Here is a 141,516-nt window from a genome sequence, read left to right as displayed (position 1 = left end):
AGCAGAGAGTAGAATAGAAGTTACCAGTAGCTGCGGCCTGGCGCGGTGGCTCACGCCTGTAATCCCAGCACTTTGGGAGGCCGAGGCGGGCGGATCACGAGGTCAGGAGATCGAGACCATCCGGCTAACACGGTGAAACTCTGTCTCTACTAAAAATACAAAAAATTAGCCGGGCATGGTGGCGGGCACCTGTAGTCCCACTTACTCGGGAGGCTGAGGTGGGAGAATGGCGTGAACCCGGGAGGCGGAGCTTGCAGTGAGCTGAGATTACGCCACTGCACTCCAGCCTGGGTGACACAGCGAGACTCAGTCTCAAAAAAAAAAAAAGGACCCTATGCTTCCCCTGCCTCCCTGTATCCATACTCTTTGAAATGTGACTTTTCAATCCTTCCATCAAGAAAGTCTGTTTCCTTACACACGGAATCTAGACTGGCCTTATGGTTTGCTTTGGCCAATAGAATGCAGCAGAAGTGTCATCATGCTATTTCTGAATGTAAGCTTCAAACTTCTGGTCTCTCTTTTGGAACCCTGACCCTGCCATGTAAATAAGGCCAGGGTAACTTGATACTTGATGAGACACATGTCCCAGTCTCCCATGTCACCCAGCCATCAGCCAGCCAACTACCAGACATGTGAGTGAGGCCATCCTAGACCAGTCAACCTGCAGCTGATCAACATGGTGACCCACAGATTCAAGGGCAATAATATATGGTTACTGTTTTAAGCCACTATGTTTTGGGATGGCTTGTTATGCAGCATTAAATAACTGATAACAAGATATAACAGTATATATGATTCTATGACAATACATAAGACTTTCAGTAAGTTCACAGATGTCAGTGCTGGCAGGAGTGTGACAAATGGAGAAGAAACACCCAAATTCAGAATAAGTGTCTATTCCAATGAGGACAAATGTCTGTCACCTATGTAATGAAATATGCCTAAAAACAATCTAGCTGGTGCCATTAGCTGGCTGATCCCATTAAATTACGGTCTCATATTATGGATTAAGAGTTTGTCACTGTTAATTGGCAATTTGCATATTTGGCTGTGGCAGTAGCCAAATAAGACACGGCCAAGAGAATTCTATTATGAGCCAAAATCTAGTTAACATCCCGAATCTCGTTGCCAATTTATTCATGAAGCCGTTGGGCAAAAACTAGGAAGTTTAGGGAAGAAGACTTGATTGATGTATCAGATGCGTCCTTTGGTCCCAACCCGCATCTTCTTGGCTTATCTTTTTCTCCAGCCAGTTGATCAGGAAGCAGGATGGCAACCAGCCTCCTGTAGAGGGAATCTGTCAGCAGTCTGACTCGGCTTCACTTTTTGCCTAGGGCACACTCCTGCATACACAACCTCAAAATGTGAGGCAGCTAACACCCTAGAGGCAACCCTTGACTAAGGAGGGGTAAGGCCAGGAGATACACAAATGCAGGCCAGGCATGGTGGCTGTGCCTATAATCCTAGGACTTTGGGAGGCTTAAGTGGGAGGATCAATTAAGCCTGGTAATTCAAAATTACAGTGAGCTATGGTCACTGCACTCCAGCCTAGGCGACAGAGCAGGAGGACCTTGTCTAAATAAATAAATAAATAAATGGAACATCTTACACTTATTCTCATAAGATCCAGCAGATAGAGCTCAGTTGCTCACAAAAGTGGTTAACTCCAATATATGCCTTGCATTAGCTCTTCCCAGTCTGACAAAATCACCAGACACCACCCAGAAATCAGTGTAAACCTGTCCCCAGGAAATGTGTTATTCCAGGCAGTATGAAAGTTGGGCTTCTCTTCCCTCTGGCCATTTCTGTCTGGTGGCTGTGTCCTATGCAGAGCTATCTGCAAATCAGGCTTGAGTCTTCTCTTCTGTCAACAGGGCCTGGATGGAAATTGAGGGAGGGTGGCATGAGCTCTCATTCATTTTAATGGCTGCATAATATTCCATTATGAGGAATATTTAATCACATTTTATGTAACTAATTCATGGCATTTTAGTTGCTACAACAAAACTGCTATGAATACCCCTCAAGTAGCCCCTCCATCACCTCAAAAAATGAATATAATCCAGTGGAAGAAATTGATGTTAAGCTAGTAATTATGAAAATAGTGACTTAATCATAATTGTGATCTATGCTATGAAAGAAAAGTACTAAATGCTGTGACAGTACATTATACATAGACCTAACCTCATGGACTTGAGGGTGAGTCATAAAAAACTACCCTGAGGAAATGACATCTAAGTTAAGATTCAAAAGACAAGTATAAGTTAATCAGGTCAGTGGGTAGGAGGGAGGTGCAGATGAGGCAGAAGGAGCCAGCATGTGTGAAGGTGTCAGCTGGAATGTGCATCAGCACGGCAGCACACACACAAGTACACAAGGCAAGAAAGATTAGCCCTTTGGGGAGTTGTCAGCGCTGCAGCACATATACAAGGGCACACAGATGAGAAAGGTTAGCACTTTGGGGAGCTGCCAGCAGTGTACCACATAGAAAAGTGCACACAGGCAAGAAAGGTTAGCACTTTGGGGAGTTGCCAGCAGTCCTACCTGCCTGATCTTTAGAATGAGGTGGAGAAAGGTTGATGCAACTGTGAAGTACACAATAGGGGGCCACTGGAGGATTTTAAGGAAGGATTTCCTAAATCTCACTCTGGAGGGGAATCTGGAGAGAGAAAAGGCTTAACATAGGAAAACCAGGCAGGGGACAGAACTAGCTGTGTGGCCTTAGACAGATAATGTAGTCTCTCTGAGCTCCAGTTGCCTCATCTGAAAGTAGGGGTAATAATTCCTGCCTTAGAGAGTGCTGTTATGATTATTGAGATAAAGTATTACAGATGTTAAATGTTTAATAAATGTTAACATTTATTATTTTTCTACATTCCTCGTTCTCCCTTACTTTTCACGTCTACTTTGACACAAAATCCTGTCATCTTCCCTCCTAAACACCCCTCAGATCTGTTTTCTTTTCCATAACATCCTTCTTTATTTAACTCTCATAAATTCTAACTTGATTGTCTAGTTGGGTCTCTGCCTGCAGTCTGTCCCTCCTCTAATTACAACTTGGCTACCAAAGTAATTAAACAGAAACCAGAATATTTCATCTGCCTGTAGAAAATTCTCCTGATTCTTCATCTGTTTAACAGGACCATGACCAAAGCCTTAAATGTGGATATAAGATTCTTAATGATCTTCCCCCATATCTATATGTCATTCCTCCTCCTCACCATCCTCCCAGCCCACCCCTATCATCTTCCCTATTTCCTAGATGTTTTGGACCGCATAGAGATCCCTTGACACCTCAGGCTCTCTCACACACCCCACATCACACCTTTGCTCCTGCCCCAGATACCTTCCCTCATGTGTGCCTCACAAACAAAATCCCTGTTCATGCTTTGAGACCCTGTTTCAATGTCACCTCTTCCTCCTCACGCTTTCAAAACCTCCTTAAACTGTATATTCAGACCTTCCCTGGGCCTCCAAAGCATTGTGCATATCCTTGTTCTTCAGTCCTTATCACATTTATTGTAATTATTTTATTTAATTTTCACCTCTGACACCATGAGCTTCTAAAAATAGTGACCTTGCTTAATCACCCTTGTATCCTCAGCACCTAACTCAAATTCTATCATATATTGGATGTACACTTGCTGAAAAAAAAAAAAAACGTATGAATGAATCCAACACAAAAAGTCACAGTGCATTTGGAACTAGTTGGTCTGTGATAACATGACTTGGCCTCTAGGTGGCTGTGCTTAGGGGATCTAAGCCATCAAGCCTGATTCTCCCCTGACTCCAGGGAATCTGGTCAGAAGGGCAACTAATTTCCTCTCTCACTTCTCACCTGCTTGCACGTGGGCCCCATCTTGGGATCTAAGCAAGCTGCCCCCTCCACGTGTGAGGTTGCAGTGCCATCTACTGGTACCTAGAAGACCTGCAGGTCAGGCTAAAGGAGGAGGAGGGAGGAAGAATTAAGGACCACTGTGGTTTAACCCTGCCGTGAAATCTCAGCTACCAGATCCCACATTGGGCAGTTTGTCCCACCTATGTGAGCCCGTGCTTGCTGGGGAAAGCCCCTCATTTATACTTCCGGTTGACTGAATACCCTCAGTCATGTCTCAGTGTCCAGAGCCCTTTCTTCAACCCTCTGAGAGCCAGGGACCCCACCCTCAGTTTCATCAGGAGCTGGTCACCCTAAGTCAGTGACACAAGCATCCTCCTTGGCCCTCTCAGTAATAGAGCCTCTCACTCAGGAAACTCTGATCACCTGTAAGAATTTGTGACAGGACCCTCTCCTTCAGGCTTTGGTGACCAGATGCCTCCACCCAGGCCCTTAGTAAGTAGGGCCCTTGACTCAGACCCCTCAGTGATCAGGGACTTTTCCACAGGTCCCCAATGACCAGAGCATCATGTTTAGGCTCCTCATGGACCACAGCCCACCCTCACCCCGATTTTCAGTAACTAGGAACCTTCTCTGAGACACCTCAACAACAGTGCCCCAGCTCAGCCCCCTCAGTGACCAGGGTCTCCTTCACAGGCCTCCCAGGGACCCTCGCTCAGGCCCCTCAGTAACCAGGGTCCTCACTGAGCCCATCAATGATTGGGATCCTCACTCTGCTTCTCCGTGAACTAAGGACTCAGATTTCTCTAGTTTTCATTCAAGCTTCATTGACAGGAACCCTCCCTCAGACCCCTCATCAGGGATGGATTCTTCAATAAGATGATAAGAAAGAGCTACGGCATTATGAAAGCAGAAACCACAAAATGGGAAAACAAATTTTTTAAGAATTCAGTATTTGCAAAAGGCCATCAATATGACCATTGTGGGATACATTTTATTAACTTTCTTTGTACTTATTTTATGGCTTATACCATTTTATTTTGAATAACATGTAGAAACCAACCATAATCTTTAATGTGTTTAGACCTTTAAGAGTCTTGATCAGCCCCATTCCTCAGGGACCCTAACCATCACAAGGAGCTGCATGACCAAAGGTCTTTAATTAAGGCCTAGTGAGCATAACAAGAACTGGGCAGGTCCCCTCAGGCCACCCAACGGTCTTCCGCTTCCCTCTGCTCCCCTGAGAAGCCTCTTATCTCCAGGGCTCTGCCTTCTGCTCCATCCCTGTGCCCTTTGTCCAGAGAGGGGCCACAGCTGCGCCCGGGTCTCATGAGGAGGCGTGGACCCTGCTGGGCTAATTGGTGCAATCCCAGGGTTGTCCCCCAAAAGGCTGGCTTTGGCTGCCCCAGCCCCAGCCCACATACATCAGGGGTGATTAGCAATAACCCTCCAAAATGTTTCTGCCACGCACCAATCCACATGAACAGTGTAACATAAACAAACCAGCTTCCACTTTTACCCCAAATCCTCTGGGAACTTAGTACAGGGTCTAAAGTAAACACAAATTACAGGAAAACTTGGTGGCCAGATATAGGAAATTGTGATTCACCATCCCTATTCCTGTTCCCCTACTTCCCAGAGCCATTTTTACCTCTGTTTTAACTCATGCTGGGCTCCCTGCACTTGATTGAGCTGCCCATGGAGTTCCTTTAAACACTCACCACTGTTCTTGTTTGCCAGCTGCCCCTAAGGCCTGTTTTTCCCTCTACAAACAGAACTTTCAGCATTAAGGCCTTTTTTCAGAAAAAAAAAAAAAAAAAAACAAAAAAAACCATCCCATTTATCAAAAGCATAACAAGTCAGCCATTCAGTCAATGCATTCATTATTCATTCATTCATTCATTCATTCATTCATTCTTACCACACATCCTTATTGAGCTCCGCTGTGTATTGAGCCTTGTGCAAGGTATTGGGGAAACAACAGTGTATAAAATAGAATTCATCACTTTGGGAGGCCAAGGTAGGTAGCTCAAGGGGTCAGGAGTTCAAGACCAGCCTGGCCAAGATGGTGAAACCCCATCTTTACTAAAAATACAAAAAATTAGCCGGGTGTGATGGCGGACGCCTGTAATCCCAGTTACTCAGGAGGCTGAGGCAGAGAATTGCTTGAACCCAGGAGGCAGAGGTTGCAGTGAGCCGAGATCATGCCACTGCACTCAAGCCTGGGCAACAGAGTGAGATTCTGTCTCAAAAAAAAAAAAAAATATATATATATATATATATATATATACAATTCATGTCCTTGTGAAACTCACCTCCAATTAGGAGACACAGCTGTTAGACAAACTGTATGATTATTTATTTAATAGAAAATGTGATACATAGCTGGGCACGGTGACTTACGCCTGTAATCCCAGCACCTTGGAAGGCCAAGGCGGATGGATCACCTGAAGTCAGGAATTAGAGACCAGCCTGACCGACAAGGTGAAACCCCGTCTCTACTAAAAATACAAAAAAAAAAAATTAGCTGGGCGTGGTGGTGCGTGCCTGTAGTCTGAGCTACTCAGGAGGCTGAGACAGGAGAATTGCTTGAACCCGGGAGACGGAGGTTGTGGTGAGCCGAGATCATGCCACTGGACTCCAGCCTGGGCTATCGAGCAAGACACCGTCTCAAAAAAAAAAAGAAAGAAAGAAAATGTGATATATACTACAAAGGAGATGGACAATATTTGTCTAGACCTGCGCTACATGCTCTGGGTGCTATAAAATAAGTGGATAAGGGATAAATCCACTGTCAAATATTCAAAATCGATGTGGAGAGCCAACCCAGAGGTCCTGCTAGGGAGGGGAGAGTTAAGAGAAACCTCTCAGTCTCCAGTTCTTGAGAATATCTCAAAGACTCTTGAGGTCTGGAAAAGACAGAAGTGTTGAGTAAAGACGTCCAGAAAACAGGGCCAAGGTGTCAGGGTTGACATACTGGACTAGCACAAACAGGTCAAACAAGAAGGCAAACTGTGTTTATAAAATGTTGCAGAGTGCTGCTGGTGGGCTGGCCAGAGATTGGAAGACAGGAAAGGCAGAATTTCTTCCAATCAGAGCAAGGGGCATACAAGCTTCATGGCAAAGTGGATTTGTTCACTCATTTGTTTAATCATTACCTCTTGATTAATGTCAGGCACTGTGCTGGACACTAAAGATACAGTAATTAACAGAAAAGTTTATTTGTGAAAACAGACATATAAACGGATACACAATAAGCCCCAATCACTGCTATTAAAAATACATGCATGAGGCTTAACAGTGACACACTAAGTTACCCCTATAATAATGTCCCCCTCACTAACTGGGGAGAAGAGGGAGTGGCATCACAGCCAGCTCTCAGGAATTGCTTCTCCAAAACCTTTGCTACAAGTGCACCCAGCAGCGGTGGGAAGATTGCTAACACACCAATTGTCATGTCATTTTCAAGTCATCGTATTGCATTGAAATGTAATAGTTATTTTTGCCATTGGCTTTGATTTCCTGCCAAAATTCTTCCAGGGTTTCGATAAAATTGGGTTTAACCTTTGAGAGTGCATATGAATATGGATGTCATCCATTGTGTGTGGGTAGTGGAGAAAAGATTGAGAATGGCCGCCGTGCACGGCTGAGGATGAGTCACAATCTTTAGACCAGAAAGGGAGCTGAGTGGGAGGCCTGGCAGGAGAGAGTTGCAAGTATGAATTGGGGCTTTTGGCCCTGAGGCAATAATGATGTCAAGCCATCTCTCCAATGTGGCCTCCCAGTGAGATGTCCTGATCTAACCAGGCCTGGAACCTAGTGGAGAGGCGCTGGAAAGCCCAGTGCCAGGGTCTCCTTATTGTGTGATCCGAATCCTGTGCTTTGGAAATTTGACGTAGGTGAGCTATTTATATTTTATATGTTCTCTTCCTCTCTGTTCTTCAGAAAAACTTTCATAAAATGCCATCTATATCTGTACTTTCTTCATTGAATATGTATTGCTTGTTTAATTTTTTAAAGATATGGATTCAAAGTAATACAGTACAAAGAAAATACCCTAAAATGAAAATGCCAGTTCAAACTGTGTTCAGAGGAATTAGTTTTGTTCACATTCCTGGGAAAGCTGTAAAAAAGGAACAGCCCAACTCCAATTAGGAGTTGGGGACAAGGCTGGGCAAGCAGTTAGTTTTGAAGTCAGAAAACTCTCAGACTGCTGAGGAAAGAGGTGGGGATAGGCGTGGGAATTTCAGAGCCCTTGCCCTGCTCCCCCTGCCGCAGAATTCTCCTTCCAGAACTCCCCTCTGCCAGACTTTCCTAAGTTCCACAGTGGTATGCTTCCATTAGTAAAGTTGTTTCCGTTACTGACAGATTATGGTGGCCCAAGAGACACTTAGAATCCAGTTCTAGGCCTCTGTAAAGTCAGGGGACACAGGAGAGGCCAGTAGGCAGGGAATGCCACACAAATGTGCGCATCTCTCCCTTCCATCTCTTTAAAGTCTGTCTTCAACAACAAGCCCACACTCTGCCTCCCCTGCGAAATTCTCCCTGACTCTTTGGCCCCCGCTGGCCTCTCCTTCCTGGAGTTCTTTAATTATGAAGATTAAGCACCATTTTATGTCTTTCTTCTTTTGGAAAATCATCTGATCATGTATTTTGCCTGCCTATCAGTGCCTCAGTGTATTCTTTTAAAGTCAGTTTATGGGAGTTCTTAATGCAGCTAACTGCAAATATTTCCCTAGTTTATTTGCCTTTTTTATTTTGCTTAACTTTTATTTTTTGGCGTGCTAAAGTTTAAAATACTTCTATAGCCAAGTCAATTAATCTTTTCCTTTGTGATCACTTCTACTGCTTCTAAGATGGAAACATTACTTCCTTCCAGAGATTCGATAAATATTTTGGTGTTTCTGGGAATTTTTTTAAAAAGTTCTTTAGTTCATCTGGAAAGTACTTGGTATACAATGTGAGAAGAGGATCTAGACTGATCTGATGGTAACTAGTTTTCCCAGAACTTTGTATTGAATAAATTTCTTGGCTGGGCGTGGTGGTTCACACCTGTAATCTCAGCACTTTGGGAGGCCAAGGTGGGCAGATCACCTGAGGTCAGGAATTCGAGACGAGCCTGGCCAACATGGTGAAACCCAGTCTCTACTAAAAATACAAAAAATTAGCCAGGTGTGGTGGCAGGCACCTATAATCCCAGCTATTCCAGAGGCTGAGGCAGGAGAATCGCTTGAACCCGGGAGGCAGAGGTTGCGGTGAGCCGAGGTCACGCCATGTCACTCCAGCCTGGGCAACGAGAGTGAAACTGCATTTCAAAAAAAAATTTATTCTTTTTCCAGTGATTTTTTTTTTTTTTTTTTTTTGACAAGGTCTTGCTCTGTCACCCAAGGTGGAGAGCAGTGGCACAAACACCGTTCGTTGCAGCCTCAGCCTCCTCGGGCTGAAGCAATCCTCCCATGTAGCTGGGACAACAGGTGTGCACCCCCACACCAAGCTAATCTTTTTTTTTTTTTTTTTTTTTTTTGTAGAGATGGGGATCTCCCTGTGTTGCTCAGGCTGATCTCAAATTCGTGGACTCAAGCGATACTCCCACCTTGGCCTCCCAAAGCATTGGGATTACAGGCGTGAGCCACTGCGCCTGTCCCCTATAGATTTTTTATTCCATTTTTATGGTATATTGAATTCATATATATCAGGTCCATCTTTTTTCCAGGCAACCTATTCAGCTCCAAGAAAAGATTATTTGACACCTGACTGTGCATTGTTTATTACTCCCTGTTAACTATACTCAAAATAATTTAAAGACAAAAATCACATACTTTACTTCCAATTATTCATCCAACAACGGTTTACTGAATGTTGACTTTGGGCCAGACCCTGGCTGGGTGCTGGAAATAAAGTGGAGAATAAGACAGGTATGGTTTCTGCCATTACTATATTCATAATCAAATAGCAATAATGATAGACTACAGAAAGTGTTGGGAGGGAGTGTTGGAGAAACCCACTGGAGGCTTCCATCTGACACCTGAAGGATGAGTGGGCACTAATGCAAAGAGAAGGAGGCTGGCAGAATCCAGAACATGATGAGACCTAGGCCAGGCACCTCCTACTAGGACCTTGATTACAGCTTTATGGAACCAATGGAACCTGGAGGAAAAGAAGCAGGTAAAGATGAGAAAACTGATCACCCCACAAGGACTGTCCTGAGCAGAAAAGGGGAGCTCCTACTTCATGCCAGACATCATGTTAACACTTGCATATAACTCTCAGTTCACCCTCAGAATCCTCCTTGGGGTTACTTTATTTACTCCACTGTACCGTCACTGGGAGACTAAGGCCAGAGTGTTTACATTCCCCACTTGCTGGGGTCCCAGATCATAATGTGGGCAGGATGAAGCCCTGAAGCATGAACGCATCCACCTTGTCCTGTTCCTTTCCTCCCTCCTCGGGGGAAGTTTGCTATCCCTGAACCTTTGTGCTTCCTGATCTCATGTTACACAATCTTAGACGTAAGTCTAAAAGACGTTGACTCACCAGAGTCCTTGGACTAGCAGGGGCCTAGGTCAGACTGTGGAATCTCCAGAGCCAAATTTGTCTTTTCAAATTCTAAGTTCTCGGCACTTGGTTTCTCAAGTCACCCACTTGGCCTTCTTCCTAGTGTACTTTCCTTCTTTTCTTTCCTTACTATTCTAAAGCTTTTTAATAAACTTCCACTGCTGCTCTGAAATTTGCCTTGGTCCTTTTTTCTGCCTTATGCCCCTCAGTTGAATTCTTTCTTCTTCTTCTTCTTCTTTTTTTTTTTTTTTTTTTTTTTTTTGAGACGGAGTTTCACTCTTGTTGCCCAGACTGCAGTGCAATGGCACAGTCTCCACTCACTGCAACCTCTGCCTCCTGGGTTCAAGCGATTCTCTTGCCTCAGCCTCTTGAGTAGCTGGGATTATAGACATGCACCACCACGCCTGGCTAATTTTTGTATTTTTAGTAGAGACAGGGCATCTCCATGTTGGTCAGGCTGGTCTCGAACCCCCAACTTCAGGTGATGCACCCGACTCAGCCTCCCAAAGTGCTGGGATTAGAGGCGTGAGCCACAACACCTGGCTGAATTCTTTCTTCTAAGGAGGCAAGAATTGAGGTTGCTGCAGATGCATACAGATTCGCTGCCAGTAACTCAGATACCTGCCACTGCTAACATATTTGGTGCTGACTGACTCAGATATGTTCCCTAGTGGTGAGAGATCTCTATGCCTCACCTTCTTCAGCTAGAGGCGTCTGATCCCTGTGTGTGGTTTTTCTTCTCCTCTCTAAAAAAAAAAAAAAGAAAAGAAAAAGAAAAAAAAATTCGAAGTTCTCTACCCACATTTATAGCTCAATGAGCTCATAAATAGTCATCAGGGCCTGCTGGTTGTTGCAGATATTTACACCAAAACTTCAAAACAATGTACACAAATGCACACTTGCAGGATCTCCGTCTTACTAGGTATCTTTCGGGACTGCATTCCAAAAGCTCCCCATTTCCATTACTGTGTTCCATGGCCAAGACCCACCCACATGGCCACCACATTTGCTTCCTCTGCACCCCTGTACTCTAGTTGTAAATGCCAGTTGCTTCCCACCCCTCACTTCCCTGCCACACCACCATATATATGACAGCTAGTCATTTTATACCAGCGCTACTCAAAATTGTGGCCTACAGGCCAGTATTCACCTACAAATTATTTGTTCCCATGAGAAGATGAGTTCAGAAATGGAGAGTAAGCATTTAGAAATGTCTATAGCAATTTGACAGAATAATTATTTATCATTTAATCTAACAACAAAAAGTACACCTAATTTCACATGGTATCCTGAATTAGATTCTGAAACAGAAAAAGGACATTAGTGGAAAAACTGCTGAAATCTGAAGAGAGTCTGTAGTTTAGTGAATAGTACCATGCCACTGCTAATTTATTAGTTTCGATAAATGTACCACAGTCATCGAAGATATTAACATTAGGGGAAATTGAATGAAGGGTACACAGCAACTGTCTACTCTCTTTGCAACTTTTCTGCAAATCTAAAATTATTCCAAAATAAAAAGTTTATTTTTACAAACTGGGTTCATATTTTGTGTCTTTTTAAATTTTTTCTTTTTTTTTTTTCTTTTTGAGACGAAGTCTCGCTCTTGTCCCCTAGGCTGGAGTGCAATGGCACGATCTCGGCTCACTGCAACCTCCGCCTCCCGGGTTCAAGCGATTCTCCTGCCTCAGCCTCCTAAGTAGCTGGGATTACAGGCGCCTGCCACCACGCCCAGCTAATTTTTGTATTGTTAGTAGAGACAGGGTTTCACCATGTTGGCCAGACTGGTCTCAAACTCCGGACCTCAGGTTATCCGCCCACCTCGGCCTCCCAAAGTGCTGGGATTACAGGCATGAGCCACCACGCCTGGCCAAATTTTTGTTTTTCTAGCAATTTAATTGCATTTTACAAGTGTCAGTCTGCAGTGGATTTGAAATGCAAATGTTTAAAATAAAATTGGTCTTGTCACCATAGATAGTTTGAGAAACACTGCTTTGTACACTCTGTATCCCCCATGGAGCTTGTCACCATAATTGCTATGAACTCTAATCACTAATACTTGTTGATGATGGCCAAACCCACAGGTGTGAGTTTTGGAACCAGTTGCTGCACATTGTGGATAAAGTCACAGCCCAGGGCCCTGTCAACCCTCCAATACAGGGACATTTCAGGACTCTGTTGTATACTCAATACTGCCGTATCCCAGGGCCCTGTCACATCCTAGCTGTCGCACACCAGATACTATCACAGCTCAGGGCCAAGCAGGGGCTGTGACAAGCCCCTGGGAAATGCCAGTATATAAAGATTGACAGGACAGGCCCTGGGTTGTTCTGTACATGGAGGTTCCTGGGACGTGCCATTATTTGAGGGATGCCAGAGCCCCACTCTGTGTCTATATCTGGGGTATGACAAGGCCCTGGACTGTGACATGGTTCTGGAATGTGGCCACGTCCCGTGAGTGAGGTATTGAGTTCTGGGCTGTGACAAGTTCTGACTGTGCCAGGGTACAGACTCTTAATTCCTTCTGGAATACTGAGAGTGCCAGGAAATGACAGCTTAATGTTCAGGGTACATCTTAATTTGTCTTGGATCTTGTGACAGGGACAGCAGCATTACTCTTGGAGTGAAAGTGTATCTGGGTATGTTGGGCCACATTTGCAGTAGTTTGTTCTGAGCTCCAGAGCTATTGATCAAGCCCGTCCTGCCTTCTGAGGTATGGAAGACACTGAGGCCTCCCGACCCACAGCACAGCATTCTCTGCTTCCAGCGGGTCTGCCTTGGGCCATCACCCCAGAGAGTTTGATCAAAGTCTGTCTTACCACACCCCCTCCCAAATTCTTGCAGCTCCCAAAGCTACTGGAGGCAGCACCTGAGCCTGTCTCTCCGCTGAGCTTCTTCACCCCAAGGACTGCCTGCCAGCTGCCCACTTCTCATCAGGCGAGGCCACAGTGCCATCTGCTGGCTATTGGGAGCTATGCTGGTCAGGTTGGGAGGGCACAGGAGCATGCTGGGCTGACAAGGAGCACTGAGAAGCCCTCCCCACCTCAGTTCAGGAATAACAGAAGTGGCCTTTCCCTTAAGCCCCCACTGACCAGAGGCCCTCATTCAGGCTTCAGTCACCAGAGCCCCCTGTTCAAGTCCTTTAGTGACCATGGCCTCTAGGTCAGTCTCCTCAGGAATCAGGGCCCCTGGTGCAGCCCCCAGTCCCACCCCCTCAGTGACCAGAACCTCAGTGACCAGGGCCCCTAGGTCATGCGTCCAATGACTAGGGCCTCTTTCTAAGGCTCTCTACTGACCAGAACCCCTCATTCTAGCTCCATGGTGGTGAGGACACCTCACTTAGGCTTGGCTTCACAATCAGGTCGTTCAATGACCAGGACCTATAGCTCTTGACCCCCAAAGACCAGGGCCTCTGTCAGACCCCCACGACCAGGTCCTTTCAGTGACCTACAGTCCTCTCTTTTAGGACCCTCTGTGCCTAGGTAACTAAAGACCATTACTCAGAGGACATAAGGAGTGGTGTTTGTGGGGGCTCTTTGATCCCCAAGAGCTGGACAGGTCCCATCTGTTTCCTCTGTTTATCGTCCCCCTCCCGCTGGTCTCCAGAGAAGCCTGTGGTCACCGGGCCTTTCCATTTTGTTTTGCCTGTGCTCCTGGGTCCCTCTTCAGACGTGGCCACAGCTGTGCCCAGGTCTCATAACAAATGTGGTCTCTGTTGAGTTAATTAATCCCATCCCGGGAACTGTGGCCCAAGAAGACTAGATTCTATAGCATGGCAGCCCACCTGGGCCTCGCATCTGCTGGCCCTCTAATACCAGACCACACACCCCTGTGCCATCTCACCACCTCCCATAGGCAGGCCTCCCATCACATCTATCTCAGGCCGTATTACCCAAAGGCCAAATGCTTCCAGTCCCAGCATCCCACCAGTCCCTGGCACCTGTCCCAGATACCAAATGTGACTTTTCCCATTTTCCTTTTCTTCCAGACCCGAGCCCAATCCAGGTCCTACCCTTCTCAGCCCCCATCCCACTTGGGTTCATTTACTTATTCAAACAAACATCAAATGAGCATCTACATATTAGAATTCTAGATAGGGGTGTGGGGTCAGTGTGCAGGGACAGCAGCATAGAAGAGGGACTTTGGTTGAGACTTGAAGGACGAATAGGAGTTTGCCAAAGGGTCAAAGGATAGGAAGCTATTTGAGGAAGAAGAAACTGCATATACTACACAAACGTACAGAGGACCCTGGTCAGCCATGTGGTTGGAACACAAAGTGAAAAGTGGGGAGAGAGGGAGAAGAGAGGCTTGAACAGGGAAGCAGAGAACAACAGATGGAAGATCTTATAGCTGAGCTAAGAAGTATGAATTTTTTTCCCCTAGGATGGAAAAACACAGAAGTTTTTTCAAATTTCCAAGTAGGAAGTTATGATTTAAAAAAAAAATGAAAAAGAAAAGAAGGCTTTTTCTAATTAGAAAGGTCAGGTTAGTGGCATTGTGGAAGACGGACTGGACAGGGGCAAAAGTAGACCCAGGGAGACTAGTCAGTCTAGCCAGTCAGCCAACAAGCATTTCTTAAGTTCTGTAGTGGGTAAAATAGTTGCTTCCCCCACCCCAAAAGTTATGCCCATGTCCCAGAACCCGTGAATGTGACCTTATTTGGAAAACAGAACTTTAAAGATGTAATCAAGTTAAGGATCTCAGGATCCCTGATTATCCGATGGGCCTTAAATCCAAATGCAAATGTCCTTAAAAGAAACACATGCAAGAGAAGGCCACTGAAGACAGAGGCAGAGATTGCAGTGATGCAGCCATAAGCCAAGGAATGCCTGGAACTATCAGAAGCAGAAAGAGCAGATTCTCCCTTCAAGCCTTCAGAGGGAGTGTGGCCCTGCTGACATCTTGACTTCAAACCTCTGGCCTCCAGAACTATGAGAATAAATTTATGTTGCATTACGCCACCAAGTTTATGGTAATTTTTTATAACAGCTCTAGGAAACTAATACACATGCTGACCAGGTACTGTGGTAGAAACTGGGCATATCATAATGAACACAGTAGATGTTTCCTGCCCTCTTGAATCTTAACAGTAAGCAAATGTATTCATTCATTCACTCAACAAATATTCATTTGGCACCTGTAATATTCCAACCACTGTTCTAGGTACTTGTTACACTGGTGAACAGTCTCTACTTTTGTGCAGTTCATTCCTAGTGGAAGAGACAGACAGCAAACAAGTAAATAATAGGAGAACAAATGAATAGAAACAGTAAAATAGAATAGAAGAGAGTAGGATAGAAACACTAGAACAGAAAAGAACTAAACAGAGCATATTAGAGTAGAACAAAATAGAATGGAATAGGAGTAGGGGTAAGTGACCTAAAGAAAAATAAAGCTGGGTAAGGACAGGGTGAGGACCCGCTCCTCAGGTTTCCTTCCAGACCTCCTCCTGCTTGGCTCTGAATTGCTGGGGAGCTGATCTCTGCAGGCTGCATTTCCCAGGCTACCGTTAGCTGGTAGAGTTTGACCATTCAGATGAACTGGTAGGAGAATGGCAGTCAGAATCAAGCAGCCTGCCAGGATTTTTCACCACCTTTTCCTCTGCCTCTGCTGTGACTGTATCTCATTTAAGCCTCCATTGCTGAATAGGCCTGCCGTGGTTCTACCTTCTACACAGTGGCCTTGTTCCTGGGAAAAATCTCTTCTCTGTCGCTCCTGTCAGGCCTCTGAGCCAAAGCTAAGCCATCATATCCCCTGTGACCTGCACGTACACATCCACATGGCCGGTTCCTGCCTTAACTGAGGACATTCCACCACAAAAGAAGTGAAAATGGCCGGTCCTTGCCTTAACTGATGACATTACCTTGTGAAATTCCTTTTCCTGGCTCATCCTGGCTCAAAAAGCTCCCCCACTGAGCACCTTGTGACCCCCACCCCTGCCCACCAGAGAACAACCCCCTTTGACTATAATTTTCCTTTACCTACCCAAATCTTATAAAATAGCCCCACCCCATCTCCCTTTGCTGACTCTCTCTTCAGACTCGGCCCGCCTGCACCCAGGTGAAATAAACAGCCTTGTTGCTCACACACAGCCTGTTTGGTGGTCTCTTCACACGGATGTGAGTGAAATTTTGGTGCCGTGACTCGGATCGGGGGACCTCCCTTGGGAGATCAATCCCCTGTCCTCCTGCACTTTGCTCCATGAGAAAGATCCACCTACGACCTCGGGTCCTCAGACTGACCAGCCCAAGCAACAACTCACCAATTTTAAATTGGGTAAGCGGCCTTTTTTTCACTCTCTTCTCCAACCTCTCTTACTAACCCTCAATCTCTTTATCCTTTCAATCTTGGCACCACACTTCAATCTCTCCCTTAATTTCAGTTCCTTTCCCTTTATGTTAGAGACAAAGGAGACGTGTTTTATCCGTGAACCCAAAACTCCGGCGCCAGTCACGGACTCGGGAAGACAGTCTTCCTTTGGTGTTTAATCACATGGGGACGACTGCCTGATTATTCACCCACATTTCAGAGGTGTCTGACCACACGGGGACACCTGCCTTGGTCCTTCACCCTTAGTGGCAAGTACTGCTTTTCTGGGGGGCAAGAACCCCCTGATCCCTTCTCTCCATGTCTCTACCCCTTCTCTGCTTTCCTAGGGGGCAAGAACCCCCCGACCCCTTCTCTCTATGTCTCTACCCCTTCTCTGCTTTTCTAGGGGGCAAGAACCCCCCACCCCTTCTCTCCGTGTCTCTACTCTCTCTTTTCTCTGGGCTGGCCTCCTTCACTATGGACAACCTTCCACCCTCCATTCTTCCCTCTACTCCCTTAGCCTGTGTTCTCAAGAACTTAAAACCTCTTCAACTCACACCTGACCTAAAACCTAAACACCTTATTTTCTTCTATAATCCTGCCTGACCCCAATACAAACTCGACAGTGGTTCCAAATAGCTAGAAAACAGCGCTTTCGATTTTTCCAACCTACAAGATCTAAATAATTATTGTCGTAAAATAGGCAAACAGTCAGAGGTGCCTGACGTCCAGGCATTCTTTTACACACTGGTCCCCCACCAGTCTCTGTTCCCAATGCAACTTGTCCCAAATCTTCCTTCTTTCCTTCCCGCCTGTCCCCTCAGTCCCAACCCTAAGTGTCACTGAGTCTTTCTAATCTTCCTTTTCTACAGACCCATTTGACCTCCTCCCCAGGCTGCTCCTTGACAAGCCGAGCTAAGTCCCAATTCTTCCTCAGCCTCTGCTCCCCAACCCTATAATCCTTTTATCACCTCCCCTCCTCACACCCGGTCCGGCTTACAGTTTGGTTCCGAGACTAGCCCTCCCCCACCTGCCCAGCAATTTCTCTTAAAAAGGTGGTTAGAGCTAAAAGCATAGTCAAGGTTAATGCTCCTTTTTCTTTATCCGACCTCTCCCAGAATCAGTTAGCGTTTAGGCTCTTCATCAAATATGAAAAACCCAGCCCAGTTCATAGCCCGTTTAGCAGCAACCCTGAGATGCTTTACAGCCCTAGACCCTGAAAGGTCAAAAGGCCATCTTATTCTCAATATACATTTTCTTTTGTTACCCAACCTGCTCCCGACATTAAATAAAGCTCCAAAAATTAAATTCCAGCCCTCAAACCCCACAACAGGACTTAATTAACCTCACCTTCAAGGTGTACAATAATAGAGTAGAGGCAGCCAAGTAGCAACATATTTCTGAGTTGCAATTCCTTGCCTCCACTGTGAGAGAAAGCCCAGCCACATTTCCAGCACACAAGAACTTCCAAACGCCTGAACCGCAGTGGCCAGGCGTTCCTCCAGGCCCGCCTCCCCCAGGAGCTCGCTACAAGTGCCAGAAATCTGGCCACCAGGCCAAGGAATGCCCGCAGCCCAGGATTCCTCCTAAGCCGTGTCCCATCTGTGCGGGACCCCACTGGAAATCGGACTGTCCGACTCACCTGGTAGCCACTCCCAGAGCCCCTGGAACTCTGGCCCACGGCTCTCTGACTCCTTCCCAGATCTTCTTGGCTTAGTGGCTGAAGACTGACGCTGCCCAATCACCTCGGAAGCTTCCTGGACCATCACAGACGCTCTGGGTAACTCTCACAGTGGAAGGGAAGTCCGTCCCCTTCTTAATCAGTACGGAGGCTACCCACTCCACATTACCTTCTTTTCAAGAGCCTGTTTCCCTTGCCTCCATAACTGTTGTGGGTATTGACCGCCAGGCTTCTAAACCTCTTAAAACTCCCCAACTCTGGTGCCAACTTAGACAATACTCTTTTAAGCACTCCTTTTTAGTTATCCCCACCTGCCCAGTTCGCTTATTAAGCCGAGATATTTTAACTAAATTATCTGTTTCCCTGACTATTCCTGGGCTATAGCCACACCTCATTGCCGCCTTTTCCCCCAGTTCAAAGCCTCCTTCACATCCTCCCCTTATATCTCCCCACCTTAACCCACAAGTATAAGATATCTCTACTCCCTCCTTAGTGACCGATCATGCACCCCTTACCATCCCATTAAAACCTAACACCCTTACCCCGCTCAATGCCAATATCCCATCCCACAGCATGCTTTAAAAAGATCAGAGTCTGTTATCAATCGCCTGCTACAGCATGGCCTTTTAAAGCCTATAAACTCCCCTTACAATTCCTCAATTTTACCTGTCCTAAAACCAGACAAGGCTTACAGGTTAGTTCAGGATCTGCGCCTTATCAACCAAATTGTTTTGCCTATCCACTCCGTGGTGCCAAACCCATATACTCTCCTATCCTCAATGCCTCCCTCCACAACCCATTATTCTGTTCTGGATCTCAAACATGCTTTCTTTACTATTCCTTTTCACCCTTCATCCCAGCCTCTCTTCGCTTTCACTTGGACTGACCCTGACACCAATCAGGCTCAGCAAATTACCTGGGCTGTATTGCCTCAAGGCTTCACAGACAGCTCCCATTACTTCAGTTAAGCCCAAATTTCTTCCTCATCTGTTACCTATCTTGGCATAATTCTCATAAAAACACACGTGCTCTCTCTGCCGATTATGTCCGACTGATCTCTCAAACCCCAACACTTTCACAAAACAAAACTCCTTTCCTTCCTAGGCATGGTTAGATACTTTCGACTTTAGATACCTGGTTTTGCCATCCTAACAAAACCATTATATAAACTCACAAAAAGAAACCTAGCTGACCCCATAGATCCTAAATCCTTTCCCCACTCCTCTTTCTGTTCCTTGAAGACAGCTTTAGAGACTGCCCCCACCCTACCTGTCTCTGATTCATCCCAACCCTTTTCATTACCCACAGCCAAAGTGCAGCGCTGTGCAGTCAGAATTCTTATACAAGGACCAGGACAGTGCCCTTGTAGCCTTTTTATCCAACAACTTGACCTTACTGTTTTGCCTAGCCCTTAAGTCTGCGTGCGGCAGCCACCACCACCCTAATACTTTTAGAGGCCCTTAAAATCACAAACAATGGTCAACTCACTCTCTACAGTTCTCATAATTTCCAAAATCTATTTTTTTCCTCACACCTGACACATATACTTTCTGATCCCCAGCTCCTTCAGCTGTACTCACTCTTTGTTGAGTCTCCCACAGTTACCATTGTTCCTGGCCCGGACTTTAGTCCAGCTTCCCACATTATTCCGGATACCACATCTGACCCTCATGACTGTATCTCTCTGATCCACCTGACATTCACCCCATTTCCCCATATTTCCTTCTTTCCTGTTCCTCACCCTGAACACACTTGGTTTAGTGATGGCAGTTCCACCAGGCCTAATCGCCACACACCAGCAAAGGCAGGCTATGCTATGCCACTAGCCCGCCTCTTAGAACCTCTCATTTCCTTTCCATCGTGGAAATCTATCCTTAAGGAAATCATTTCTCAGTGTTCCATCTGCTATTCTACTACTCCTCAGGGATTATTCAGGCCCCCTCCCTTCCCTACACATCAAGCTTGAGGATTTGCCCCCGCCCAGGACTGGCAAATTGGCTTTACTCAACATGCCCCGAGTCAGGAAACTAAAATACCTCTTGGTCTAGGTAGACACTTTCACTGGATAGGTAGAGACCTTTCCCACAGGGTCTAAGAAGCCCACCATGGTCATTTCTTCCCTTCTGTCACACATAATTCCTCAGTTTCACCTTCCCACCTCTATACAGTCCAATAACGGACTGGCCTTTATATTCAAATCAGCCAAGCAGTTTCTCAGGCTCTTAGTATTCAGTGAACTAATGGTCTTTTAAAAACTCACCTCACCAAGCTCAGTCACCAACTTAAAAAGGACTGGACAATACTTTTACCACTTGCCCTTCTCAGAATTCAGGCCTGTCCTCGGAATGCTACAGGGTACAGCCCATTTAAGCTCCTGTATAGACGCTCCTTTTTATTAGGCCCCAGCCTCATTCCAGACACCAGACCAACTTGGACTGCGCCCAAAAAAACTTGTCATCCCTACTATCTTCTGTCTAGTCATACTCCTATTTACCGTTCTCAACTACTCATAAATGCCCTGCTCTTGTTTACACTGCTGGTTTACACTGTTTCTCCAAGCCATCACAGCTGATATCTCCTGGTGCTATCCCCAAACCGCCACTCTTAACTCCCTCTTAAAGTAAATAAATAATCTTTGCTGGCAGGGCTATGCTGAAAAGGCACTCTCTAGTTAGATGTTCTAGGTCCTCCCAATTCTTAGTCCTTTAATTCCTGTTTTTCTCCTTGTCTTATTCCGTTTAGTTTTTCAATTCATACAAAACCGTATCCAGGCTATCACCAACAATTCTATATGACAAATGTTTCTTCTAACAACCCCACAATATCACCCCTTACCACAAAATCTTCCTTCAGCTTAATCTCTCTCACTGTAGGTTCCCACGCCGCCCCAATCCTGCTAGAAGCAGCCCTGAGAAATATCGCCCATTATCTCTCCATATCACCCCCCAAAATTTTCACTGCCCCAACACTTCGACACTATTATGTTTTATTTTTCTTATTAATATAAGAAGACAGGAATGTCAGGCTGCTGAGCCAAAGCTAAGCCATCATATCCCCTGTGACCTGCACGTACACATCCAGATGGCCGGTTACTGCCTTAACTGAGGACATTCCACCACAAAAGAAGTGAATATGGCCGGTCCTTGCCTTAACTGATGACATTACCTTGTGAAATCCCTTCTGGCTCATCCCGGCTCAAAAAGCTCCCCCACTGAGCACCTTGTGACCCCTACCCCTGCCCGCCAGAGAAGAACCCCCTTTGACTGTAATTTTCCTTTACCTACCCAAATCCTATAAAACGGCCCCACCCCATCTCCCTTTGCTGACTCTCTCTTCAGACTCAGCCCGTCTGCACCCAGGTGAAATAAACAGCCTTGTTGCTCACACAAAGCCTGTTTCATGGTCTCTTCACACGGACGCGAGTGAAACCTCCAACCAGGGGAGGTAGCAACTTCTTGCTGTTGCTAGTCTCTGGGTCACCTCACTCTCCTGGTTGGAGTCTCTGCCTTTTCAATCACCCATGTAGCCAGTTGTTTGTATTAAACTTTATCTTATGAAAATGCGCAGTGTGGTTCCTGTTTTCCTAGTAGGACCCTAGTCAACATAGAAGGGAGGTAGGGTGCTATTTTCAAATCTGTGGTCAGAGAAGATCCATTGAGCAGAGACATAAGTAATGTGAAGGGGCGAGGCAAGGGATAAAGATCTAGGGGGAAGAGAATTCCAAGGAGAGGTAAGAGCCAGTGTGAAGGCCATAAAAGGGAAATGTTTGAGTGCGTTCAAACAACAGCAATAAGCATGCATTCTGTTACCAAGGGAGGAACCAGAGAAGCTGGGGTTGGTGGGGTAGGCGGGGCCACCTTTCTGCTCAAGGCCTTCAGATCAGTCCCAGCAATGGCCTCCAAAGCCCTTCATAACTTAGTCTCTCGTTGCCTGTCTGACTTCAGCTCTTACTACTCCTTCCATTCCCCACTCTGCTCCAGCCACTGTCATTTCCTTGTTCTTCCTCAGCACTGCCCAGATGTGTTCCCACCACAGCACCTTGCACATGTTGTTCCTTCTGTCTGGAATATTTTCTCCCAGATATCCACAAAGCTTACTTTCTCATCTCCTTCAAGTCTTTGCCCAAATATAGTCTTTTTTTTTTTTTTTTTTTTTTTTTAGATGGAGTCTCACTCTGTCACCTAGGCTGGAGTATAGTGGTGTGATCTCGGCTCACTGCAACCTCCACCTCCTGGGTTGAAGAAATTCTCTGCCTCAGCCTCCCAAGTAGCTGGGATTACAGGCGCCGGCCACCACACCCGGCTAATTTTTTGTATTTTTAGTAGAGAGGGGGTTTCGCCATCTTGGCCAGGCTGGTCTTGAACTCCTGACCTCATGATCCACCGGCCTCGGCCTCTCAAAGTGCTGGGATTACAGGTGTAAGCCACCGCACCTGGCCACCCAAATATAGTCTTCTTAGTGAAACATCCCCTAATCACCCTGCTTCAAATTGCACACCCACCCCAGCTCTCCCCAACCCCTTTCATTCTTAATTTTCCTTCATGGCACTATTTGCTTTTTTGTAAACTCTATGACAGCAGGGATTTTTGAATGCTTAGTTTCAAAACATTGATGTATCCCCATCACTAATGTATCCCCCAATACCTGAACAGTGCCTGGCACACTGTAGATCTCTATACTAATTTGTTGAATTAATTAATTTTCATCAGGGGAATGAAGCAATCTGATATACAATTTCAAAAGAGAAGAGTGGGCTATGGGAAATCGACTGTATGCTTGGGGGCAATGGTGTAATCAGGGAAACCCAGTTAGGATAACTTGTAGCAATCTAAGACAGAGATGGTGGTAACTTAGGCTAAGACAGTAGCTACAGAGGTGATCAGAGGTAAGATTTAGGTTGGGTTTTAAAGGAGAAATAGACATGACTTGATAATTAATAAAATGTAGCGGTAAAGGGAGATGAAGTGTCAAAGATGACTCCAAGAGCTGGGCACAGTGGTGTATGCCTGTAGTCCTAGCTACACAGGAGGCTGAGGCAGGTGGATCCCTTGTGCCCAGGAGTTTGAGACCAGCCTGGGAAAGACAGCAAGACCCTATCTTTAAAAAAAAAAAAAAAAAAAAAAAAATTGTTTAAAGAAAAAGAATTTAAAAATTAAAAAAAAAATTTTTTAATGACTCCAAGTGTCTGGTATGCTGAGGTGCCTATCCCTAGATAGGAAAGACTGGAGCAGTGCCAAAATCAGAGTGAAAGATCAAAAGTTCCACTTTGGACATAGTCAAGTTAGAGATGTCTGAGCTCAGAAGCTCATCAACATATTAAAAGTATGTGAGGCTGGGAGTGGCTATGATCATCTGGCCCTAAGGAGATGTAAAGATGCCAGGTTCTGTATTAAGTTGATCAAAAGATCCTCAAATATGCAGCAAATATTCCTTGTCACTTTATGGACAACTGGATTCCTCTTAAGTTTTTTCTCCTGGTCAAAAGTGAATCGCAGCTGGGTGTGGTAGCTCACATCTGTAATCCCAGCACCTTAGGAAGCCAAGGCAGGCAGATCATTTGAACTCAGAAGTTCAAGACCAGCCTGGGCAATGTGGTGAAGCCCTGTTTCTATAAAAAAACACAAAAATTATCTGGGCATGGTGGCGCATGCCTGTAATCCCAGCTACTTGGGAGGCTGAGGAGGGAGGATGGCTTGAGCCTGGGAGGTAGAGGTTGCAGTGAGCCAAGATGGTGCCACTGCACTCCAGCCTGGGCAACAGAGAGCCAGACCCTGTCTCAAAAAACAATAATAATAATTTAAATTTAAAAAAAAAAAGTGATTCCCTGGCCGGGCATGGTGGCTCAAGCCTGTAAACCCAGCACCTTGGGAGGCCAAGGCAGGTGGATCACCTGAGGTTGGGAGTTCGAGACCAGCCTGACCAACATGGAGAAACCCCGTCTCTACTAAAAATACAAAATTAGCCAAGCACAGTGGTGCATGCCTGTAATCCCCAGCTACTCGGGAGGCTGAGGCAGAAGAATCGATTGAACCCGGGAGGCAGAGGTTGCAATGAGCTGAGATCCTGCCATTGTACTCCAGCCTGGGCAATAAGAGCATAACTCCATCTCAAAAAAAAAAGTTAATTCCCACATTCCAGTATGGCCGTTAGACCTTTCAAACAGGGCTTCTGCCCAGCCCCACCTCTGAGCAGATCCCTGCTCTGGAGTGACTTCTGCAACATTTTCTAAGTCTCTGATGCTTGGAACCAGCTGGGGCCAGCAGGGCTTCCCAGTGGGACACCTCAAGTCTGAATGAAGATCCATGTGAGCCACAATTTCTATTTCTTTTCTTCAGAAGAAGAAAGCACAGTCGGCCGGACGCTGTGGCTCATGCCTGTAATCCTAGCACTTTGGGAGGCCAAGGTGGGTGAATTGCCTGAGCTTAGGCATTCAAGAACAGCCTGAGCAACGTGGCAAAACCCCATCTCTACTAAAAATACAAAAATTAGTAGGACATGGTAGCCCACACCCATAGTCCCAGCTACTTGGGAGGCTGAGACAAGAGAATCACTTGAACCTGGGAACCGGAGGTTGCAGTGAGCCAAGATCATGCCACCACACTCCAGCCTGGGTGAGAGAGTGAGACCCTGTCTCAATTAAAAAAGAAAAAGAAGAAGAAGTAGAAGAAGAAAGCACAGGATTTTTCTCTTGGAGCACAGAAGATCTTTCTAGGTATGACATAACACATAATCAATCCATAAAAGGAAAGGTCAAGATTTTGACAATATAAAATAAAAATTCCACATTACAAAACACACCATAAGCAAAATCCAAAAGACAGAAAATCAAACTGGAAAAAAATTAACACTCTCATTAGTGACAAATTTATCTTGTTGAAAGAAAAACTTCAGCCAAATTAAATTTAAAAGAGTTTAATTGAGCAATGAACGATTCATGAATCAGGCAGCCCCTAGAATCACAGCAGATTCAGAGAGACTCCAGGGGTTCCTCATGGTCAGAACAGATTTATAAATAAAAAAAGTAAAGTAATATACAAAAACCAGAAGTCAGGGGGCCGGTTGCACTGGCTCACACCTGTAATCCCAGCACTTTGGGAGGCCAAGGCAGTCGGATCACAAGGTCAGGAGATCGAGACCATCCTGACTAACACGGTGAAACCCAGTCTCTACTAAAAATACAAAAAATTAGCCGGGTGTGGTGGCGAGCACCTGTAGTCCCAGCTACTCGGGAGGCTGAGGCAGGAGAATGGCGTGAACCTGGGCGGCGGAGTTTGCAGTGAGCCAAGATCGCGCCACTGCACTCCAGCCTGGGGGACAGACCGAGTCTCTGTCTCAAAAAAAAGAAGTGAGGTACAGAAACAGCTGGATGGGTTACAGGTTGGCCTTTGCCTTATTTGAACACAGTTTGAACACTCAGCAGTCTACGAGTGGTTGAAGTATGGCTGCTGGGATTGGCCAAGACTCAGCTATCATTACAGGTGTAGAGTCTTAAATTAGGTTTTCAATCTTGTCTGCCTATTAAGCTATGTTACAATTTGTCTACAAGGACTCAAATATAGAAGTATGGAGTCCTTCTCAGGCCATATTTAGTTTGCTTTAACAATCTAAAAGCTAAGACTGAGGTGTCAGAGAAGCCAAGAGAAGAAAGTGTCAAAGATGATGAGAACAATCAAATGCATCCCATTCTGCTGACAGCTCAAGAAGACAGAGACTGAAAAGGCCCCCTTAGATATGTTTATGTGGAGGTCACGAGGTGCCTTAGCCATTTTAATAGATTGGTGGTGGTCAAAATGCAAGGAAATGGGAATAGCATGTGCAGGACATTCTTTTGAGACACTCTCTGTTAAACAGAGCAGAGAAACACCGATAGTGAAGGATATTGGGTTAGGTCTGGAAAGAAGCTTGCATTTGTTTTGTGTTGATTTACCTCATTTTGACTTTTAAAGATAGAATCTTGTTGGATTTTCAAATTGAGCAGGAGAGGTTGAAAATGTCAGAAAGAAAGAGTGTGGCTAAGACTGTCTTTGTCCTCTAATAGCCATTCTCCCATCTTCTATGGTAGTACAGTCTGTGAATTTCAGCAGAGTAAATGACCTCCTGGAACAAAAATGACATTTCTTCACCTCCCTTGCAGTAGAATAATGTGTTCAAGTTCTAGCCATGGAAATAAGGGTAAAAATGTCTTGTGCAACCTCTAGGAAGTGTCCTTAAAGGGAAGGGCTCTGTTCTTTTTCCTGCTGGCAAGAGTGTAGAGATGATGGCTGGAGCATGAGCCACAAGGCGAAAGCCACATTTTGGGGATGGTGAGAAAGATCAAAGCAGCCTGGTTTCCTGCTCATCATATTGTTGTCATGCAAGTCCTGGATGGGCTATGTCTATGTGAGGGAGGAATAAATGTTGACCTCCTTTAAAGCTGCTGTTATTTTCAGTTTTTTGTCACTGATGACATAACTTAATATTAACCAGAAGAGGGCCAGGTGAGGTGGCTCATGCCTGTAATCTCAGCACTTTGGGAGGCCGAGTAAGGTGGATCACCTGAGGTCAGGAGTTTGAGACCAGCCTGGCCAACATGGTGAAACCCCGTCTCTACTAAAAATACAAAAATCAGCCAGGCGTAGTGGTGCATGCCTGTAGTCCCAGCTACTCAGAAGGCTGAGGCAGGAGAATCGCTTGAGCCTGGGAGGCAGAGGTTGCAGTGAGCCGAGATTATGGCACCGTACTCCAGCCTGGGTGACAGAGCGAAACTCCATCTCAAAAAAAAAAAAAAAATTAACTAAGAGAAGGGTAATAGCTAATATAATCAGATCCCTGAGAGATAGAACAATATAAAAGTATCAGCCCTTTGTAAGAGGGATGCTTCATCTACTGGGAACTGGGCTCAACTACTTGCTAGCTGTGTGATCTTAGGCAAGCTATGTAACTTCTCTGCACCTGTATTTCATCATCTGTAAAATATTAGGATATAACAGAAGGGGAAAGGGAAAGGATGGGTACAGATGCAAGCAGGGTTTTAATTTGTTGTAACAAAGACAAGAGAATGTCTCTCTGGATGGCTTCTAAAATTATCTGTAAAATAGAAGGCAAAATCAATAAGTAAGAGTGGGTGGTGTGAGGACAGAGGATGCAGAGATATGAAAAGATCTACAAAGCAATGAAAAAGTTAGAAAAAGTAGAAAAAGAGCAAGCTCACTAGAGAAACATGGAAAAATTGCCAGGCAGCACTGAGGGACCATGTGAATCTGGGGATCATGAATTTATCATTATATCACTTTTTCTTTTTTTTTTTTGAGACGGAGTCACGCTCTGTCACCCAGGCTGGAGTGCAGTGGCTCGATCTCGGCCCACTGCAAGCTCCGCCTCCTGAGTTCACACCATTCTCCTGCCTCAGCCTCCTGAGTAGCTGGGACTACAGGCGCCCACCACCACGCCTGGCTAATATTTTGTATTTTTAGTAGAGACGGGGTTTCGCCTTGTTAGCCAGGATGGTCTCGATCCCCTGACCTCGTGATCCACCCGCCTTGGCCTCCCAAAGTGCTGGGATTACAGGCATGAGCCACCGGGCCTGGCCTTATATCACTTTTTCTAGCTATAGAATTTGCTGTAACAATTTCAGCTACTCTGGTTCAGATGAAGAAAATGAAGGTAATTGGGATCATTTGAGACTGGAGCTCAGCCAGATGAAAATGACAGGAGAGGGGAACACAGGAGCTGAGCATATCTGCGAAGGAATTACTATAATGTTAGATTATAAAGTATTATTTTAAACGGACAGGAAGCCAGGAGCAGGTGGGTAAACAGAGAGAAAAGGAAGATAGACTGGATGCATTGATGAAGTCAGAGAGCTATTGCATTGGGGATGGTGCCCATCCACCACAGCACCCATGCACTCATGTACACACAAATGTGCATGCACAACCACATATATTGGTTTCCTAGTTCAATTTCTGTTTGGAAGCTGAAAAATACCCTCCCAAGGATTAGCTTCTTCAGAGAATAGAGATGGTAAAAAAAAAAAAAAAAAAAAATGTAAAACTGTCTAGGTTTCAGGACTAGATTTCACCCTTGTTCAGCCTACCCAAGTACGGGGCTGAGACACTTCCTTCCATATTACACTCCCCTTCCTATGTGTCAAAGATCTGACTGCTTCAGTGGAGCTTACAAGTATCCTGAGTCGTTTTATGTGAATGTCCACATGAGACAGTGTGGTTGGAGTGTGGCAATATCCCAGGACACAGAGAGGTGACCTTCATCCTATGTAAGATGTAGGTAGCTGCGGATGGAAAGCCTTCTCCCAGGAATGACTGGAAGATCATCTGTCAACACTGGTGACATTGGGTGCTCACGTGACTGTTGACAGGTGGTCTGCAGGGGACAGCTTCTATGTTGCTTCCTCATGCTGGCTGATGGGGTGAGGCAAGTATGTTATTCTTGCCCCTATCCTCTCCTGAGCTGGAGTCTCCTGTAGGGCAGGGCCTTTCCTACTAACAGGTATATCCCCAGCTTCTTGGTCTGGGCCTGACACAGAACAGTGTGTGTGCTGGCGGTGGTGGGTGGGAATAAATGGATGATTTCCTGACAATAGATGGAGCTAAGTTATTGTCATTAAGTAAATACTCCCTATGTCTTCCACAGGGCGGGGTGGCGAAGGGCAGTTTTTAACATTTAACTTTTCCTTCGGCCTCCACCTTACTGTAACCATAGATTTCCTCTCTCCTGAAAATGGACAGTGTGGATAAGGCATGGAAAACTGGGGAGAGTTATCAGCTAGACCTCATTAAATCAATGATAGTCAATACAGATACAGCATCTACTATGTGTAAGGTGGTAGATACTGTATAGTTGGTGATGAAATATAAGATGCAACTTTAAAAGTTTGCATCAGATACTAAAAGTCTTCCTCTGTCATATCTATTGATCTAAGTACTATCTCATTGTATCTTCACAACCTTATATTATCTATTATCTTCATGTCACACAGAAAGAAACTGAAGCTCAAAAAGTGATGTGCTTTGTCCAGGTCACACAACTAATAAGTGGCAGAACAAGGATTCTAATCCAGATAGCTTGAATTTAAATTGCAGCCCCTACTATTGGGGGTTCTATATACACTGCATTGGAATCGCCTGTCAAGAAAAATTTCTTCTGGATTTGAGCTCTTAAATGTATAGATTACTAGCTTTCCAGTAATCCCTAAAATTTCCACAAGAGGGAGACCTTTCCCCATCAGTGCTGGGCTGCTGTCTGGAATTTCGAATTCAATTTGCAGTTTCACAGACAGCTCAAGAACTGGCTGGCCACTTGTACAGAATTTGTATAGGTTTCCTTTTTTTTTATTTTTTATTTTTTTTTGAGACGGAGTTTCGCTCTTGTTGCCCAGGCTGGAGTGCAATGGCCCGATCTCAGCTTACTGCAACCTCCGCCTCCCAGGTTCAAGCAATTCTCCTGCCTCAGCCTCCCGAGTAGCTGGGATTACAGGCATGCACCACCACGCCCGGCTAATTTTGTATTTTTAGTAGAGACAGGGTTTCTCCATATTGAGGCTGGTCTCGAACTCCTGATCTCAGGTGATCCGCCCGCCTCGGCCTCCCAAAGTGCTGGGATTACAGGCATGAGCCACCGTGCTCAGCTGTTTGTACAGTTTCCTGACACAACAAAATGTAGGTACCTTAAGAAAATGTCTGCTTAAATTAACCCAGATTAACTAAGAAGTTATCTGTCCCAACCAAGCAGCCCATTTTGTCCCTCTGCCAATCACTCTCCAAGCCAGGCACTCAGTTCGCCACTGAGGCAGAGGCTGTATAACTTTAGATCTTTAAACACCAGCCTCCCTCTCCCTTCCCCAAGTTCTAGTCACTATCCAATAGCCTAGAAGCCTGCACAATAGGTTTCAGAAGTTCTAAAACCCAGAGAAAGTCAAGAATAAGGTTGTCTCACCTTTCCCACTACCAGCCCTGCAGAAAACTTTGTTCATAATGAATTTTTCCACCTCCTAGGCCTCAACCACTACCCAAGGGCTTACAGAGAGAGTATCTGAGCAACAGGTACGGAATCCTATCATGTCTACCAGGAACCACTTTTCAGCAAAAGAGGTGTAAAGTGGGCACATGACTATTGTATCCACTGGTCACATTACAGCAGACCACCCAGAAACTGCCAGCCTAACACAGTGGTAGAATCAGCTGGTAGATGCACAGCTGAAGCATAAACATGGAAGTAATTCCTAGAGAGGAGGAGGCACCATCTTCAGCATGCAGTATACACTTTAAACCAACAACCTGGTGTTCTGTTCCCAAAAGGTAAAACACATGGGTTCAGAACCAAAGAGAGAAAGCAGGCATGGCTCTGTTCGCCATCACTCCCAGTAATCTACTTGGGAAATTTGTGCTTTCTGCCCCTACAACTCTAGGCTCTGCTGCTTTAGAGGCTCTGATTCCCAATGGGGAAATGTGTCCAGCAGGTAAATGGGTTATGGTTGTTGCCTAGGAACTCTGGGCTCCTGCGTGCAGGGGCCAGCAGGCAAGAAGAGGCATGATCATGGTAGCTGTAGAGCTGATCCTGATTGTCATTGTTGATCCTGATAATACAACTGTTAAAAAATAGAGACATGGGGGAATATGCTTGGCATCCAGCTGGCCCACCTGGGTGCCTCTTGGTAGTCCCTGCCCTATTTTGATGGTAAAAAGACAAGTGCAGGAGCATGGCTTGAGGAGAGCATGGATACTGTGGCTCAGACCCCCCAGGGAGAAAGTTTGCATTACACCATCAGGTAAGCCACTGAAATCAGCAGAGATGCTCTCTAAGGGTGAAGGAAAGCTAAAATGGATAAAAGAGGAAAAATGATGAGTATCAGATGCTGTCCTGAGAGAGGCTTCAGAGAGCTATAATTCTTTCCACTATCTTTCTTCTAATTTCCACCATGAAGAGCGACTCATTAGTCATTAGTATGCTAGAGGAGCTGTTCCAGACTTCTGTGAAATTAATCCACGTGGCACAAGAGGTATTCTGTGGTGAACCCTGTGATGTGCTACCTGGCCTGCCTTCAGGAACAAAGGGCTTATTCCCAAATGTAAACCAAAAATAAAATTCTAAGCCCCCCCGACTGACTGACAGACTCCCCTCTCTCCCAAAGACATTCCAAACTAAACCACAAAATCTAGTTCAGGCCATGATTGAAAGTGGGGATTGGACATGCCTCATCATACTCTCCTCTCTTCAGAATTGGGAACAAGTGACCAGCATTAACATTTAAAAAGATCTGGCCGGGTGCAGTGGCTCAAGCCTGTAATCCCAGCACTTTGGGAGGCCGAGGCAGGTGGATCACGAGGTCAGGAGTTCAAGACCAGCCTGGCCAACATGGTGAAACCCCATCTCTACTAAAAATACAAAAATTAGCTGGGTGTGGTGGCAGGTGCCTGCAATCCCAGCTATTTGGGAGGTTGAGGCAGAGAATTGCTTGAACCTGGGAGGCGAAGGTTGCAGTGAGCCGAGATCCCACCACTGCACTCCAGCCTAGGTGACAGAGCAAGACTTCATCTCAAAAAATAAAAAATAAAATCATAAATAATAAATAAATAAAAGATCTTAATGGGGAAAACCTACATTCTGTAGACAATCCCTTTTTTTTCTCCAGGTCTCTCCTCTGATCCAGGAGAAAATTAAGAGTCTGGCACCTGTTTAGGTCTGATAAGAGCTCTGATGCCTGATACATGGAGGTTTCATCTGCATAATAAAAATCTTGGTCTCCAGGTCGGGCTTGGTGGCTCACGCCTGTAATCCCAGAACTTTGGGAGGCCGAGGCGGGTGGATTACCTGAGGTCGGGGGTTTCAGACCGGCCTGGCCAACATGGCAAAACCCCGTCTCTACTAAAAATACAAAAATCAGCCACGCATGGTGGCAGGCGCCTGTAATCCCAGCTACAAGAGAATCGCTTGAACCCAGGAGGCGGAGGTTGCAGAATCACTTGAATCTGGGAGGCAGAGGTTGCAGTGAGCCAAGATCGTGCCACTGCACTCCACCCTGGGTGACAGAGCAAGACTCTGTCTCAAAAAAGAAAACAGAACAAAAACAAACTAACAAACAAAAATCTTGGTCTCCACAACACCTCCTTATCTTAACCTAGACATTCTTTTTTTTTTGAGACGGAGTTTCCCTTTCGTAGCCCAGGCTGGAGTGCAATGGACCCATCTTGGTGCACTGCAACCTCCACCTCCTGGGTTCAAGCGATTCTCCTGCCTCAGCCTCCTGAGTAGCTGGGATTACAGGCACCTGCCACCATGCCTGGCTAATTTTTTGTATTTTTAGTAGAGATGGGGTTTCACCATGTTGGCCAGACCAGTCTCGAACTCTTGACCTCAGGTGATCCACCTGCCTCGGCCTCCCAAAGTGCTGGGATTACAGGCGTGAGCCAACATGCCCTGCCGACATTCCTTTCTATTGATTCCAGCTCTTTAGATAATAACTCTTTTCAACCAATTGCCAATCAGAAAATCTTTGAATCTGTGACCTGGAGGCTCCTCTCGCCGACCCCCCACCCCAGCCTCCACTGCTTCCAGTTGTCTTGCCTTGCTGGACCAAACCAATGTACATTTTACATGTATTGATTGGCCTTTTATGTCTCCCTAAAAGATGTAAAACCAAGTTGTAACCTGACCACCTTGGGCACATGCTCTGAGTGTGCTCTCAGGGTCTCCTGGGGCTGTATCACAGGCCATTGGTCGCTCCTTTTGGGCTCAGAATAAATCTCTTCAAATATTTTACAAAGTTTGACTCTTTTCATCAACAACTAGCTGCGAAACTGCCTTTTCAAAAATTATAACAGGAAATTATGACAGTAAAAGAGATCTGACCTAACTGACTCCACCTTACTTCTAACCTCCAAGCTGTCCGTGTTCATTCCTGGGCATAAACTTAACTAACCTTGGGAAGGAATTTAGTTTACAGCTTAATTTTTTTTTTTTTTAAATGGAGTTTTGCCCAGGCTGGAGTGCAATGGCATGATCTTGGCTCACTGCAACTTCCGCCTCCCAGGTTCAAGCGATTCTCCTGCCTCAGCCTCCCGAGTAGCTGGGATTACAGGCACCTGCCACCATGCCCAGCTAATTTTTGTATTTTTAGTAGAGACGGGGTTTCACCATGTTGGCCAGGCTAGTCTCGAACTCCTGACTTCAGGTGATCCAACCGCCTCCGCCTCCCATGTAGTGCTGGGATTATAGGCATGAGCCACCGCACCAGGCTTTATAGCTTAACTTTTAAACAAAGATGATAATAGCCCTTTCCTGAAATAAGGCCCCTTCTTGCCTGAACCAGACTGCCTTTGTAGAACTAACAAATTAGCTACAAGATGAGAAATTACAGTTTAGGAGCCATGCAGCGTTCAGCTGCAAGAGTCTGACCCTCCTCAACTTGCTCCTGGAAATAATATCACTGTTGTAAAACCTAAGATTAGTACTTGAGCTATTTTCCAGATCCTGCATTCTGATGCACCAGCTGATACCACCCAGACCAGTAACCTGGCTCAACCAATTCTGCAATCCCAACTACGAACAGAAGACAGCAAGAAAAACTCACTTTGACACCCTATGATTTCATCTCCAACCTGACCAATCAGCACTTCCCACTTCATGAGCCCCTATACACCAAATTATCCTAAAAAACTCCAATCCCTGGGTTTTTGGGGAGACTGATTTGAGTAATAATAAAACTCCAGTTCCCGGTACAGCCGGCTCTGCGTGAATTACTCTCTCTATTGCAATTCTTATCTTGATAGGTTGGCTGTCTTGGCAGCAAGCAAGCAGAACCTGTTGGGCAATTATAGCTGCTCAGAATGGTCTCAACAGAAAGTCCTCAGCCCCCTACAGGGATTTTCCTAAATGAAACAAGCTCTCTCATCCCATTTCAGGACAACTCTGAAGGGTCATCCCAGCTTTAGCACTCCTATGGGGTCCAACGAGACCTCTGACAGCATCACAGATCAACTTGCTCGTTTACCCAAGTCTGCTTTCTTCCCTTTCCTTTCACAGGTGTTCATTTCAAGAGCACTTTCTAATACATTTCTCTCTCATTAGTCTCTGTCTTAGAACCTGATTCCTAGAGAACAGTGTCATTAATTTTGAGGGAAGAGGGGCTTTCGATCACCTATCCAGAAGGATAAGGGTGTGTGATATGGCAGCAAGTGATGGTTCTATCAAAAACAACATGTATGAAAACACTGTATAAAAGAGAACTCAGCTGGCTGGGCACGGTGGCTCATGGCTGTAATCCCAGCACTTTGAGAGGCCAAGGTGGGCAGATCACGAGGTCAGGAGATCGAGACCATCCTGGCTAACATGGTGAAACCCCATCTCTACTAAAAATACAAAAAATTAGCCGGACGTGGTGGGGGATGCCTGTAGTCCCAGCTACTCGGGAGGCTGAGGCAGGAGAATGGCGTGAACCCGGGAGGCGGAGGTTGCAGTGAGCCGAGACCGTGCCACTGCACTCCAGCCTGGGCAACAGAGCGAGACTCTGTCTCAAAAAAAAAAAAAAAAAAAAAGAGGACTCAGCAAATGAGAAAAGAGGATGTGATCAGGAAAGATGTTGTTATTGGGTATGTGCTAAGGCCTTGAAGATCAATAAATTTGGACCCTGGGGTCATCAGTGTCCTCCATAAGGAAGGACAGAGTGAATCTCTGTCCTGAATCCACTGTCCTGAATCTACTGTCCTGAATGGACAGTAACAATTACAGAGAAATGAGGCAACTTGAAATCCCTGACAGGGAAATGGGAGATGACATTTCATAGCAAATTTACCAGGCTCTTTCATGCTTTGTACTTTGTTCATGACATCCCTCCTCCCTCCTTTTCCTACTGCCAAAATTTGAATCCTTGAAGATTATAGATCCAAGCCTACAGTTACGAAAAAGAAGTAGCTATAAGGAAGGAAAAGCCTTTTCCTCTATCCTCTTAGGTTCAGTGGCTGAGGCCTGTAAATTAAACTGGCAAAAGACAAATTAACAGGAGAAAAGGGTTTATTCGTATGCACAGGGGAACCACAAAAGAAGTAGCTGGCTCATCAAATGGTTGAAATTAGCTGGGCGTAGTGGCTCATGCCTGTAATCCCAGCTACTCGGAAGGCTGAGGCAGGAGAATCGCTTGAAATCAGAAGGCAGAGGTTGTGGTGAGCTGAGATCACGCCATTGCACTCCAACCTGAACAAGAATGAAACTCTGTCTCAAAAAAAAAAAGAATGAAGGAAGGAAGGAAGAAAAAGGCTTACACATCTAACTTAGTAGGAGAAAGGGAAAGGGGAGAAAAGTTCCAGGGGAGAAAGAGGTTTCTTAAGGAAAGACAAAAGGGTTTTTAAAAGAATAAACATGAGGCCAGAAAGTGTGTGATGCTGTGGTCTATGGCAGCATGTGTGGTCTTTCTGTCTTCTTCAGAGCCATTAAACTCCCCTGAAAAGGGTATTTATGTTGAGTTTACTCTTGGTCTCCCTCCTCAGAGTGGAAGCCTCACTGAAGAGGATATGTATGGCAGTCTTCATTTCTGGTAAAAGAAAAATAGCTCAGAGCACTCTGAACTATGTGAGGTACGCAAAATGTATCAGGCCCAGAGAGACACGAGTCTGGGACTTCAGTCATACACTCTACCCCTCACCCCCACCCTTGCTCCCACAAAACCAAGAAGTGGGGTGCAATTGTTTGTTCCTAGTCAGACAAGCCTCACCCTTTATCTTCACATTCCTGGGATTTATGATACAAAGAACAAGGTATAGCCAATCAATAGCTTATGTTATTTTTATGTAAATTCTTGGTGAACAACTTAGTGTCTATGAAAAGAGTGAAACTCTGTAAAATATTTGAAGAGATTTATTTTGAGCCAAATGAGTGACCACAGCCCGTGACACAGCCCGCAGGAGGTCCTGAGAACGTGTGCCCAAGGTGGCCAGGGTGCAGCTTGGTTTTATACATTTTAGGGATATATGAGACATCAATCAAATAAATTTGAGAAATACATTGGTTTGGTCCAGAAAGGTGGGACAATCTGAAGCTGGGGAATGGGGAGCTTCCAGGCTATAGGGAAATTTAAACATTTTCTGGTTGACAATTGGTTGAGTTTGTCTAAAGACCTGGGATCAATAGAAAGGAAATGTTCAGGTTAAGATAAAAGATTGTGGAGGCCGGGCGCAGTGGCTCACACCTGTAATCCCAGCACTTTGGAAGGCTGAGGCAGGCAGATCACGAGGTCAAGAGATGGAGACCATCCTGGCCAACATCGTGAAGCCCCGTCTCTATTAAAAACATGAAAATTAGCTGGGTGTGGTGGCGGGCGCCTGTAGTCCCAACTACTCGGGAGGCTGGGGTAGGAGAATCGCTTGAACCCGGGAGGCGGAGGTTGCAGTGAGCCGAGATTACGCCATTGCACTCCAGCCTGGGCGACAGAGTGAGACGCTGTCTTAAAAAAAAAAAAAAAAAAAAAAAGATTGTGGAGACCAAGGTTCTTTGAAGTCTCTTAGTGGCTGCCCTTAGAGACAACAGTTGACAAATGTTTCCTATTCAGACCTTTAAAAGGTGCTAGACTCTCAGTTAATCTCTTCAGGATTGGAGGGCCCAGAAGAAAAAGATCTATCTGTGTTATTAGAGATTCTTTACAGATGTAAATTTTCCCCCATAAGGTACGACTTTGCAGGGCCATTTCAAAATATGGCAAAGTGGCCGGGTGTGGTGGCTTACTCCTGTAATCCCAGCACTTTGGGAGGCCAAGGCAGGCGGATCACCTGAGGTCAGAAGTTCAAGACCAGCCTGGCCAGCATGGCAAAACCCCATCTTTATTAACAATACAAAAATTAGCCGGGCATGGTGGTGGTGGGTGCCTGTAATCCCAGCTACTTGGGAGGCTGAGGCAGGAGAATCCCTTGAACCTGGGAGGGCGAGGTTGCAGTAAGCCAAGATCACCCCATTGCACTCCAGCCTGGGCAATAAGAGTGAAACTCTGTCCCGCCCCCCCGACCAAAAAACATATATATATATATGGCAAAGAAACATGTTTTGGGGTAAAATATTTTGATTTTCTTCTTTGTCACATAATTTTATGCCAGAGTATGACTGAAAAGTCAGTCACAATATATAGGGTTAAATAAAACCCAACTGATGAGAATTTATGGTTTGTAGGGCATGATTCCCCAGACCCTTTCGATAGGAATTTGGGCAAGATAAGAAAAAATCAGAGCTTAGTCGTCATTAGGAACTGCCTCTTCTTCTCCTTTAAAAACCCACTTGTGACTTCTGCTAGTTGGGAGCATATACTCAGGGCAACTTGAATCTTTGCTTCACAGTCTTCAAACTTGGCCCAAATAAACTCTCTACTTATATCAAGTTTGCCTTAGATTTTTCCCTTTAGGTCGACATTTCCCAGAAGTTTTAATCAGATGAAGAAAGCTCCCAGAAGGTTTATTTCTGCATCTATTGAATCTGAAATGTCTTCGGCTTAAAATAATTGTTATACCAACTCTGGTGTTCTGAATGGGTCCCCACACAGCAAAGAATAGAGCCAGAATGTTGCATTTGTGAAACGAAAATAAAAACTCAGGACCCCAGTTGACTATGCCAAAAGGAAAAAAAATAAACTGAAAACTGAGTCATGCAAGAAGCTGCCTTTCCTTTTGTTCCTAAGCAGATAGCTACAGACAAAAGGTTAAATATTACAAAATTAACCCGGTGTGGTGGCGCATGCCTGTAATCCCAGCTACTCAGTAGGCTGAGGCAGAAGAATCACTCGAACCCGAGAGACGGAGGTTGTGGTGAGCCGAGATTGCGCCATTGCACTCCAGCCTGGTCAACAACAGCGAAAACTCCATCTCAGAAAAAAACAAAAGGTTAAATATCTCCACAGGCATATTTACTTTATCTTATGTAAAGTGCCAGACGAATACATAATTGAGTATCTCCCTACCTGCTCCTTTTCTCTTGAGACATGTGGATTACCATACCCTTCTTCTTTCCCTCCAGCTCACTTTTCCCCTTTAAATATTGAAGCCCTCAAAATCATCTTTGGAGAAAGCCACAGACCACAGACTGTTTCTGCGATTCCGTGTTTATTTCTTCCAGCCATGTCCTTAACCTTGGCAAAATAAACTTCTAAATCGATTGAGACCTGTCTCAGACATGTTTTGGTTGACACATCCAAATTCCAGTTCCAGCATTTACTAGCTAGCTGTGGGATCTTGAGCCACTTAATCCTACTTTCCTTCTCTGTAAAATGGGGATAATTATAATACCGACTTCCAAATTTGTTGTGAGGATTAACTTAAGGCAGAGTCCTCAGAAAAGTACCTACAGAGGGTTATTCGGGCCAAGGGCCAAGGTTGACGACTGCAACCCAGGACACACTTGCAAGTTGTCTTGGGGGAGCGCTCTGGACAACAAAAGAGAGGCTCATATTTTCAAAGAAAAAAAGATGAATTAGGAGAGGAAGTGATTACAAAAGTTGTTCATCAGGAATTCTCATTGTTTACAGAAATAACACTGGTTATACATTGTTTAGTGCTTGGCTATACATTGTTGAACTACAAGGTGTATGGCATTTAATGGCTACTTGGCACAGCAAGTGGTTTCAAGAGATAATTACTTAGCTCAAAGAAGAGTGAGAGTGACTGTTGCTACATTTTAAATGCCTGTCTGGGCCTGATAATTTAAAGGGGCTCATCTTCCTTAGATAAAAAGGTTTTGTTTTGTTTTGTTTTTCATAGTACATAATCTTAAAAATGCATGCTAATTATTACTGTGAGTACTCTATCTGAGATGATGTCCCCAGAACTGGGGGAAAAAAAACACTTGTAAAAAATTATCAAAGGAAAGAACTGACAGGACTTGATAGCTCTGAGGATCCCTCAGAAGCACTCGCCAAACAGCTTAGGGTTTAATTGCTATTCTGCCACTTAACTTCTTTGTGCCTCATCCTATCTGTAAAGGGGGGTAATAACAGTCTTTGTAGGGACCAAGGGAAACTTTCCCTTCGCCCTCTGAAATTCTGCTGAAAAATCAACCCACAAAAAACAGATTAATTGAAGAAAAGGCATAGAAATTTTATTAATGTGTCCACGGGGAACCACAGAGTGACTACCCACTTCCCAAACGAGTTCAGAAGCTTATGTGCCATTCACGCAAAGCGGGTTATGGGAGTGAGGGGAAGAGGAATTCTGCTGAGGGAGAAGGAATGGATCAGGGAACAGATTAACTAGTACATTATCATGTGAAAGGGTCTGTTCAGGTGTGATTATATTCTTGGTTTTATAGGGAGGGGAAGAAAAAAACAATTGTTCCTTTTGATGGGTCTGGGCGCTAGGTAAAGGCTTTGGGAGAAAGGGGGCGGGCGTAGGAGGGTCAGAGAGACCTTAAGGCTTAACTTAGTAAGTCAAACCACCATATTTTGAGTATGGATTTCTGAGCCCCAATATAATAGGTACTTCTTAGGGCTGTTGTGAGAATTGAAGATTATTAATTATAAAGTGCCTGGGTTGGTGCTTGGCATATCGTGAACAACTCCATAAATGCTCGCTTTTACTGTCGTGGATACACGGAAGTGGGAGACCCAATTGGGTTCCAGCCCATGTTATTGGCCCCCATGGCTATATGGTCTTTACGGCTTCCTAGTCTCTTCACCATCTCTAAGGTTTGGTTTCCTCATCTGAATCAAAGGTGAGTGATTCTCAGGGTGACTCAAGGGTGCTGGTGCCAGTGGCAGAGCATGGGAAATCGAGGGAAGGCGCCTTCCTGTCAGAGGCAACACACCCAGTAGGAGGATCCTGCCGGCCCTGCTCTCTCCTACCTTCCCTTCCCGGGCTAAACGCTGGGGTCGGTCTGGCAGCTATTCCGGGAATCTGAGCGCAGATTCGGACAAAGGAGACGTCTTCCACCGACCACATCACATGGAGCTCCAAAGCACGAGCACGGCCTCCCGCGGCTGTGACCTCAAGGCGGAGCCCCTGGTGACCTCAGGGAGAGTCCCCACCCCCGCAGCCCGTGCGCCCTGGGGCAGGGCGGGGGCGGGGAGAAGGGGCGGGGACGGGGAGAGGGGGCGGAATCGGGGCGGTCCCGGGAGCGCCCCGCCCGCTCCGCCTCCGCAGCGTTGACAGCTGCCCGCCACCGAGAGATCAGCTGTTGGAGATCAGAGGAAGAGGAAGGGGCGGAGCTGCTTTGCGGCCGGCCGCGGAGCAGTCAGCCGACTACGGAGAAGGGTAATCGGGTGTCCCCAGCGCCGCCCGGGGCCTTGAGGGCTGGCTAGGGTCCAGGCCCGTGGGGACGGGACAGACGAACCAGCCCCGTGTAGGAAGCCCGACAATGCCCCGCTACGGAGCGTCATCCCGCCAGAGCTGCCCCAGGTGCGGCCGGGAGCAGGGACAAGACGGGACCGCCGGAGCCCCTGGACTCCTTTGGATGGGCCTGGTACTGGCGCTGGCGCTGGCTCTGGCTCTGGCTCTGTCTGACTCTCGGGTTCTCTGGGCTCCGGCAGAGGCTCACCCTCTTTCTCCCCAAGGCCATCCTGCCAGGTTACATCGCATAGTGCCCCGGTTCCGAGATGTCTTTGGGTGGGGGAACCTCACCTGCCCAGTCTGCAAAGGTCTGTTCACCGCCATCAACCTCGGGCTGAAGGTGAGCACTGAAGGGGCTGCAGTGGAGGAGGCCGAAGGGAGTGCTGGGGCTGGGGGCTGTGTCTGATGCTGGTGCCCTGGGGTCAGAATGCATCCCTGATGGAGAGGGTGGCATCCACAATCCGTCACTGAGTTTGCTCCCCTTTGGGGACACACATGGCTACATGCCACCGTCACTCCATTGTGACCTTTGTGAAGTAAGAAAATAATGCAGACAGTGCCTGAGAAAGTCAGCTTGCCAAGCAAAGGCCTCATGCCACAGGCCTCTGAGCTAAAGAGGAAGCGATAGCCTGGTGCTGCCTGAGTTACAGGGCAATATCTGGAAGGCAAAGGTGTGCACTGAGCTTTCTTCACCATGGTGCACTGAGTCCTGCCCAGCCCCAGTTTGGAAATGGAGGCCCAAGGGGTGGTGGCCAGGGGTTGGCCTGGTTCCTCTGCTCTGCCTCTGATTTCTCACCATGTGCTCATCCCACTGCAGAAGGAACCCAATGTGGCTCGCGTGGGCTCCGTGGCCATCAAGCTGTGCAATCTGCTGAAGATAGCACCACCTGCCGTGTGCCAATCCATTGTCCAGCTCTTTGAGGATGACATGGTGGAGGTGTGGAGACGCTCAGTGCTGAGCCCATCTGAGGCCTGTGGCCTGCTCCTGGGCTCCACCTGTGGGCACTGGGACATTTTCTCATCTTGGAACATCTCTTTGCCTACTGTGCCGAAGCCGCCCCCCAAACCCCCTAGCCCCCCAGCCCCAGGCGCCCCTGTCAGCCGCGTCCTCTTCCTCACTGACCTGCACTGGGATCATGACTACCTGGAGGGCATGGACCCTGACTGTGCAGACCCACTGTGTTGCCGCCGGGGTTCTGGCCTGCCGCCCGCGTCCCGGCCAGGTGCCGGATACTGGGGCGAATACAGCAAGTGTGACCTGCCCCTGAGGACCCTGGAGAGCCTGTTGAGTGGGCTGGGCCCAGCTGGCCCTTTTGATATGGTGTACTGGACAGGAGACATCCCCGCACATGATGTCTGGCACCAGACTCGTCAGGACCAACTGCGGGCCCTGACCACTGTCACAGCACTTGTGAGGAAGTTCCTGGGGCCAGTGCCAGTGTACCCTGCTGTGGGTAACCACGAGAGCACACCTGTCAATAGCTTCCCTCCCCCCTTCATTGAGGGCAACCACTCCTCCCGCTGGCTCTATGAAGCGATGGCCAAGGCTTGGGAGCCCTGGCTGCCTGCTGAAGCCCTGCGCACCCTCAGGTACTTATCGTCCATGGAAACCCAGGAAGGGAAAAGAAAGGTGAATGAAAGTGAAGGGAGAAGGGAACCTGGGGCATTGTCTCTGATTGCTCTAACATGAGTCCTTAGTGCTCTTCATTTGGCTCCCCTAATCTGACTCCACCTTCCCTTTCTACTCTTTTGCCACACCAGGCTTTTTTTTTTTTTTTTAATTTTAGTTTAGTTTTTGTAGAGACAAGATCTTGCTATGTTGCCCAGGCTGGTCTCAAACACCTAACCTCAAGCAATCCTCCTGCCTCGGCCTCCCAAAATGCTGGGACTACAGGCATCAGCTACTGCTCCTGGCCCTCTTTTTTTTTTTTTTTTTTTTTTTTTTTTGAGATGGAATCTTGCTCTGTTGCCCAGGCTGGAGTGCGGTGGCACCATCTCAGCTCACTACAGCCTCCACCTCCTGGGTTCAGGCAATTCTCCTGCCACAGCCTCCCAAGTACCTGGGACTATAGGTGCACGCCATCATACCCAGTTAATTTTTGTATTTTTAGTAGAGATGGGGTTTCACCATGTTGGCCAAGATGGTCTTGATCTCCTGACCTCATGATCCGCCCACCTCGGCCTCCCTAAGTGCTGGGATTACAGGCATGAACCATTGCACCCGGCTTTCCAGCCCTCCCTTTCTACTCTTATCTCCAGCCACCCTCCTTCAAAGGTCTGGCAGCATAACTTCTCTATGCCCCAGCTGTGTCTTTGCTCATGTTGGCCCTCTGGAAATGATTTCCCCCTTTTTTTTAAGTGCTCCAGTTTTTCCCACCTTTTCCATCCCATGTCATCTTCCCTCTGTGTGGTCCTTGCTTCCCATTCTAGCTCACTCTTATCCCTCCCCCATACTCCTGGAGCCCTCTGCCCTCGGAGTCTTTTGTGTCACACAGACCCAATAATTAGAACTGTTTGGTCTCTGGCTAGACTGTGAGCTCCTTGCAGGTGGGGAAGATGTCATGTATGCTTTTACCCTCCACCCAAATGCCCAGCACAGGAGGACCAGCATTGGAACAAGCGTTGACCTCTCATGTTTACTTTGTTTCAGAATTGGGGGGTTCTATGCTCTTTCCCCATACCCCGGTCTCCGCCTCATCTCTCTCAATATGAATTTTTGTTCCCGTGAGAACTTCTGGCTCTTGATCAACTCCACGGATCCTGCAGGACAGCTCCAGTGGCTGGTGGGGGAGCTTCAGGCTGCTGAGGATCGAGGAGACAAAGTGAGGGCGAGTAGTGGGAACACGGTGGTGCTTGGGGGACAAGCAGGCTCCTGTTGAGCTGGAGCACCTCTGGGCACAGAAGTTTGATTTTTCCTGGCATTCCCAACGAGTGTTCCCTGGGGATTCAGCTCATGGTCACTGTTGAAAGCCTTCATTCAGTCCCCCTGTCTCTAGCCAGGGCTGCCTGGACCCCTGGATGCCCTGATTACCATCCTTAACTCTCCCTACTAGGTGCATATAATTGGCCACATTCCCCCAGGGCACTGTCTGAAGAGCTGGAGCTGGAATTATTACCGAATTGTAGCCAGGTAGGAGGGAGATGAGGGTGGGAGTGGGGACAGGGTGAGTGTCTAAAGGCTGAAAATTCCCTTGAGCATCTCACCATCCCTGTTGTCCCATGGAGTGGGGAGGCTCCTCACTAGAACAGGTTGGAGAAAGAGGGCATCCTGTCTCCCCAGATCTCTTCCTACCCCTCCCTAGAATCTTCTGAATGTAGTATCTTCTGGCCAGGTATGAGAACACCCTGGCTGCTCAGTTCTTTGGCCACACTCATGTGGATGAATTTGAGGTCTTCTATGATGAAGAGACTCTGAGCCGGCCACTGGCTGTAGCCTTCCTGGCACCCAGTGCAACTACCTACATCGGCCTTAATCCTGGTGAGTGAGGCAGAAGGGAGCCTCCCTTATCCTGGAGTTGGTGGGATAGAGGAAGGAGGTTGGAGCCAGAGCCTGCAAAGCATGGGCAGGATGTACGGCCCCTCCCTGGAGTTACCCTTGCTCCTTTCCCCTCCAGTCAGCCCCGCTTCCTTGCAGGTTACCGCGTGTACCAAATAGATGGAAACTACTCCGGGAGCTCTCACGTGGTCCTGGACCATGAGACCTACATCCTGAATCTGACCCAGGCGAACATACCGGGAGCCATACCGCACTGGCAGCTTCTCTACAGGGCTCAAGAAACCTATGGGCTGCCCAATACACTGCCTACCGCCTGGCACAACCTGGTATATCGCATGCGGGGCGACATGCAACTCTTCCAGACCTTCTGGTTTCTCTACCATAAGGGCCACCCGCCCTCAGAGCCCTGTGGCACGCCCTGCCGTCTGGCTACTCTTTGTGCCCAGCTCTCTGCCCGTGCTGACAGCCCTGCTCTGTGCCGCCACCTGATGCCAGATGGGAGCCTCCCAGAGGCCCAGAGCCTGTGGCCAAGGCCACTGTTTTGCTAGGGCCCCAGGGCCCACATTCGGGAAAGTTCTTGATGTAGGAAAGGATGAAAAAGCCCAAATGCTGCTGTGGTCCAACCAGGCAAGATCATCCGGTGAAAGAACCAGTCCCTGGGCCCCAAGAATGCCAGGGAAACAGGACCTTCTCCTTTCCTGGAGCTGGTTTAGCTGGATATGGGAGGGGGTTTGGCTGCCCGTGCCCAGGAGCTAGACTGCCTTGAGGCTGCTGTCCTTTCACAGCCATGGAGTAGAGGCCTAAGTTGACACTGCCCTGGGCAGACAAGACAGGAGCTGTCGCCCCAGGCCTGTGCTGCCCAGCCAGGAACCCTGTACTGCTGCTGCGACCTGATCCCACCAGTGTTAAAATAAAGATAAGAGACTTGGACTGTGGACCCGTGTGACTGTCCCAATTTCTTCTTTCCAAGCAAGCAGGGCAAGGAGATCTTTGGAACAAGATCATAACTGAGGCACAGGGTAATGGGGTTGATGGTGTGGTACAGGCATGAGAAGGCACACAGCAGTGCAGACAGACTTTATTAGTGATATCAATACAGCAGAGGTGCCCATGGAGCAGGGGGAAGGGACCCATGCCTGGACCAGTCCCTTCCTCCTTCTGCCCCTGCTGGGTCCCAGGAGGATGAGGCCTGGCCTGGACCAGTTCCTCCTGTTCCACCTGAAACACATGGGGATGGAGAACCAGGGCTGGCCTTGCTTCCTGCTCCTCTTGTTACCACTCCAGTGTTATCACTTCCTTGAAGGGATTAGATCTCTCCCTCCCCAGCTCCTAGGCAGGGAACCCTAGCTCCTGGGGAGGGGCATATTTGGGAGGCCTGAGGCCTGGGAATAGCCTCTAAACCCCTCCCTGACCCACACCCTTTAGTTCCCTGGGGCCCAACACAAGCAGGTGGAGGGAAGGTGGGGGCGTCTTCATGGGGTATGGGCCCCCAGCCGTTTGGGCTTCAGGGAGCCCCACAGCGACTGAACACCCCTGCGGACTGTCCACCCTACACGCCGTGCCACAGACTCAGCAGGGGGTGCTGGGAGGCAGGAGGTGGAGGCCTGGGAACGGGCATCCAGACACTTCTGGTAGCGAAGCTGCGGAGGCAAGCAGGGCAGTCACTCTCCAGCCTGCCTCACGTGGGACCACGCCACCACCACACCACCCTAACCAGCTTACCATGCACGCAGCCTGCACAGCCTCTGAGAGGCTGGCAGCATTGGGCTCGCACCAGAACATGTGGCAGCAGAAGGAGGCTGGGCCGGCAGCCATGATGAATGCAAAGGTGTGGACATCTCTGCCCACGGCCAGGAAGGAGAGGAAACGCACCCGACACTCTCCCAGCACTGCCTCTGTCTGCATGGAGGGAACTCAGTTAAAACGGAACACCAACCCCACACTGTGTTTCACATCCATCTTAGCAGCTCTTCCCCTCACCCCCAGTCTCCCCTCCATGGCAAGGCACAGCCACGACTTCTACCCCAGCTCTTTACCTGCTGGTGCAAGATGGTGAGGGTAGCAGGGGCCACGCTGACATGACTTGGGGTCCATTGTTCACGGCTGCTGGAGGACAGGACTGACTCGAGGGCCCCATTAATCACATCTACCCCTAGAACATATGGACACAAGACACCACTGAGGGTAGACAGAGGATACCCCAGCTCTATCCTAGACCTCTAGTTCCACCCAATCAAACCCAGGGCCTTTGCCCCATCCCCACTTTGCCAGCCTACATCTTGGACAATGCTGTCCAAGTATCCCTTCCCTGGGGCTCTCCTCCCCTGGCTTCAGTAACTGGACATTTTCCTACTTTTTAAAACCTTGAATCCTAGGCTCGTTATTTTCACTGGCTCTGCCTATTCCTCCACACTTCTGAACTGACTGACCTCTCAAAGTTCCGACTTCCCCAAATCGTGCTCTCTCAGCGCTCATCACACCACATTGCTTCACACCACAATAACTCCCAAATCAGCCCTACAGGCCAGTCCTCTCCCAAGACCCAATTATTTTTTAAGATATCTATCTGAGGAGTGATTACTCTGTATCACATTGTGCTAAGTCATTACAGTGTATTACCTCATTTGTGCCCACACAACAACATCACAATAGATTACTTTATTTCCATTTTACAAATAAGGAAACGGAAGAGATAGGTAATATGCCTTAGGTCACATCGAGGAATGGGGACCTGAGCTCAGGCAGTCTGATTCCAGAGCCTGGGTTCTTAGGCATGCCTTTCTCCTACCTCTTCTCTATATTACTAGTTTTCAGAACTAGAAGGGCTTTCAAGACCTTAGTTCTACTCAAAAATGTCTATAATGTGCTCAAGGGCCAAGGAACCCAAGGTTCCTGACTTTTAGATCAATCAACTTTCCCGTATAATACATGGCCTCCTCCACCTCAAACTGCTGTTAAACATTTCCCCTCATGGATCCCACTTTTGCTTGCACTCAGCAGAGCACCAAGGCAGAAGCACATGTTGTGGCGAAGGCATCAGTTCTAGTCCCCACACTCATAAGCTGGCCGTGTGATCTACTGTCTCTCTGCACAACGCCAGTGCAAAAGGCACATGCCTCTGTGATCCACTCCCAGGCCCTCTGCCCCTTTTAGTGCCTCTCAGCTCCCACTAGGATGGACCACGTGGACTCTTTGTGGGCAGAGGACAAATGTCTTCCTTGCATGTCTTCTCCCATCTTGGCCTTGCTCATCTGACTTCTGGCTGGATCAAGGCCAAACTGCTCCCAAAAGCGTACAAGTCTTCCAAAAACTGGCCTCACCGGAGCTGTCAAGCTTCATATTTTACTGCTCCCTGAGCTTCAGATGATTTGTGTACCATTATTATTAACAACTAATCTTGGCAAATGGCCTATAAAGCAGATGGGGAATACAAAGCAAGAGAAGAAAATGCTCTTGAGGGACACAGACTGCAACTGAGGGAAAAGCCTCTGTCTTGAGTGCCCTTTCCCTGCTGGACTGAGAAACTCCAGACTGTCATCATTCAGGGCTCCAACTAGGTGCTGTCTAGGAAGCCATGCCTGCTGCAGGGCAGGGAGAGGACAACTCTGAGACAACTCTTACCATAACATCTTGTAACTGCTGGAAAACTTTTTTCCACACTGGGCTGTGGCCATCTCAAGAACAGAAAAGGAATTTAATTCATCCCTCTGTCCCCAGTTCTAACACAGGGCTTATCTGCTGAAGAAATTCCAGATGCATGAGCAAGTCACTCTCAAGGCAACAAGGGCAAATGCACCCAAACTGGTAAAACCAGGTGTCACAGAAGTGGATGGGCCAGGTCAGACTGCAGAGTGCTTCAAAAGCCAGGCAGAGGGGTGTGATGTTTATGACATTTAGGCCAGGGCAATTGGAAATCTCAAAGTTCAGGTGTGTGAAAGGGACATCATAGTCAAACTGCTGAATAGATGGGGCTGTGGGAGATGGAGCCTGGCCTCAGAGTCTTGGGAAGTTTGGCAGGGAAGCAGTGAAAGCAGTGGACCACGGTATGGAAAAAGGCTGTCAGATTTGATAACTCAGGACTAAAACCTACACTGTGACCTTGACCTCCAGCCCTACATGCAATCCCCCTTATCCTGCTGTGCTTTTCTCTTCTTCTTTTTTTTTTTTGTATCAGTTGTTGCCTTCTAACATACTCCATGGTTTACTCATTTTATTGTCTGTCTCTCCTTGCTAGAATGTCAGCTAAATAAAAGCAGGGATCTTTGTCAGTTTTGTTGATTAATGCATGCCAAGAAGCTAGAATAGTGCCTGACATGTATCAGGCATTCATTACCACTTGTTAAATAAATGAATTATTAATGAATGAATATTGCAGCTTCTGGAGGGGCTAATGTTTAAAAAGGAGCACAAGATAAAGCAGGAAGTAAGTTTAGAGACCACTTGTCCAAGTGGAGCAGTCAAGGGTCACAGGCAGTTGATCTGGCATAGGGAGGACCAGAGTCAAGTGGTAGATGGAAAGAAGCACATATGGGAATGAGGGTAACAACTGGAAGAGCCAACAAGGGTTTAGAAGTTGAGGACAAGAAGGAGGAAAGCAAAGGCGTAAGGGTCAGCATGCTTTTCTCACCTCCAGCTCCAAGTCTTTGGCAGTGCCATTGAATCCAAATGAAATACCCACTCCACTCTGCAAATCCAAGCATTCTTTCAAAACCTCAGTTCAATCCCCACGTTTTCTAAGAAGGGTCCCCTCTTTCAATGTAAGATTTTGGACATGAAAGTCAGCACGGTATAAGGGAAAGTGCAGAGAATTAAAGATGACCGGGGTTCGACTCCCAGGTCTAGCTTTCCTGGCCATGTAATCTGAAGCAAGTCTCATTTATTCATTAATTCATTTTTTATTTCATTCATCAAACATTTGTTGAGTTCTTCCTGTGTGTCTTTTGACATGATACCCCACCACTTCTTCTTCAAGTAGCCTCTTTTCTTCTTCCTGCCTCTCTCCTGTTGTCACTATCCTTGGCAGTTTCATCCTCTACCCATCCATTGAATGTTGGAGGGCCTCAAGGCTACGACTAGCTTCATTTCCCTTCTCACTTCAGGATGCCCACTTTCCAGGGTCAAGCTACTCTACATGCATCGCTTTGATTACCTCTACAACCCAATAATGCCAAAACTTCTATCTCCAGCCCAGACCTCTCCTCTCAGCTCCAGATCTGTGAATCTAACTGCCAACCTGACTTTGCCTCTCAGTTTCCCCAAAGGCATCTCAAACTCAGCATGTCCAAAAGTGAGCTCACAATCTCCACACTCAAATTGGCCTCTTCAAGCATCTGCCACCTTGAAAGAAATAATCCACTATCCAGAAGGTCCAACAGCCAGGAACTTAGGAGTCATCCTTGTCCCTCACCCACATCGAACCAATCACTGAGGCCTGTTGACTATACCTGTCTAAACAGCTCTTGAATCCACGCACTCTTCTTCAGCTCCATTGTTGCCCAAGATAATCTCATTACTGGCCAGGACTACAGCAAGAGCCTCCTAACTGAGCTGCTCACATCCACCTCCACCCACTTAACAGTCCCCTCCATGAAATAGCCAAAGTGAGCTTTCAAAATTCAAATCTGATTAAGGCAAGTGCACTCTTGGAGACTTCAACAGCTCCTTGCTGCCCTTAGGATGAAGAAAAAATCATTAACATAGCCCCTGAGGTCCCTGACCTGGCAGCCTGACCACTGCCCAGCTGTCGGCCTCGTCTTGCATTGGCCTTCTTTCAGTACCTTGGAAGTGCCAAAGTGCCTCCCACTGTAGACCCTGATCTTCCCCCATCCCACCTCCACCTCCATTCCACTTGACCGCATTCACTTCTATTCATTTTTTGGATTTCAGTTCAAATGTCACTTTCACAAGGAAGTCTTTTACAACCTCAGACTAGATGAAATTCCTTTGTTATATCTCGCTACTTTCTCTCAATGAATAACTCACACATTTATTTGTGTGATTATTTTATTAATTTCTGGTTTTTTTCTACCATAACCTTCTACAACCTCTATGAAAATGGGACTGTGGCCACTGTTCTCCCTGTGCCTAGTCCAGGGCCTGCCACATGGTAAGCTTCAAAGGTATTTGTTAAGTGAATAAACAAATAAATAGCAGATACTAGGAAAGCACTGAAATATAAGAATTAACCAGATCAGGCCAGGCATGGTGGCTCACGCCTGTAATCCCGGCACTCTCAGAGGCCGAAGCAGGTGGATCACTTGAGGTCAGGAGTTCAAGACCAGCCCTGGCCAACAGAGTGAAACCCCGTCTCCACTAAACACACAAAAATTAACCAGGCGTGGTGGCAGGAGCCTGTAATCCCAGCTATTCAGGAGGCTGAGGCAGGAGAATTGCTTGAACCCGGGAGGCGGAGGTTGCAGTGAGCTAAGATCATGCCACTGCACTCCAGCCTGGGGGACAGAGCGAGACTTGTCTTAAAAAAAAAAAAAAAATTCTTTGCAACAATAAAGTATGTGACAATTATGCTCACTGTTTCCTTCTCCAGATGCTCCCAGCCCACAGCTGGTGCTGTAACACTAAACCCAGCTACAGGCTGCTGTCTGGTGTCTCCAGTCATCTAACATCTGCCTCCCAATCCCACCAAAGTTTTTCCATGGGATGAAGGAGTGGGGTCTCCCTTTGTGCCTGGTTCAGCACCACTCACGTGGCTGACGCTCAGCGAAGGTGTGCTGACTGCTGCTATAGGCAGGACAGGAAATAGAGCTAGGACAGAAGTACAGGGAGGTGGGATGCGTTTTAAAGGGTAGGGAGACACCAAGCACGAGGAAGGTCTGGTAGAAGAAGTATTGGAAGGCAGAGGGTAGGGGCAGAGTTTTAGGATCAAGGTAGCAGCCCCTGGGTATAGAAGGACACACATACCAACAGGTTTAGCAACAGGTACATTCCCCAGGTAATAGACTTGGAACTTCTGGACCAACTCATTCTTAGGTGCTGGGAATTCCACTATGGGAAAGAAGAGAAGGTTGATCATGGTGGCAGACCTTGCTCACCCCCAGCCCCACCAGCAGGGCATAAGCTGGACACTTGCCCAGCCGAGGCCCTACTTCCTTCTCATCCCCTGCCTCCCTTTAACTGGAGTCCCTCCACGTATTGGAGTATTCAGTCTTCATGTGTTCATTTTTCTATCAGCGCTGTCCAGGAGCTCATGCCTTTCCTTGGGTCACCCACCTTTGCCAACAAAGCTGAGCTGGACCTGGAGGGGTTTTGACACTGACCTTGGAAAGGGACATCCACAAGTTTAGAGTGGTCCAGGGAGAGTCCATTTACCAAGCAGCGGGCATTACGCCGTTCGGCCATGATCTGAGGAAGGAAGGGAGGCGAGGAGCCAGGGAGAATCTATTAGAGCCTCATTGCCCTGGGGCCCCCCACCCCATTCAGTGACCCCACCCACACCCTCCTAGAGCAAAGGTGGCAGCTAGTCCAGGGAGTGGAGGGGGCCGTGCCTTAGAGCAGATCTCATGCAGGCTGGTGGCGATGTTCTTGGCAGGTGCCTCACAGCGAAACACGTGGCACTTGAGCATCTGGGTCAGCTTATCACGAGCTACGTAGGCAAAGTCCCTGTTGGGGGAGGGGCACCTCAGTGTCTCCCAGTACCATCCAGTGCCGAGCCTGGTCCCCACCCCACCCACGTCCTCCCTGCCCGTCACAGCTCCTCCAGGGCTTCTGCCCACAGCTGGTCCCCCATAGGTGCTGCCTTCTGGAGGGAGGGTAGACAGGCAAGCATGCTGAGGTAGAGGCTAATGGTGGTGCATAGCGGGTGGGAAGGGGCAGGGCAGAAGAGGGGAGCTTGGGTGCTTCCAGGCATCTGGTCCAGGTGTAGGAGGGGGAAAACAGGCATAGTACCTCTCTCTGGATCCAGCAGCACAAGAGAGGCAAATAACAGAGTTAGAGAGGAAGACTCTGATGCTGGATGAACTCCCACCCTGGAATCCCAAGCCCTATTCCCACCTTCCACTGTCCCGCCCGACGCCCCACACGCGGATGCTGATGATGGGTTGGGCGTGCAGCAGTGCCTGGCTCTGTGGCTCCACTAGCTTTAGCGTCTCGTCCTCCAGCTGTAGTAGCAGATCCTTTCCCTGCAGGACCAGAAGCAGGCACTCAGTGGGACTCCAGCCAGGATGGTGGCTGATCTCTGACCGCTGCAGCTCAAGGGATGTTAGCCACAGCTCTGGGGCCCCTGCTTTGGTGTCAGACCACCCGCCCTGCAGGCCTCACTCTAGTGGAGGTCACATGTCATCTCTCACATTGACTCCAGTGTTGTTAGGCTACCATCTCCCAAGGTCCTAGCCTGGGGTCACTCATCAATCCCACAGGGCTGCCACTTAGGATGGGCCAATATCCCCCTTTCCCAGCCTGCTTGTGGGCAGGTCAGACCTCCCATCTCTCATAATTCCCTTCATACTCTCACAGTACCACCCCCCACCCCCGGCTCAGGTCCTTACTTCCCCCCAGCCCCCAGACATGGGGTCATGCAGGTTGTTTTTGTGGTAAGAGAGCTGACGGATGCAATTGTTGACTGCCACACTGCTGCGTCCAGGGGCCAGCTCCTCCTCGGTCATCTCTACCCAGCCTAGGGAGCGCACGGCGAAACACTGCCAGACACAGAAGAGGGGCAGGAGGTAGAGGATCTGAGTCAAAACTGGAGAGTTCCTGTCTACAGAGTGTGGCAGGAGGCAGGGTGTTCCGAACTAAGATGGAGAAGCTCCCCAAACAGGATGTGGTTAGGGAGAGGGGGATGTGGTTAGGGTGAGGGAGATGTCAGATGAGACCACAGCTAGTACAAAAAAGCACCTGAACTAAGACTACAAGGGCCCCCAACCTGGCTGTTGGGCTGGTTGATTTAAAAAATGAAGTGCCTCCAGCTCAGACACAGGTCTCTGTGCTGAGACTGGAAGAACTCCTAACTCAGGACCTGGGGAACTGCGCTGAGACCCCTCAGAGCACAACATTAGCGGCTGTCCGACAAATAAGAGGGCCCCAGACTCAGAATGGGTGTCAGTCTTGAACAAACCTTGATCCCTGGGTTGGTATTCCGTGGGGGAAGCTTCTCCTCCTCTTGGGGCAACGGCTCTGGGCTGAAGGCAGATGGTAATACTTGGCACAGGGCTCCCATAAATGGAGCTGTCCCAAGGCCCCTTCCAGACAGATCCATCCCACTGCCAGCCCACTGCATCTGGCAGCTCACCTGAGGCTCTGAGCTGGGAAGGTCAATGTCCCCTCCTCAGGTTCCTTCAGTCCCAGCTCCATTGGGGCCTCATCACTGGGTTCATCCTTGGGAAGGGGATTGAGGAATCAGGATCAAAATGATGCCCCTCCTCCAGCTATCCCGTGGTAAAGCAGGTCCCCTTACCCACCTTCCAAAATTCTCCATCCTCAAAGCCTTCTCCATGAGCAAAACCTGTCCAGGTGAGCTAGGAAGAGGGATGGGAGTAGTGAGCGAGTGTCCTATCCTACTCCAGCAGCACACACTCCCTCCACCCCTGGCCCAAAACCAACAGGCCTGTGAGCCTCACCTGGGACTCTTCTTGGGGGCTGCTCCCCTGTGAGGGGGAGGCCCGGCCGGGGGGTTCCCATTGGGTGGTCCCTGTTGGGATGTGCCAGTAATAGGTCCCTGAGGTGTCCTGGACCCTCATCCATCCAGCCGGCAGGTCGGAATCCGTCTCGAAGGCGTTGGGGTTCCAGAAGGAATCTGCCAGGTGGGAGGCTTGGTGAGGGTCAGCCTACCCAAAGAGCAGACAGCCGGTGCCTATGCCCGGTCCCCTCTGAGACCCCATGGTTGAGAAGGGGTGGAGAAAGAGCTATACCACAACACAGTTCCTGCTTCTGCCTAGAGCCTATAGTCTGGAGTCACCACATGTGGGGCCACCAGTTGGGGACATGGCTCAGGTCTCCTCCTGGGCCCTGTTGGTGGCTAATGTGGCCACACTGCGGAAAGGAGGAAGGCAGGGAAGGAAGAAGGAAGGGAGCAATGAAGGTTGGGTGACCCCAATGAACCTCCTTTCATACATATCTATTATCTCAGTTAACACGAAGGTGAACACTTTCTAGCTCCTGCACACATACATGTATACACAGACACACAACACATACAAGCCCTACCACACACCTGTGCAGCCACAAACACCACGGTATGCAACACAGAAAATGCCAGCACAGATGGCAGGTATCACACACAGGTGCACATGTATGTGCAGGGGCAAACACACACAAACTTTAGCCATACACTTATGCAGACACCACAGAGGCGTGTGTGCATGCAGCTAAACATACGAGCCCCTGCCACACAGGTGTGCAGATACCACACCACAATGGCCCCTAACACATGTGTGGGTACCACACACACAGGCGGACCCACACTCAGACACACGGCATACGTCAAACCCTGCCAAATGTGTAGACACCACAGACGCCCACTTCCTGACCCTTGCTGCATACAGTTGCAAGCAAACACGTCATGCACATACACACATACCTCGCATCTGTGTCATACACCCTTGTCTGCCGGCAGAGCCACACCACTCCATCCCTGTAACCCGCTCATGCGTCCTCTAACTCTTCTCTCCCTGTCAGCCCCACCCCACATGATGCCCAACCTCATGCTGCCCCTCACCTGCGCTGCTGTCCTGCAGGATGATGGCCAGGAAAAAGTCCTGGGAGAACATGGCGCTCATTCCCGGCCCCTCCTGCCTCCACCCTCCCTCCTCACAGCCCCTCCAGCCCAGCCAGCTGGGCTCACAGCCTGGTGCTGGGCTGCAGAGAAAAGCTCATCCCGCCCCCTTCTCACCAGGGCAGAGCGTCTGCCAGGCAAGATCCTCCCCCGCTTGGAGCTTGCTAGGGAGGGGCCAGGACCACCATGCTAGGGAATCTCCTTGGGGGGTGGGGAAGGGAGGGGGAAGGGAGGAGAAAGGGAGGTTCATGAGACCCCAGCCCCTTCTGCTCACACCTCTTCTTCCTCACCCTGGCTCCCCTCCCCCAATCCTGAATCTCCATCCCACCCTCCAGTGGTTACCTCAGTGCCTAAGCCAAGCCCAGTCTTAGGGATACCAGGAGACTCAGCCCCTCAGGAATACCCCAGCTGCCTGGGGCCCTGCAGAGCCTATAGCTGTCAGCATAAATAGGGTGTGGTTTCAAGGCCTTCAGGGATCCCGCCCCTGTCCAGGACCTGCACAGCAGTTTGAACCCAAGGGTGGGCTTTGAGGTCCTGAGCCCCAGCAAGCTTGAGGCTGGGCTTGGGGCTTCCCAGCACCCCCCCACACCCCTCACCTGCCAGGGCCCAGCTAGGCTGCAGCGTCTCCTCGGCAACCGCAGCACCAGGACCGGCTGGGAGCGCCCAGACTGCTGACGTGCTTCCCGTTACCAGGGAAACCAGGAATCCTGACTGGTCCAAGAGGCTGTACTAAGGGACAGGCAGTCCCAAGACCCCGGCTGCTGGGCAACCAGACACAGCGGGGCTGGGAGTGGGCGTGGTTACTCCAAGGTGGCTGCACACCTGATGAGAGTTATTCAGGCAGGGTGCTTCACCATCCTCAGCTTCCAAATGACATGGGCCCACAGACACCCAAAGAGGAGGGGCTCTTGCCCATCCACCTTCTAGGCAGCCATCACCGCCTCTCCTCACCCCCACTTCCCCCTAACTCACACTCTATGGAATAAGGTTTTCAATAGGCACCTGAAACTTGGCTGAGGCTCAGGGAATACCTGCTGTTCCCCAGAGACCCTACATCGCCTCAGGACTCTCCTGCTAAAACCTTCCAGGAACACCACCCTAGGGCCTCCGTGCCCTCCACAGCCACAGCCTGCTTCATGAGGGCTGGATACTTTTGGAATCTGGGGACCAGTTCACCATCTCCTGACTGAGTCACACACGCCAATCCATCTGCCATCCCTGTCAGCCTGTACCTTCCTGCTTCAAAGAGCTTCATCCTTCCGATCTGTCCTGGAAGGGCAGTTTCTCCCCCCTTGGCCATATGGGAGGCCCTTCTGGAGCTTGGCACATCTCCCTCCAAGCACAGCCCACCCAGCCCTTTGCTTTCACACACATGCATTTATTCCAGAACGCACACCTTCACTCCTGCATCAATTCATGCAGACACTTACACATAAAATATATTAAATGTTCACATATCATTCCTTCCTTCCTTCCTTCATTCATCCACAAATGCCTTAGTGGTGAAGCCAGGTGTACTCACTTGCTCAGGAATCAGTGATTGACTTAACGCTTTCCCCTTCTCTCCACCCCACATAACTAACATAGCCCAGGCTACCAGCTTTTTTTTTTTTTTAACCTGGATCATTGCAAAAACATCATAACTGGTCTTTCTCTTCCTATCTGGTCTCCTCCAATCTCAGCTGCACAGTACAGCCCAAATGATTCTTCTGAGATGCTAAACTAATCAAGTAATTTTCCAACGGAATCCTCTTAATTGTTTTGTCATTGCCCTCAGGATAAAGTCCAAATTCCTCCCCAGGTTTTATGTGCTGTCATGAACCCCTGTCTGCCTCTCAGCCTTACCTCTGGCCACTCCCTTCTCTCTCTTTGCTTGGGACATGCCCCCTTGTCCTCTCCCAGCCCACCTCCCTTTCTCTCAATTTTCACCTGGCTATCACCTACCTCTCTTTCAGACATCAGTATACAGGTCCCTTCTTAAAACTGACCCATTGCCCTCTCCCACACCACTCTCACAGGCAGGGTCAGGGGCCCCTCCTGTACTTCCCCAGCCCCAGAGAGCTCATCACACTGATCATAACCACCTGTTTCTTTCTTTCTCTCCTCACCAGGCTGTGAAGGCCAGGAGGTAAGAACATCTTTGCCCCATAGTATACATTTCCAGCATTTAGGATAAGGCCTGGAGCAGAGTATGAATTCAATACAGGTAGTAAAGTTTATTCATTCATCATTCATTTAATTCATGAATTCATGCATTTATGCATTCAATCTATAGCTCTATGAATATCCTACAATAGGAAGGAGAATATAATTTTTGCTCAATTCTAGCCTCATTTCTGCAGGAGCACAAACCTTCTCTGCAGCCGTCATGGTCATGGCAACACAGTTGTAAAAGAGTAATCAGTGACTTGGCCCCTTTCCTGGGCTGGGCTGGCCCCCACCTCTATCCTCAATTCACAAAGTCTCCACCAGTGCATGATCCTTGAGAATCCTCTTGCCACTCTAACATCCTTGCTGAGGTCACTGCCCAGCAAACCCGCCCCAGCTCTTCAGCAGTACTATCCCCCTACTCCTAGAAGCTTCATAGGTGGTTCAGAGTTGCAGCCCCCACAGTGACCATCCCAGGGGCAACTGAGCAACTAGGCCTGTATTTGGTCACTGACTCACACCCCCAGTCTTGCAAACTTCCAACCTACAACCTGCAGACTGATGCAAGCCTCAGATAGATTGTGTGTGGCCTGCACAGTGCTTTTTAAAAAATAGAATTTGTTGTTAACGTTTAGAAATTGGGCTATTTTACACCAATATCTAGTTTTCAGTTTCCCTTTAACTGGCTGCATTGAGACTATATTTTTCCTCACCCCAATCCCAAAAATAATCAGCTGGAGTGCAGGAGGGGCTGTTCCTTTTAAAAGGAGTTCAGGCAATGACCGCCAAAGGCCACTAACACCACAAAAAAGAGAGGCAATCAGACTTTGCCTTCGGTAGAAGTATTTAATACCACCTATAAAATATTCGTGCAAAAGCAAAACACAAAAATGCTCAAATCTGAATCTGATCAAGGCTCTAGAACTAACTACCAATTTACAGGAAATCCAGGGGAAGAGGAGCATGGTAAATATGACCACAGGAGAGAGTCTGAAAAATCCAGACCATAGAAAACTCAGGACAAACAACATGATTCTCCAGTTAAAAAACAAAAGCAAAACTGCAAACAAAAAAAAAAAAATAGAAGGGGAACTTGATCAAACATAACTTTAAGAGATAGATCAGGCCAGACATGGTGGCTCACGCCTGTAAGCCTAGTGCTTTGGGAAGCCAAGGTAGGAGGATTGTTTGAGAACAGGAGTTCAAGACCAGCCTGGGTAACATGGTGAGACACTGTCTCTACTTTTTTTCTTTTGAGAAGGAGTCTCGCTCTTACTGCCCAGGCTGGAGTACAATGGCTCTATCTCGGCTTGCCACAACCTCTGCCTCCTGGGTTCAAGTGATTCTCCTGCCTCAACCTCCCGAGTAGCTGGGATTACAGGCGTTTGCAACCACGCCCAGCTAATTTTGTATTTTTAGTAGAGACAAGGTTTCACCATGTTGGCCAGGCTGATCTCGAACTCCCGACCTCACGTGATCCACCTGCCTCGGCCTCCCAAAGTGCTGAGATTACAGGTATAAGCCACCATGCCCAGCCAATTTTTGTATTTTTTGTAGAGACAGGGTTTCACATGTTGACCAGACTGTTTCTGAACTCCTGGCCTCAAGCAATCCGCCCACCTTAGCCTTCCAAAATGCTGGGATTACAGGCGTGAGCCACTGCGCCCAGGCTCAATCCAGCCTTTTTAAAAACATATATCAACTGGATATTTAATGATATTAAGGAATTATTATTACATTTTTGTAGGTACAATAATGATATTGTGGTGGGTTTTTTTTTTTAAGAGTTTTATCTTTCAGAAATGCAAAAGTAAACTTTGTTGTTGTTGTTGTTGTTGAGAAAGCGTCTTGCTCTGCCATCCAGGCTGGAATGCAGTGGCTCAATCATGGCTCACCGTAGCCTCGACTTTCTCGGGCTCGGATGATCCTCTCAGGTCAGTCACCTGAGTAGCTGAGACCACAGTAGCTGATGCCACCACTCCCGGCTAATTTTTTTGTATTTTTTATAGAGGCGGGGTTTTGCCATGTTGCTCAGGCTGGTCTTGAACTCTTGGGCTCAAGCAATCTACCCATTTTAGCCTTCTAAAATGCTGGGATTACAGGTGTGAGCCACTGCACCCAGCTGTAAACATTTACAGATAAAAGTATTTGCTTCAGAATAACCTACGCTGGGCCTAGGAATGGAAGAGAGCATGCAGGTAGCAAGATTAGTTATGTATTGATAATTGGTAAAACTGGGTCATGGGTAAATCAGGCTCATTATTCTTTTCTCTCTATTTTTGTATATGTTTGAAAATGTCCAGAATGAGTTTTTCGAAAGGGGATGGTGTGCAGCCCCAGGCTCATCTGAACTGCATGTTCTCCACAAAGATTGCACAGTTTGGGGTATGGGTATGGTGTCCGCTGCCTGGTAAGGATGGGGGGTCTTTCCTAATCTTTCTTAGACTTCCATCTACAAAACTCCAGGGTTTTGATTGTGACTATAGTCCATTATCTCCACCCTTTGTTCCTCAGCTTTTCCTGTATTCTCTACATGACATTAGAAAATGTGGAGACTCAGCTTATTTAAATGGACATATTTAATGATTAAGCCCTGGAATCCTAGTATCTATTCTCCTCCCCCTACCCAAACGGTTTTCTTTTCTAACTTTGAGTCAATATCCTACTCCTGACAAAACTGTATCCTTGCAATGGTGCTGGAGCATGTGGATTATAAGCACACAACATTCCCAGTCTTTCCAAACAGACCTCTGTGGGAAGCTGCTGGCTGCTCCCAACAGGCGTGACCTGTTAAAACCGGGCAGACTGGCGACAGAGCGAGATTCTGTCTCAAAAAAAAAAAATGAAGGGGCCGACTGTCCCAAGTGCACCTAAGTGCACTGTGCTCTATGCATTGGCGGCAGCATAACACGGGGCCAAGAGCTCAGGCCTGTACTCAGACCTGGTTTAGATCTCAGCTCTACTGTAATCTCAGCCTGTCTGTGGTCTCGAGAAAGCTCCTAAACCTCTCTGGATCTCTTTTTGGTTATCTGTAATATGGGAATAATCATAGTGTTTACCTCACAGCTTTATTGTAAGGATAAAGCCTGAAAATGCTGAGCAGAGGGCTAGTTACCTAGTCAGTGCCCAGTAAACAAACTAGTCCACTTATCAACCATGGTGGCATGCATAATGAATAGATCCACCCATCCGGGCATGCATGATGGTCAGATCTACCAGAATGTCCAAGCACTCTCTGAATGAAAAAGCCTGGACATGGCCTGCTGTGGCCTCAGGGTATGGGCTCTCAGCTCACATCAGGCTGGCACTGGCCTCTGTATGAGAGTCCTAACCTCTGCCCTCATACCCTCCCACATGCCCATGTCAAGCTCCACAAGGTACCTGTGTCCTCTGGGGAGCCATAGGAGGGGCTGCCCTGGGATAAGGTAGCCCAGCTTGAGTCCTCATCACTGGCTGCACTGTTCCGCATGCCAAACAGGAGGCTGGCACTCTTGCTGTGTTCCCGGGGGCCATCTGTAAGGGCTTGGGGCCTGGGAGGGGCCTCCACACTCTCCAGGGGCTCAGGCAGCCCTGGGGGAGAAGATAAGTCCTCCTCCTCCTCTTCATCATCATCCTCCTCCTCCTCCTCCTCGGCCTCCCCTGCCGCCTTCTCCTCTCCCTCATCTGGCCCCTGCTCTTGAGTGCTGATGATCAGGCCAGGTCCTCGTAGGCCTCGGTTGGCCGCGTTGTGAGCTGAGAGCTCCAGCTCAGAGTACAGGTGTATCAGGCCTTTGGGGCCCAAGGGTGCCATCTCAGGCTCCTGGCTGGCCTCCTCCGCCAAGGTCAAGGTCACATTGCGATTCTGGTCACGGTGGGCCGTGGCGGCCCGCCGGAGCTGGTTCTGGCCCTCTTTTAGCCACTTGGCATTGGCGGGGCCTGGCTCAGGCCCACCACCCTCCCCCATGGCGCTGCGCAGGTCCTTGGGTCCCACAGCTGTGGCCTGCAGCTTGGCGTTGAGCAGCTGGTTGTGGGCAGCGTGCAGAGGCAGGGGTAGGCTCAGTGCGGGGCCTCCGTGGCTGTTGGCATTAATGGCCGACTGGCTCAGTGATGATGGAACAGACATGGCCTTGGCAGCTCCTGTGGGGTGGGGAGGGGAGATGCTGTTGAGCCTCTGGTCCAGAACAGCAGCATCACTGCTTCTGCCCCAGGGCTATGCCCTGTGCCTCCTCATCTCCCTGCACTAAGCAGGCTAGCACCCATGGCTCTCTATCCTATGAGAATGACTGGGTTCAACTTCTGTCCCAGCACTATCATCCCCATCACAGTCCAGCCCCAGGTCTGAGGCCCACCCCATCTCTATATCCCCTGCCCTGAGCTTTCTGGGATGGCACAGCTGGCGCCTGCTCTACCCTCAGTCCCACCAGCAGGGCCTCCACACAATGGCTCTCTGTGCCTCCCCACCCCCTAGCTCATCCACCCGGGGATTACTGTGCCAGGAACACCGCTAGAGTGGGACTGGCTCGTGTGTTTTGGACAGTGATCACTGACTGCCCCTCTCCTGCCGCACTTCCATCCCAAGCCCCATCACTGTAAGCTCCTCCGGCTGTGTTCTTATTCCCATAAATCACTCAGCTCAACCAGTCCCCAAGCCTACCCCATACCAGGGACTGTGAGGACAGTAGCAAATAAGCTGCAAAACCAGCCCTACAGGGCATGGCACTGGAGGCGGGTCATAGAGGGAGGGCGCTCGGCTGCAATTCATGGCTCCTCTCGCCAGATGAAGCTACATCTTGGTGACAATTTCCATGAAGGGACTCCTTGGGCACCGGTCCCTCTGCCAGCCCCTTATAATGCCCTGTCCTGGATCACTATGGGAGCCTTTCCCCTGGGCTCTTCAGCCTTTCAGATCTTTGTTTTTGGGGGGTTTTTTGTTTGTTTGTTTTTGAGAAGGAGTCTTGCTCTTGTTGCCCAGGCTGCAGTGCAATGGCACTCCAGTTGGCTCACTGCAACCTCTGCCTCTTGGGTTCAAGTGATTCTCCTGCCTCAGCCTCCTGAGTAGCTGTGATTACAGGTGCCCACCATCACGCCCAGCTAATTTTTGTATTTTTAGTAGAGACGGGTTTTCACCATGTTGGTCAGGCTGATCTCAGACTCCAGACCTCGTGATCCGCCCACTTTGGCCTCCCAAAGTGCTAGGATTACAGGCATGAGCCACTGCACCTGGCCCAGCCTTTCAGATCTTTGACCAAATGTCACAGCCTCAGTGAAGCCTTCCCTGAACACCCATTTTAAACCCACAGGCTACCTCGGCCCCTCCTCAGCAATCCCTAAACTCTTCCCCAGCGCCTGTCACCATCTGATAAGCCAATTTATTATTTACTTTGTCTAATGATTGTCTCCTCATGACTATAATTTATAATTTCCATGTTGGTGAGGATTTTGCCTTTTTGGTTAAATACAGTATGCCTAGTGCCTAGCGTAGTCCTGGCACAGAGCAGGAACTTCATTAATATTTGTTGAATGAATGTATGAATCAGTCCCCATTTCCCCCAGGCTTCGCTTTGGCATCTCCTCTGCCAGTGTCAGAAAACACTTTGGTTACGTTACTATGCCTCATGGTGCCCCAAACAAACTCCACCTGCCTTTCAGGTAAGAGGACGTCCTGTTCCACAAGGACAGCTCCCCCTCCAGACCCCTCCCTCTGCCTCCTCACAGCCCTTCGTGGGTCAGCTTCTCCACAACCATCTGAGTCTCACCTATCCTTCCAGCCCGCCGCCCAGGGACCCACCCTCAGCCCCATTCCATCCTCCCCACTCTCCCTGACCTTCCAGTTGCTCTGCTGCTCTCCTTCCCGGACCCCCACGAGAAAGTGCTCTCTCCCTGGACCCTCACCAGCCCCCGATTTCAGTTATTTCTCCCTGACCAACCACTGCCACTTCTCTCTCATCCTGAGCCCTCCATGCAAGCCCTCCTTCAAACAGCCCCTACCACATTACTCTCTCCTCCCTCGATGGCCTCACTGATTCTCTCTTCCTACCCGACCCTTCCCCCAACAGACAATTCTCCCTCACTGACCGTCCCAACAAACACTCTACTGCGCTCTTTCTAATTCCCACTGTACAGACCTTTCTCCTTGATGTCTTATCTGAGAGTTCCCTATCTCCCTGTTCCTCTACTAAGGAGTTCTTTCTTTCCCTGACTCCCCACTACCCCCCTTCCCTCTGTGTTCTCAGCACTGAGCACAGGTGTTGCAACTGCCTGAGCAAGGCTTGCCCATCTCTCCAGGTGCGGTGCGCCCAGGCTGGAGTGCAATGGCACGATCTCGGCTCACTGCAACCTCCTGCAGCCTCCTGAGTAGCTGGGATTATAGGTGCCCACCACCACACCCAGCTGATTTTTGTTTTTTTTTTTTTTTTTTTTTTTAGTAGAGATAGAGTTTCACCATGTTGGCCAGGCTGGTCTCGAACTCCTGACCTCAGGTGATCCACCCACCTCAGCCTCCCAAAGTGCTGGGATTACAGGCTTGAGCCACTGCGCCCAGCCCCATAGCTCACCTTTCTATGTCTCTAGTTCCTCAGACACTAGTGCTATGCTGCCCATACATCTGTAAAATGAAAAAGGTTTCTGTGCATGTGTCTGCCTCACGTGTAGCTGTTGATCTGCTCAGTGTGACTCCTCCTGGCCAATGAGAAAACTCATGGCCACTGGAATAAATGAAGAAAAAAATAGACAGCTCTACCTCCTCCCAGAACCACAGTAATCTTCCAAAAATGGAAACCAGATTGTGTCACTCCCTAGTTCAGAAAATTAGAGGGCTCACCACTGCCTTTAGGATAATGCCTGCACTCGTTAGCAGAACACCCAAGAACCCTCTTGAGCCAGCCTCTATAACCTGTCAGACCTCTCCCCACCTCCCACCTTCTTTATACCTTATACCCTAGCCACATGAAGTGTGGCAGATTCTGGAACATGTCACACACTCTTAAAGCCCTGGGTCTTTGTTTATACTGCTCCCTCGGCCTGGAATTCTGTCTCCCCTTGTGAGAACCTCTGCTTGTATTTCAAAACTAACCTCAGCAGTTACAGCTCCTAAGCATTCTTTCCTGTTCTCTCCCCACCATCAAGTGACTATTCTCTCCTTCGTGTCTCACAACACCCAGAACCACATTCTATCAGAATATCTGAGACGGTGTCTTATTCAATTTCACATTCCCATTACCAAAGAGAGTGCGCCGTGTGCCGACACAGACTGGGCTGTTGCAGAAGGAAAGGACGGATGAACGGGACAGACACAGGGGGTGGGAGGATCTAGGAAGCTCAGAACTGGCTGGGAATAATCTAATAATCTAATTATTAGAATAATCTAATACCAAGAAAGGTTGTGTGGCCCAATGGGCTGGGGAGGAGCAAAGGGAGTGTTTGGGAGGGTGTCAGAGAATGTCAAAGGGTCCCTGAGTGGGAAGTAAGATGGGACAGGAATCCTGGAGAGGTGAGGGCTGAGATCTAGGAAAAGGGAGTGAGGGAGGTAGCTTAAACCAACATCTTGGCACAGACACTGTTCAAGAGTGGCATCTCCATGGGTGTCAGGAAGTGGAAGACTCCATGACTCTGTCATGCTCAGAGGAACTTAAGGATGGCAAACCCTTCTCTGAAGCAGTGGTGTACAGAGCCGGGTTTCTCAAAGGTCAGGCAGAGACCAACCTCCTTGGCACTAGGAGATATGATCTGAGAAGGGTGCATGTGCTGTGAGGCTGAAACAGTGAAGAGCCAAGTTGACTTCAGGGCAGCCCCGCCAATCTGGTTACCAGGGCAGGAAGTATTAGAGGAGGAATGGTGAAACTGTTCATGTGCTGAAGCCTGAGCATCTAGCCTGAGGTGGTGTGGTGACCAACACCCCACTGCTTGAGGTCAAAAAGATGACCTCAGTCCAATTTTTTAAAGAAGGAACACAACCTAATCTCTCCCCTCTCATTGGAGTTACCAAAGCTTGCAAAGAGCCAAATGGGTTCTGACTCAAGGCAGGGAGCTGGGCAGGGGCCTCGGGGCAGGAAGTGAAAGAAGTAGCCACTAAGCCTGAAGATCCTGGTATCAGACTACAGGGGTTGGGGTTGAGTCTTGCTCAAAGTCAGGAGTTGTCTAATCTGACAGCTTCCCATATGCCAGGCACTGTGCTAGACACAGGGGAGAGTGATGAATACAAAAGAAATGGTTCTTCCTCTGGAGGAGTTCTCAGTTCAGGGGGAAACAGTCACTGAACAACGTGTTACAACGCAGTGTAACGCCAACATCTAGAACAGTGCCTGGCACCCATAGCATTCCCTACTTTGTTGACTGAATATCATGAAGGAGGAAGAGGAGGGCATTACAGGAATCTGGGGCTTACTACAGCCAAGACATCAGCAAAGGCCTGCCTGAGACTAGGACATAACTCTCCATGGGCCACCCCTCTCAGAGGTTGATGTCCCCTCCTAATTCACAGAGGAAAGGGAAGCCATCCAACTGGGGAACATCCTCAAACATAAAAACCTAACCAAACTTCAGCACCTATCCCTTTCTCTCCTTCCCAAAACCAACTGCTTCACCTATGATTTGGATTCTTCCTATGATGCCTTTCCAGGAATTTTATACCACTGTTTATCTATTTTCTCCTCTATATAATCAACCTCTCCTTCTCAATAGGATCCACTGTCTCCCAACTTGACCTGACGCTCCTCCAGAGCCACTCACTGCTCTCTTTCCTCCCCCATACAGGCAAACTTCCTGAGAGAGTTGTCCCCACTCACTGTTGCCACTTCCTCACCTCCCACTCACTCCTCAACCCTTTCCAAACCTGCTTCCACTCCCAGCACGACTCAGTAACAGCTCCTACCAAGGTCAACATGACCCCTGTGTCATTCAATCCAACAGACACGGTCCTCATCTTGGTTGTCCTCCCAGCAGCATCTGACCCCATGAATCTCTCATCTAGCCTCTATCCGTGGCCTCCACACTCTCATCTCCACACTCCTCATCTCATCTCATCTTTTACACTTCTTGTTACTGTTTGCTGGGTTCCTAGACTCCTCTGCTGGCTCGTCTTCCTCTATTAGCCATTACCTGCTGGAGTTTCTTATGGCTTATTCTCATGCCCTTTCCTCTTTCTCATCCTATAATCAGTATAAGTATTCATTAATGCCCACAGCTTCAGTTATACACTGATGATTTCCCAATTCAAATCTCCATTTCAGACCCCTCACCTGAGCTCCAGACAAGTACATTCAACTTTCTACTCAACATCTCCACTTGGATGTCTCAAGCTAATAGATCCACTCGTGTTTCCCACTCCCACACACTAACTGGTCCTCCTTCAGGATCCCGGCTCATGGAATGATATAATCCATCCTATTCTGCGAATCTGAAGTAGGGGTACATCTTGACATGTCCTTCTCCTGCATTTGCTATGTTCAATCCATCTCTAGGTACTGATGATTTCCTCTCTGAGAAAAATTTCTGGACTTCATTTACTCTCCACATCCACTACCATCAAGGACAAAGACCTTAAGACAAAATTCCCTTTTTTTTTTTTTTTTTTGAGATGGTGTCCTGCTGTGTCACCCAGGCTACAGTGCAGTGGCAAGATCTCGGCTCACTGCAACCTCTGCCTCCCGGGTTCAAGCGATTCTTCTGCCTCAGCCTCCTGAGTAGCTGGGATTACAGGCACACATCACCATGCCCGGCTAATTTTTGTGTACTTTTAGTAGAGATGGGGTTTCGCCATGTTGGCCAGGCTGGTCCTGAACTCCTGACCTCTGGTGATCCGCCCGCCTTGGCCTCCTAAAGTGCTGGGATTACAGGCGTGAGCCATCATGCCTGGCCCTTAAGACAAAATTCTTAACATGGCCCAAATTTCCTGCTCAGTCTGGCGCCTGCCTTCCTCCTCCCTGCCCCCGGCTTTGGTCACACTGCTCTGCAGCCTCAGTAGCCTTCTTCTGATTCCTCGAAGACATGTTTTCCTTCTACAAGCTGTTTGCATGTGATTTCCATGCTTCCTGGGACCTCTTCTCCTACTCTCTAAGCTGAATTAACTTCTACTCATCCACTATATTTTAGTTCAAACGTCACGTTCTCAGAGAAGCTGTCCTCGACCCTCTCTCCCTATCCCCGAGACTGGTTTAGCTGCTGCTCTTGTGCGTTCTCAAGGCACCATACAGCTTTTCTTCACGGTACATATTACACTCGTAATGTTATTCTTATTTGATTTTTCTCCTAGATTGTCAGCTCCAAGGACTCAGTCTCTTTTGCTCACAATTATATCTTCAGGACATAACACAGTGCCTGGCATATATTAGGTGCTGAAATCATATTTATTGCATGAATAAGTGATTGGAAGCATTTTTTAAAGGATCACTCTGGGTACTGTGTTGAGAACAGTTAAAGGGAGGTAGGCAAGAGGGTATGCTATTAAAGTAGTCAAGGAAAAAAAAAAGGTGGTGGCCCAGATTAACTTCGGTGGCAGTGAGGAAAGAGCGAAATGAATGGATTTGAGAAATATTTAGGCAGTGGATGTGACAGAACTTGGTGAAATGAGATGCAGAGAGTGAGAGAGGGGTTAATCTCAAGTCTTGCTCATGACTCCAGATTGGCATAGAGCCATTTCTGAGATTTGAAGGAAGAACAGATTTGGAAGTAGGGTACAGAGAAAACCAGAGAAGATAATTTAGCTTGTAATCTATAGGTTTGGAATTCCTGTTTGTCTTTCAAGGAGATGTCAAGAGAGCAGCTGGATATATGAGTCTGGATTTCAGCAAAGACGTCTGGGCTGGATATATAAATTTGGGAATCATTAGCATATATATGAAATTTGAAGCTTTGGGAGTGAATAAAATATCTGGGGAGAAAGAACAGTGAATGAGAGAAGACAGCTCGGGACAGAGCCAAGAGCCTCACCAGCATCTAAAGAGAGGAGGAGAGGAAGCAAATGAGATTGAGAAGAGCAGACAATGCTGTAGGGCAGAAAGCAGGAAAATGCTTCAAGGAGAGTGAGTTGACATACCCCACCGAATACTACTCAAAGGTAAAGGAGATAACAGTGTCCACTGGAGTTCTCCACAAGGAGGTCTCCGGTGACCTTGGCCTGGGCGGTTTCAGTGGGTGTCAGGGACACAGAGTGGAGTGATTTTAAGAATGAATGGGAAGTAAGGAAATGAAGACAGCAAGCGTTGACTTTGAAGGGTGGAGAGAGCCGGGACTATGGCTAGAGGGCCTCGGAATGCAAGAGATACACAGGCAGATACAAAACAGGTTAGGAATTGGCAGTGGGAAAACTGCTCCTAATCAGTGTTCTTGCCAGTGCTAGGCCTCCTGGCTGAGCTGGGGACACAGCCGCCCTAGGGCACACCCCTCGGTCGCTGAGGGCAACAGAATGCGGCTTGACAGATCCAGGGCCTGGGACCCCTGCTGGAATCGGCGCGGCCTGCCAGCCCACCCCACCCCACGTCCCCTTCCCCGACCTGGGCCTCCCCTCCCCCAACCCCCACTGCCCCTCGCTTCGCGTCCTCCATACCCGCCCCTAGTCACCCCGAGGGGCAGAAGGTAAAGGGCAGCGGAGGGGACGGTGTGAGGGCCCGAGTGGACCCTGCGATGGTGGGTATGAGAGGACGGTCTGCAGGCGCGCGGTGGAAGGGCGACCCGGGGATGGGGGATGGGGCCGGCCGGGGGACCCGGGCTGCCGCGGGGTAGGGGCTGCAGGGTCCGCCGGCCGCTGGGGATCGGGACGCAGTCACCGGGGCTGGGCCGGGGCAGGAACAACTCCTACCTGCGCGGCGAGGCCCCGGGCCCAGATGACGGAGGTGGCTCAGGCTGCGGGGTTCGGGCTCCGCCGCGGCTTCTCCATCACAACATCCCCCGCCCAGGAGCGCGCGGGCCGCGGGGCCGCGCCCCGAGCGGCGGAGGCGCGCGCGAGGGGAGGGGGAGGGGCGCCATCTTGGGGCGGGCGCGGGAGCGAGCTCGGCGGGCGCGGCACTTGCCGCAGCTTCTCGGGGGCCTCACCCTGCAGGGGGCCTCACCCTGCAGGAGACCCTCGGAGCTCGGTGAGCCCCGCGGTCCAGCCCTCCCAGCAGACATCCCTGCAGCCGACTCCCTGGGACCCCCGCCTAGCGCGGCGCCGTCCTCCACTACTATTCCACAGACTCACCCTGCGCACCCCGCATGGCCCTGGTCCCGCACCCACGCCGGGAGACGCGCGGACGGGGCTGGAGCCCGAATGGCGGCGGCGGTGCGGCGCCGCGGCCGCGCCGGGAAGGATTCCGGGGAGGCAGTCTGCTCCGCTCCTGCTGCACCGCTCCCTGACGTCCTGGTGGGGAGGCTCTGAGGACACAGCGTTGCTGATAATAATAGCTCGTATTTATTGACCACTTACACCGTGCCGGGCTCTGTATTAAACCGTTAACGCGCATTAATCTTCACATCAGCCCTGTAAAATCACCAGAATTATTATCCTCATTTTTCAGAGGCTGATGCTAAGATGAAGACAGGTAAAGCGACTTGCCCGCAGTCACAGTTAGTGATGAATTTAGACTGGAACTCCGATGCTTCTTGACACTGAAATACCTCTGCTGCTGAGCATAAAGCTGACATCAAGGCCTGGAAAATGTCAAGAATACATTGCTCCCCGGTAGAAATTCACAAGGAAAGGGATATTGTGAAATGAAAAGTGTAAAGATGTAAGGAAAGATGGTGGGGTGCAATACTTACTACAGACCCTCCCTGGATAGTGGGATACATCCCAATGGTCAGATCAGTGACCCAGAGGCCATCAAGGATAATGAGAGGTTATATTACCATCCAGAATGCCTTTACATGCTAATCCCTCTCAGGTGCCTAAAACTAAAGATATCCAAATCTGAGTTCGTTCTTTCTTTTTCTTTCTTTCAAGGCGGGGTCTCACTCTATCACCCGGGGGCAAGATCATGGCTCTCTGAAGCCTCAACCTCCAGGGCTCAGATTCCTCCCGCCTCAGCCCCCGGAGTAACTGGACCACAGGCATGTGCCACCGCGCCTGGCTTTTTGTATTTTAGTAGAGATGGGGTCTCACTGTGTTCCCCAGGCTGGTCTGGAACTCTGGTGCTCAAGCAATCCTTCCACCTCGGGCTCCCGAAGTGCTGAAATTACAGGCGTCAGACACCATGCCCAGCCTGAATTTATTGTTTCATCCCCGTTTATTAGTTTTTTAAGGAGTTTCACTGGGGTGGAAAAGAACCCTCTTCAACACACAACACAACACACATCCCACACTGGACACAGCTCCATTCCATCCATTCCAATGAATGACACCAACTACTGGCTTCCCAAGCCAGAAGCTTCAAAGTCATCTTTGAATGTACTTTTATTTTACTTGTGGTAAATATAAATGTTTTAACTTTTTATTATGGCAAATTTCCAATATATACTAAAGTAGACAGAACAATATAATGAACCCTCATATACCTATCATTCAGTTTCAACAATTATGAACCCACAACCACTAGTTTATAATGATTTGACAAATGCCTATGATATATGAACCATGTATCAGGTCCCAAGTCAGGCTCTAGGGATCTAAAGACGAATCAGATTTGACTGTATCTCACCTGGAGGAGATGACATCTGACCTGGGTTCTTGAAAGATGAAGAAGAATTACCCAGAAGAACAAAGGTGTCCTCATTCATTCATTCATTCATTTTCTTTCATCAAATAATTACTATGTGTGAGGTACTGTCCTTGGTGCTAGCAACAGGTCAAGAAACAATATACAGTTCCGTCTCTCATACAGCTTGAAATTTAACAGGGGAAAGAGACATTAAATATGTAATTAGGAATGTGATGAGTGTGTTGAAGGAGATGTACCGGGAGCTATGTGAGTGGGCTTAATTTGGCCTGGGAAGTTTAGGAGGCTTTCATAGGAAGTGACAATTCAGTGAGGGGAAAGGGATGAAGGAGCTAGAGGTCAGCCAGGAGAAGAGAAAAGTATTCCAAGTAGCAGAAACACAGGAAGGTCAGTATGGGTGTTGATATAGTTTGGATATTTGTCCCTGATCAAATCTCATGTTGAATTTTAATCCCCAGTGCTGGAGGTGGGGTCTGGTGGGAGGTGTTCAGGTCATAGGGGTGGATCTCTCATGGCTTGGTGCTGTCTTCCCCATGATGAGTGAGTTATTGTGAGATCTGGTTATTTAAAAGTGTGCGGCATGGCCAGGCGTGGTGGCTCAGGGGCCCAGCACTTTGGGAGGCCAAGGTGGGTGGATCAACTGAAGCCAGGAGTTCGAGAATGGCCTGGTCCCCATGGTGAAATCCCATCTCTATTAAAAACACAAAAAAATTAGCTGGGCATGGTGGCGGGCACCTGTAGTCCCAGCTACTTGGAAGGCTGAGGCAGAAGAATTACTTGAACCCAGGAGGCGGAGGCTGCAGTGAACCAAGATCACGCCACTGCACTCCAGCCTGGGCAGCAGAGTGAAACTCCATCTCAAATAAATAAATAAATAAATAGATAGATAGATAAATAGTGTATGGCACCTCTCCGCCCACACTCTCTTGCTTCTGATCAGCCATGTGGGATGCCTGCTCCCACCTTGCTTTCTGCCATGAGTAAAAGCTCCCTGAGGACCCCTTGGAAGCCAAACAGATGCTGGTGCCATGTTTCCTGTATAGCCTGCAGAACTGTGAGCCAATTAAACCTCTTTTCTTTTCTTTTTTTTTTTTTTTTTTGAGACGGAGTCTCCCTCTGTTGCCCAGGCTGGAGTGCAGTGGCGCGATCTCTGCTCACTGCAAGCTCTGCCTCCTGGGTTCACGCCATTCTCCTGCCTCAGCCTCCCGAGTAGCTGGGACTACAGGCGCCCACCGCCACGCCCAGCTAATTTTTTGTATTTTTAGTAGAGATGGGGTTTCACCGTGTTAGCCAGGATGGTCTCGATCTCCTGACCTCGTGATCCACCCACCTTGGCCTCCCAAAGTGCTGGGATTACAGGCGTAAGCCACCGCACCCGGCCCTAAACCTCTTTTCTTTATAAATTACCCAGTCTCAAGTATTTATTTATAGCAACACAAGAACAGCCTAACACAGGTGTGATAGTGGAGAATGGCATAAGATGAAATAGGAAGGTGGGAAAGTGCCAGATCAAGGAGGGCCTTATATGCTGAGCTAAGGGTTTGACCTTTATTTTAAGGGCAATGGAAAATCATGGAAAGGTTTGAAGCAGGAAAGGGGCACGTTCACACGTGCATTTTAGAAGATCGCTTTCAGCTCCTGAGGAAGAATAGATAGGAGGAAAGCAAAATTGGAAGAATGTAGACCAGTTAGGAAGCCAGAGACCAGGTTAAAGATGATGATGGCTTGGACTCTGGTGGTAGGACTAGGGATGGAGAAAATTGCATAGGTTTAATAAATATTCAAGAGGTAGAATTTCCAGAAATCAGTGATCAATTGGTTGATTAGCTATGGAATTGTAGATTTAAAAAATGACATCCAGATTTGTTTTTGAGAAAATGAAAAAAAATCCAGAAGTATCACCCGTTTACAGATAGCCCACCAAAACATTTGTCTTCCCAATCTCATTGAGCAGGAAGGCTGCAGTATTCAGGGAAATCTCTTCAGGTAAGAAGGACATAGATTGCATGATGAGGTTGAAGGGAGGAGTCTAATTAGCTAGGGATGCCCATGTGCAGTTCACATGGGCATCTTTTTCCTTATGTATTTGACCCACAGGCAGTCTTCCTGAATTCCTGATCTCCTCTGAGGTCTGCAAAGTCTCCTGACCAATGGGGAATCAACCTGTGCCTTTCACCCATCCTTTCTCTACTGTAATCTCTTCCCTCTTCTGATGCTTTCTATGGTGTGGGAGCAACCAATGAATAGCCTATCAGCCACCTCAAATGCTGCATTTGGTTCTGACCAATGTGGGTTCCTCTGAGGCAGCAGACTTTGAAAATTATTACCTTGGACCTATCAGGAAAAAATTGAATTATAAGCAAATCCATCTAGAGTCACTTACCAAGAGTAGTGGCTTTATGCTATTTGGTTTGGTAGTCTAGCTAATTAGAATTACTAGGCAGTTGGCACCCAAGTCACCTGTATGAAAGTATAGAGCTTTCATCTCTGTTAAAAGTAAAGACACTTCTGGAATGAAGGCAGCTTTATCCTCCACTATATATAAGTACTGCTTTGGTATTGTAATTTTTCTTATGATTGATCTGACCCACCTCTTTTCTTCTTGATGGTGGTTTTCATTTGGAAAATCTATAAGGAATAAAGTCTTCCCACATGCTACATGAAGTGGAATTCCTAAGTCAAATTCAAGACCTGGCAAAAACTTTCTCAATCCAATACCCTTCCTCAACAGAACTATTCTTTTGTTTGTTTATTATGAAGAGATGGGAGTCTCACTATGTTGCCCCAGCAGGTCAGGAACTCCTGCACTCAAGCAATCTTCCTACTTTGGTCTCACAAAGTGCTGGGATTACAGGGGTGAGCAACCAAGCCTGGTTCAACAGGACTATTCCAACAACTACCTAGAAGAGTATAGGGTGAGAAGAGAAAAGGACTGAGAACTGAACTCTGGAATGCCAGTGTTTAGGAGCCAGCACAGAAAAAGACAGTTAAGAAGAAAACTGAGAATTAGCAGAAGGGTGAGAGAAAGATCAGGAGAGAGTAATGTCATGGAAGAAATCCAAGAGGGGAAAGACTTTCAAGGGGGAAGAAGTGGTCAACAACATCAAATGCAGAAAAGATTTCCAATAAGGTCAAGGCAAAAAAAAAAAAAAAAAGGTATCCTTTGAATTTGGCAACATGGAGGTTATGGATCCCCATGATTTGATCTGTATTAGCAGAAAATGGAGGCAGAAGCCACAATGCAATGAACTGAGCAAATGGAAAATGAGGAAGTAGAACAAGTAAGTGCAGAGGCCCCTTTTGAGAAATTTGGAAGAAAGAATAGACAGTAGCTGCAAAGGGATGTGAGATTCCCCTATGTGAATCCTTGAAACAAAAAAAGATTCAGTTTTTGAAGTATGGAGGTGCCTCAAAAAACTAAAAATAGAGCTACTATATGATCCAGCAATCCCACTGGTGGGTATATATCCAAAGGAACTGAAATCAATATGTTGAAGGGATAGCTACATGCTCATGTTTATTGTAGCATTATTTACAATATCCAAGACATGGAATCAACTTAAGTGTCCATCAATGGATGAATGGATAAAGAAAATGTGGTTATAGACACAGTGGAATAGTATTTCATCCTTTAAAAGTAGAGATATCCTGTATTTGTGACAACATGGATGAACCTGGAGGACACTATGTTAAATGAAATAATCTAGACACAGAAAGACAAATGCTACATGATCTCATTTATATGTGGAATCTAATAAAGCTGAGCTCATAGAAGTAGACAGTAGAATGGTGGTTGCCAGGGGCATGGGGGTATGGGAGGGGTGGGGATGAAGGGGAATGGGGAGTTGTTGATCAAAAGGTACAGTGTTCCAGGTAGACAGGAGGAATAAGTTTCCAGATCTACTGAATAGCAAAAAGGCTAAAGTCAATAGCAATGTATTGTATATTTCAAAATAACGAGAATAAATTTCAAATGTCTCACCATAAAAAATTATAGGTAGGTGAGGTGAGGGATATGTTAATTAGCTTAATTAATCTTTCCACATTGCATACATATATCAAAACATCACATTGTACCCCATAAACGTATATTGTGATTTCCAATAAAAAATAGTATTAATAATAAAAAAAGGAAATTGAAAAATAAAATGAAATTCTCTGGTAAAATGAATCTCTCAGGTAAAAGAAAATATTCTGTTTTGTCTTTTTAATAAAAAGATGGTAGAGACTTGAACATTGGGTGTAAACTACTAAAAGATATCAGTAGATATGATGATTTTGAAAAAAAAGAAAAAAGATGAGGGATCGGGAGATCCTGGAGGTGACGAGAGAGGGTGGGATCAAAGGCTCACATAGGAAAATTGGACACCTTACCTTTACAGACTGAAGGGAGAGGGGTGAGGAGAGGGGTGCATGTAGGGCAAAAGGTGAGAGTAGCGCAGAGGTTGAGGTATTTAATACCTAGTGATATCAATTTTTTTTCTGAGATGGAGTCTTGCTGTGTTGCCCAGGCTAGAGTGCAGTGACGCGGTCTTGGCTCACTGCAACCTCGCCTCCCAGGTTCAAACGATTCTCCTGCCTCAGCCTCCTGAGTAGCTGGGATTACAGGCACCTGCCACCATGCCTGGCTAATTTTTGTATTTTTAGTAGAGACGGGGTTTCATCATGTTGGTCAGGCTGGTCTCGAACTGCTGACCTCATGATCTGCCCACCTTGGCCTCCCAAAGTGCTGGGATTACAGGAATGAGCCACCACGCCTGGCTGATATCAATACTTTTAAACTCTTTAGCTGAGGAAGAGAAGGAGGGTTGGATGGGGAACAAGAAAACCTTCACAAGATAAGTATTATCCCATCATGAACATCTGTTGTTGCCATTATTATCTGCCCAGTAACCCTTCCCCCCTTTATTGGTAATAGCATATCTGTTTTCTTTGGAGACCCATCCTCTCCCCACTCTTTGTCCATGTGGTTCAGATGGGAATCATCGTAGTCCCACAACCCGCTTCAGTGGTACGTTCCTAACCCAGGATTGGCCTAAGTTAAAGTGATCAATTCAGAGATAGGCACATGACAAAATTTGAGCCAGTGAAAAATCAGATCTAGGAATTTTCCTGGAACTATTGGGCAAGAGGTGCTGATAGAACATAAGCCTGAGACACAAGTTGCCACAAGGAAGGATGAACCTTCCTAAGAATGAAGCTAACTCAAAGAAAGCAAAGCAAGGGATGGAGACAGGTGCCTAACAATATCAATTTAGCGTGTAGATTTACCTTTTCCATGAAGTCGAAATCTACCCATAGATTTTTTTAGCTCTTTAAATCAATAAATTCCCTTTTTGATTACATCGCTTTAAGTTGGATTTTTTCTTTTTCTTTTTTTTTTTTTTCCACAGCATCTTGCTCTATCGCCCAGGCTGGAGTGCAGTGGCGCAATCTAGGCTCACTGCAACCTCCGCCTCCCAGGTTCAACTGATTCTCCTGCCTCAGTCTCCCAAGTAGATGGGATTACAGATGCCTGCCACCACATCTGGCTAGTTTTTTGTATTTTTAGTAGAGACAGGGTTTCATCATGTTGGCCAGGCTGGTCTCAAACTCCTGACCTCAAGTGATCCACCCGCCTCGGCCTCCCAAAGTGCAGGGATTACAGGCGTGAGCCACTGCACCGGCCTAAGTTGGGTTTTATTACATGCAACCAAGAGTTACAATGCATGTGAATACATGTAGCAGATATTGTCTATTGGTGCTCATTCCCACATCCACTTTTCTGTATCTTCTCTGCACCGCCAGGGCTGGAAATCTGAAAACCACATTTCTCAGACTCCCTTGTCAGCTTGGCTCCAATTAGGTCTGAAGGGAAGAGAAAGGAAAAAGCCCTTTTGTTTCTGGCAGTGCCTCTGGCACCATCAGCAGCAGTGGTTCCTGCCTAGTGAAAGTGGAGGTGGTTGCATAGCATCAGCAATACAAAACCCAATAGCATCAGTAGCTGGTGCAGATTCATGGGCTCCAGCTTCTTGATCTTTGGGTGATAACTTTTCTCTTATTTGCTCCTCTAAATCCAGATTGGTAGTAGCTTCCCGATTTTTGGATAACTGCTTTCCCTGGTTATGTGTCTCCAAACCTTCTTGCAACCTTGTAACAAACTCCTTGCATTAAATCTTCCTCTACTTGGATATCTAGAGTGGTTTCTGTATTCTTATTCTCCAAACCTTCTTGCAACCTTGTAACAAACTCCTTGCATTAAATCTTCCTCTACTTGGATATCTAGAATGGTTTCTGTATTCTTATTGAACACTGATCGATACAACACACATTCTTATTTGCATATCATATATATCACACACACACAAGAAGCTGAGAGGTTAAATTTCTCAAATCTAAGCAGAAAGTGGCTTGGCTGGGATTGGAGCTCAGACATGTCTGAGTTTAAAGTTCTCAAACTTTCTCTGACCTACAATTGGTTTTTGTTGTTGATTTCTTTTTTTTTTTTAATAGCTAGATGAAATAGAGGTTAAAGGGGGGAAAAGAAATAAAAGTATTGTCAAGAAAGTTGTTCAAATAATTATTTTTTTTTAAATAGAGACAGTTTTCCTCTGTCACCCGGGCTGGAATGCAGTGATGCAATCATAGCTCACTGTGGCCTCAAACTTTTGGGTTCAAGTGATCCTCCTGCCTCAGCCTCCTAAGCAGCTGGGACTACAGGCACATGCCACAACACCCTGCTAATTATTTTTATTGTTTGTAGAGACCAGAGTCTTGCTTTGTTTCCTAGGCTGGTCTCGAACTTCTGGCCTCAAGTGATCCTCCCAATTTGGCCTCCCAAAGCACTGGGATTTAGGCATAAGCCACTGCACCTGCCCCAGATAATCAATGTTGATGTTTAATTTGGGTGGGAGAAATATAGCTTTTAGGGAATGGAAGACTGTGACAGTAACAAAGTCAAAGAGCAGGAATGTGGGAGTGAAGTGAGGGAGGCAGAAGGATAAGGGGCTGCACTCATAAGAGAGATACTGGAATTTAAGGAATTTCTTCAACAGGTGGAGCAATTGTGAGTGATGAATAGGGTTAAAGTTGTGGCCATAGTAATTGGGTAGCTGGTGTGGGGACATCAGTCTGCAAAGCCTTCAGCAACTGAGAGAACATAGGAGGCTGGTAGATGATGGCCATTGGAATAGTAGGGAGAATGATATGGCTTACATCCATGATGCTGAAGGAGAAGGAATTTAACAGCATGAAAAGGGGGAAAATGGTGCAGGTGTGCTGATACAGCTTCCCATCCACTGGGGAAGCTACAGGGGAAGAAAGAGGGGCCCTGGGGTACAGCCTGTTCTCAAGGCTGGAGGTAAAGACATGGAGATGTTTGTACATGTAAAAGATGTACACGTACATGTTTGTACATGTAAAAGATGTACACGTACATGTTTGTACATGTAAAAGATGAACACGTACATGTTTGTACATGTAAAAGATGTACATGTACATGTTTGTACATGTAAAAGATGTACATGTCATGTTTGTACATGTAAAAGATGTACATGTTTGTACATGTAAAAGATGTACATGTTTGTACATGTAAAAGACATAGGGAAGCTTGTTAGCCATGGAGTATGACTCTGAAAAGGTACCATGGACAATCAAGGAAGAAGAAGCATGATGACGAACCAGGAAAAGGTGCCATAGAGCAGTTTGGAAGTGAGATTCCTCTTTCTCTCACCTTCATATCCAATCCATCGGCAAGTCCTATAGACTGTGTCTTCTAAATATTTTTGATCTGCCCACTACTCCACCACTGCCATGTGTCCAGGCGCCATGACCTACCAGATTAGCCATAGCATCAACCTCCACAACGGTCTGCCCACATCTGCTGGGGTTTTCTTTCACCTGGTATCCACTCTGCAGCAATCAGAGAAATCTTTCTCAAATGTAAATCTCATCACCTCACTTTCTTCCTGTCTAAAATCCCTCAGTAGGTCTCTATTGCTCCCAAAATAGACAATATCCATGCTTCCTAGACTGCCATGGAAGGCCTCCTGTGAACTGGTATGTTCCTGCCTCCCTCTCCAGTCTCATCTCACCAGCCCCTCACACATCCCCTGTACTCCAGCCCTGTGAGGCTGGTTGCAGTTTGCACTCCCTGTTGTCCCTTCTCTCCTTTCCTCTGCTCATAATGCTCCCTGGTATGGTAATGCATAGCTGGCAGTGAATATATATTTACTAAAGGAATTGCATAAATTTTACTCATCTTTAAAAATTGAACTAAGTGTTTATTATATATGAAGACTTTCCTAACCCCTTCTTCATCCTAAGTATTGCTGGCTCCTCTCTCCTGTGTATATTGAGTCTTCCATCTTAGTATCTATCTCACTGTACTGCATTTACTTGATGCTTTGTCTGTGTTCCCCTCCTGACTGTGATAGAGCGGCAGATTCTTGAGGGTAGAATGGCACGCTGCTCTGCACATAGGAGATGCTAAATGAGTGAATGAAAGAAGTATAAGTTGGACCTTTTTATGGTCTGAATATTGGCATCTCCCCCAAATTCATATGTTGGAACCAAATGTCACTAATGTGATAGCATTAGGAGGGGGAGACTTTGGGAAGTGATTAAGTCACATGGGTTTCAACCTCACGGAAGGGATTAGTGTCCTTATAAAAGAGCCCGAAGGGAGCTGCTTGTCCCTTTTCCACCATGTGAGAACACAGCAAAAAGGTGCCATCTTTGAAGCAGAACAAGCACTCAGCAGACACTGAACCTGCTGGAGCCTTGATCTTGGACTTTCCAGCCTCTAGAATTGTGAACAATAAATTCCTATTGCTGATAGATTACCCACTCTAAGATATTCTGTTATAGCAGCCTAAATTAACTGAAACAAACCATTTCTGGGAGTTCCCTGGGGACAAGCTAGAGGATTCCCTACAAGAGAACAGGTGCAAGGAGAGGAGAAAGGGGAGACTTAGTACTCCCTGCCTCCGAAAGCAAGAGGAAGTTAACCTTGGGTATCAGAGTTGCTGGATAAACTGTTTAGACACCTCTAGGCTCCCTGGCATGATGCAGCAGTGGTCCCAAGTGTAGTGCATGAACTTGATAAGGACCAGACCTGAAACTCTGGCCTTGTCTCCACCCCTTAGACTAGCAGCCAACCCCATGAGGGTAGCCATCCAAGACACCATTAGGAATGAAAAGTAAAGCTCAAGGTGCTCCTAAGGAGTAGACCCACAACCCTGCTGCTTGACCCCTAACCTCTGTTCTCAGCTCCAGTCAACTTCCTAGTTAGACCCTAATCTGAGACGCTGTCCCCCAGCTCCCAGCCCTTTAGGCTGGAGCCACTCTATAGCCTGGCCTCCCAGTACAAAGCCTTGTGTGATAGTCAGAGCTTGTTAGCTACTACTCTACCCATCAAAGTCCTACGGAGCAAAGGGCTGACAAGTTGGGAGGGGCTTACTCTAGATCACATGAGGCCATGAGCCACAGTCTGGGTCTATGTCCAGAGCCCCTTCCCAAGACAGTTCAAAGGATGGGTTTGAGTCTATATTCATTGTCACTGGAAGGTGGGTGGCATTATATCTATTTTACAGGAAAGGAAAATGAGGCTAGCACATGGAAGCTCAGAGTAAGGGCCCCCTGCTGGAAACTCAGGCTATTTTTTGAGCCTGAAACAAGCCAGCCTCCAACCTCAGCTGGGTTGTAAAGGCAGTGGAGGAATAGGGCCTTGTCTGAGACAAGGCCTATAGTCTAGGCCCAATCTCCAGTTAAATAGCTGTCAGCAAATTTGGAACCCAAAGCCTTCACCAGTTTATGACCAGAAAATAACCAAGCACTGCAACCTCCTTGCCAGTGACACTTGCTGGTCTAGATGGTGCAGATACCCAGGAGGCTAATTGGGTAGGCCAGATCCTCTGTGCCAGCAAAGCTCCTGAGGCTCCAGCAAGACTCCCAGGGGCCGTGTTCTGCAAATGTGCTTCATGGTGCCAGGTCCCTAAATCATTCTTTCTCCTCTCTCTCCAGCTTGCCACTGACACACAGCTGGTGTATTTCTGTTTCCCCACTTCAACTTCATTCCACTTGTCATGCCTAACTCATGGCAACCCAAGCCATGAGTGGTGTTACTTGAATCACCCAGAACCATAATTTGAGGTCCCCCAGACTGGACCTCCTCCCCCACAACTCTGAGCCAATCCTCTTTGCACATGCATAGTTGCCCCAGGCCCTGTTGTTTCTGATGCCTTGTGGCTGGGTTGTGGTCATCTATCAGCAAGTTGAATCAGAGTCCCAGCTCCACCTCTTACTTGCTGTATAAACTCAGCTGTTCCTCTTCTGACTCTGGTTCTCTTTCCCCCCACTATGTGTAGACAGTCTGCAAAGAGCTAGTTTATGATCTGGACCTAAGAATCATCTGCGCAGAGATGAGGTTTGCCCCTTAGTCCTCCCCTCCCTTGTTTCTCACAGCCTTGTTTGAGCTCGAGACCCTCAAAGAAGTTGCTAACTTTTCAACTCAAAGAAAGAAGTAAGATTGTTTCACGACCAAGACCCCTTGATTCAAGCGAAGAAGCAATCTGCCTTTATTATGAGGAACTGGGGAGGTGGGGCCAGGCCAGACTCATGTCAGAAGGCCCCTCAGTGAGAAGCGAAGAAGCAATCTGTCTTTATTATGAGGAACTGGGAGGTGGGGCCAGGCCAGACTCATGTCAGAAGGCCCCTCCTCAGTGAGTGCAGCCCAGGAGACTGGTCACGTTCTGGGGCTGCGGAAGGGCCTTGGCTGCATTCAGTTTCTCCACATCACTGTAGCAGTACAAATTGGGACCATGGATGAGGTACAAGCCGGGACCATTGGCGGAACATGAGTTAGGGCCAAGGGACTTTTCCACACACAAGGCTCCGTCCACCTTCTCATGGGGCCAAGGAAGCTCTGTCCACAAGGCTTGAGCTCCTGACTTCAGGTCCAGCCACCACAGCCGCCGTCCTGGGGAGAAGGCACCAAACATAGCATGGCTTCCATGTCATGGGGATCCTGACCTAGGCCTTCTCATGCCCTGGTGGGGATCTATGCCACAGAGAGGTAGCAGAACAAGCTGCCCTCTAAGCACCCAGAAGCCCCTCACCTGCCATGATATGGAGCCGAGAAGACCCAGGGCAGATAAAGGCCGCATCCACAGAGTCCAGGATAATCCCATGAGGGGTCCCGACTTCCTTCTCCAGCTGCTTCGGATAACCGCTTACTAGGGTATAGCCTCCCTTTGTCAGGAAGACATATACCTGGGTGCCCTGGAGGACAAAGGACAGTAATGAATACAGAGTTGGATATGCTTGTCCCAGTCTCTACCTCAAGCCTCTCCCCCAGTACACACCTGGACCAGATAGAGTTTTTCTTCCCAGGAAAAGGCAGCATCCACTGTTGAAGGACCCTGGGGCCACTGATGAGCAATGGGCCAGCTATGCCAGCCATCCCGGCTGGTGTCCAGACGCCAGTAGTGGGTCCCTGTGAAATACCATAGGTTGCTCTAGGGCTGCTGGCAGAAGCCCAGGCAGAGAAGAGGCTAGTGATGAATGCAGAAATGAGTCATGAGAGGGAGAGAATGCACCCAGAGGCCAAGATGGAAGAGGCCAGGTGAGAAGGAGAAATAGAGCAAGACTTGGTCAGCAATGTTGGGCACTGTGCCCTGGTTGGAACTGGAATCAGCAGGTGCCTGAAAGAAAGGCAACTGTGGAAAACAGTGGCTAAGTTTCCAGGTAAGGCCAACATCATGGGGTTGGTGGGCACTCCCTAAGGATCTCAGGTGTCCATGTGCAGAGATGCGGTTATAGATAATGAGATACAGTGTCCAGAAGTTAAAAAGGAAGCACCACTTCTGCTGAATGTTCTCACTCTGGCTGTGTTCTCCAGTCCCTCCCTGTGAGGTGGTGGGAGAGTGAGGGAGTAGCTGGGCTAGCACCCCACTTTTCTTCTCTTCTTTTCACAACAACTTATTAAGGAATTATCTAGGCTCCCATTTATCTTTTTTCCTCAAACCTCTTCAATTACACTTCTGTTTCCCTCAACCACTGAAATTGTTCTTATCCAGGTTGCTAGTATTCTCCAATTTGCCAAATCTCATGGTCAATTCTCTGTTCTTATCTGACCCTACCTCTCAGGAGCACTTGACTGCTCACTACTTCCTTCTCCTTTAAATGTCGTTTTTTGGAACTTGGCTTCTGTGACACCCGACTCTCCCAGTATTCCTCTTATCTTTTTTGACTACTCTTTTCTTCAACCTGATATCTAAATATTGGAATCCCCTAGTTTGGGCCTCTTCTCTTCTCTCTCTACCTTCACTTCCTTGGTAATCTCACCTAGTCCAGGGGCTTTAAATGCCATCTATGTGCTGATGACTTCCAATCTGTACTCGTCAGCTCTGACTGACCTCTCCTTTGAGGTTTAGGCTCCAAATCAGCTGCCTACCTGACATGCTTATGGGGTGCCAATAGGCACCCAAAACCTAATATGCCCAAACTGATTTCTGCCCCCCAGCAACACACACACTCCCTAGTCTTTCCCAATTTTAGAAAACAAAACCACCAGCCACTCAGTTGCCGAGTCCGCGAAAGCTGAGTCATTCTTGAAGCCTCTTTTCCCTTCCCTACTCTGACTGATATCATTCATTCATTCATTTATTTAGAGATGGAGTTTCACTCTTGTTCCCCAGGCTGGAATGCAATGGTGCAATCTCGGCTCACTGCAACCTCCACCTCCCAGGTTCAAGCGATTCTCCTGCCTCAGCCTCCCAAGTAGGCTGAGATTACAGGCATGTGCCACCATTCCCAGCTAACTTTTTATTTTTAGTAGAGACGAGGTTTCACCATGTTGGTCAGACTGGTCTCGAACTCCTGACCTCAGGTGATACACTCGCCTTGGCCTCCCAAAGTGCTAGGATTACAGGCATGAGCCACCACACCCAGCCTATCTTATCTATTAGTTAACGCTGTCAGCTCTACCTCCAAAATATATCATGGTGACTCCTCACCACCTCTGCTGCTATCATCCTAGTCCAAGCTGTCATCACCTCTAATTTGGACAACTGCACGAATTGCTAGCTGGATTCCTTGCTTACATGATTGTACCTTTATAACTTATGTTCCGCAAAAAGTCAGAGTGATCTTTTATAAAAAATGAGTTAGAATATATCACAGCCCTGCTCAAGACTTTCTGATGACTCCCTTTTATGATTGAAAACCCTTACCAGGTCTAGGTAACCTGGCCACTGCCGTCCGTGCTCTTTCAAGTCGCCCACCTGCTCTTTCTCTGTGTTCCAGCCTCACCAGGCTTCCTTCTTGATTCCTTGAAGTATGTGCTGCTCACCCTCCCTAAAATGCTTCTCCTCCAGCACATTGTGTGGCTAATTCCTTCTCATCACTGAAGTCTCAGCTCAAAAGTCATTTCTTCAGAAGACAGCCCTCATTCTCCTCACCTCTATCCCACTATCCTGTCTTATTTTCTTTACAAACCTTAATATTACCTAAAAGTATTCTCTTTCTTCCTTTCTCTTTCTTATTGTCCTCTCTCACTTTAGCAGAGCCTATCAGGGAAGGCATCTCATCTGCCATGTTGACTACTGTATCTCAGTGCCTAGGACAATGCCCCCTACTTATCAGATACTCAACAAATATTTGTTGAGTAAATACCTAGTGTTCTTGCTGCTACCACAAGTTCTCTTATTAGCCGTGTACTGAGTATACAGTGGTGACTGACATATCCACCTCCCCTGGGAGGTTTCCCACTGAAATTACCCTGCTCAGGAACCATATTTATTTTATTTTATTTATTTATTTTTTGAGACAGGGTCTCAATCTGTCACCCAGGCTGGATTGCAGAGGTGCAATCACGGTTCACTGCAATCTCTGCCTCCCACACTCAAGCAATCCTCCCACCTCAGCCTCCTGAACAGCTGGGACTACCAGTGCATGCCACCACACCTGGCTAATTTTTTGTATTTTTAGTAGAGATGAGATTTCACCATGTTGCCCAGGCTGGTCTAGAACTCCTGGACTCAAGTGATCTGCCCACCTCGGCCTCCCACAGTGCTGGGATTATAGGCGTGAGCCACCACACCTGGCCCAGGGGCCCTATTTTGAGAACCAGAGCTATGCTGCTTTGTGCAATGAAGTAAATGATGAGACCCCAACCCATTAATGTAGCCAATACATAGGCTGGCAATCAACCACTTTAATGTGGTATGGTCTGAAAATATGGACTGGGCCATTCAGATTCCCTGTCTGGAAATCTTACTAGGAAAAAAGAACAACTGAGGGAGGTATCAGTTGGAACTGAGACTGAAAGATCATGAAGTAGTGAGAAGGTGGAGAGAAGATGATGGTCCACGTGCAAGCCAAAGTTGTGAAGAAGCAAAGAGAATAGATAAAAACCTATGAGGGGCCAGGCGCGGTTGCTCATGCCTGTAATCCTAGCACTTTGGGAGGCCGAGGCAGGCAGATCACCTGAGGTCAGGAGTTCAAGACCAGCCTGGCCAACATGGTGAAACCCCATCTCTACTAAAAATACAAAAATTAAATTAATAAATAGTACATTGTAACCTAAAAAAAAATACAAAAATTAGCCAGGCATGGTGGTATGCACCTGTAGTCCCAGTTGTATGGGAGATTGAGGCAGGAGGAACGCTTGAACCCAGGAGGCAGAGGTTGCAGTGAACCAAGATTGCGACATTGCACTCCAGCCTGGGCAACAGTGAGACTTCATCTCAAACAACAGCAACAATAACAACAACAACAACAAAACTATGAGACAGAGAAAGAAAAAAGATTTACCAGTGAGAGGAGAGGGACTGCCCCATGCGGTAGCTGCATCCTGTTGGTGTTTTTACCAAGGTAGTGCATTCTCACCTCAGCTAGGTATATACATATATATGGTTTTTGTTTTTGTTTTTTGAGACATGGTCTCACTCTGTCACCCAGGCTGGAGTGCAGTAGCATGATCACGGCTCACTGAAACCTCAACCTTCTGGGCTCAGATGATCCACCTCAGCCTCTGAAGTAGATGGGACTATAGGAACGCACTACCACACCTGACTAATTTTTATATTTTTTGTAGAGATGAGGTTTTGCCATGTTGCCCAGGCTGGTCTCAAACTCCTAGGCTCAAGCCGCTCAAGCAATCCAGCTGCCTCAGCCTCCCAAAGTGCTAGGATTACAGGCGTGAGACACCACGCCCGGCCTGGGTATTTTTAATATAAGGTGTTCTCTCCATGCTGTGTGCTCTCTCAACAGCTACGGAACATACACGACATTTTTCATTTAGGAGTTCGGTAGCATTCTCATTATGGCCACATGGCCTTGAAGTTCTGTGATCTCTAGATGGCTTGGTGTCTCTCTCTATTTCTGTGTGTTTCCTGTGGCCCTGTTTTCACAAGCTCTCACTCACTCTGTCTCTCTTTCTGAATTTCACTTTGTCTGTGTGTCCTCCCAATGGGGTCCCACCATGGCTGCATGTTCTCTTGATACTTATGTGTTCTTACTATGGCATATGTTCTCAGTTTAATGTTGTATTTTCACTACAGGTGTGTGTTTCATCTTAGTTGTTCTTATTATAGTGTGCAATCCTGCTGTGGAGATTTGCTCTCCATGTGGTGATGTAGTTTTCAACAGAACTTGATAGTCATAACTGGTCAAATTTGTCCAAGGGTCAGGAGCCAAAAAAATTTTGTGTGAAAAAAATATTTTCACGATTTTACATTCTTACCACTGTCCTAATTGTACATATATCTTAGGTTGGATGTGATGTGGGTGCTCACTCCTCTTGCGGATATTCTCAACTGTGCAGCATGACTATTTACTGCCTGACTGAACTCAGAACAGCCCTAGGTATTATTAGATGGCTTTTACCAATTGATGCTACAGGTCAAGGGAGGGGTATCTCCATTGGCTACTCAAAGGAGAAACCTCCACAGGCTAGTGAAGCCAGCCTCTAAAGGTCTAAAGTACCCAACACTTCTCAGCCGGTTCTAGCAATGAGAACATCTCATCCTCAGGCAGTGCTTTGCCCAGGGGTCTGGACATAGGAACCAGGAACCTGAAACAAGATGGAGTTCTGCGGATAAATCAGGGGGAGCCAGAGGACTCAGAAAGATATGCAAGAACAAAGGATATGCAAGTACAGAGACACATAGAGGTCCAGGGAGCAAGGGAGAGCCAGAGGGCTCAGCAGGGCATTGAGCAAGGAGAACACAAGGAGTCATAGGGGCCCAGAGAGGTCCACAGGGGGCACAGCCATGGGAGTAGATGGTAGACAGGTAGATGAAGTTAGGGGCTTGGGCCATGACAGACAAGATTGAGAAATATGCCTCAGAGATGAGGGATGCAGAAGGGCATGCAGAAGGATGGGGACAGAGGGGACAAAATAAGTGACACAGTGATGACAATGGAGAAATGTATCAAGGATGGGAGATACAAGTAAAAGAGATGTGAAAGCACATTGGGGGAGTTGGGGGCATCTCTCACCACTGAAGGCATAGGTGGCACCATGGTTGTCAGACGTCAGTGCAGACAAGACTAGATGTGGGCTACAGCGCATGTACTCAGGGCCATGGTGGGTACCGTTCCCATGGCCAGTCCCATTCCTGTGTCCATGGCCTGGAGAGAGAAATGGGTGAGGAGAACACAGAAGGAGGCCAGAGGTCAGAGTGAGGTCCAAGGTGGAAGAGATGGCTGGGGTTAGTGAGGTGTGGGTTTCCCCATATGAGGGCAATGGGAAAATCCAGAATGGAAATGGGGCTAGATTAACGGCCAAGGTGTCACAACATGGAGTTAAGGTGAGAGCTAGGACACGTGACATCCACAAGCTCAGGGAAAGTGGATGAATTCTGACAGGTCTCAAGTGCTAGGGCTTTCTCACCTCTGCCAGGGCAGGGCATGAAGTAGTCTCGGACATCCCGCGGGTACCTGGGAGGCACCTCTCCCCTGACAGGGTCGAAGCGCAGGAATTGGTTACCCTGGAAGCAGTAGTAGCGGCCCAGCCATCTCAGGGCAGAGGAGCAGTTCCCAACAGCTGGCCAGGAACGCTCCTTCATGGTTCCCGTAGCCAAGTCCCAGAACCACTCGCGGTCACCTTTGTCCAATCAATCAACAGGCATTTGGTGAGACCAGGTTATGCCCTCCTTTGTGCTTTCTCTGGGTCCCAGGATGGGCCAGATAATGGTACTGACCATATGGAGCTCACAGCCATCAGAAAGATGGCTAAAGGAGGGTGATCATACACCAAAATTCAGCAGCAAAACACACAGGATCAGCTCAGCAAAGGCAGTGGCGAGAGTCAGGGAAAACTTCCCAGGGAAGATGATACTTAAACTGAAATCTGAAGTAGGAGTTAAAAGGCACACAAGGAGAGATGGAACCCCAGAGAGAGGAAAGATTCCAAAGCATGAAGCAAACTGAGTGTACAGAGAATAGCGCAGGGTTTCTGGAGCTTAGTGTTAAGGTAAAGGTATAATAAAAGTCAAAGCTGAAGGGCCAATAGGGATTTGGCCATGGAGAGCCTTGTATGTAAGACCAAAGAGGGTAGATTTGTCCTAAGGGTCATGGGGAACAATGAGGGACTATTCACACAGAATTACACACAGGTGCCTTCACCAGAATGACTTCCTCTCCTTCCCTCACGTGACCTCTAGACCATAAGTGGCTTCTCTATTTCCCTTCCTTAAAAAGCCACATAGTGGCTCCACCACCACCATCACTACCACTATCACCATCGCTACTGGCATCACTACCAACCCACCACTACTCCAGGTTCTTGGATTCCAGCCTGGACTGACCTTGGAAGAAGAGGACGCCTTCAGCTTGACATTCTCCACGGTGACATTCCACAGCTGCATCCAGTGGGGATGGGATTCCAGGAAATTCATCTTGGAGCAACTTTGGGTATCCTTTCTCCTTCTTTTCAGGAGGGTATACCCAGACTTTGTCCCCCTGCATTCAAAAGTACTCTCTTTTTGACTGTGCATCCCCAGATACTGCCACTCTGCATTACACACATTTTTTATCTATTGTGCTTATACAATATCCTCCTGTGGCCCTACACATTCTCAGTCCATCTGTGGACAACAATGTGCTGTCCTTTTGCACAATACACACCCTCAGTTTGTGCAAATCCAGTCACTATTACTATAACACACACGCCTCTAGCTCTGTACCCAGACACTCCTGTGGCACATTTATCTGCAACACCATCAGTGTTGACAAACATATCCACAAATGTTCATCCTGCAATCATCCATACATTATTTCTTCATTCATTTCTTCATTTATTTATTCATTCATTCATTCAAGAAACAGTCACTGAATAACTACTATATGCCAGGCATTGTGAGAGGCACTGAGGATGACAAGACTCTGTCTTTCACTTCAGGAAGTTCACTGTACAAAAGCAGAAAGGACTCCTACAATCCTAGCCATGCAACTACCAAGGTATAGTGTAAAGAGTGCACTGAGAATATAGACAGAGTGCCTAAGTCTGCCTAGAGAAGTTGTGGAAGGTTTCACACCAAAGAGGAAGAAGCATTGGGCCCAAGAGCTGAAAAATCAGCAGGAATTTTCCAGGTTGACAAGTGAGGAAAGGGTGTTACCAGCAGACGGAGCAGCACGCAGAGCCCAAACATGAGGAAGCAGTGTGCTCCAACCTCATGTAGATTCGTATGGTTGGCACACAGTGAATGTGGCAGGGGAGGAGATAAACCTGAGAAGATAACCAAGGCCCAGATCATTAGACCCTGTGTGCACTTAGTTTGTAGTAATCAGGCACATTTTGGGGTCATTTACTGAAACAGGAAACACAGGCGGAAAGGTTGGTTTGTAAAGAAGATGCAAAGCTTAGTTTGGGGGATGCAGAATTTTAGGTGCCTGTGGAACATATAATTGGAAAGAGATGTCTGGAGCTCAGAAAGTAGATCTAGATCCAGTGTCCACAGCATAGATATTCCTCAGAGCCATGGTGATGGTTGAGATCACTGAGGGAAGGTATATGGAAAGGCTAGGATGGATCCCCAAGGAACATTAGGGAACTGGTTGAGATAGAATGAGACATTTGAGAAGAGAGAGAAAAGAGGCAGGAGGGAAAACAAAGCCGACAGTCAGGACTTCCCCAACCATTTGGCAAGGTAGGAGAAGGCACCCCTTCCTCTGAGCAGACGCAGCCTGGGTCACATGGGACTTGGTGAGCACAGCAGACTGGATTTCATGCTCCATATGCTCTTCTAGCCAGGTGCCATTGTGTTGGGAACAACTTGCCCTGCCCTATGAAGAGGACTTGATACAGGGTCATGGAAGGCAAGGGAAGAAATTGCCAGGGAAAAAAAAGATGGCCAGCAGTGTGAGGTACAGCAGAGTGGTGTAGAACTAAGACTAGGACTGAAGAACAGCCACTGGATGGTGCACCTGCCAGGCCCACATGCATGCACTCTCCCTTAGCCCGAGCTTCTACAGGAAAGGTGGGCACATGGGAAAGAAATCTGCTACCTATTGCTACGGGCTCCATGCCAAGGCCATTTGGGGGAAGGGTCTCCAGTGTCGATTCTAGCCCTTTCCAGCCTGGCCCTGATTTTGACCCAGCAGTACCTTGATCAGAAAGACGCTGTTGTGACCTTGACGGAATGCAGCATCCACAGGGCTGGGGAAATTCTTCCATCTCTCTGAGATTAACTCCCGGTCCCATTTGTGACTCTTCCACACAAACTCCCCTGAAAAAACCCACACTCACTGAGGGGCCCAGTGAGAAACCTTTGACCTACTGAGATAGCTTGAGAGAAGCTGTCAGCGATACCATCAGATAATTCCTAAGACCTCCCAGACAGGGACACCCTTTGTGAAGGAGAGTAAGTCTAAGGTCCTAAACGCCCTAACCTCAGTCCCTCCTACCTTTAAAAAACAGCATGGTTCCATTGTCATCCAGGGTGGTAGCATCAAAGCTCCAGCCATCTGAGCAGCGTTCTGGGGTGGAGGTAGGGAGATGGCAAAGTAAAAAAAAAAAAAAAAACAGAAGGTGATAAAATGCAGAGACACAACCAGACAGATAGACAGACTTAGGGAGTCAGGGCCTCACCAGTCACATCTGGGTCTGGCTTGGTCTCGCCTTCAGCAACATTCCCATGGGCACTAGTCCTAGGGAGAACAAAATAGATATCTTGGTCCATTGGGACCGATCCCTTTCCCATAGCACCTGACCCCAAATTTGACCGAGGCCTAAAAACTGGCTGTACCTTACCCTAGCCCAGAACTAAATCCTTCACTTCTAGTCCCAGCTTTACTCACGGAGGAAGAGGGGTGGCAATGGCCAGAGACCAGCACAGGCTCCACAACCCCAGTGCAATGGGTGCTCCCAGTGCCCTAGCCATGCTGAGCTGCAGAGGCCACAGGACAGCTCTGGGCAACCAGTTGAACTCCCTATATAGAGTTGGCAGCAGCACCACCCCCACCTCCAACTCTACTGGGAATGTGCTGTCTCCCAGGACTAAGCCAATATTGGCTGATTACATCACTGCAAATAAGGTCAGGGTCTGGACAGAAATCTGAATCCAAGACTCCCTTTTCCCGGCAGCTGCCCCCCAACCCCCTTCAGCAATTTTCAAGCAGTGACTGGGCTACACTGCTGACGTGCAGCTGTGACTCTCACACTGGCAATGGGTCCAGGCATCCATAAGTCAGGGAAGCGAGTAGACTGAGGATCACCTTTTGCGATTGAGTTTATCTCCACAATGGGGGAGGTGAGAAACGGAGGGAACTAATATTTCTGTGTACTGTGTCAAGCCCTGCTCTAAGGCAGCTAGAGACAGCAATACTTACTACATTTAGTAACCACACACACAGATAAACTTACTTAGAAATACTCAGAGAATAGCTTTTTCCAAGCTTCATCAGGAGCCTTTCTGGGGCACGCCCAAGCCTCTTCAGCTTTACCCTTGGACTAGTGAGTCTGGGGACAATAATGTCTCACTGTTGTCAAATGTCCAAGCCCTATGCCCAGCCTCTCGCCTTCCCTGACTGGCAAAGGGCTTTGCAAAAAGTGCCTGGAAGTGAAGGGTTGACAGTAATGAGGCAGGAACAGGAGGTGTCTCTCTTCCAGAGAGCACCACCACTACTAGTAATTAGTCTTTCTTGGTAGTTTTTCCACCTTGGAGGAAAAAGCTTTATTTAACCAATCCAGAACAAATAGAACTGTAACTGGGATTTCACAATATTTATAGCTGACTCCTGCTTAAATGCTACCTTCTCAATGAAGCCTTTCTTGACCACCTTATCTAGCCATTTCAGACCCTTGCTTCTTTTATTTTACTTACTAAAACTTGAAATTCTTTCATCTGTCTACTTATTTGGTGATGGTTGTTGTTGCTTTGCTTTGTTTTGCCTGTCTTGTTTACCATTATATATCCCTGACTCCTAAAATAGTGCCTGGCATATAAGAGTTGTTCCAGAAATATTTGTTGAATGAAAAAAATGCAAAAATGCATTTCAAGTACTGAGTAGTGTTGCTAGTATTGCAGCCAAATTTCTGACAATTTCCCCCTCTCTAGGGTAGGAGAATATTAGGAATTGGGGGTAGGTTATGGTAGTAGGCATAATGAGATCTAAGAGTCACAGACGCCCTTTATCTGACAGCCCTGTTTCTCTCTCCAGTGTCTCAGCCCCACATCCATCTCTTCCTGGGATCTCACCTGCCATCCTCAGTACTTCCTGGGCCCACTCCCAAAGCTGCCCCATTTCTATGTGAGATTTGCCTACTGAGTCAGAAAAGAATTATGGGCAGACTCAGCTATGGGCCAGGATGAAGTTCCAGGACCCCTGCTCTCTAGCCAAGGCTGAAAGAGCCCTGATCCCTCACAGATGGCTCCATACCCCTGACAGTCTCATATATAATCTTACCAAAAGTCTCAGATCCCTTTTCTACTCTGCAAAGTTTCCTTCCAACAGGAAAACAAATATTCCGGAACCTCTGGAACAACATGTCACCAGGCCTCTGCCATCAGGCTCAATGTCCTCTCCTGACTTATGAATGAAAATGTGCTGTGAACATCATTCCCTCCTCATAGGTCAGTGGGCAAGGCTGGACTCTGTGAGTCCTTGGCAGCCTGGGCAATGCCATCACTGCTACAGCCAATGTCTCACACTCACTTTCTCCCCATTGCGAGGCATGTCTTCTTTCTGGGTGTTGGGCAATGGGAGCCACTATTCTAAGACTCCCCCTCACCTTTTCTTTCCCTCTCAGCCTCTGAAACCTTATATTCTCCCTCCTGAGCATCCCATGATCCTCCATCAGGAATTTCCTCAACAACTTGTCTCCAGCTGTCAGAACCCTGTCTGAATCCTACAGATTTTGCTGGGCCTGCCTGGGGACAGAGAAGCTTTTACCCCAAGAAACAAACACCCCATAGTGAGAGTCTTCAATAGTACTATTAGCAGGGTCTTGCACTGACTTGCCAGGCTGGGGGTGCAGTCTCCTTCTGGCCTAACAGGACTGTCTGAGGGCATACAGCACATATACTGGATGATCACTTTTCAGCTTGACCCCTTCCCCACATGGCTCTGGTCCCCCTCACAGCACCCCTGGATCCATCTATCCCAGAATACTACTTTATGGTCCCTTTTCCCTGTTGCTTCCTAATTCACCTGTGGTACCCAAGAATGGCTTAGATATCATTACTGGATCCTCCTGCTCCACCCAGGGACTAGGCCAGCAGAGTCATCTGCACTGCAGGCAGTCCAGGTTGAAGTTCAAGTTTTGGGCAGGAGTTGAAAGTAGAAGATTGTACACATTTGGGAACCCAGGGCTGTGGATATGTTGGCCACCCTGGTGTTGGTCACAAGGTACAAGCCAAGACTTCTCAGGGTACTCAAGACTCAGCAGCCTTGCTTCTCTTCCCCTCAATACACGAGGCCCCTTCTGTGGGTCCTGAGTCCTTCCCAGGCTTCCTACTGGGGCTGAGGAAAGAAGCTTGTCGGTACTTGGGCCTGAGCACCCCCTGGAGGCCGCAGGAATCAGTGCACTCCCGCCCTTCAACTAGAGGCCAGAGCCCAGTTTTCCTCTCTGAAACTGGCTCTCCATAGCCTTTGTCCCTCACTCCTCTCAGCCCTGGCTGTGCAGCCTTAGTGGTATGCACCATTCTATGCTTCTTTCCCTTCCTCTGCAAACCTTGCTGCCCAGAGTGGATTTGGGGACCTCAATCTCTTGCTTCTCTGGGAACTCGAGCCCAGAGAAATTCAACCATCTCCTTTCCTGGGTAGTCTTCTCAATCCTCCTAACCAGCAGCTTTTTGACTTCTCCCAGAAGGGGTCTGAACACGAACCTGCAAATGTCTGCAAATCACAGAGCTTCCTCCTGCATTGCCAAGAGCCAGATGTAAGCTGGACACTGACCCACTGTCCCTTGGAATGGCTATGTCTATGTCCAGCCTGCTCTGCTGTTGATATGAGTTCTCTGACCTTAGCCATTTCTCTTGGGCCCACTGAGTGATAGGTGTGCTGGGCCTGAAGCCTGTGGCTGTATACTCCAGGGAGCAGGAACTGAATGTCCCCTTTCCTCAGGGGTAGGAGGCTTAGGGATAAAGCTCCAGGCAGCCAAAGAGCTTGCTGATCCCAGCTGACCCCTCCTCTTGCTCAGTCTATAATGGGCCTTCTGAATAGTCCATTCTTGCTTCTCTATCAATAAATAGTAATAATTTGCTCATATCTATTGGATACATGTGTCTGGCACTTGATATGAATTATATCATATAATTCATATCATAGCTATTTTATATATAGCACTTATATAGCACTTGCTATGGTTTGAATGTTTCTGTCCCCTCCAAATTAATGTGTTGGAAGCTTAATTCCCAATGTGCCAGTGTTTGGAGGTGGGGCCTCATGAGAGGTGTTTAGGTCATGAGAGCTCTGCCCGATGAATGGATTAATGCTGCTATAAAAAGGGTTTTCAGAAGTGGATTCTCTCTCCTCTGCTTTTCTGCCACGTGATGAACAGTATTTGTCTCCTCCAGAGGATGCAGCATTCAAAATGCCATTGTAGAAGCAGAGACCAGGACCTCACCACATACCAAACCTGCTGGGCACCTTAATCTTGGACTTCCCAGCCTCCAGAACTGTGAGAAATACATTTTTGTTCATTATAAATCATCAGTCATAGGCATTTTGTTATAGCAGCACAAACAGACAAAGGTAGCACTATTAGTCCCATTTTATGAACGAGGAAGCCAATATTAGGTATCTTAGCCAAATCACATTGCTAGCAAGTGGCAGAGCCATGATTTAAACCCTGGGTGCCTGACTCCTACGTGTGTGTTCCTACAAGGATAGTGTGTTCTTATCAAGGGGTTTGCTGGTAAATATTTAACAACTGCTCTCTAGAGGGAAAAAAGCACTGATTTGTAACATTTGTTGATTTTTGTGATATAAATACTCCTACCATGGCCAACTTTAAGCTACCGACAGGACATCACCAAATGTAGAGTTGGGAAGGGATGTACAGTAACACACTGCATACAATATTCCTACCATACAGATATGATAGATATAAATAATCACAAGAGCACAGGGGATAGTAAAATGTAGTAAGATAATTAGGAAGTAATTGCTTTTAAGTACTGATTATCTTTGGTTTTAATAGAATGTATTTAAGTTTATATAGTTTGATTTTTAATAATAGCTGTGTTTTAACAACCAGCTCTCAAAATTCTAAATTTGACAATCAGCTCTCATGAGCCAGCTCCAGCACCCCACAGTCTACCATGCTGCCTTTGTGTACAGGACAAGGATCCTACCTGCTTTAGTCACTGCTATATCGTCAGCACTGAGAACATGCCTGAAATACTGTATATATTTAATAAATATTGAATCCTATTATTCCTACTTCCTAATTATACATAAAATCTGTCCATTTCTGTCTGCTTCTTTAGTAATGCAAACACCATCTTTTCTTGTGTGACCATTGAAATAGCTCCTCTACAACACATTCTTTATAACAACCACAGTGATCTTTAAAAATGTATCTGTAATTCTTTTTTTTTTTTTTTTTTTTTTTGAGACAGAGTCTCACTCTGTCACCCAGGCTGGAGTGCAGTGGCGCGATCTCAGCTCACTGCAACCTCCATCTCCCAGGTTCAAGTGATTCTCCTGCCTCAGCCTCTCGAGTAGCTGGGACTACAGGCGCCTGCCACCACACCTGGCTCATTTTTTGTATTTTTGGTAGAAACAGGGTTTCACCGTATTAGCCAGGATGGTCCTGATCTCCTGACCTTGTGATCTGCCCGCCTTGGCCTCCCAAATGCTGGGATTACAGGCGGGAGCCACTGCACCTGGCCGAAGTCAGTTGTAATTCTAATGTATACACAGTCTTCAAGAGGAACAGTTTAGAGAAGTTGAATTGTTTTCTGATTTCCATTCTCAGTTCTCTTCCTACCCCACAGAATCACTGCCCAGTTTAAGGTTTCTTTCACAAGGCATCCCTTTCATCCTTATCACTTAAACTTTTCAGTGGCTTACTGTCATACTCCAGACCAAATCCAAGCTCTTTATCTTAAGTTAAATGATCCAAGTCAGGCCTAATTCTCCAAACTTGTTCCTTTCCTCTCTCCTTCCACCCTCCTTCCTCTCCAGTCACCCTGGCCTCCTTTCAGATTCTCAAACACATCAAGATCTCAACCCCTCAGGACGTTTGTACCTGTTTTTCCTTTGTCTGAAAATCTCTATCTACTTTTCTTAACACAGCTAGTTCCCTACCCACCCTGCTCCAACCCTACAGGTCACTGCTTAAAGAGACTTTCCTTGTCCACTCTATTTAACACTATATTCTTTATCATTGTATTCTATTCATTTCCTTCACAGCTTGAACTCAAATTGTTATTACACATTTAGTTCCTTGTTGCTTACTTGTCTCCCTTCTCCACTAGACTATAAGCTTAATAAGGGCAGGGACCATTTCTCTGTATTCCCAGGGCCCATTACTCTCTCTATTAAGTGCTCAACAAATACTTGTTCAATAAATAAATGAACCCGCAGACCACAAATGGCCATAGGGCTGTTCTGATCACCAGATAGCCCTATATGAGCAAAGTGTGAACCTTTGCAGGACCACAAAATAACATTCTGACAGCAGAGGCTTTGCTGTGACCCCCAAATCTGTGACAATCATTCCAGACTTGGCCTCCACTGTCAGGCACTACTTTCATTCACTTGGCCCCAAAGCCTGAATTGGAAAGAAAATGCCCACCACGGCTGGATTTAGAAGGAACAGAATGACTCCACCTTGATGTACCTTTTCCATGGCGTAGGAAGACTACCTAATCTGAATCTATGGAAATCAGCCCTAGCAGCCTGTTCTTGGGCTAGTAGAAGAGCCATTTGCGGCATCCCGCCCAAGGAAGGTCACTCTTACTGCCTTTTTATTCCCCTGCTACTTTTAGGTGTTCACAATGTAAACATGTGACAGGTTGAGGGCTGGAAGCTTTGAGTTTCCATTCTGTATTACTTCTGGTGCCTTGCTCAAGATAGGGGTGCAGAAAAATAGACCATCACCTGAGAGCTCTCGGGGAGGACTCCACTGGTGCTGAGCGACTGATAATTGAGCACACCATCTCGGCTGGCCAGGGCATGGGCTTAGGCAATTCCACTCATAATCAGAGCCAGAGGGGCAGGCTCCATAAGAGTACCTGCACTAAAATCTGCAGGGAGTTTATCTGTCCCTCCACCTATCTATCAGGGTTTTTTTTTTTGTTTGTTTGTTTGTTTTTTTTGAGATGGAGTTTTGCTCTTGTTGCCCAGGCTACAGTGCAGTGGCACGGTCTCGGTTCACTGCAACCTATGCCTCCCAGGTTCAAGCAATTCTCCTGCCTCAGCCTCTGAAGTAGCTGGGATTATAGGCACCCACCACCATGCCTGGCTAATTCTTGTATTTTTAGTAGAGACGGGGTTTTACCATGTTGGCCAGGCTGGTCGCAAACTCCTGACCTCAGGTGATCCACCCACCTAGGCCTCCCAAAGTGCTGGGATTACAGGTGTGAGCCACTGTGCCTGGCCTATCCATCAGGTTTCAGCTAGTGGGGCAGAGAGGACCAGGGAGGTAAGCATAACCAAGACTTTCATATAGTCCAAGTGGGACCCCCTTGATCTCTACAAAGCCCCCATGGTCTTCCACAGATCCATGGATAGTCCCTCTTATCCTAGCCCCAGAATTGTGCTATACCAGATCAATGTCTTGATCTTTTCCATGACCTCTCATGATCAACCTTCCCAGATCCAACATTCCTCAAATCTTGTTGAGTGCTTTCTCTGCCAGCCATCATGCTAGGTGCAAGGGGCACAAGGGTGAACAGGGTGCTATAACTTACCAATTAGGAGTATGACAGCTACAAATTCAAATCTGGGCTCTGTTCTTCATCAACAATATGACCTATTTCTGTGAGCTTCAGTCTTTTGTAGAGAGAGAGAGAAATCATAGTCCCTACTTGCCAAATCATCACTGAATGCTGCTTTCAATTCTCTCTGGAGATGGCAGTAAAACTCTGGCAGACTAGCACTCAGGAGAGAATGTGAGGACCCTCATTCCACTGCAGGGAGGGGCAGCAATCTTGGAAATGTGAGAAAGGGGATACGTCAGGGCTCCAGGGATTCAGGGATGACTTTTAAAATTAGCCATGGAGTCTCCCACACGTAGCTACCACCTGGGCTAGCCTCAATTCCCTTGCCCAGGCTTGAACTTCAAAGATTGCTTTCATACCCTGAAACTGTTCTCTCTGTACCTACTGGCTGTGTGCCGGGCAGAGGTCATTCCCTCACCCCCCCAACCCCACAATCCTTCCCAGCCCCAGGGCAGATAGGCAAAGGACTTGCCTACTTCTGTAGGGCCTGGGGATGGGGATACGGCAGGTGGCTCAGGGTCCCATGGGTTCACCCTTTCTTGCTCTTCTCTACGAAGTTTCAAAACATCAGGACCTGCTTGGGAAGCTGGGTCCCTTGCCTGCCTGCCTGCCCACCTTTTAGTCCAGAGCTAGTCCCACCATCCCATCTCCTCACTGCAGCCCCACCCCACAAGAACCCAGCAAAAACATCTTGGTGAAGACATTTATTTAATATGGGGGGTGGGGTATTGCTGTCTCTGTCAGTGTGTATAGGGTGGTAGGGAGACAACTAGAGGGACTTCTGTCCTGGAGTAGGCTGTTCTGGCCCCAGGCTGGGGGATGGGGAGCAGACTGACAGGGGTGGGGAGGTGTGTAAGAAGGGTAGGGTGAAGCTCTGCACACATCCTTGGGACCACAGTCCAGGCTCACCCAGTCACCAAAGCAAGAACCGAATAAATAAAGTGCAACCGTGGGGGTGGGTGTAGGAGAGGGAGGGCACCGGGCACACCCATGCCCACAGCCCACATTCAGTGCTGCCAGGTCTGGCCCACCTCCCAGCCAGACCCTCTTGTCCAGTCACCCCAATGTCTGTCCCTCCACAAGCCAGGCAGGGCCTCTGTGCAGCTACTGGAGGTAGCGATAGGCTTTAAAGCAGTGGTTGCCAGCATCAGCCACCACCACGTGGCCATCCGAGGTCAGTGCCAGGCCCTGTGGACCATACAGTGGTTCTGCAGATGTGTTGATATAGGACAGGAAGGAGCCAGAGCTGTCGAATACCTGGGGAAGGAGTAGAGAAAGAAGGGAGAGGCAAGATCAGGCAGATGAGAGTCTGTTTTGGGGGAACGGGCATATGGGACATAGCAGGAAACCTCCCCCTCATGTCATTCCCAGGCCTTACTCACCTGGATGCGGCTGTTGCCCCAGTCAGCCACAATGATGTTTCCATTGGAGTCCACAGCTACTCCTGTGGGGGCATTGAACTGCCCATTGCCCTCGCCATGGGAGCCAAACTTGAAGAGGAACTCTCCATCGGCACTGTACACCTGGCGGGGGAAGGGGCTAGGGACTGGGGACCTGGCCTCAGGCAGAGGGTAGGGCTTTGGAGGAGGACAGGGTGAAGCCCCAGGGCTGAGGACCCCCACCCAGATCTACAGCTACAGCCCAAATCTGCTTCATAGGCTTCACATCCATGTGCCCTACTGCCTACTAGACATCTCTTGCTGATGTCCATTGGGAATATCAAATCTAACAGCTCATTTTCTTTGGGAAATCAGTTCTCTTAGTTCTCTATCTCAATGACTGGTGCCACCCAGCTGGCCGAGAGTCACTCTTGACTCCAATTTCTTCTCTGCTTGATAAGCCAATGAATTAACACAACCCTTGATTCCATCTCAAATCCCTCTCTCAAATCTATACCCTATGCATACACTGTCTCGTCTTTCTCATGGTCCAGGCTCACATCATTTCTCATCTGGATCACTGCAAAAGATTGATATTCCTGTCTCAGTCTTGCCTCAGCCTGAGTGATCTAAGACACACAGGACTGCATCACTCCCCTGCCTGCAATCCTGTGACTCCCCATAGCTCTTGGGAGGAGAGCAAGCCCCTTAAGGGGGCACACAAGCCTCACTCTCAGCTTTCACGATCCCCTCCTCAAGCCGAGTCTGAACTACTTGTGATTTCTCGAACACACTATTAAGGTTCCCACCTCCCATTCTTGGCTCTCCCTGTGTCTTTTGTCTCAAACACTCTCGTCCTCCTCTGCCTTCCATTTAATTCCCACTTGTGCTTGAGGTCCTCCTCACATAGTCTTTCCTGAATCATACACTTCTGTAGCCCTTCCCACAGTTCCCTGCACCTTCCTATCACAGCTAGTACATCATATTGTAATTTTTTGGTTACCTTTTTCTCTTCCCTACTAGACAATAATCAAGAAGACATAGAATACATTTGCTTTGTGCATCACTGTATCTCCAGCTTCTAGCATACTGCCTGGGACAAAGCAGCCATGCCATAAATGTGTAAATGTGTATCGTTTGAGCGAATGATCTCAAGGGGGAGAAGGAGGAGGTAAAATAGAGAGGAGTCTTGTGGAAGAGTTAAGGATGTTGGGACAGTGGTCACGGAGGGAGGGAGGACACTGACCTTCACTGAATGGTTATGGAAGTCCGTTACTACAATCTCATTCTTGTTGTTCACAGCCACAAAATGGGGCCCTGAAAATACAAAGTGGTCTTCAGGGCAGTAAGCTGGGATGCTGAGTGGGATGGGGAAGAGTATCTGGGAAGATAAAAGCTAGGGTGTTAGGAGAGGGGTGGGGTCTCTAGGACTGAGACAAATTATTTCTGAGATGATAGGGCTAAAGTATAGGGAGGCGGGATCTCCAGAGCCAAGATATAGGAGGAGAGGGCCTTTACAGCTGGGGTATCTAGGGGAGTTCTCTGGAACAGGGGTATCAGCATAGATCTTGGAGCTGTCCCCCCATACCTGCAAAGTGGCGGTCAGTGGCCCCACGGCCCCCAAAACGGCCAACCAGTTTGCCATTGGGCTGGAAGGTAAAGACGCAGCAAGACTTGTTGTCGACCACAATGATATGTCCATTCCGGTCTACGGCCACTCCCTTGGGGCCCATGAGGCGGCCAGCTCCAATCTTGGTCTGGAGGAAGAGAATATCCATAAGAGGCTTTATTCTGACAGTGGGGAAAGTAGTCCTAACCCAGCACCAAAGCAGAACCTTGGGCTGGGGAAAGAACAGGGAGTAGGAGGAGGTAGGATTGGATCAGTCCAGACCCTGACCACCAAGAGGCACTAGACTGGTCAGTTCACCTGGACACCAGGGTAAGTAAAGTGACAGCAGGCCTCTCACCTTGAACTTGCCCTCAGGGGAGAAGATGCTGACCCAACGGTTGTCATAGTCTGCCACAATTATGTCTCCATTGGTGTCCACTGCCACACCTGTGGGGCGCTGCAGCTGCCCAGGTGAGCGTCCTCGGACCCCAAAACGGAACTTGAACTGGCCCTCATTGGAGAAAACCTGGAGCAGAGGAGCAAGGGGAGGGAGCAGGTAGGAGGGGAGACACTGTGGGCACAGACAGAAGGGAGTAGGATCCTGAGGGAGGAGACCCCCCCACCACCATTTATTCGGTCATTCAACAAGCACTTACTGACAAAATCAAACACGGCAGCAGGTCTGGGGCAATGCAACAGAGATGTGAATGGGATTGTGAGAACATGAAGGGATGAAGGGGAATGGTGAGAAAAGGCTCCAAGAGAAGAAGATGTCTGAACAAATAGCCTAATGAGGATGCCACATAAACCAAATTCGGCCAGGAAAGGAAGAGGAAAGGCATTCAAGCAGAGTGAACAGATGTAAAAGGCACAAAGTCCAGTATGGGCACCACTTGAGGACTTGTCCAGTGTGGCTGGACTGCAGGGAGCACCCAGGTGAACAAAAGAAGGAATTATGTTTTATCCTGGGTGTAATGAGGAGTCTCTTAACATTTCTAGGCATAGCAGTGACAAGATCAATTTTGCTTTTAAGAAAGAACATTCTGGCTGTAGGGAGGAGTCAAGACTAGAAGCTGGCTGCCCAGTCAGAGGCTGTTGCAGTATTCCAGTTGAGAAATGATGATGGCTTAGACCAAGGAAATTGGCTGGAGGGAAGCAGATGGACTCAAGACATATGTAGGAGGTAGGCTCATGAGACTGAGTAGCAGACTGGAATGGGGTAGGTGAGAGAGGAGAAAGTATACAAGAATTAGTCCATTCAGGCTATGGGACTGACAAGGAAACCTTCCTCCCTAGACAGAGTGAACCTTTCAACCTCTCCCTTCTCCAACCTCCTCCAATTTAGCTGCCCAATATGCTCAGGTCTCCTCATCCCAAAAGCAACTCCTTTAATCCTCCTTCCCACTTTAGCTAAGCTTTCTGGCTTTTCCTTCATAGTCAAAACATTACTCACTACATAAGTCTCATACACTCTGCTGTGTTATAGGCTCTGGGGACACAAGATGAACAAGAGCCAGGAGCAGCCTTGGAGAACTCAAGTTCTGGGGATTGGCCTTGCTCTTGGATTCAAATCTGTGCCTTCCTTAATGGACTGGTCTCCCCGCCCCTGCCCCACCCCAATTCCATCTCTTAGTCCTGCAGGGCTGTTTAAACTGGTCCCACCAACAGGCATCACTTTCTTCTAATGTGGACCTTCTACTAAGCTCTTCTCTGGCTCACCAGCACAGCTCTTGGGTTCTGCAGTGGTCCCCTGTGGCAGGACAGCACTCATCAGTATGAGAAGGGAGATACCACGAGCTCCACAAGCTAAATAGTAGAAATGAGGGGGCACTAAAAGGTACAGTTTAGCAGTGAGGTAATGCCCCTCCAGTTTGAGCAGCTCAGGTTCTGGCTCAATACTGATGAGGCTTTGGGATGTCTTGTTCTTCCAGTCCTAGCCTATCCCACCCCTGACACCTGGCCAACTCTTACTCATCTTTCCATTCTTAGAATTTCCAGGTCACTTTTTCAGAGAAGACTTTAATGACCAAGTGCCACCCTCTGCCCTACCAAATCAATACGCACATATAAACTTAGGTCACCAGGATATATGCTTTACAGCTCTCTTCATAACAATTATCACTTTGCAGCTAAATAACTGTTAAATATCGGTGTCCCCTTCTAAGGATGTAAGCCTCGCATGGCATAGGGACTGCATATGTTTTGTTTGCTGCTGCATTTGCAGCACTGATATGGCATTTGGCACATAGTAGGCATTCAACAAATGAATGAACTCCCCAGCTCAATCTCAGACCTGAACTGGACATCTCCACTTGAATGCTGCATAGCTATCTCAAACATCTGCAAAAGTGAATTCATCAACTTAAACCTGGGCCTGCTCCTGAATGGCAACACCATCTACCCAGTCCACAAAGTCCTGCCATTCTTGACATTTGACGATTCAGCAAAATCTGCCATTCTTGCTTCCTTAATATCTCTAGAATCTGCTGGTGTATTAGTTTGGTCCTTAACATCTCTCTCCTATACCATGGTATGTGAAAGTAGATCCCTGACTTCAGGGATCTCACAGTCTAGTGGGGGAGAAAGACTTAAACCAAAATAAAACAAAACAAAACCAGACAAAAACAAAAACAAACCAGTGATTCCAGTAAAGTATGAAAAGTACTACAGCAAAAGGCTGAGGGAACTGAGAAGAATGTGATTTAACATTCTGCCTAAGGGAATGAGGGAGTTTTCACAGAAGAGCTGATAAAACTGCAAGCTTAGACAATTACACAAGGACATAATATATATAAATCAAATTATTAATTCAGAATCACAAAATGTTTTTTGTCTTCTGTCAAGTGATGCTGGTTCCACTCAATGAGGAGGTCTGCCTCATCCTCCACCATAGAAGCGTCCAAAAGAGAAAATGGTCATGTCGTGAGGACCCCAATCCCCATGTACTGAGAGGAGGAGGGGGGTCAGACCTCATCAGGGAGCCCAGCCCATGCCAGCCCTAAGGACTCCAGAGTAAGAGAAGCAAAAATTCAACTTAGAAATCTCAGCCAGGCTCCTAGCAGTGGCGACATACAGGGCAGGTGGAAGCAGAAGCAAGAGGACTGCTATAGAAGTAGCAGGTGTTTGGAAGAGAGTGGAGCTATACCAGGTGTTCCCTCTCAATTCCCCACTCTGAAACAATGGGGAGGCCAGGTGCAGTGGCTCATGCCTGTAATCCCAGCACTTTCAGAGGCCAAGGCAGGAGGATAGCTTCGAGCCTAGGAGTTCCAGACCAGCCCAAACAATATAGTGAAACCCCGTCTTTACTAAAAATAAAAATAAAATAAAATAAATTAGCCAGGTATAGTGGCATGCGCCTGTAGTCCCAGCTACTCGGGAGGCTGAGGTAGGAGGATCGCTTGGGCACAGGAGGTCAAGGTTGCAGTGAGCTGTGATTATAGCACTGCACTCCAGCCTGGGCAACAGAGACCCTATCTCAAAAAAAAAAAACAATGAGGAAGTTCAGCCCCCTCACCAGGACAGACAAAGTGGCACTTGTTTTTCTGTGCATGTGAGCAGTGAGCATAGCTGTGTGTGTGCACAACAGAGAAGGGGTCCCAAATCTCAACTTTTATGCCAGGAAGCATTCCCAGCCTAGGGAGTTGGAAAGGAGCTGGAAGGTGTAACTGAGTAGGGAACTGAGCACCACCTCATTACTCCCCCGCAATCCCCTCCTCACTATCCAGGCTGGGCCCAAATGCCTTCCTGTGCTGCACAGGGCCTCTCCATTCCTCTGCTCTTAGAAATAGGGTAGGAGTAAAGGACAACTGGACAGAACTGGGAATATGGCCACAGAAGAGTCCCTTGCACTTTTAGACTGTTAGGTGAAAAGCAGGGGTCAGGGAGTAGCTGTCACTGAGGGAAGGGACCTTAGCAGAACTGGATCAATGACATGAGTACTCAAGCAGGGTCAGGAAGTTTAAACGTATAGGTGTTTAGAAGTAAGGATCTTCAGCGAAAAATTTTGCTACCCAGTAAAATGTTTCAAAGAAGTAAAGTGCATGGTAGTTAGAAACAATCCCCTACAGGATAAAATCAAAATTCCACACTCCATCTCCAAAACCAATTACAATCTGACCTCAGCTACCCCTGGCTTCTAATAGTAATCTACCTCCAGGCCCGCTGGGCTCCTTCCAGTTCCCTGAACCACCTCCTCCAGCACTTTCCCACCTGCTTGCCTTTGTTTACAGCCTCCACCTGGATGATGATATTTTTAACAACAGCTAACATCAGAAGTTTCACTAGATGTCAAGTACAGTGCATCATTTAACACTCCCTGCAACCCTATCAGATATACTTTTCCTAATTTTACACATGAGTTAACTGAAGCTCAAAGAGGTCATGTGACTTGTTAGTATGTGACAGAGCTAGGATTCAAGCTCAGGTGTCTGGTTTCAGAGCCTGAGCTTTTAACTGCTCTGCTGTGTCAACTACCCTGGTGCCACTGTACTAGGCTCTGAGCTTTTACTACAAGAAACAGAGAGAGAAAAAGGCACATTTCCTGGTTTTGAAAAGGAGCTCACAGTGCAGCAGAAACCATGTTCATTCAGTGCGGTTGATGCCATAATCAGGTGTATGAGGTTATGGGAGAGGCAGTGGGAGGACCACCTGTGAGGTTATGCTACAACTTCTAGCCACTGAAAGATACCCCCTTTGGCCAAGATACCCCCATGCAACTGTCTAGCCAACCTGATAACTGCAGAGACTCCAGACAGACTACATACATTCAGGAGCCAGGCATGCATGTTGGAAGACAGGGAGGGCAGGCCTGCGTCCTGGCCACCAGGAGAAAAAGGGAGAAAGTAAGAGCCTCAAGGAGAGGCAGAAGGAAAGGAGGAATGAGCCAGATCTTTGCAGTCCAGGAGCTGACCTGCCCTAAGCCATGGCCTACAAAATAGAGGCTACAAGCATAGTAAACTCTGGTTTCTGACTGAAGGTGCTGGTTACAGTTGTGGCCTATGGGAATGGGGTGGCCGGTGGGTGCGTAAGGGGTAAGCCTTTGATTCACTGCTCCTAAGGAACGGTACTATCTGTAGGGTTCCATCTTCCAGGAGGTGACCTGTACATTCTATCTTTTCAGGAGGCTGTAGCTTGAAAACTCTTATTTTGGTGGTGGAGGAGAGCGGTAAAGGGGCTTACCTGAATACACTGGTTGTTGCTGTCTGCTACCACGATGCGGCCGCTGCTGGCTGCGGACACACCTTGTAAATTGGTGAATTCACCTTTCTCCCTTCCACGACTGCCTGTGGGAAGGGATGGGAGGGAAAACAAAATAATTCATTCAGAGGTCATTTTGAACCTCCCTTCCCTCCCCACCCACTACCTGAGCCTGGCCCATTTGGCTCTGCCCTCGGCTGTCTGTACCAACACGGAAGACGAGCTCATCCTCAATTGGGTTGTCCTTTCGTTTGCCGCCTGTGCTGTACATGGAGCTGGGCCTACGCACTGCCTTCTGGCGCACATGGCTGCCGGGGCCGCCAGGGGACTTGACACGGCGCTTCACATCGTCGGGGGAAGGTGGCAGGTCCCCAGGACGCAGGGCACGCACGCGGAAGGGGCTGCCGCGCACTGGCTGTCCGTAGAGCAGCACTGAGAGGAGCAGCTCGCCTTCCGTGCGCGCTGTGTACACTAGCTCATATGTGCCATTCTTGTGGTCCACCACTGGCACCGGAAGGCGCGTGCCGTCCGAGCCGGTGATCTCTGCACGCAGCTCAGCGCTGCCTGTGCGCACCAACCGCCCGTCCTTGTCTTTGGTAGTGACAGTGAGCGAGGCAGGCTGGCCCACTAGCGCCTGGCGCAGGCCCTCTCCCGTGGCCACCGTCTCGTGTGCAGTGGCGCTCGTGGTGAGCAGTGCGCCCAGATTGAGCACTGATCGCCGCAGACCGTCCACCTCAAGGACCAGTTCCAGCTGTGCATTCTCGTGTGGCCGCTCCGGGAAGGCCTGTGCCGCCAGTGCCGCCAGCCGCTCTCGCATGTGCTTGCGCACCAGCAACACCTCCGGGGCCGAGCCCAGGCGCAGTGCCTGCTCTGCAAAGCTGCAGCTACTGCCGATGTGTTCCTGACCCTGGCGCAGTGTGTCCAGCTGGGTTTGCAACACCTGATGAGGGGTAGGGGAGGAGTGGGTGAGCAGACTGGCACAGGGGGAGTCTCTGTGATTACTGAAGTTGTAGCACTGTGGCATAAAATACAAGAGGGTGCCTGTGGACAGAGGACACAGATGCCCACAGTACCTACCAAGGGCATGTCAGGAGGCAGAATATCTAGGCTGGGGAATGGGGAGCTGGTGTGGAAGACAGAGGAACACTGGAGGCAATAAAACCATCACAATGGACAATGGTAGGAAAGGGTGAACACAAGACACACCTTCTGTTTGGCCCCACAAATGGTCTCCAGGTCGCTGACCAGAGCCTGCTTGCGCTGCTGCAGTGCTTGCTCCAGGTCCTCGAAGGCTGCACTGATCTGGGCCAGGGCCTCTGCCTTGCGCTCCTGCAGCTGCTGGCTGATGCCCCCGACTAAGGCAATTGCTGCGGACAGCTGTGGCAATCTAGAGGGGGAATATCTTATTCCAGAGTTGCTGAGGGTGGCTTTGCCGAACTTTCCCTTCTCCCTGGGGAACCTACTGCTGCCCTCATGGAGATCTCCTTCCTGAGACCTCCCTGAGACTTCTATCTCTGCCCTTCCCAGACCCTTTATTCCCCTCCCCGCCCCAGCTAAGACACCATCCCTGTGGCCCCACCAGCCCAGGACCCTGCCCAGTGCCTACCGGCCACGCACAGCCTCAAGCTGGCGCTGCAGGGCCGCCTTGTGCTGCTCCACCACATCCCTCAGCAGCACTGTGCCATGCTCACGATGCTCCCCGGCGCGGCACTCACCACACATGGCCGTCTCACAGGCCTCACAGTAAAACTCCATCGTCTGCGGTACAAGGACTCCAGTTGGGTAATGGCTAGACATCACACTTCTTTGTCCCCTCCCCACCTGCCCTCCCTGCCCCTCACCTTCTAAGTGCACCCCCTACCTGGACCATTCATCCAGAGCAGTACCCTTTCACCCAGCTACTTGGCACCCCCCAACGCCTCTCCTCCTCCTCCCACCCCAAGTCCCGGCCTCACTGGGCCTCGCTTGGGCCCACCTTGCCTTCATGGTTGGGGCAGGAGAGAGGGCGGCCAGCCACTGCACTGAGGGGGTGGGGGTCCTCCGGGTCATGGGCCCCATCAGGTGCCTGCTGCATTGCCTCCATGAGGCTGCTGATGAAGAAGTTGTTCTGCAGTGCCGAGACGCCCTGCTCTGGGAGGATGGACGTCTGCCGGCATACTGGACAGGATAGCGTCAGGCTCTGGGCAGGGATATAGTTTTGGAGACATCTGTCCAGGAAGGAGAGTCAAAGAACGGAGTGGGTGGGGTGGCATAAGTGCACCCTTCCTTATACTTCCCATGGGTGCCAACCCCTTCCTTCACAGGTGTGCCATTACACTTCATTTTAAAACCTCTCTGCTTGACACATCTCATCTGCCAGCAGGTATAATGGCCTTGCCTCTTACAACTGAGTAGGAACACATCCCTGACCCCTCTCAGAAGAGCAGACTATCCACATTCCTCACAGTGTGCACACAGGCTCACCTTTTACAGGTGTTTACAAATGCTTCTCATAGGAATGTGCAACTAGGCACCCCCTGCCCAACTTCTTTAACTCATTAACATTTACTGTCTACTCTTTCCAAATTTATGCCAAGCTCTGGGGACAAAAAGATAAAGCACAGTGCCTACCCTTAAAATACTTCCCATCTACAGAGAAAAAAGTCATAGGAATAGTACAGAAGTAAATAGCATGATGATTAAGGGAATGGGTCCTGGAGCTAGGCTGCCCAGGCCCAACACCCCGTCAGTCACCTGTTATACTATGTGACCCCTGACAAGTTACATAACTTTGACAAGCCAAGGACTCTTCCTTTGTAAGATGGAGAAGTACAGACTTCATAGAGTGTTAGAGGATTACATGTAAAGTACTTACTTATATTTGAAGAGGATTAAATGTAAAATGCCTGATTCATAATAGCACTATATATGGTAGGCTACTTGTATTACTTATTATTAATATAAGGAATGATAGATACGGTGATAAGGAAATGCATCTGGCTCAAGCAGGTAGAGAGGGTGTCCAGGAAAGTCTTCAGAGAAGTTGATGTAAACTAAATCTTCAAGGATAAATAATTGTTAGCTTGACCAAAGAATAGTGCAGGCAGGGGGGAAGGGTAGTCCAGATACAGAAGGCAGTAAGAAGCAGCATAGTATGAATAAGCAACTGTAAGCAGTTTGATGTGGCTGGCTAGAGACAAAGTCCAAGGCAAGGAATGGTGACAGAAGTCAAGGAGCTTAGAAGTTATCCTGCCAGCAATAGGAAGCTGCAAGAGAGTGGTATAGCCAGGTTTACATTTTTCCAAGCTCCTCTTCACCCCCTCTGTGTGGGGAGTGAATTTAAAGGGAATGAGACAGCAGATGGGGTGGGGGGGTGAGGGCAGTGGCATCATCAGCTAGTTACCATTTATTAAGTGCATATGTGCCAGGTGCCATGCTTTCTGATTATGTTTCTGTTAGCAGAAGAAAGGGCAAGTGGCCCAAGGTAACAACAGCAGTAGGTGCTGAAGCCTGTCTTCAAATGCAAAGTATGTGCTAAGCCAGCATACTCTTACAATAATCTAGGTAGGAAGTGAAGAAGACCTGGATTTAGGCAATAGTAATGTAGACTATGAGGTGGAAATAAATTTGAGAAGTGTTTAAGAAGGAGGGAAGGTGGGAGGTGTTGTCTGATTAGATATGGGGAGCAAGAGAGATGACGAGTCTTCATTGACTTCCAACTTCCTAGCTTTGATAACTGAGTGGATAGTGGTGACATTCACTAAGATGAGAAACATAGAAAGAGGAGTAGCTATAGGAAAGTTCAGCCTTGTCCTGGTTGAATTTACTGTAACAATAAACATCCAGGTTGAGGTCACCAGTAGACAGGAGAATGAAGGTTATAGACAAGAGATGGGCATGCCATCAACATTTAGATGGCTTCGGTAGCACTGGGAGAGGATGAGATCAGCCAAGAAAGCATAGACAGTGATAAGAGAGAGGGACAGAGCACTTAGCAAAAACTGAATGAGGACAACAAAGAAGACCAGGCCGAGAGGCAGGAAGAGCAGCAGTGTTAGGGCAGAAAAGTGAGTGGTACATTTCCAGGAGGGAATGAGTAGTCATCAGCGTTAAAAGCAGCTGAGGAGTTGGGTAAGGTAAGGACAGGAAAATGTCCACTGAATTTGGCAAATATGAGGGTACTCTGTCTGTAGGGAAAACAGGGAGGGAGTGGCAGGAGAAGGAAAGCTTGACTGCTGGAAGTTGAGTGAAGGGGAGCTTGAAAGTTCGAATGAGAAGGAGGTTGAGGGGTTGGATGGTGCTAGAAAGAGTTTTTATCTGTTTGGCATGGGAGTTTTGAGCATGTTTATGAATGGAGGAGTCAGGAGAGAAGGAGAGGGAGAAGAGACTACAAAACTGAGAGGAAAAGATCTTGAGGATTGGGGAGTGCCTCGGATTGGCCTGAAGAGGAGGACTGGATGTCAGTCTCTGAATGGAGGGAAGGAGGAAAGGAAAGGAGGATATAGAGAGGCACTGAGGACATAGGACAGAGAAGGATGGAGGATTCAGGGGCCTGATGATGGCTCAGATTAGTCACTGATGGGAGAGCAGAGGACACTTACTAGAAACAGACATCAGAACTGAAGGCAGCTGTATTTGGGGACCTCAAATTTGTGGAGTGAAGATCTGCATTGTGCAAACTCTCCCATATCCTCAATCTCATCTCTTAATGTTTCCTATAACTTAGGATCTTAATTAAAATCTGACAAACACTATGTGCCAGGCATGACTCTAAGTGCTTCGCAAGTATTAACTTATTTAATTGTGTTTTTTTTTGTTTTTGTTTTTTTGGTGGTTTTTTTTTTTTTTTTTTTTTTTGAGACGGAGTCCTGCTCTGTCACCCAGGTCGGAGTGCAGTAGCACAATCTTGGCTCACTGCAACCTCCACCTCCCGGGTTCAAGCGATTCTCTTGCCTCAGCCTCCTGAGTAGCTGGGATTATAGGCTCACGCCATCACGCCTGGCTAATTTTTGTATTTTTAGTAGAGATGGGGTTTTGTCATGTTGGCCAGGCTGATCTCAAACTCCTGACCTCAGGTGATCTGCCCGTCTCGGCCTCCCAAAGTGCTGGGATTAAAGGCATCAGCCACCATGCCCAGTGTAACTTATTTAATTGTGACTTACTTTTCCTTGCAGTCCTCTCAAGTAGAGTGGTTTCTGTCTCATACTCCATACTCCTTAGGGCCAGAAGGTGGGCTTGAGCCCTCCCTCTTCCCAACTGGAACATTTCTGAACTATTCAACTCTAGCTCCTTTGAAGCTCATGCCTTCTATCTATATCACTCCTCCTTATTGTCTCCGCTAACCTATTGGTTGCCCCCACCTCCATTTGTGGACATCTTTCTCTTGGCTCACTCTCTTCTTCCATTACCCCCACCACCACTCTGCCAACATTCTCAGTGGCACTAACATCCATTCCCCATTGTGATTTCTTAATTCCTTGACCTTCTCACCCCCAGTGATCTTTTCCCCTACTTCCCATGCTCCTACTAACACCCATTTCTCATCAACTATCACTGCATTTCAACCATTCTACTCTATTCTTCAGCAGCTTTCTTCCAAGCTCACTGAATCTAGTGTTTCCCCATGCAAAACACCTTCTAATTCAGCAATATCCCCTTCCTATTTGTCAAGTGTACCTGGCTCACAATAGCTTCCTAACTGGTCTCCGTTTCCACTCTTGCTCCTTTATAATCCATTCTCTCCATAACAGCTAGGGTGAACTTTTTACATTACATTATTTCCCTGTATATATATATTTTTAAACACTCCAATGGTTTCCCATTGCACTTAGAATAAAATCCAAACACTTTCTGAAAACCTACAAGCTCCCCCTTAAACTGCCCTTATTCTCTCCAATTTCACCTCATCCCACTTTCCTCCTCACTTGGCCACACTGGTTTCTTTTCTGGTATCTGAACATGTCCCGTCTACTTCTTCCTCAAGGCCTTTGCACAGATTTTTCTATTGCCTGGAACAATCTGTCTCCTGCTTATCCTCAGAACTCAGGTCAAATGTCACCTCCTCAGGGAAGCCTTCCTTGATGACTATATAGAATAGTTCTTGCCCCAAACACCCCTACTTCTCTCTGTTTATATCCTGCAAAACATTAATACAAGCTGCAGCTCTCTTGTTTTCTTGATTTCTTACTGTCAGTCACTGCCCACTAGAACATACTCTGAGAGCAGGGACCAAGGGATACATGAATGAATACTAGTTGACAGTGAAGGCTCTAGAATGAAAACTGGATTCAGATCTCAGCTATTTACTTACTGTGTAGCCTTGGAAATATATTTTTTTTTAATTTGTTTATTTAATTTAAGATAGAGCCTCTCTGTGTCACCCAGGCTAGAGTGCAGTGATGTGATCATGGCTCACTGCAGCCTCAACCTCTCAGGCTCAAATGATCCTCCCAACTCAGCCTCCCGAGTAGCTAGGACTACAGGCGCATGCCACCACACCCAGCTAATTTTTAAATTCTTTTTTAGAGACTGCATCTCACTATGTTGTTTCCCAGGCTACTCTGGAACTCCTAGGCTCAAGTGATCCTCCCACCTTGGCCTCCCAAAGTGCTGGGATTACAGGCATGAGCAACTGCACCTGGCCAGAGATATTTCTTAATTACTTACTGACTTTGAACCTTAGTTTCCTCCTCTCTAATATGGGGATACCTGGGTGTGGTAGCCTGCACCTGTAATCCCAGCTACTCAGGAGGCTGAGGCAGGAGGATCACTTGAGCCCAGGAGTTCAAGTCCAGCTTGGGCAATATAGCAAGACACTCATCTCTAAAAAAAAATAAAATTTAAAAAATTGAAACAAGCTGGGCATGGTGACTCACGCTTGTAATCTCAGAACTTTGGGAGGCTGAGGCGGGCAGATCACAAGGTCAGGAGTTCGAGACCAGCCTGGCCAACATGGTGAAACCCCATCTCTACTAAAAATACAAAAATTAACCAGGTGTGGTGGCGTGCGCCTATGATCCCAGCTACTTGGGAGGCTGAGGCAGGAGAATCACTTGAACCCGGGAGGCAGAGATTGCAGTGAGCCAAGATGGTGCCACTGCACTCCAGCCTGGGTGACAGAGAGAGACTCTGTTTCAAAAAAAAACAAAAACAAAAAACAAACAAACAAAAAAATTAAAATGAAAAATTACATTAAAAAATTAAAATAAAAAAATAAAATGAAGTTAATAAAGTATCTGTTGCAGGGATTAAGGAAATCAGTATGTATAAATCACTTAGCCAGTCCCTGGCAAACAGTAAGCAATCAATACATGGTAGCTATTGTTATTACAATTTCTCAGCCAGATTTTCTCCAGGAGTGCTCAGTGATCTGGGCACAGGAGAAAGTGCAGACATCCAATTTCGGCTCTGATCCAACATTGAGCTTCTATTGCATGGGTTCTGCAAAGGATAAAGATGTGAAGGAACTGCAGGGGAGCCAGCCGGTCAGCCACAGGGTCCAGGATGGGCAAGAAAGAAAGAGAGGCCAGGACACAGTTGGTGACTGGGAAAAGAGGGAGCAGTCAAAGGGGCTAGACATCTATATTGTATCAAAAGTGGTGTAATGGGAGTGGGGTAATGGGAGCCAGGAGTGGAATGTTGGTGTTTATGACTACAGATAAGATTCTGGATGATAAGATTCAGGGCATGGTTGGGAGGGAGTGTTACTGAGGTGGAATGGGGGACAACCCTGAAGAAACAGTTAAGAACCAACAGGCACAAGAGGGTGGTTGTCCCCAGGTTGACAGAACTTGAATGGACAAGAAAACTGAGGCCATTTCCAGTTGATAAAGGAGAGTGGGCAATGGAGCTGGAATCTCAAAGAGCAGGGCTTCCAGGGAAGCAGTATCTCTGGTGCAGAGCCAGGTTTCAGTTGGGGCAGAAGGCAGAGGAAAAGTGTGGATAGAGGCAATGGTGAGAAGACCCAGGGACCAGGCCACCCAAGACAGAACAATGAGAGATGAGGGCCCAAGAGAATACTGTCAAAATACAGATGTGATCACATATAAAACCCTGCAAAGGCTTCATGTGGCTCTCAGGGTAAAGGTGAAATTCCCTAACAGGTCTACAAAGCCCTAGGTGGTCTGGCCTCCACCTACCTCTCCAGCTTCATCTCATGATACTCTGAGTCACACTCACTCTGCTGTAGCCCCACCAGGCTTCCTCCAGGCCTCTTACCTGACATATTTTCTCATGTCACATGGGCTTTTCCAATGGTCTTCCTTCTGTGCAGAACACTCTTCCAACTCGCTTTACCTAGTTAACTCCTATTCATCCTCTGAATTGCTCCTCAGGGAAACCTTCCCTGATTCTCCAAACTATAACAGATTCCATATACCAATCTCTCATAGCTCAGCACTTTATTTGCAGCACTTACTAAAAGTTATATTTATCTATAATCTGGCTATATGATTATTTGATGACTATCTTTCTCTTTCACTATACTGTTAGCTCTTTAAGAGTAAGCATTGTAAGTGATGGGTACCTTAAATACCCTACTTGATTGTTACCCATTCTATGCTTGTAACAATGTATCACATGTTCCCCATAAATATGTAAACTATTGTGTATCAGTTTTTAAAAAGAGTAAGCACAGTGGCTCACGCCTGTAATCCCAGCACTTTGGGAGGCCGAGGTGGGCAGATTGCCTGAGTTCGGGAGTTCAAGAACAGCCTGGGCAACACGGTGAAACCCCATCTCTAATAAAATACAAAAAGTTAGCTGGGCGTGGCGGTATGCGCCTGTAGTCCCAGCTACTCAGGAGGCTGAGGCAGGAGAATTGCTTGAACCTGGGAGGCAGAGGTTGCAGTGAGCCGAGATCGTGCCACTGCACTCCACCTTGGGTGACAGAGCAAGACTCCATCTCAAAAAAAAAAAAAAAAAAAAAAAAAAAGAGGAAGGATCATATCTGTTTTTGCTCATCACTGCATACCCAATGCCTAGGACAGGGTCTGGCACATAGTAGTTGCTCAATAAATGAATATTTGTTAAATGAATAAGTGATCCATAGAAGCCTAGAGGCTGGGACAGGTTGCCTTTCACTCAGTACCTAAGGACAACAATGAGGACAAGCAGGGAAGGACAGACCTAGCTTCAAATATCCTCCAACTAGTCGTAAATTGCTGATGCCAAAGCTGGTTGAGTCTGAGCACTGTTTGATTTCTCAGGTGGTGTCAAAAGCTGTCTTGAGGTTTGGGAAAGGACAGAGAAGGCCCTATTCTTGACAGGAACCATGGCCCAGTGTTATGGTTCTTATGGTTCTCTCACAGGTTCTTGCCCCCAAAACCTCATTTCCTGCAGGTTGGGGTTCACCTGCTCTCCTCCCAGGTAAGCATGTTGCTTCACCTACTACAGGTTTACACATGCTCCCTCAGGGGAGCCCACAGGGTCCTCATCCCTCCCCAGTACACACATCCCCTCACCTCTCACAGAAGGTGTGCAGGCAAGGAAGAACCTTGGGGCACTGGTACCGATCCAGGCAGATGCTGCATACCAGGAACTGCTTGTCCATCGGCTGGACCTCTGGGCCAGGGCTGTCCTCCCTCTTTGCCATGGCGCCCACAGATGGCTCCTGCCACTCACACCAGCCTCTGTAGGGAGAGATGGTCAGCACCAGGGAGTCCAGCACTTCTTCTCCCCACCCAATCCCTGCCACTCAAATCCCCTGCAGAGAACTTGCCCCCACCCCTTCCCTGCTAGGGGCAAGACAGGGCAGTGACTGGAAGGATCATGGTGATGTGACCTCTGAGCCTGGTGTTCTGTTTAAGAGCACAGACGTAGGATTAGATTGGGTTTCAAACCTGGCTCAGTCTCTCACCAGCTATGTGAGCTTGGACAATCCATATAACTTCTCTGAGCCTCAGTCTCTTAATTTGTAATTACAGGAATAATAATTTGAGAGTGTGACATAGTGCATATTGAGTGCATGGTACAGAGATGTCCATTTTCACTGACATACCTACCCTTCGTCTCCTCTGCCTCCCACAAATCCTCCTCCAAGAGACCTGAATGGAGTGTCTCTCCTCTAACTACCTGCAGCTCTTCCATTTATGCCCTGACCCACCTCTTGGCACAACTGCCTGAAACTGCACTCTTTTTCACACCCAGTTAGTATCAAGGTCGGGATTGCTTCCTGAATATCTTAAACCCTTCTCTCCAATCCCACAGTTACTATCCCCAATTCAGGCAACCATCAGTTCTCTCCTGGAATACAGCAATAGCCTCTTAACTGGTGTTCTTGTCTCCTCACTGACACCTTTTCATCTATCTTCCTTGAAGCCAGAATGAAGTTTCTAAAACACAGATTTGATCTTGTCACTACTCTCTGTTTAAATTCCTTCAACTGTTCTCCATTGCCCAAAGTCCTTATATTGGCCAGTGAGGCTTAACTTTGCCCCATACCTTTTCTACAACCTCATGTCTCATGAGTCTATGATCAATCATTCCTGCTGGGCTTTTTTTTTTTTTTTTTTCCAGTTCCTGGAAAATTCCTTGTTCTCTTTTGCTTCTGGGAGATTATGCATTCATTCTCTCTGTCCTGAGATCCTTTTCCTGGCTGATGTGACACCTACTCATCTTTCAGGTCCCCAAATAAATGTCACCTCCTTTAGAAGACCTTCCATGACTACCCAGAGTCTGGCTTGGGTGCTCTACCTCTGTGTCCCTCAGCACCCTGTATTTACTCCATCCTAACTCTTATAAGCTATGCTGTAATTTTCTTGTTACTTCTCTGCTTTCTCCACTCCATGCAGTGTTCTTGAGGATAGGCATTTTATTTATTTATTTATATTTTATGTTTTCATTCTTAGCACTTAGCACAGAGCCCGACATAAAGATTGACCTATATTTACTGAATCGATTTCAGGAATTCAATAAATATTTACTGCCTACTTTGCACAGGTGTTAGGAATGGAATGATAAAATGGACATGATCACTGTCCCTGTGGTGGGGAGGTGGTGGCAGATATTTTAAAAGTAAATAATAGTGGCAGGGAAGTGATATAAAGAAAAAACGGATGCTGTGAGAAAGAACACTTTTGATTGAGTCATCAGGGAAGGCTCTCCAAGGAGGTAACTTTTAAGCAGAATTCTGGGTGGATGGGAGAAAAATGGTATGCGTGAGGGTGAGAAACAACAGGGAGTCAGGAAGGGAAATCATTCTAGGCTGAAGAAACAGCATGATAAACGTTCTTAGGCAGAAGGCTCATGGAGAACCTGAAAGGACTGTGTGGTTGGAGCCAAGTCAATAAAAGCAAGAGGTGAGTTTGGGAAGACAGGTAGAGATGAGATCATGAAGGACCTTATAACAGCCATTAAGAATGTGATTTTGGCTGGGTGCAGTGGCTCATGCCTGTAATACTAGCACTTTCAGAGGCCAAGGCAGGAAGATCATTTGAGCCCAGGAACTGGAGATCAGCCTGGGCAACATAATGAGAACGATATCTACAAAAAATTTAAAAATCATCTAGGCATGGTGGCACACACCTGTAGTCCAGGCTACTTGGGAGGCTGAGGTGGGAGGATTGCTTGAGCCCAGGAGGTCAAGGCTGCAGTGAGCCATAATCGTGCCACTACACTCTAGCCTGGCACGAGACAAAGTGAGATTCTGTCTCAAAAAAAAAGTGATTTTATCCTAAGTTGGAGGGGGGGATGATGTGGTTTATAAATAAGTGAAAATAAATTAGAAAGCTATACTCTGGCAGAATTGAAGACAAAGAGAAGCAAGAGTGGAATCAGAGAAACCAGTTAGGAAGCTACCAAAGTTCTTTGGGTAAGAAAATATAGGGTATCATTTGAGCTACAAGCAAAAAGCTGGACTGATTTGAGAAATATTCATTGGCCAGGCAAGGTGGCTCACATCTGTAATCCCAGCACTTTGAGAGGCTGAGGAAGGAGGTTCACTTGAGCTCAGGAGTTCGAGATCAGTCTGGGCAACATAATGAGATCCCATCTCTATAAAAATAAAATAAATAAAAGAGAAATCAAAAGGACATCAAGATGAACTGGGTGTGAGAGGGATGTCAATTATGACTTAGCTTTCTCACTTTAGCAAGTGATGGGCCATGAATAGAGACAGTGAGAGCTGAGGTGGAGCTGATTTGGGGCATTCTGTTCTATGTATGCTAAGTACAATGTGTCTCTCTGATGTCCAGGTAGAGCTGTCAAGTAAGAAACAGAATACAGGAGCTCAAGAGAAAAGTCTGGACTGGTTACTGATTTGGGATCACTGGCACACAAATGGCACTTACAGCAATGAGAAGACATGAGACCACCTAGGGACAGAGGGCAGACAGTGATAAGAAAAGGGCCTGGCACAAGGGAGGGGAGCCAGCAAAGGTGACTGAGAAAGAGAACCCAGAGAAATGGTAGGAAAACCAAGAGAATGTGAAACCAAAGAAATCAACAGAACAGTGCAAGAAAAAGAAGGGGTGAAGTAAGAAACGGACTGAAGAGTGTCCACTAGATTTGGCTGTGGTGGGGTGGCAGGGGCAGAAGCCACGTCAGAGTGACTGAAGAGTAAATGGGAGATGAAGTTAACACAGCAGATGTAGACAATACATGGCAGGGATTTGGTCATGAAGGGTGGCAGAACAATAGCTGAATTACTCCAAAACAGGCAGTGAATAGGACCAGGTCACCATTGTCTGTGCTGTTAGATGCATTATGAGCCTTTTTCTAAAGACTGTGAATGAATGAATGAATGAATGAATGCAGGAGGAAGTCTAGATTTGGGGAGGGATAGAAGGGCTGAGTTGCTGTGCCTTATGTTTGTGTAAGGGTGAGCCTGGGTAGAGTGTGAAGGGCATGCCTGAAAGTATCCTCTGCTGATGTAGACACTGGCATCCTGATGTTCTCTCCACAGTTGTAATGGGTTCTGAAGTCTAAAGACCTAATACCAGGAAAACATAGCAGGAGGGAGGACAGACTGAAGGTTGGCGGAAGGACCAGGAAGGCGGGAGGCAAGCTGAAGCTTCTGTCTGGTGAAGAGAAAGGCTGGGAGGAAGAGTGGGAGTGGTCTGCTGGGTCCTGCTGGGGTAGCTGGATGCCAGGCTCCACCTCTCTCCAAGCCTAGGGGCTCTCCCAGACTGTCACACAGGGGCGGGGATTGGGCTATGTCCAAGGACCAATAGCTCCTCCTCCACTCCTCCCCTTCCTGCTTCAGTTCCCCTCCCAGACCTACTGGGCATGCAGCCACTGAGGCCATACCCCTGCCTGAATCTGAGATTCTCTTCCTCCCGTGGGGTCCTAGCTCTTCCATCCCACTGTGCTCTAGAGATTTGCCCCCAAGATCCTATAAGTGGTGGTTCAAGTGGACTGTTTATCACAGCAGACACTTATAAGGCCTTGGTCTCAGAGCTGGACTTTACTCTCCTTCCTCAGACTGCCTTCTGCTATCCCTGCATTGGTTATTCCCACCATCCTTTATGGCTTAGTTCTCAAGGCACCTCATTCCCTCATTCAGCATTCACTTGACATTGCTGCTAGGCCTGGGGACACAAAGACAAATAGTCACAGCTCAGTCTTCATGGATTCCACAATCTAATAAATAGATTACTGCAATGCAAAGTGGTGAAGACCATGATGAGGAAGCACCAATTGCTCCAGGAGTACAAAGGTTACCTAACCTAGCTCTGGAGCAGGGGTGGGTCCAGAGGTTGGAGGCCAACCTTTCTCCTAAAGAAAGTAACTTTAGTAACTCCTAAAGAAAGTAACGTTCAAGCTGAGGATGTTACAGAGAGTATGGTGCCTTTTGCATCAGGAGGCTGAATCAGACACTGTGATGGGAGGGCTAAGAAACAAGATGGAGAGGTAGGCAAAAGATATATCATGCAATGCTTTGTTGGGCTTATTAAGAAGTTTAGACTTTACACTTACCTGCTAGGGGATGAAGGATTTACCCAAAAAGCAAAGGAAAACTTTGGTAGTGGTGAGGGCTATTAAGTATAGAGTGACAAAAGTACATTTTTGGCTGCTGTGTGGAAAATAGTTTAAAGGGCAAGGATGGAAAATTAAGAAACTGCCTTGATTAGGAGAATAGCAAAGATGGGCCAAGATAAATGAATTTTGCTGGGGATATCAACAGAACTTGGTGGCTGGGTATTTACATATGAAGAGTTAGGGGAGAAGAAGGAATTAACAGATGATTCTTTGGAAACTCTCAAAGAAGAGCAGTTTGGATGAGAGGGTGATAAGTTTGGGGTTTATCTTTTAAGGTTTTTTCATTTTTGTTTTTGTTTTTTAAGAGACACGGTCTTACTCTGTTGTCCAGGCTGGAATGTGGTGTTATGATCATAGCTCACTGTAGCCTCAAACTCCTGGGCTCAACTAATCCTCCTGCCTTGGCCTGCCAAAGTGTGGGGATTGCAGGCATGAGCCACAGCACCCAGCTAGAGTTCATTGTTTAATGTGATGAATCTGAGGTGCCTATGGGATGTAATTCAAGTGGAGAGGTCCAGTTGGCAGTTGGAAAGATACACTGAAGCCTAAGAGAGAGGTCTGGCCTGGAGACATGAATGTGGATGTTGGTGCAGAGATGATTCCTGAAGCCATGGAAGTGGATGACATTACCCTGAGAGGGTAAAGTGAGAAAGAAGGGCCTATCACCAAGCCCCAAGGAACCTCAATATTTAAGAGATAGGCCCAGGAAGCAGAGTCTGCAAAGAAGATTGAGAAGGCACAACCAGAGAAGCAAGAGAATCAGGAAACAGAGATGTCATGAATGCCAAGGGAGAAGAGAACTTCATGAACAAGGGAGTGAAATGCTGCAGAGGTCCCATTATTTAAGCCCCAAAGAGGCTTTCATTAACCTCAGAGCATGTGGTTTTCAGGGGTTGGAGGACAGGAAGCCAGATGCAGGGAGTCAAGCAAGAAGCTGATTGTGAACAAATGAAGACAGCCAGTGCTGACTCCACTAGATCCTGGACATCTGCAAAGGATGTGTTTCAAGGCTTTTCAGTTTCTCCAAATTCTCAAACAGCATTAATTTCCCCCAGGACTTCCTCCTACAATCTCACAGGATTCCCAGTATACATGAGTTACAAAGTTGTGAATGGAGGTAACCAAGGCATTGTTGAAAATGGATGCGAGAGGTCAGCTAGGCTCATTTGCTTGCTAAAATAACTCACGTCTACTCACTAGCTTCCAGGTTTATCTGATCATTTGAGACCTCAAAAAAATGACAAATGACTGCAGGTTACGGTCTTTGGGCTTTCTCTGAAACATGAAGCCTTGGATGAGGCAAAGTCCTTAAAGCCACTGAATCCTTTAAATAAGATTGGCAGGGAAGGAAAGCAATGAAATTCATGGCCATCTCCCCCAACATTGCCAGACTGAGTAAAGTGAATGAACGATTTAATCAAACTTCTCTGGGCACACTATGGGCCAGGTCCTTCAGCTGTGAAATGGAGACACAAAGCTGAATCAGACACACTCCCTGTCTTTCACAAGTTTTTAGACTAATGTGAGAAACAGAAATGGAAACACGTAACTACAATGTGATAAGTACCATGATATTGACATGTTCAAATTGCTACAGCAGCAAACTGGAGGAAGTACCTAACTCTGAGGATGGTACAGAATAAAGAAGCCTTCCAGAGGAAGGGGTATTTGAGCTGGGTCTTGAGGGACAAATAGGACATTGATACGTACATTGGGGAAACAGTGAGTAAAGAAACAGAAACATGAGAAACTAAGAATTATGGACCAGATGGACAAGACTGCGAATCTCAAAAAGGCAGAGGTTATACATGATGCTTTTACATCCTAAAAGCATAAAAATAAATATGCTAAAAATAAATAAATCTAAATAAATAAATAAATAAAAGGCACCACCACTCACCCACCCACACAAGCCAGAACCCTGGTAGTCTTCTCAATTATGCCTTTTCTTTCACCTTTCAGATACAAGCTATGACTACATCCTCAATTCTGCCTCTGAAACGTGGCTAGGTTTAAAAAGTTAGGAGATCTAGGATCTAGTCCTAACGCTGTAACTAACTCCACTAACACAAGGTGAAACTCTAGGCAAGTTCCAACCCCATTCCCTTATTTGTAAATTGGGAGAAGAGGGATGTTTTCTCAAAATCTGAGATTCCCAAGGTTCCCTCTCAAGTCAAGGGCCTCTACAGATTGTACCATGAGCCCATGATTAAATCCCATCTTGTACTACCTCGATGATTTGACTTCTAGTTTCCACTGTTAGGCTAAATGTGTTAGAGGACAGTCTTAGTTGCCTCCCCTCCACACTCCCCCTGCCCCCCTGCCCCCGTAAATAAATGTTTGCTGAGTTTTAAGTCACCTGTGACACTCTATGAACGCTCTCTATTCTAACCATATGGTTTTTCTGCTTTTCTGAACCTGGGCTATACTATCCCAACGATGGACTCTTTGCTCAAGTTCTCTCAGCAAGAATGCCGTTGTCTCCTAAGTGGCTGTGGCAGTACCTGGCACGCAGGAAGTACTCAGTATATGTTGGTTACAGGAGAGCTCTGTTTAAATCTCTGCAGTTCCCTTTCATCAGAGAGAGATGCAAAAGTAATGGCAGTAACAAGACAGGTGAATAAAGTCTCAAGAAGAGAGACCTCTGCTTAATATAAGGAAGCTTTTCCACAGCAGAAGGTAGCAAGTGCTCTGTCACTAGAGGCATACAAGCCCAAGGAGGCAGGGCTACTGTCAGGCCTGCAGCTCTGATTCCAATTCTGCAGCAAATCATTCCCTGCTTAGGGGATGAATGGGCACCAGTGAGCTAGACAGACTGGCCAAGGGAGACCTGTGATGTTTTCTGCACTTGCTCTGACCTCCCAGATGTGATCTTCCTGCTAGGGCCAGTCCTGAGTTTCTGTTGTCCACATCAGAGAACCCCCACACCAAGAACAAGCCCAGGGCCTGCCCTCAGTCGAACTGACCTCCCTGGGGTGCAGCCTGCCCCTCCAACCTGCAACCATCTGTCCCTGCAGGTTTGCAGCCCAGGATCTGAAGCCAATTCCAGAAGGGAGGAGGTCAGAACCAGGGAGGGGCCTGGGGTCCTCCAGACAGGGCTCAGGCTACAGGAGAACCAGAGGGGTCCTTTCCTACAAAAAAACAGCCTCCACATGAGGCTTCCTGTCCACAGAGCAGTGCATGGGGAGGAAAGGGTGTCCTCCATCCTGACTGGTGGGCCTGTGGGTGCCAGAGGATGGAAGGGGCGGGGGGTGGGGTAGGATGGGGGTGGGGGAGCAAGGGGTGGAGGTGTCTGCACCAGGGAGAAAAGAGCCCTTCAGACAAGCTGGGCCACAATATTCCAGAGTCCCACTCAGCACCCACCACCACCCTCGGCCGCAGCGTTCAGCACCCTCCGCCAACACACACAAGCTCCCAAACCCCGCGCTCCTCCAAGGAACCATCACCCATCCACCCGCGCCTCCCCGCCTCAAAACAGGGACCTCACGTGAGCAGCCACAGCCCGAAGAATCCCCCTGCTGCTCTCACGGACATGGACACGCCTCACGTGGGCAGAGAGAGGCACAGCTTTTGAAAATCATCTGTGCCCCCACCCACAGACGCTCCGACCCAGACCCAGGCTGACAGGAATACAAACGCACCCTTGGGGCCCGCCCGTCGCACTCACCGCGTTGGAACAGGATGCGAGGGCAAAGCCCGGACTACGGCCACTCTGAAGGGCCCGCGGCGCTGCTACTGCTGCCAGCGCCCGTCCGCCCGACCCTGCCCGCGCCTCCGCCTGTCCCCGCGCCGGCGCCGCCGCCGGACTAGCCGCACAGGCCGGAGGGAGGGGCCGGGGCGGGGCTGCGGACCGGCCGGGGGAGGGGGCGACTCCAGTAGGGAAGACCCACCCACGCCCCGCCCGCCGCCGCGGAGGCCCCGCCCACCCCGCCTGCCCACCCGTACCGCACCCGCACGCCCCCCCCACCAACGCCTCCACCTCCTGCGGACGCTCCCTCCTTGGTGCTGCTAGGGAGCTGGCAAGCCGGATCCCGGATCTCGGATCCCGGATCTCGGATCCCGGATCTCCGCCAGCTGCCTCCGGCTCCGGGAAGGGCGGTGTAGTCGGTCTCAGGGACTGAGATGAGACTCCGTCAAGAAAAGGCAGCTGGGGCAGCAGGGATTTCGGACTCTGGGAGCCTGTCTGGGCCGCCTGCCTCCTGGAGGCGCCCTTTCCGGCTTCCTTGGAGTGCTCCTATGGAATATGCTAGTCTATCGGCTGACCAGGAAGACGTGGAAACTGTCTGTACCTTAGCACGATCTCTGGGCGGCAGAAGGGCAGTACCCAGAACTCTGGGAGAAGGAGTTAAGGGGTAGAAAGGTGGGGGATTTGATTAGGCTTTGGGCACTTCAGGAACCCCCTCCTGAGGAAATTCTGGTTCAGACCATCCAGCGACTCCCTTCCTCACACCAAAGACACTGGACAATTCTCAGAATCATCGCCTTGTGCAAAAAGCAGCCCCAAGTGGAAAATAATTGTTAACAGTTTACGGGGACTGAGTGGTTATTATGTGCCAGACACAGAACTAGCCACTTTACATATATTAATAGTCAGTAGGTAGGTCTTTTATTAGCCCAATTTTACAATGGGAAAAAATAGGGATCTGGCTCCCCAGATGTTAGCCCTCACCACTCAGCTAGAAAGTGGCAGAACCTGGAGTTGAGCCCTGTTTTTAGGCCCTACAACCAGCATTTGGAGACTCAGTACCTTTCATGTTGAAAAACCCCCAGTGGCCCATTAAGTGGCAGCTCATATGAGGCCCACCTTCCTTGCCCCAAAAATCAAGCTCTAGTCAGATGATTGCAGGCTGACCAAAGCCCAGAAGACTGCCTGGGAGCTGCAGTATCCATGACAAAGGGCAAAGTCATACCTGTGAGGATCCCTGCACTATGGGAATCTGCCGAGTGGGTCTTCCCCTTCCTCCAGCCTTCCAGAGGTGGGGAGAATCCTGAAAAATTCTGGTTTCCTTGGCCAAAGGGCATACAGGTGATGACACCTAGCCCTGACTAAACCAAAGTGCTGTTAGGGAGCTTTCTTGTGACCTCTCCACAAGGTTCAGATTTAGGCTCAACACCTGGGTGCAGCAGGAGCTTTGGGAACCGCCGCAACCTCTTATCCACCTGAGTTCAGCACATAGCACAGGATGCTCCAGTGCTTGTGAAGGAAACCTAGACAGGGATCGTGCTTGCAGTTTTGGGCTGGGGCTACTATACTACCCAAGATGAGGGAACTGGAGTCTAGATGACACTATCTTAAGCCTCAGAGGACTACTTTTCGCAACTCTATGCTTCTCCCACGTAGTCAAATTTCTGCTTAAAACACTTCTCAGCTCCTTCTCCAGAGGCCAAAAGTCCTTAACCAGCCTGCAGTCTTCATCTAGCCACTCCCTCTTCATTTTTCATTCCAAGCAATTCCTCCCAGTTCCTACTCAGAGCCTTCATTATATGCTGGCCTCTCTGCCTGGGATGCTCTTCCCTTTACCCTGCCTGTTTGTCATCCACTCACCCTTCAGGTCTCAGCTTTTTTTTTTTGAGATGGAGTCCCGCTCTGTCGCCCAGGCTGGAGTGCAGTGGCGAGATCTCGGCTCACTGCAAGCTCCGCCTCCCAAGTTCACGCCATTCTCCTGCCTCAGCCTCCCAAGTAGCTGGGACTACAGGCGCCAGCCACCACGCCTGGCTAATTTTTTTGCATTTTTAGTAGAGACGGGTTTTCACCGTCTTAGCCAGGATGGTCTTGATCTCCTGACCTAGTGATCTGCCCGCCTCGGCCTCCCAAAGTGCTGGGATTACAGGAGTGAGCCACCGCGCCTGGCCAGGTCTCAGCTTTCAAACTGACATCCCCATTTCCACTCCAGTCCATGCCAGATGCCCCTCCTTTGTGCTCCCATAGCGCCTTGTACTTCTGTATCCTAATACTTACCACTGTTTTGTAGTTGCCTGGTTACTTGTTTCTTTCCCCCAATAGGCCCTAAGCACTGTGGGCAGGGACCATGTTTTATTCACTGATGTTTCCCCAGGGCCTAACGCAGTGCCTGGCAAATGAAAGCACTCAGTAAATATTTGCTGTATGAATGAATGGATGATGAAGGTCAGCAAACCCAACCCCCTCTGGATCTGGTGCTCTTAAGATCCATAGCTATCTTGGTGCTGGCTAAAGGACAAAGCTTTGGCTCCAACTGAGGCTGGGAGGGAAGACTGGGCCTTCAAACCATCTCTGAAACCTGTGACTTCAGCTGCCTGGCCCCAGCTCTTTTGACTTGATAGGGTTCTGGTGTTTGATTAGACTGAGCATGTCTCCACCCAGGCCACCCTCCTAGAGTCCCCCACAAATTGACCTCGCTGGGCCTGCTTTTATGAAAGGTTTATTCCTAGTGCTAGATCCCAATCTTCTTGGGCTCTAAGCACAATTAAACTGGGTGGGTGGGTGAGGGTAGGCCTATTCAGATGCAAGGCCGGCAATGGGGCTCCCCATTATCCCCACCCCTTTGGTCCCAGTCCCCTTCTCTGCAATGGGCACGCATAGAGGAGAGACAAAGGGTATTAGACGCAACATCATTGGCCCAGGGGAGTCCAAGAAGAGCTGCCATTGGCTGACAGGGCATTTTCAGGCTCTGTCATTGGTCAGGGAGCACACCCCAGCCTGAAGAGTGATGCCATTGGCCAGGGAGTGGTTTTGTCATAGCCGTTGGCTGTGGAGTGGAAGGAAAAGATCTGGGAATGAAACCCTGTGGCCAGGAAGATAGACAGGGCAGCAGCTTCTGGGCCTCCAGGCCCTCTTCCCACCATAGCAATGTGGGCAAAACTGGTGTCAGGCCCCAGCCAGAAAAAGGAGCCCAAGCCAGAGGGCAAGTGACAAGGGATGTACCATGTCCAATCTCCCACACCCTGGGGCTGCCCTTCCCAATGTCTTTCTTGATAGCCAAGTTGGGCTGGGAGCAGCTCACTGCTCCTCTAGCCAGGAGGGTTTCTCAGCTCCTGGAGGCCGCAGCTTGATGTTGAACTGCTGCAGGGTCTGCTCCAGCTGTTTCTGGTTCCCAGCAAAGTAGGCGGACACGGCATTGTGGAAGAGCAGCAGCTGCTTGTGCATCACCTTGATCTGGGGGTCCAGCAGGGTCAGCTAAGGCTGGACTCAGGCGCCCTTCTTGAGGGTCTATGAGCCTGAGCCCAGGCACAGACCAGGGGCACAAGGACTCTGCTCTGATGGTGCTTTTGGGGTAGGGGCTGAACTCTACCCAGGGAGTCAAAGGAGAAGGGTCAGTCTGATGGAAGAAACCTCACTGGATTTGTGGGCCTAAGGTTTTAGTACCCCAGCTCAGGGGTTGATTTTTCCCAGTTATGTTCCTGGGACCAGCAGCCAAATCCTCCAACAGGAAAGGGCCAGGAATTGGTGGGAGGGTGATCTGGAAAGGCCCAGGGGTTGAGGGGGTAAACACTCTACTCCCTAGCTAGGCTGCATTTCCTCATTCAATAATGGGGAGGGTCTGAGGGGAAGGTCAGTGTTACAGATGGAAAGGTGGGCTAGGGTCAAAGGGATGGGGTTGGCACCTTGTTTTCTTCCAGGAACTTGAGCTTGATGGCCACATCTCCCCGCAGCTTCTCATACTTGTCCCGATGGGCCTGGAAAGTGGCCTGGGCACTCTCGAGTCGACCACGTGTCCCTGCATCCCGGGGGCCTAGACTCAGCTCCTCTAAATCTGTTCGGTAGGCATCATATTCCAGCCTGGGGAGGGGGTGATAAAGGCTGGTCTCCACCCCTTTATCCTCAACACATACTCTCCTTTCCTTCCTGAATTCTTATGCCCCTAATGCCCAAATTTCCACCCATGCCAGCCAACTCCCCAAACCCTAAGCCCTGCCAGTGCCCACACCTGGCAGCCTCATACTGTTTCACAGTCATAAGCGTGTCTTCCATGGTCTTGGTGACCAATGTGTTGATGCTAGAGACAAAGAAGTTCACGGCTCCTAGCAGCGTTTCCCCATTCTTGCATAGTAGTTTCTGTGTCTCTGCATTGTAGCCAAATTCCTCCTGAGGGCAGAAGGGAGGAACAGACCTTGAATAACACTCCCTACCTGACTGGAGCTGTAGAGCCCTTTATTCCCCTCCTCCCCGGGGAGGACACAGCCAGCAAAACTGGAACAACCAAGGACTGCCTCCAGCAAGGCTCTCTTAGCCGGAAAGTTAGTGGGATCACCCTGGGGATACCTGGGGTAGGAATGTGGGTGGTGGGCATTCTTGGGTAAGTTCACAAGACTGGAACAGTCTGAGAGCTAATGTGGCAAACAGGGGAGGGGCTCTGATTAGGCTGAGCACTGACGGCATTCTCCCCAATGCAGAGAGGGGTTATTTGTGAGGCACCTAGTGTGCCCCCTCCCCCACCCCCTCCAACTTCTGGACCTCTGTACAAACCCTTAGGCTGCCTCCACAGGTGAGTGCTGCTGGGGGTAGGGCTGGGCCCACCCTGAAGGGGTTCTCCCTGTGGGCTGCAGGAGGGAGGGAGGATGAGGAATGACTGCCTGGGAGGGCCCACGCCCAGTTCCCCCACCCTCTTTGGTCTGGGTGAGGCACCTGAAGCTCTGGGGACTTCTGGCTGAGGTCAGCAAAGGCATCACCCAGTGCATGCTGGGTCTGCAGCAGGCTGTAGAGGTGGGCTGTCAGTGCCCGGCCCAGCTGCAGGACACTCTCATACTTGCGCTTCGTCTCACGCAGCAACTCAATCTGCAGCTCTAGCTCCAGGTCCACAGTCCGTGAGCCTCGACCAAATCGTTCTGATAACAGTTGCTTTGTGCACTGATTGGGAAATGGGGGAATAGATCAGAGACCCTAACAGCCTCCCCACACAACAGGTATCTACCCCAGCACCCCCCAGGCTCCTACTCTCAGCCACATACGGGATATTACGATCATGAGGAAAAGGGAAAAAGGTACCCCTAAGGAGTTTTGGGGAAGGGAGAGGTGCTTAAATCCTACCTTATAGGTGTTGATGCCCCATTTCTTGACGATGTCAAACTTTTCTCCAGCAATGCCCCGAGCCACCTCATCTCCAGGGCCAGCAGGAGTGGTACTGTGAGATGGATGGCGGCCAGACCCTAAAGGATCAAGTTCTCTGACACCAGCCTCTCTCAGATACACCAGACACCTCTGTGGCCCCACCCATACTTCTCTTCCAGCACATGAAATTGACTTCCCTGAAGGAGATGCTAGAGACAACTGGATGCTCCTGCTTACTAGGAGGAACTCGAACCTTGCATGGTGAGAACCAAATCCTGATATACATATGGCCTTCTTGGGGGATAAAGGAGGGGTTTGCAGGGAGTTGTTGGTGTACAGGGGCAGAGGAAGAAAATACACTGAGTTTGGGGGCAGCAGGAGTCAAGGATGGTGGGTCATGATAACAAGAAACCTGGTTGCATTCCCATGTGGAATCTTAGTGTGAGATTCAGGGCTGTTTGTTCCTCTAAACTTTAGAATCTAAAAATTCTGAGAAGCCTCACAAAGTTCCAACTCAGCCTCAAGCTGTAGAGCGGGGGCATTCCTGTGAAGTAGGTCTTAACTTGACTCAGGTGGTGGCAGGGAAAGGACAAATGAGCCATTTAAGGGGCTAAGTGGCAAAAGGAAAATGGATGGACAATGCTGGGAGTTGCTTTTGGGCTGAGGAGAGTCCATGGGGTTCCTACAAGCAGAAGTTCCCAAGATCTCCAGACATAATTCAAGCTTTCCTAGACACATCCTATGCTTCCCCAAACCATTCCTGTCCCTCCTCCACCCAAGATTCCTGTTTCTGAACATTCATACCTGTGGGGATGAGTCCATCACCAGAGCCCCCATAGCCACCAGACACAATGCTGGTTTCATTGAGGTTGGGTCCTGACACCATCACCTGCTGGAGGTCCTATAGGCCAGAGAAGAGGAGTTGCTTCAGGAACATAGGGGCTGCAGAAGCATTTTGGAGGTGGGAACAAGTTTGGATTCAAGCATCATAAAGGCAGTACACAAGGGAAGTCTGCACAGAATCAAAATGATATGTAAAAAGAATGAAGGGAGTCAGATAAGTCAGGGGAAGGCTACTGGAATGGAGGGTGAGAACCCAGGATTTATAAATTGGATTCCTAAATTGAAACAATTAGAAGAATCAAACAGAAGCACCTGCTCCAGCCCATCATCTTCAGGAAGCTGCCTGGCTTCGCCATTCCCGTGGATAGGGATCTCCATTGTGGCTGCCTTCCCTAGGATCCCGTCCGTCATGGCTAGGAAAGGTATTGGAGTAAAACTCTCCACCCCAGCACCCTGCAAAGCCCAACACAGAAGTTCTGGACACTGGCCAGCACTCTAGAAGAAGGAGGCCTCCTCTGTCATTTCTTTAAAGGCTGTCCCAGGGTTTGAGTGTCCCAGCGTTTGGCCCTCATTCCTTTCTTCAGGTATATGTATTTCTCCCCTCCAAAACGCACATTTGTACACAGGCACACCAAAGCACGGTGTCTTCTCGCAAGCCCCCAACCTCACCACGACTCTGGTGATTATTTCTACACTCATTCAGCAGACATTTAGTGAGTGCCTACTATGTGTCAGGCACTATTTGTGACAATGAAAATACAACAGTGAAGAGGGAAAGTCCGCTCTCTTAGAACTTATCTCCATGCAGGCGTGTTTATGCTGAGCAGGAGATGAACCCTTTCCAGGGCTCAGGTCTTCACCCCCCTATTCAGGTTTGTTCCCCATTGCTTGGCCTTTCACACTCCTTTAGTGTTTCTTCCCCCTTCCTTCAGGGGGTCTCCCCTTCTCCGTCTCATACACCTCCTCTTCCTCGGGCCCTCCCCACCAGGCCTTAGTTAGATCAGTTGGTGTATGTTCCCAGTCTCTGGTAAAAGCCTCTCTCTCCCAGGATATCGGTGACCCTTCCACAGTCAGTTATGTCTCCCAGGTGTGTGAGTCCCCGCCCCCACCCCCATACACCTGGACATCAGGTGTGTCCTCATCCTTCCCCGGGGCTCGGGGCATCTTGCCCTCTGGACAAGTTTGTGCGTTCAACTTCCCGTCGCCCAAGCATGTCCCTCTCACCTCGGGCCGGGCCGCTCTTCCCCTCAGGGCGCCAGGCCCGGGCCGCGCGGACACCTCAGGCTCCAGTTCCCGTCGCGATCCTAGCAGCAGGTCAGGGACTCGGCGGAAGTGACGTCCTCTCCGGGCAGAAGAAGCCGGCCACGTCGCAGATTATAAGGGCGGAGGTGACGTCGCAGCCAGGGCAGGGCGATACTCGAGCTAGTTCTGGAGATCAGCGAGAAGTTACTTCCGGGGCGGCACCGAGAAGCTGAAACGGAAGTGGCGTAGGGCATGCGCTGGTGGCGTGATGGAGCAGCAGCAGCAGCAACAGCAACTGAGAAACGTAAGTGAGAGCTAAGTCGTTTCGGGGCCAGACGTTCAGCTCGCATTCCTGCACACATCGCTGGACCCCCCATAGAGCCAGGGATTTGAGGGCTGGAAACTTCGGGCTATGGCGCACGGGCCTGGGAAACTTTGGGCGGCGCGACCTTGACTAGAAGTGTGGGGCCCTTATCGCTGAGTTTGTGGTCCCCCTTTTCTCTCAGCTGCGTGACTTCCTGTTGGTCTACAATCGGATGACAGAACTCTGCTTCCAGCGCTGTGTGCCCAGCTTGCACCACCGAGCTCTGGACGCTGAGGAGGTGGGGAACTGTGTAGGGACGTTGCGCTGCAAACAGAGTTTAGCGGTAGACTGCTTCCCTCCTCACCCCACTTCCCGTACCTCTGGCCCTGGCCTTTCCACGACCTTCACCCCTAGGCTGGGCATGGAGAAGAAAGGAGGCGGGCCCGACAGGGCACCTTTATCCTCCACTTAAACCCTATCTTCCTTCTAGGAGGCCTGTCTGCACAGCTGTGCTGGGAAGCTGATCCATTCCAACCACCGCCTCATGGCCGCTTACGTGCAGCTCATGCCTGCCCTGGTACAGCGCCGCATCGCAGACTACGAGGCTGCCTCGGCTGTGCCAGGCGTTGCTGCTGAACAGCCTGGGGTCTCTCCATCAGGCAGCTAGCCATCCCCAACCCCAGGAGGGAAGGCCCTGGATGGACCCTCAGATTGAAGGACCCAGTGGACCTTGGGGTTGGTGAATCCTAAACAGAGAGAATTCGAGGTTGCCTGAAAGCTGGGTGTCCTTGCTCCTTTTCCTGGAGCTAACATACCCGGTTTTTACTCAGTTTGATTTATATTCTGGGCAAGGAAGCTTTGCCTACTTTATTGGCACAATCCGTTGTTCTGTCGTTTAGTGCATATCTGCTGGCTTCAGCCCTGGCAGCTGAGAAATTGTTTTCCGTATGTAGAAGGAAAACCTGAGCATTTGCAGGCATCTGGTTAAAGCAGGGTCTGTGTGTACAATTTTAAAACGGGTAATATGTCATACTCTATCTTAGTTCATCTTTACAACAAAACTATGAGTAAGGGGTATTAGCTTCACTTAACAGATGAGGAAGCAAGATTCCAGAATGTACCAGAAGGCCATTTGATACAACAGGAGATTGGTTCCTGCCCAGATGACAGAAAATGAGAGCTCTGTCTAGTTGTCCTTAAGTCTGACTGACTTCAGTGGCTCATAACCGTGAGCCAAGTATTTGTTGGTTCATAACTGTTGTTTTGTGAACTATGGCTTATATGTCTAGAGTTCTGCTGGATCTAGGGAAAGGAGGAGCTATCGAAGTACAACGGATCAAAAAACCACAGGGGTTTTGGGCACTGCCTCCTCGAGAAGTTTGTGGCCACAGAAGAGTGATGAAACCTGTAAGAAGTCTGGAGTCTTTTGGAACTTCAGCCATTTCCCCAGGTTGTTACTTTCTTAGTATGTACAGTCTTCTCAGGATGAGCAGTAAAACCTTTGAACAAAGGTCTGTGTGGTTGTCTTCAGGGGCAATCAGGAAGGGAGAGAGCTGGGGACCATATTCTGCAATACAGCCAAATCCGAGGAAGAGAAACTGATGGGAGAAGTAGATGGCAATGGTTATGATAAAAAGGATAAACTAAATCTTCGGGACTTCTTTAATGCTATGTTAATGTTTCACTGCTCGTCTAGAAACTCCTAAATCCAGCTTTCCATCATCTGCCCCACCTTGGTCCCATTGAGTACATTCTGTGATTTCTAATTCCAGCCTCTCCATTCTTTTCTCATTATTTCCTCCCCTGCCCCCCAACTTTGTGTAATTTACTGCTGTATTTAGCGGCCTGGATAGCGTATCGTTCCATCACCCCATTTTCTTGCCACCATTGGCCATCTTTTTGTATCATTCCACTTATTCTGTCTTTTCCATTCCTCCATTCAAACTGCTAGAGAAAAACAGTTGTGTAATGAATGCCACTAAATATTCAAGGCCTCCAACCTCAGCCAAGTTCTCACACCAACACGCAGTCATGCAGTCACACCAACACACACCTTTATGGGTTCCTGGTCCATTTCCTTTTCTAATTACCATGGCTACCATGGCAGTTATTTTACACTTCTACGGCTGTCCTTAATCCCATACCCCACCCTCATCAGGTGACCCTGTTTCCTTTTTTAGAGAAATTGAAGCTCTTAGACATAGGTTTCCACAGTAATAATTTTAAAACTTCTTACAACTACCTGCAAAGCAGATGTTCTGCCCTATCTACAGAGCAGAAAATTGAAATTCTCAAGTAGCAGACCCAGTATTAAAGTGCAGATCTGACTTTAAAGTCCATGTTCATTTTACACAGCAGGCTGCCTCTTAAGATAGTATTTATTGAGCACCCACTTTGTGTAGGTTCTGATTTTGGTAGATGTCATGCTTTATCTTAATCTTTACAACAACTATAAGTAAGCGGTATTAACCTCACTTAACAGATGAGGAAGCAAGAATCCAGAATGTGCCAAAAGGCCCTTTTATACACAGTTTCTTTCTTTTTTTTTGAGACAGAGTCTCGCTCTGTCACCCAGGCTGGAGTGCAGTGGCGCGATCTAGGCTCACTGCAACCTCCGCCACCCGGGTTCAAGCAATTCTCCTGCCTCAGCCTCTCAAGTAGCTGGGATTACAGGCATGCGCCACCATGCCCAGCTAATTTTTTTTTTTTTTGTATTTTTAGTAGAGACCGGGTTTCACTATATTGGTCAGGCTGGTCTTGAACCCCTGACCTTGTGATCCGCCCGCCTCGGCCTCCGAAAGTGCTGGGATTACAGGTGTGAGCCACCACGGCTGGCCTATACAAAGTTTCTTATTGAGAAAAGTGGTTCCAATCATGTTTTTTGCCCCCTTTAGCTGCTATCTCTTGAACAGAAAAGTTTGTTAGGAAGGTAAAAGTTGCTGACTAGGACCTTACCCACAGAGTGGCACTCTGTCCTTGGGAAATATAAATGCAAGTAAAACGGGTTTGAACTTTTTGACTTCCAGAAGATAGGAGGATGGGACCTGTGATACTGTGCTGCTGGTGGGAGGACCCTTCCACATCAACATTTGTGTGTATCCTTGCAATAAACTTCCATTGTGAATTATCTGTGCTTCCCGTCCTTCCATGTCACACAGTAGTAATTGCTAAAGAAGAGCTAGGAGCATAGATCTCTCTGACTCTAAAGCCTTTGCTCTTTGAACTTTGAGAGCTTCTATCTGTACTTAACCTGCCTCTAGGCATGAAAAAACAAGTGTCCCTCAGTCTGACCCATCTCTTAATCCCTTTCTTAAAATTTCAATGTCTTGTCCTGGTTCTTTCCTGTTTATAAATATGTTCAGTGTTCAGGAGAAAAACCTTATTCCTACCACTTTACCTTCCATAATCTGGTCTTCCTCAGGTTTTACCATAAAGTGATAGCCATTGGCATAATGGGAGCAATATGGTGTTCCAAGCACAGCACTAAGGAATAAATGTTGACAAGCTTTATCATGTTATCATAAATGTAAACGTTGGAGATACTTTGTTGTTCCTGCCATTGTGACTCAGAACTGCCCACTCCTTGCAAAGCCTCATTCTTTTGAGGCTGTTCATCCATACAACCCTCTGATTACTTGTCTACCACTCTCATTTACTACTACTCTCCTGCTACTTTAAATAGCTAGCCCTTGGTCTTCCTATCCACTCCTTGATATTTTAACATTTACATAGACAATTCATTTGGTGTTTTGTCTCTTAGTTATTTGGCCCAATCTCTGATGATTTCCACTGTGTCTTGGCCACTCACTCCGTTTGTCATATCTTGGCCATTATCATCACCTCAAACTGCTCCATCTTCAAAATACTTGCATCTTATTTATTGACCATATTCCTTCCACTTGGTTTATTGAACTATTCCCTCTATCATTCTCTGATTTCACTGCAGCCAATGCTTCTGCTTTCCATTAGTACCTTCGTTCTTTAGATTCCTGTATAGCTTAAACTAGTGGTTTTTGTGCAATAGGCTGAATTTCCTTGCCTTTCATCTCTTTTTGAACCCTTAAATAAAGTGAAACTTGTCTGTACCTGCATTTGGACAGCTAAATGCCACCCAAGGAAACAACTGTAGAGCAGATTTATATCACTATGAATCCATGGTTATCAGCTTCAAATGTAGTCTCAGCCCCATAGTCCTACTAGATTTTTCTAGTCATTTTAACTTTCCCCTGCAATGACTATTTCAAACCAACATTCTTAAATCTCTTATCACTCCCCCACACCATTATCTTCACTTTATGCAAGTGACTATTTCTTACCTCATAGACAAAAGTAGAAGCTATCGGTCATTCTCTCAACATCCTACAACTTATTTACCCACACATATGTATCATTCTTTCTCTTGTCTAAACAAGGCAAGCATACCTCTGTCTAAAGCCAGTGCCTATTCTGTGCTCAGAATCTTAGTCCTTCCCTCTTGGAGGATCTTTGACTTCCACTTTACTGAATTCTTCTCATCAGTGTTTGAACATGCTAAAGATTCTCCTGTTAATAAACCACTTCATACCTCATTTCCCCTCCAGTTACACTTCCATCTTTTCTGCTTTACAGTTAAACTTCTCAAAACAGTTGGATAGTTTGGGCCTCTCCATTTTACAAGTCATTTCCCATTTTCATTCCTCAACCCAGTCCATTTTGACTTCTGCAACCCTCATTCTATTGAAATGGTTCTTGCCAAGGTCACCTTGGTGATCACCTTCCTGTCCTTCAATCCGGTGGTTATTTCCCAGTCCTCACTACCTCACTTCTCAGTAGCATTTGGTATAATTTTCTAGTTTCTTATCATTGATACTCTTCCATTGGTGTCTGATTCTACTTTCATGGTTTTACTACTACCTCTTTGACCACAGCTGCTTAGCTTCCTTTGCAGGCTCATCTTCCTCCCAGCGTCTAAATCCGAAAGTTTCTCTAGGTTCTGTGCTTTTCACTCTAATTTTTCTAGGACAGTTTCATCCCCACTCTGAACTTTAGTTACTGATGACTTCCAGATCTCCTCCAAGCTATTTGACATCTCCACTTAAGTATCTCAGAAACATCCCAAACTCAACATGTTTCCTAATAAACTATCCTATGCCTGGTACTCATCCAGTTGGAGAAGCTAGAAGGTATTTGCCTTTTTCTATCACTCAATTGCCAAATCTTATCAGTTTACATTTCTAAATATCCCTTGATTCTCACTGCCCCTCTCTCCACCTTCCCCATAATCTCCCACCAGGATTATTGTAGTTGTTGCTGCTTCCTATACCCACTTTTGTATCCCTTCAATCTATTCTTTACTCATAAGCCATAACATGCAAACTAATGCTTAAACTTTGCAAGAGCTTCCCATTCTTAGGATAAAAACTGAAATTCTAAATATGACCTACAAGGCCCTGCATGATCCAGCCTGTGACTACTTCCAGCTTTATCTTATCAGTAACTATCAAACAATGGACTGTCAATACTATTTGCTGAATTTATTCAAATCACACTTCACTCTTTCCATCTGTGCTGTAGCCACACTGGCCTTCTTTCACTTTCCCTAAATTGTCATGTACTGTTTCATCTCAAGGCCTTTGTATGTGCTGTTTCCTGGCTTACAATGCTTTCCCTCTTTATATACTTTTCATTCTTGAGATCCTAGTTACTATTTCCTCAAAGAACTCTTCCCCAGACTCCAGCTCCCATAATTCCTCATGCTTTTGGTGTATCGCACTTTTTTTCAATATATTTTTCAAGTTTTACTTTGAATGATGTTAATTACAGCATTTGAAGGGGAGGATCTAAATTCACACAAAATGGAAGGCTCTAAAATACACCCATTAAACTGCTAAAAAATAAATTGAGTGGTGAGAATACAACGGAAGTCCAATTTAGATTCTGAGTGTTGTCACCATGTGATTCTTCCAAGCTTATATCTGGAACTCCTGGAAGCTATTTCATATTCTGGTGGAGGGGCACAAAACCACAGCATGAGAAGGAATTAAGTCCTGAATTATTGGCTTCATCACATCCACCCTCTCCACCCCAGAATGGCAGAAACGAAACAGTTACCACACCCTGCAGACCTTTTGGTGTAAAAGAGGTGATGATTAACTGGGGTGGAAACAGGTCATGAAGATCTGTCTAAAGACTCCCTTTCAAGTGAGTTTGCACACACCATCAAGCAACGAGCTTGTCATTAATTAGGGTTAGGAAACCAAGGTTCAATTCTCAGGAAGTCACAATTTTCATTCATTTACTCAATATGAATTTACAAAATGCCTACATATTATCAGCTTCCACGTGCAGTCATTTCTAGATAAAAAAGAAACCTGGCTTCTCTAGAGGGGCCACCAAGTTCCTTCTCCAAGTCTATAGCTGAAAGGACCTTTTTTGGAATTGGGTTTCTTCTCTGCCTCTGAAAGAGTAACACTTTAAAGCTGAATTATCTTTAGCCTGGAAATTAACATATTTAGCTTGTAAGTCTAACATTTAGCAATGCTTACATCCCAGACATACAGTAAAAGATACACTAAATTCTGAAGGTAGCTCTGCTGTAAAATGTAAAAGTAAACAATTGTACAGTATTTGTGCTCAAAATTTCAGTTCTAGACCTAGTGTGTAACCACCGGCATTGTTATTCTTGCCATCCAGGAGAGCTGACAGTGTCATTTTGATACCTGGCTTTAGGGTCTCAGTGTTTTCTAAACCTGTTAGGCTAGAGTTGTTCACTTAGCCAAGAAGCAGGTGTCAGGGTTGATCAGATACTTGGGTATTCCAAAGTGAGTGTTTGTATTAGTCTGTTTTCACACTGCTAGTAAAGATATACCTGAGACTGGGTAATTTATAAAGGAAAAGGTTTAATGGACTCATAGTTCCACATGGCTGGAGAGGCCTCACCATTGTGGTGGAAGGCGAAAGGCACATCTTACATGGTGGCAGGCAGGAGAGAAAATGAAAGCCAAGTGAAAGGAGTTTCCCCTTATAAAACCATCAGATCTCGTGAGACATTCACTACCATGAAAACAGTATGGGGAAGCTGCCCTCATGATTCAGTTATCTCCCACCAAGTCCCTCCCACAACACATGGGAATTATGGGAGCTACAATTCAAGATTAGATTTGAGTGGGGACACAGACAAACCGTATTAGTGTTACTGTTTCCTGCTGTCCAGGTGAAATGGACAGTGGTCTCCAACTTCTTACTTACCTTCTGGTAAATGGAGCCACCAAACTGTCCCATTATTTACACTAGTGTGAAGTTGGAATTCATCAGACTTGTAGCCAACTGCAGAGTTGCTCTGGGTCACTCAGGATTTTGCAGTCTCAAAATTTATCTGGTAGCCAGCCAGTCAACCCTTGTAACCCAGCACCAGAGCGCCCCAGATGGAAGGTCCAGTGATGTCAAAATCCAGGTTACAGCCCAGGTTGATGTGTTCCTGCTTGTACCTGGTGTTGATTTTAGCATTTTTCCCCCAGTATTAGGTGACAAGGGTGAATCAAGGGTCAGCTTCAGTCCACTTGCAAGATGATCTTCCACAGTAATCTCAGTCCTGGTGTGTTGTGTGTTTCACTTCATAAACATCAGGCCGTACTCAGTCCATCTGTACTTGGTCTCCAGACTGCCTGTCACTTTAGTGATTTCAGTGTTGGCTGAGCCTAAGCTTTCAAATTCCAATGCATTCTCAGATTTTGTTTTCAAAAGTTTTATTAGGCCATATCCGTAGCCCTTCGTGAAGACATTCCTGGCAGATTTGCCAAGATTGGCATACTTGGGTGGCACAGCCATCTTCTGCTCAGAGGCGGTGGTGGCAGGCTTGGCGGCAGCTATGATGGGGGCTTCATCGGGGAGGCATGGAGCAAAGCAAGCAGCCGGTGTGTAGTGCTTTTAATGGTGTTTCATTATATACCTCATAAAGTCAGAATCCATGTCTGTATTGCTCACCATTGTATCCTTATCACAGTGCTTGGCATATAATGTGTGCTCAACAAATATTTGTTGAATGAGCATCTTTGAATCTCCTCCCAGCTCAATTTACTATTAACATAACTAAGAGAAAGGTTTTTTTTTTATCAGAAGAGACAGAAGTGAACCTGCACATCTAACCTTTGACGTTTTTCCAATGATATAAAGATGTTTTTCACCCAAAATCTCAGTAGGTGGTATCTTCTACCCTTAATAGTCACAGATCAGTCAACATCTAAAAGGCCCCATCTGGAGCAAATCACTCTGCCATTCTAGTTTCCACCTAATTTCTAAGTCCTATAGTTCTGCTTAAATATCTCTTAAACCGTTTTCCTTCTCTCCATCTTCATTGTTATTACCTTAACCAAACTTTTATCAGCTTTTTTTTTTTTTTTTTTTTTAAGATGGAGTCTCGCTCTGCCCAGGCTGGTGTGCAATGATGCAATCTCTGCTCACTGCAACCTCCACCTCGCCTTGCGAGTCTCCTGCCTGATGCCTCCCAAGCAGCTGGGATTACAGGTGCCCCTCACCACACCTAGCTAATTTTTGTATTTTTAGTAGAGATGGGGTTTCACCTCGTTGGTCGGGCTGGTCTCAAACTCCTGACCTCAGGGTATCCAACCGCCTCGGCTTCCCAAAGTGCTGGGATTGCAGATGTGAGCCACCGCGCCCGGCCCCTTAAAATTTTATCAGCTCTTATACAGATTACAGCAGGAGTCTCCTAACAGCTTTTGTTGTTGTGACACTTAAAAAATTTTTTTTAATTTAATTTTTAAAAAAGGAGTCCCTCCAGCTCCAGCAGGGAGACACAGGGGCTCAACAGAGTGCTTCCTAATAGCTTTTTGTCTTGAATCTAAACCGCTTTTGATTAGTTAGGAATTAGCTTAGTTACATGTAATAGAGATTCTGTTTTTCCTTTTCTGGGTATGCCCCACATTCATCTATATATTCACATATTCCACAGAATTTGAGTGACTGCTTTTACCAATTTTAGCGTAAGCCCTGAAGATACAGAGCTGGACAAGAACGTTCAATCCATGTTCTCTTGAAACTTAACGTAGTTATGTGAAGGTTAATATAGGACCAGAAATCACAACTGTGATGAATGTTACAAAGAAGAAATGTATCTTGTAATGGAAATATACAGAAGTGCAAACTTTTTCTGTTTGAGGGATGAAGGAGAGCTTCACTGGAAGTGATTTTGAAGCTGAGACCCAAAGGATTAATTAAAATTAACCAGACAGGCCTGGCATGGTGACTCACACCTATAATCCCAGCACTTTGGGAGGCCAAGGTGGGAGGATTGCTTGAGCCCAGGAGTTTGAGACCAGCCTGGGGAACATAGTGAGACCCCATATCTACAAAAAAAAAAACACGAAAACCAAAATATGCTGGGTGTGGTGGCACATGCCTGTAGTCCCAGCTACTTGGGAGGCTGAGGTGTGAGGATTTCTTGATCTCAGGAGATCAAGACTGCAGTGAGCGGTGATCACCTCACTGCCCTCCAGCCTGGGTGACAGAGCAAGACCCTGTCTCAAAATAATAAAATAAACCAGACAAAAGATAGGGAGAAGGTCTGTCTTCCTTTCCTTCAAGTCCTTGCTCAGGTGTCACCTTTTTATTAAGGCTTACTCTGTTTATCCTATTTAAAATGGTAACCCATGCTCCCCTTAGACATTCCTGATTCCCTTTGCTTTGTTTTTTTTCCATAACATGTATCACTTCTCACATGCTATGTAGTTTATTCATTTTATTCTTTTTTTTTTGAGATGAAGTCTCGCTCTGTTGCCCAGACTGGAGTGCAGTGGCGTGATCTCAGCTCACTACAACCTCCACCTCCCAGGTTCAAGTGATTCTCCTGCCTTAGCCTCCCAAGTAGCGGGGACTACAGGCGCCCACTACCACTGCCGGCTAGTTTTTTGTATTTTTAGTAGAGACAGGGTTTCACTGTGTTAG

The 141,516-nt window shown here is 47.7% G+C and overlaps 6 protein-coding genes and 1 pseudogene across 13 annotated transcripts; 2 read left to right on the top strand and 5 right to left on the bottom strand.

Moving 5' to 3' along the window:
- The first annotated feature begins 40,571 nt into the window (after positions 1 to 40,571).
- On the top strand, positions 40,572 to 45,095 carry SMPD1 (sphingomyelin phosphodiesterase 1). The gene is given in 6 exon segments (NM_001132129.1): positions 40,572 to 41,009; positions 41,487 to 42,299; positions 43,320 to 43,491; positions 43,723 to 43,799; positions 44,002 to 44,147; positions 44,304 to 45,095. Coding segments are annotated over 3 exon segments (1,203 nt in total). The 5' UTR covers positions 40,572 to 40,697; the 3' UTR covers positions 43,398 to 43,491; positions 43,723 to 43,799; positions 44,002 to 44,147; positions 44,304 to 45,095.
- Positions 45,096 to 45,227: 132 nt separating this feature from the next.
- APBB1 (amyloid beta precursor protein binding family B member 1) lies at positions 45,228 to 68,941 on the bottom strand. Of its 2 annotated transcripts, none has more exons than XM_024254970.3 (14): positions 68,813 to 68,941; positions 60,421 to 61,155; positions 53,738 to 53,913; positions 53,579 to 53,635; positions 53,410 to 53,495; positions 53,236 to 53,299; positions 52,667 to 52,816; positions 52,173 to 52,300; positions 51,668 to 51,782; positions 51,440 to 51,524; positions 51,084 to 51,167; positions 46,202 to 46,317; positions 45,888 to 46,064; positions 45,228 to 45,805 (listed from the first exon to the last, which is right to left on the bottom strand). In XM_024254970.3, exons 2-14 carry the CDS (start codon positions 61,139 to 61,141, stop codon positions 45,638 to 45,640), a joined length of 2,127 nt encoding a protein of 708 aa, XP_024110738.2. In that variant the 5' UTR covers positions 61,142 to 61,155; positions 68,813 to 68,941; the 3' UTR covers positions 45,228 to 45,637. The 2 variants fall into 2 exon arrangements, with proteins under 2 accessions (XP_024110738.2, XP_054380763.1); XM_054524788.2 differs by having other exon boundaries at positions 53,738 to 53,928; positions 68,813 to 68,930.
- A 12,238-nt stretch (positions 68,942 to 81,179) lies between these two features.
- HPX (hemopexin) lies at positions 81,180 to 91,036 on the bottom strand. The gene is given in 10 exon segments (NM_001133595.1): positions 81,180 to 81,600; positions 81,740 to 81,902; positions 81,986 to 82,116; positions 87,126 to 87,257; positions 87,520 to 87,732; positions 88,436 to 88,589; positions 90,234 to 90,355; positions 90,534 to 90,605; positions 90,718 to 90,776; positions 90,927 to 91,036. Coding segments are annotated over 10 exon segments (1,389 nt in total). The 5' UTR covers positions 91,010 to 91,036; the 3' UTR covers positions 81,180 to 81,340.
- Positions 91,037 to 98,711: 7,675 nt separating this feature from the next.
- TRIM3 (tripartite motif containing 3) lies at positions 98,712 to 124,005 on the bottom strand. Of its 4 annotated transcripts, XM_054524785.2 has the most exons (13): positions 123,828 to 123,982; positions 123,127 to 123,291; positions 115,645 to 115,812; positions 108,180 to 108,411; positions 107,811 to 107,962; positions 107,411 to 107,591; positions 106,412 to 107,144; positions 106,187 to 106,290; positions 101,367 to 101,534; positions 100,988 to 101,156; positions 100,646 to 100,716; positions 99,403 to 99,543; positions 98,712 to 99,277 (listed from the first exon to the last, which is right to left on the bottom strand). In XM_054524785.2, exons 3-13 carry the CDS (start codon positions 115,773 to 115,775, stop codon positions 99,125 to 99,127), a joined length of 2,235 nt encoding a protein of 744 aa, XP_054380760.1. In that variant the 5' UTR covers positions 115,776 to 115,812; positions 123,127 to 123,291; positions 123,828 to 123,982; the 3' UTR covers positions 98,712 to 99,124. The 4 variants fall into 4 exon arrangements, with proteins under 4 accessions (XP_054380760.1, XP_024110550.1, XP_054380761.1 ...); XM_024254782.3 differs by lacking the exon at positions 123,127 to 123,291 and having other exon boundaries at positions 123,828 to 124,005; XM_054524786.2 differs by lacking the exon at positions 123,127 to 123,291 and having other exon boundaries at positions 123,802 to 123,982.
- A 2,540-nt stretch (positions 124,006 to 126,545) lies between these two features.
- On the bottom strand, positions 126,546 to 131,375 carry ARFIP2 (ADP ribosylation factor interacting protein 2). Of its 4 annotated transcripts, none has more exons than XM_024254778.3 (8): positions 131,256 to 131,375; positions 130,344 to 130,484; positions 129,993 to 130,089; positions 129,168 to 129,286; positions 128,766 to 128,987; positions 128,068 to 128,225; positions 127,745 to 127,919; positions 126,546 to 127,295 (listed from the first exon to the last, which is right to left on the bottom strand). In XM_024254778.3, exons 2-8 carry the CDS (start codon positions 130,440 to 130,442, stop codon positions 127,140 to 127,142), a joined length of 1,026 nt encoding a protein of 341 aa, XP_024110546.1. In that variant the 5' UTR covers positions 130,443 to 130,484; positions 131,256 to 131,375; the 3' UTR covers positions 126,546 to 127,139. The 4 variants fall into 4 exon arrangements, with proteins under 4 accessions (XP_024110546.1, XP_009244964.2, XP_024110548.1 ...); XM_009246689.3 differs by having other exon boundaries at positions 130,344 to 130,444; positions 131,256 to 131,360; XM_024254780.3 differs by lacking the exon at positions 130,344 to 130,484.
- Positions 131,376 to 131,534: 159 nt separating this feature from the next.
- TIMM10B (translocase of inner mitochondrial membrane 10B) lies at positions 131,535 to 134,702 on the top strand. Its single transcript, NM_001131581.1, is given in 3 exon segments — positions 131,535 to 131,577; positions 131,780 to 131,875; positions 132,068 to 134,702. Coding segments are annotated over 3 exon segments (309 nt in total). The 5' UTR covers positions 131,535 to 131,541; the 3' UTR covers positions 132,245 to 134,702.
- A 3,487-nt stretch (positions 134,703 to 138,189) lies between these two features.
- On the bottom strand, positions 138,190 to 139,383 carry LOC100441353 (voltage-dependent anion-selective channel protein 1-like; annotated as a pseudogene).
- Positions 139,384 to 141,516: the final 2,133 nt, after the last annotated feature.

Source organism: Pongo abelii, chromosome 9 (assembly GCF_028885655.2).
Source record: "Pongo abelii isolate AG06213 chromosome 9, NHGRI_mPonAbe1-v2.0_pri, whole genome shotgun sequence".
Taxonomy (NCBI): Eukaryota; Metazoa; Chordata; class Mammalia; order Primates; family Hominidae; genus Pongo; species Pongo abelii.
This window is presented reverse-complemented; position numbering and strand designations above follow the sequence as displayed.

Bases quoted from the DNA above. Each gene is read 5' to 3' on its own strand.
- APBB1 (XM_054524788.2), bottom strand. From the start codon at position 61,141: ATGTCTGTTCCATCATCACTGAGCCAGTCGGCCATTAATGCCAACAGC. The intron at 52,817-53,235 runs GTTTGTTCAAGA...TGTGTCTGGCAG, and splicing joins ATACCAACCCAGGGATCAAG to TGTTTCGCCGTGCGCTCCCT. The intron at 51,783-52,172 runs GTGGGAATAGGG...CTCCCCCAACAG, and splicing joins GTCGGGCGGGACAGTGGAAG to GGACTTTGCCTACGTAGCTC.
- ARFIP2 (XM_024254778.3), bottom strand. From the start codon at position 130,442: ATGACGGACGGGATCCTAGGGAAGGCAGCCACAATGGAGATCCCTATC. The intron at 128,988-129,167 runs GTAGGATTTAAG...TTTCCCAATCAG, and splicing joins GGGGCATCAACACCTATAAG to TGCACAAAGCAACTGTTATC. The intron at 128,226-128,765 runs GTGCCTCACCCA...TTCTGCCCTCAG, and splicing joins AGAAGTCCCCAGAGCTTCAG to GAGGAATTTGGCTACAATGC.
- TRIM3 (XM_024254782.3), bottom strand. From the start codon at position 115,775: ATGGCAAAGAGGGAGGACAGCCCTGGCCCAGAGGTCCAGCCGATGGAC. The intron at 107,592-107,810 runs GTAGGCACTGGG...TTCCCCCTCTAG, and splicing joins CTTGAGGCTGTGCGTGGCCG to ATTGCCACAGCTGTCCGCAG. The intron at 99,544-100,645 runs GTCAGTGTCCTC...TTCCCCCGCCAG, and splicing joins TCCATAACCATTCAGTGAAG to GTGTACAGTGCCGATGGAGA.